Genomic DNA, 144,179 nt, shown 5'->3' on the forward strand with positions numbered 1-144,179 from the left:
TTTTTAAATTTTTATATGCTTTAAATTCAATTTTTCACATACAGTATATGTACTTGTAACTTAGAGGTTTGCCATGCATTTTGGCAAACTGTCACTGAATACATAAAATGTTTTGTATGTCTTCCATGTTTTAAAATTGGAACTGCAGTTTAATATATAATGCAATTTGATACACAGTGTGGCCTGAAGTGAAACACATAGTGTAAAAATTCATAGTAAAATGCAGAAAAGCCTGCAGTGTGGTCAAACCACAGTTTATTACTAGAGATGAGCGGTTTGGATTTGCTGAAAACCAAACACATCCAAGAATTTCGGGGTCAAAATTACCTGATTTTATGTGTTTTTATCAATTTTAAAGAAATCCAGACCCAAAACAGCTGAAGGTGGTTTTCCCAAAACCAAAAGCAATTATAATTTAGAGCCAAAACCAAAGCTTGGGGGTCTGCAGGCAGCTCTAGTTATTACATCTCCGAAATTAATTTTTTATATTTTGGTATTTTTATGTTTATTACATCCAATTTTTCAAACAGAATGTTTCTATTCAATGGATATTTATAAGTTTTCAAACTGCTAATTTTGTAATTAAATCTCTTAATTTCTTTATTTTTTTACAAGTAATTGTATTTCCAGGGCTGGTTCTAGATCTTGTGGCGCCCAGGGTGAAAGTTTCCTTCCTCCACCCCCCCCTCCGGACAGGCAAAATAGGGTTAGTTCACACCCATGGTGCACATCAAAATACAGGGGCATGGCTTCATGGGGAGGGGGCATGGCCACAGAATTGTAGTGAAAGTCAGTCACAGTACACCACACAGTAGTGTCCGTCAGTCACATTACACCACACAGTAGTACCCCTTATACTATGTTAGAGCCCCTTACACACATTACACCACAGTAGAGCAGAGCTCCTTATATATGTTACACCAGGTAGCCCCTTGAAACACATTGCACCAGATAGAAACTTATACACGTTATGCTAGGTAGCCACTTACACATATTACACCAGGTAGACCCTTATACACATTGCACCAGGTAGCCCCTTATGCACACTGTGACAGGTAGCCCCTTATACACATTGCACCAGGTAGACCCTTATACATATTGCACTTATTAAGTGCCCCCTATGCAATGCCCCAGTAGTAATGCCCCAGGGGCAATGCCCCAATTTAGTATTGTCTCCTTAGTTATGCCCCCTGTAGTAATGCCCCCTGTTGCTATTCACCCTGTTGCTATGCCCCCTGTAGTTATGCCCCCGTGGTTATGCCCTCTTGTAGTTATGCCCCTGTAGATATGTACCTTGTAGTTATACCCCAAGTAGTTATGCCCCTGTAGATTTGCCCTCTGTAGATGTGTGTCTGTGGGGTGACTGCGGCTATGCCCACATGCAGCACAACCCGGGCACCTCCCCGGCTTGCCTGTGCCTAGATCCGCTCCTGTGTATTTTATGTCTATATTTTCTGAGATTATTTAATTACTCACTTCCGGGTAAATGTAATAGGGTCTGAGTTCTCAGTGGTCTGGGATTTTGTCCGAGAGTGGCCGTATTTAAAGCACCACTTCTTTACAAAGGAAAACCAAGCTGATTTTGCTTTGTAAATGATTGCAGCTTTAAAAACACTCCCAGTCTCGACAAAATCCTGGATCCTCCTTCTACTCGGACCCTATTACCAGGACCGGATCCAGGCACGTTCGACTGGAGCGGCCGCGCAGGGCACTAGCTATTTAAGGGCAGCTGGCCATTTTAAATATGGTCTCGGCCGTCAGCCAATCAGAGCTTGCGGACCAGCAGTGGCGGCTCCTGATTGGCTGCCAGGCCGCAAGCTCTGATTGGCTCAAGGACCAGCACCATATTTGAGATGACCAGCATCAGAGAGAGCGGTGGGTGAGTCCGGTCCGGGGTTGAGGGCGGGACAGGTGTAATGCTGCAGCTCAGGATGCTTGTCCCCACCGCCATAGCTCTTGTCCCTGCTGCCTGGATGTAGCTGAGGTGCTGGTAGCAAAGCTCCCAGAACTCAGCATTCAGCACTCTGCGCTCCGCCCATCTCCGCCGCACTTGGATCCAGTTATCTGGCACTGGAGGCATTTGTGTATCTGGCAGCACTGTGGGGGCATTTTGTATCTGGCAGCACTGTGGTGGTATTTATGAATTTGGCAGCTCTGTGGTGGTATTTATGTATCTGACAGCACTGTGGGGGCATTTGTGTATCTGGCAGCACTGGGGGAGCATTTATGTATCTGGTAGAGATGAGCGCCTGAAATTTTTCGGGTTTTGGTTTTGGGTTCGGTTCCGCGGCCGTGTTTTGGGTTCGAACGCGTTTTGGCAAAACCTCACCGAATTATTTTTGTCGGATTCGGGTGTGTTTTGGATTCGGGTGTTTTTTTCAAAAAACCCTAAAAAACAGCTTAAATCATAGAATTTGGGGGTAATTTTGATCCCAAAGTATTATTAACCTCAAAAAACATAATTTACACTCATTTTCAGCCTATTCTGAACACATCACACCTCACAATATTATTTTTAGTCCTAAAATTTGCACCGAGGTCGCTGTGTGAGTAAGATAAGCGACCCTAGTGGCCGACACAAACACCGGGCCCATCTAGGAGTGGCACTGCAGTGTCACGCAGGATGTCCCTTCCAAAAAACCCTCCCCAAACAGCACATGACGCAAAGAAAAAAAGAGGCGCAATGAGGTAGCTGTGTGAGTAAGATTAGCGACCCTAGTGGCCGACACAAACACCGGGCCCATCTAGGAGTGGCACTGCAGTGTCACGCAGGATGGCCCTTCCAAAAAACCCTCCCCAAACAGCACATGACGCAAAGAAAAAAAGAGGCGCAATGAGGTAGCTGTGTGAGTAAGATTAGCGACCCTAGTGGCCGACACAAACACCGGGCCCATCTAGGAGTGGCACTGCAGTGTCACGCAGGATGGCCCTTCCAAAAAACCCTCCCCAAACAGCACATGACGCAAAGAAAAAAAGAGGCGCAATGAGGTAGCTGACTGTGTGAGTAAGATTAGCGACCCTAGTGGCCGACACAAACACCGGGCACATCTAGGAGTGGCACTGCAGTGTCACGCAGGATGTCCCTTCCAAAAAACCCTCCCCAAACAGCACATGACGCAAAGAAAAAAAGAGGCGCAATGAGGTAGCTGACTGTGTGAGTAAGATTAGCGACCCTAGTGGCCGACACAAACACCGGGCCCATCTAGGAGTGGCACTGCAGTGTCACGCAGGATGGCCCTTCCAAAAAACCCTCCCCAATCAGCACATGATGCAAAGAAAAAGAAAAGAAAAAAGAGGTGCAAGATGGAATTATCCTTGGGCCCTCCCACCCACCCTTATGTTGTATAAACAAAACAGGACATGCACACTTTAACCAACCCATCATTTCAGTGACAGGGTCTGCCACACGACTGTGACTGATATGACGGGTTGGTTTGGACCCCCCCCAAAAAAGAAGCAATTAATCTCTCCTTGCACAAACTGGCTCTACAGAGGCAAGATGTCCACCTCATCTTCACCCTCCGATATATCACCGTGTACATCCCCCTCCTCACAGATTATCAATTCGTCCCCACTGGAATCCACCATCTCAGCTCCCTGTGTACTTTGTGGAGGCAATTGCTGCTGGTCAATGTCTCCGCGGAGGAATTGATTATAATTCATTTTAATGAACATCATCTTCTCCACATTTTCTGGATGTAACCTCGTACGCCGATTGCTGACAAGGTGAGCGGCGGCACTAAACACTCTTTCGGAGTACACACTTGTGGGAGGGCAACTTAGGTAGAATAAAGCCAGTTTGTGCAAGGGCCTCCAAATTGCCTCTTTTTCCTGCCAGTATAAGTACGGACTGTGTGACGTGCCTACTTGGATGCGGTCACTCATATAATCCTCCACCATTCTATCAATGTTGAGAGAATCATATGCAGTGACAGTAGACGACATGTCCGTAATCGTTGTCAGGTCCTTCAGTCCGGACCAGATGTCAGCATCAGCAGTCGCTCCAGACTGCCCTGCATCACCGCCAGCGGGTGGGCTCGGAATTCTGAGCCTTTTCCTCGCACCCCCAGTTGCGGGAGAATGTGAAGGAGGAGATGTTGACAGGTCGCGTTCCGCTTGACTTGACAATTTTGTCACCAGCAGGTCTTTCAACCCCAGCAGACCTGTGTCTGCCGGAAAGAGAGATCCAAGGTAGGCTTTAAATCTAGGATCGAGCACGGTGGCCAAAATGTAGTGCTCTGATTTCAACAGATTGACCACCCGTGAATCCTTGTTAAGCGAATTAAGGGCTGCATCCACAAGTCCCACATGCCTAGCGGAATCGCTCCGTGTTAGCTCCTTCTTCAATGCCTCCAGCTTCTTCTGCAAAAGCCTGATGAGGGGAATGACCTGACTCAGGCTGGCAGTGTCTGAACTGACTTCACGTGTGGCAAGTTCAAAGGGCATCAGAACCTTGCACAACGTTGAAATCATTCTCCACTGCACTTGAGACAGGTGCATTCCATCTCCTATATCGTGCTCAATTGTATAGGCTTGAATGGCCTTTTGCTGCTCCTCCAACCTCTGAAGCATATAGAGGGTTGAATTCCACCTCGTTACCACTTCTTGCTTCAGATGATGGCAGGGCAGGTTCAGTAGTTTTTGGTGGTGCTCCAGTCTTCTGTACGTGGTGCCTGTACGCCGAAAGTGTCCCGCAATTTTTCTGGCCACCGACAGCATCTCTTGCACGCCCCTGTCGTTTTTTAAAAAATTCTGCACCACCAAATTCAAGGTATGTGCAAAACATGGGACGTGCTGGAATTTGCCCATATTTAATGCACACACAATATTGCTGGCGTTGTCCGATGCCACAAATCCACAGGAGAGTCCAATTGGGGTAAGCCATTCCGCGATGATCTTCCTCAGTTGCCGTAAGAGGTTTTCAGCTGTGTGCGTATTCTGGAAAGCGGTGATACAAAGCGTAGCCTGCCTAGGAAAGAGTTGGCGTTTGCGAGATGCTGCTACTGGTGCCGCCGCTGCTGTTCTTGCGGCGGGAGTCCATACATCTACCCAGTGGGCTGTCACAGTCATATAGTCCTGACCCTGCCCTGCTCCACTTGTCCACATGTCCGTGGTTAAGTGGACATTGGGTACAACTGCATTTTTTAGGACACTGGTGAGTCTTTTTCTGACGTCCGTGTACATTCTCGGTATCGCCTGCCTAGAGAAGTGGAACCTAGATGGTATTTGGTAACGGGGGCACACTGCCTCAAGAAATTGTCTAGTTCCCTGTGAACTAACGGCGGATACCGGACGCACGTCTAACACCAACATAGTTGTCAAGGACTCAGTTATCCGCTTTGCAGTAGGATGACTGCTGTGATATTTCATCTTCCTCGCAAAGGACTGTTGAACAGTCAATTGCTTACTGGAAGTAGTACAAGTGGGCTTACGACTTCCCCTCTGGGATGACCATCGACTCCCAGCGGCAACAACAGCAGCGCCAGCAGCAGTAGGCGTTACACGCAAGGATGCATCGGAGGAATCCCAGGCAGGAAAGGACTCGTCAGACTTGCCAGTGACATGGCCTGCAGGACTATTGGCATTCCTGGGGAAGGAGGAAATTGACACTGAGGGAGTTGGTGGGGTGGTTTGCGTGAGCTTGGTTACAAGAGGAAGGGATTTACTGGTCAGTGGACTGCTTCCGCTGTCACCCAAAGTTTTTGAACTTGTCCCTGACTTATTATGAATGCGCTGCAGGTGACGTATAAGGGAGGATGTTCCGAGGTGGTTAACGTCCTTACCCCTACTTATTACAGCTTGACAAAGGGAACACACGGCTTGACACCTGTTGTCCGCATTTCTGGTGAAATACCTCCACACCGAAGAGCTGATTTTTTTGGTATTTTCACCTGGCATGTCAACGGCCATATTCCTCCCACGGACAACAGGTGTCTCCCCGGGTGCCTGACTTAAACAAACCACCTCACCATCAGAATCCTCCTGGTCAATTTCCTCCCCAGCGCCAGCAACACCCATATCCTCCTCATCCTGGTGTACTTCAACACTGACATCTTCAATCTGACTATCAGGAACTGGACTGCGGGTGCTCCTTCCAGCACTTGCAGGGGGCATGCAAATAGTGGAAGGCGCATGCTCTTCACGTCCAGTGTTGGGAAGGTCAGGCATCGCAAACGACACAATTGGACTCTCCTTGTGGATTTGGGATTTCAAAGAACGCACAGTTCTTTGCGGTGCTTTTGCCAGCTTGAGTCTTTTCAGTTTTCTAGCGAGAGGCTGAGTGCTTCCATCCTCATGTGAAGCTGAACCACTAGCCATGAACATAGGCCAGGGCCTCAGCCGTTCCTTGCCACTCCGTGTGGTAAATGGCATATTGGCAAGTTTACGCTTCTCCTCCGACAATTTTATTTTAGGTTTTGGAGTCCTTTTTTTTCTGATATTTGGTGTTTTGGATTTGACATGCTCTGTACTATGACATTGGGCATCGGCCTTGGCAGACGACGTTGCTGGCATTTCATCGTCTCGGCCATGACTAGTGGCAGCAGCTTCAGCACGAGGTGGAAGTGGATCTTGATCTTTCCCTAATTTTGGAACCTCAACTTTTTTGTTCTCCATATTTTTTAGGCAGAACTAAAAGGCACCTCAGGTAAACAATGGAGATGGATGGATTGGATAGTTTACTAGTATACAATTATGGACGGACTGCCACGGTTAGGTGGTATAAAAAAACCACGGTTAGGTGGTATATATTATAATAATAATACAATTATGGATGGACGGACTGCCTGCCGACTGCCGACACAGAGGTAGCCACAGCCGTGAACTACCGCACTGTACACTGGTTGATAAAGAGATAGTAGTATACTCGTAACAACTAGTATGACACTATGACGACGGTATAAAGAATGGAAAAAAAACCACGGTTAGGTGGTATATATTATAATAATAATACAATTATGGATGGACGGACTGCCTGCCGACTGCCGACACAGAGGTAGCCACAGCCGTGAACTACCGCACTGTACACTGGTTGATAAAGAGATAGTAGTATACTCGTAACAACTAGTATGACACTATGACGACGGTATAAAGAATGGAAAAAAAAACACGGTTAGGTGGTATATATTATAATAATAATACAATTATGGATGGACGGACTGCCTGCCGACTGCCGACACAGAGGTAGCCACAGCCGTGAACTACCGCACTGTACACTGGTTGATAAAGAGATAGTAGTATACTCGTAACAACTAGTATGACACTATGACGACGGTATAAAGAATGGAAAAAAAACCACGGTTAGGTGGTATATATTATAATAATAATACAATTATGGATGGACGGACTGCCTGCCGACTGCCGACACAGAGGTAGCCACAGCCGTGAACTACCGCACTGTACACTTGTTGATAAAGAGATAGTAGTATACTCGTAACAACTAGTATGACACTATGACGACGGTATAAAGAATGGAAAAAAAACCACGGTTAGGTGGTATATATTATAATAATAATACAATTATGGATGGACGGACTGCCTGCCGACTGCCGACACAGAGGTAGCCACAGCCGTGAACTACCGCACTGTACACTGGTTGATAAAGAGATAGTAGTATACTCGTAACAACTAGTATGACACTATGACGACGGTATAAAGAATGGAAAAAAAACCACGGTTAGGTGGTATATATTATAATAATAATACAATTATGGATGGACGGACTGCCTGCCGACTGCCGACACAGAGGTAGCCACAGCCGTGAACTACCGCACTGTACACTGGTTGATAAAGAGATAGTAGTATACTCGTAACAACTAGTATGACACTATGACGACGGTATAAAGAATGGAAAAAAAACCACGGTTAGGTGGTATATATTATAATAATAATACAATTATGGATGGACGGACTGCCTGCCGACTGCCGACACAGAGGTAGCCACAGCCGTGAACTACCGCACTGTACACTGGTTGATAAAGAGATAGTAGTATACTCGTAACAACTAGTATGACACTATGACGACGGTATAAAGAATGGAAAAAAAACCACGGTTAGGTGGTATATATTATAATAATAATACAATTATGGATGGACGGACTGCCTGCCGACTGCCGACACAGAGGTAGCCACAGCCGTGAACTACCGCACTGTACACTGGTTGATAAAGAGATAGTAGTATACTCGTAACAACTAGTATGACACTATGACGACGGTATAAAGAATGGAAAAAAAACCACGGTTAGGTGGTATATATTATAATAATAATACAATTATGGATGGACGGACTGCCTGCCGACTGCCGACACAGAGGTAGCCACAGCCGTGAACTACCGCACTGTACACTGGTTGATAAAGAGATAGTAGTATACTCGTAACAACTAGTATGACACTATGACGACGGTATAAAGAATGGAAAAAAAACCACGGTTAGGTGGTATATATTATAATAATAATACAATTATGGATGGACGGACTGCCTGCCGACTGCCGACACAGAGGTAGCCACAGCCGTGAACTACCGCACTGTACACTGGTTGATAAAGAGATAGTAGTATACTCGTAACAACTAGTATGACACTATGACGACGGTATAAAGAATGGAAAAAAAACCACGGTTAGGTGGTATATATTATAATAATAATACAATTATGGATGGACGGACTGCCTGCCGACTGCCGACACAGAGGTAGCCACAGCCGTGAACTACCGCACTGTACACTGGTTGATAAAGAGATAGTAGTATACTCGTAACAACTAGTATGACACTATGACGACGGTATAAATAATGGAAAAAAAACCACGGTTAGGTGGTATATATTATAATAATAATACAATTATGGATGGACGGACTGCCTGCCGACTGCCGACACAGAGGTAGCCACAGCCGTGAACTACCGCACTGTACACTGGTTGATAAAGAGATAGTAGTATACTCGTAACAACTAGTATGACACTATGACGGTATAAAGAAAGAAAAAAAAATACCACGGTTAGGTGGTATATATTGTAATACAATTATGGATGGACGGACTGCCTGCCGAGTTCCGACTGCCGACACAGAGGTAGCCACAGCCGTGAACTACCGCACTGTACTGTGTCTGCTGCTAATATAGACTGGTTGATAAAGAGATAGTATACAATACATACAACAATGAATATACTACTATACTGGTGGTCAGGCACTGGTCACCACTAGTCACACTGGCAGTGGCACTCCTGCAGCAAAAGTGTGCACTGTTTAATTTTAAATTAATATAATATTATGTACTCCTGGGGGCTCCTGCTATAACAACCTGCAGTGCTCCCCAGTCTCCCCCACAATTATTATAAGCTTTGCCTTTTATACATTGATGTGCAGCACACTGGGCTGAGCTGAGTGCACACAGACTGAGTCACACTGTGTGACTGGCTGCTGCTGTGTATCGTTTTTTTTCAGGCAGAGAACGGATATAGCAGAGAACGGATATATATTAAAATAAATAAAAGTTAACTAACAACAACTGCACTGGTCACTGTGGTAAACTCTGTCTGACTCTGCACAATCTCTCTCTCTCTCTTCTAATCTAATTTCTAATGGAGAGGACGCCAGCCACGTCCTCTCCCTATCAATCTCAATGCACGTGTGAAAATGGCGGCGACGCGCGGCTCCTTATATAGAATCCGAGTCTCGCGAGAATCCGACAGCGTCATGATGACGTTCGGGCGCGCTCGGGTTAACCGAGCAAGGCGGGAGGATCCGAGTCTGCTCGGACCCGTGAAAAAAACATGAAGTTCGTGCGGGTTCGGTTTCAGAGAAACCGAACCCGCTCATCTCTAGTATCTGGCAGCACTGTGGGGGCATTTATTTATCTGACAGCACTGTGGGGGCATTTATGTATCTGGCAGCACTGGGGGCATTTATGTATCTGGCAGAACTGTGGGGGCATCTGTGTATCTGGAAGAACTGTGGGGTCATTTGTGTATCTGGCCGCACTGCTGGGGGCAATTATATATCTGGCAGCACTGTGGGGGCATCAATGTATCTGGCAGTACTGTGGGGGCATTTATGTATCTGGCAGCACTGTGGGGGCATTTATGTATCTGGCAGCACTGTGGGGGCATTTATGTATCTGGCAGCACTGTGGGGGCATTTATGTATCTGGCAGAACTGTGGGGGCATCTGTGTATCTGGCAGAACTGTGGGGTCATTTGTGTATCTGGCCGCACTGCTGGGGGCAATTATATATCTGGCAGCACTGTGGGGGCATTTATGTATCTGGCAGTACTGCTGGGGGCATATGGTGTGTATCTGGCAGCACTGCTGGGGGCATATAATGTGTATCTGACAGCACTGATGGAGGCATATAATGTGTACTTGGCAGCCCTGCTGGGGGAATATAATGTGTATCTGGCAGCACTGATGGGGGCATATGTGTATCTGGCAGCACTGATGGGGGCATATGTGTATCTGGCAGCACTGATGGGGGCATATGTGTATCTGGCAGCACTGCTGGAGGCATATAATGTGTATCTGGCAGCACTGCTGGGGGCAAATAATGTGTACCTGGCAGCACTGATGGGGGCATATGTGTATCTGGCAGCACTGATGGGGGTATATGTGTATCTGGCAGCACTGCTGAGGGCATATCATTTGTATCTGGTAGCACTGCTGGGGGGCATATAATTTGTATCTGGCAACACTGCTGGGGGCATATGTGTATATGGCATGGCACTGCTGGGGGCATATAATGTGCATCTGGCACTGCACTATTGGGGGGGGTGTATATATGTGTGTGTGTGTGTGTGTGTGTGTGTGTGTGTGTATGTATATATATATATATATATATTTATAATCACTCTACTGGAACATTTTGGGTGTCTGACACTGTACTGGGGACATTATATGTAAGGAACACTGCTGTGGGCATTATATGTAAGGCTGCTAATTGTGTGTGTAGAGGGGGTGTAAAAATAAATATATATTTAGAGTTTAACATACATTAGACGGGTAGGGGTTGCTTTCAAATTTCTTGCTCAGGGTGCTAGTAGATCTGGAGCTGGCCCTGCCTATTACATATACCAGCAAGTGTGTAATTTAATAATCTCAGAAAATATTGACATGTCCCTGTTTTTGTTTTTATTTCAGATGGTGGTCACAGATGGTCTAAAATGTATTTCTACTTTACATGGGGAAAAATTGGTTGTATTGGGGTAATTAAAGAAATGCTATTACTTGCGATGCAACAGTAAATGCAGTGGTTAAAGGCAAAATCTACCTTTATCATGCCTCTTTACATGTTAGAAGGGTCCTTAAAGACAGTTTTTAATAGATTTCTGTTTGCATTGTGATAAGATCATATTTTATTACAATTTATTTATAAGGAGCCACAAGTGTTTTGCAGCGCCGTGCACACATTAGAACAACACAGGGTAAACAGAATGTAACAATTAGCACCACAGTTCTCAGTACACAATATAGCTGAGATGTCAGGAAGCAAAGAAGTAACCGGCCTAGTACTGCGGGCGGGCAGCCATTGGAAGAGATGAACAGTCATGAGCAGGAGGATATGCAGGCATAGACAGTCACTGAGTAGGAAAGAGCTGTAATTGAAGTGCAGGAGGCAAGATGGCCATGTTCCAAAGAGCTTACAATCTAGGGGAAGAGGGAGACCGACAGGTGACATGATGTACAAGCAAGCGGAAGGTGGCCTGGTGTCTGGAAGTAAGCAAAGCAGAGATGTCAAGGCCTGAGGATGGGAGAGTGGCCTCAAGACTGGGTTATGCGGAAGGGTGGGCTTTGATGAACAGGTGAGTTTTCAGTGCCTGTTCGAAGCTTTGCAAGGTCGGGGAGAGTCTAATAGAGCAAGGGAGCTTATTCTAGTGATGAGGGGCAGTGTGGGCAAAATCTTGGATTCACTCATGGGATGTAGTGACTGTCAGGTCCGGGTGTTTTTGTGAATCCGTTAACCCGGGACCAACCACAGGTGTAGGTGCTGGGCTATGAAGAAAGCAGGGAGGACGAAGAAAGTTCCGATTCATATATTTATTCAAAATAACAATTCAGTAAAGAGTTAACTGACAAGTTGTTAATCATCATATTATACTGAAGTATTGCAGGAATAATATGCAAGAGAAAACTCAAAAATACATAAAAGAAATGTTCATGGAAACATATGCAAAACAAGCTGATGAATAAATGTTGGATTGTCCAAATATAAACGAACTTTGATGCTGAACTGCAGAATATGATTAACTGGATAATGCAGACATGAAGAGATAACTGTAAGGATTTGCAATGGAGTTTTGAGAGTTAACTGAGAGACTGTGAAGAATTATCCTTGTTATGACAACATAGCAAATATAAACAAGCTTTGATGCTGAACTGCAGAATGTTATTAACTGGATAATGCAGACATGAAGAGATAACTGTAAGGATTTGCAATGGAGTTTTGAGCGTTAACTGAGAGACTGTGAAGAATTATCCTTGTTATGACAACATAGCAAATATAAACAAGCTTTGATGCTGAACTGCAGATTGTGTTTAACTGGTTAATGCAGACATGGAGAATTAACTGTAAGAATTGGCAATGGAGCTTTGAGAGTTAACTGAGAGACTGTGATGAATTATCCTTGTAATGACAACATAGCAAATAAAAGTACTGAATTGGGTTACTTGCGGGTTCCGGAGATCACTGTGAAACTGTAGTAGAAGACAAGGTGATGAATGGGTTAAATGCAGAGTTGAACAAACGAACAGCTGAGAGAAACAGAATCCTCCAGACTTTGAATGATAGGCAGACTGACAAGGTAACCTCATGCAGGACACTGGGAATCCAACTATTTCCAATAGGAGTGCAATTAACTGACAGCACAGCAGAGAGCCGGTGGATCTTTCAGCAGTGAAGGCTGCAGACGGACCTCTGGGAACGGAGGCGATATCTGGACCACGGGAATCACACAGGAATGCATGGAGAGAGCTCAGAGCTAGAGCACAGCTTTGATACAACAAAGCACTGGCCCAGAGTAACATAATCCCAGCCTACTTAAAGGCAGCACAAGCACGGGATTGGCTTACACCTGCCCACAGGTGTTTTCACAAGTGCTCTGTATTAGCTATTTGGTCTCCAACATGGCAACCTCCTATACAGCAGACACACCGCAGTGCCTTAGGCCATTTGGTCCCCGCACTCACAGTTCCCAGACTCTGCATTACCTGTGCCATTGATCACGCCGTGTCCCCACACGGGCGCACAGCACCGCGAGCAACCGCACTGGCAACGGATGAACCCCAGAACCCGCAGAGGTAAGAGACCGGTTCGTGACAGTACCCCCTCCTCTAAGGGTGGTCTCCGAACACCTTTGAACCTTATCAGGATTTTTGGAGAAGTATTTCTGTACCAGTCTTGGAGCATGAACATCTTCAGAGAAAACCCAGGATCTTTCCTCTGGACCGTAACCCTTCCAGTCGACCAGAAACTGTTAACGTCCATATCGGGAACGTGAGTCCACAATCTCTTTAACTTCAAATTACTCATTCTGCAAAGAGTGAACTTTAGGAGATTTGGACTGGGTAGTACGGAACTTATTGAGAATCAAAGGCTTCAGTAAAGATGTATGAAAGGCGCTAGGAATTCTCAAAGACGGTGGCAACTTGACTTTGTATGACACAGGGTTGAGTACCTTAACAATGGGAAATGGACCAATAAACTTGGGAGCAAATTTCTTCGAAGGAACTTTGAACTTGAGATTGCGCGTAGAAATCCAAACTTGGTCTCCCACTTTGTAACTCGGTACAGCTTTACGTTTTCTATCTGCAAAAGATTTATAACGAGCGGAAGTTTTGACCAAGGACTTACGTACACAACTCCAGATGCTAGATAGACGTTGAAGCTCTTGATCTGCTGCTGGAACCTCTAGGGCTGGCAATGGATGAAACTCTGGTGGAGAACTTCTTGGACTCTTATGTTGGGCACATTTAGGACATGCTGCTATAAACTCTTGGACATCGGCTTTGAGACGTGGCCACCAATAAGACTGTTGAATAAATTTGAGAGTCTTTAGAACCCCAGGATGACCCATGAAGGAAGAGGAGTGAGCCCAGGTAAGCAGCAGTTTTCGAAGACTTGTGGCGACAAAGGTCTTGCCAGGCGGAGGAACTGGAGAGGTTCGAGTCATTAAGAAGGACGTAGGATTCACAATGGCTTGATTCGTGGTAGCATCATTTAATTCAGAAGAAGCAAAGGACCGGGAAAGGGCATCTGCCTTTTTGTTCTGAGACCCTGGACGATAGGTGAGTTTGAAATCAAATCGTGAGAAGAAAAGCGCCCATCGAGCTTGTCGTGGATTCAAACACTGAGCTGACTGCAGATACAGAAGATTCTTATGATCAGTATAAACTGTAATGCGATGTTGAGCTCCTTCTAGAAGGTATCTCCACTCCTCAAATGCCAACTTGATGGCAAGTAACTCTTGCTCACCGATTGCATAATTACGTTCTGCCGGGAGGAACTTACGGGAGAAATATCCGCAGGGATGGACCTTTTTATCTTCAAAGACTTGTGACAACACAGCTCCTACTGCTTCTGTAGATGCATGCACCTCTAGTAGAAAGGGATGATTCAAATCAGGCTGTCGAAGAATGGGGGCTGACACAAAGGCTTGCTTTAAATCAGAGAAGGCTTTGATTGCTTCAGAAGACCAGTTCGTAGGATTTGCTCCCTTGCGAGTTAGGGCTGTGATAGGAGCAGCTAACGTAGAATAATTCTTAATGAATCTCCTATAGAAATTAGCAAAGCCAAGAAATCGCTGAATCCCCTTGAGAGTTGTAGGAGTGGACCAATCCCGGATAGCTCGCGTCTCTGGGATGGATAGCGGATGAATTTGTCCCCTAGGAGGGGTCTTGCCCGGAACCAGGACGACTGGGCAGTCCCATTCACGATGAGGAGGTAGAGAGTCTGCTGCTTGCTTACTGGAAACATCCGCAAGGGATTGATACACCGGAGGTAGATTGGAAAGGCTAATTGACCGAAGAGGTACAATTGTAGCTACACAGTCCTTGGTACAAGATTTACCCCATGAAAGGACTTCCATGGTTTTCCAATTAAGTTGAGGATTATGTTTCTGCAGCCAAGGTAAACCAAGTATCACATCTTGAGAGGCTTTGGGAATCACGTAGAAGGAGAGGTATTCGGAATGGAGCTCACCAACTTTCATCTTGAGACATACGGTTCGATGAGTAATTATACCATCTGGAATTCGACTTCCATCCACTGCTGTAACAGCAACTGCTGCTTCCAGGGGCATGGTTTGAACTTTAGACCGTATGACAAAGGCTGAGGAGATGAAGTTCTTGGCTGCCCCGGAATCTAGGAGGGCTGAAACTTTCACTGTAGAACTTGGAACTTCTAATTGAATAGACAAGGTTGGCTCTTTCCCAGAACGTGATTCTAAAGTAACTCCTAGCTTAACCTCTCTTGAATAAGCTAGGAGGCGAGAGTTTCCCGGTCGGAGTTTGCAGAATTTAACTAAATGTTCGGAGGACCCACAGTACATGCAGAGGTTACCCTGTCGACGACGAAGTCGTTCCTCCTCTGTGAGGCGAGAGTGCCCAATCTGCATAGGTTCTTCAGTCATTACTGGAGACTGTGATGAAGAATCTTGTCGAGGTCTAGGATGATCACGTGGACTGGATCGCTCTGCCCTGGATTTCTCTAAACATCGCTCCCTGTAACGTAGATCAAGTTTGTTACAGAGAGAAATCAATTCATCCAGTTTAATTGGCACATCCCGGATAGTTAAATCATCCTTGATTCTTTCTGAAAGTCCATTCCAAAACGCGGCGATCAGGGCCTCCTCATTCCAGTTTAACTCTGAAGACAACGTGCGAAACTGAATAATATATTGACTGACAGGACGTAAACCTTGACGTAGACGGAGAATCTCCAAGGATGCTGAGGTGGTCCTGCCTGGTTCGTCAAAGATTCTCCGGAAGGAAGATACGAAGTCTTTGTAATTAGAGAGGATAGGATCACCTCTCTCCCATAATGGTGATGCCCACTCCAGAGCCTGACCGGAGAGGAGGGCAATAATATATGCAACCTTAGAACGAGCTGATGGGAAACTGGCAGACATCAGTTCAAACTGGATCTCGCATTGATTCAGGAATCCTCTGCAAAGTTTTAGAGTTCCGTCAAACTTACTCGGAGAGGGTAACTGCAAGCGGGACGTAGGCAGCGTCACAGGAGAAACTGTAGTGGTAACTGGGACATCTGGGGTTGGAATCTGGACTTGGAACGTTTTAATAGCCGTATGAAGAGTCTCTAAACGGTCTGCCATAGTTTGCATAAACTGCACTATTTGTGTCTGTATAGACTCCTGGTTTTCCAGACGGGAAAGGATATCTGACGTAGCACCGCCTCCTGCGAATTGGTCACTTGACGGATCCATGTGGCCAGTGCTTACTGTCAGGTCCGGGTGTTTTTGTGAATCCGTTAACCCGGGACCAACCACAGGTGTAGGTGCTGGGCTATGAAGAAAGCAGGGAGGACGAAGAAAGTTCCGATTCATATATTTATTCAAAATAACAATTCAGTAAAGAGTTAACTGACAAGTTGTTAATCATCATATTATACTGAAGTATTGCAGGAATAATATGCAAGAGAAAACTCAAAAATACATAAAAGAAATGTTCATGGAAACATATGCAAAACAAGCTGATGAATAAATGTTGGATTGTCCAAATATAAACGAGCTTTGATGCTGAACTGCAGAATATGATTAACTGGATAATGCAGACATGAAGAGATAACTGTAAGGATTTGCAATGGAGTTTTGAGAGTTAACTGAGAGACTGTGAAGAATTATCCTTGTTATGACAACATAGCAAATATAAACAAGCTTTGATGCTGAACTGCAGAATGTTATTAACTGGATAATGCAGACATGAAGAGATAACTGTAAGGATTTGCAATGGAGTTTTGAGAGTTAACTGAGAGACTGAAGAATTATCCTTGTTATGACAACATAGCAAATATAAACAAGCTTTGATGCTGAACTGCAGATTGTGTTTAACTGGTTAATGCAGACATGGAGAATTAACTGTAAGAATTGGCAATGGAGCTTTGAGAGTTAACTGAGAGACTGTGATGAATTATCCTTGTAATGACAACATAGCAAATAAAAGTACTGAATTGGGTTACTTGCGGGTTCCGGAGATCACTGTGAAACTGTAGTAGAAGACAAGGTGATGAATGGGTTAAATGCAGAGTTGAACAAACGAACAGCTGAGAGAAACAGAATCCTCCAGACTTTGAATGATAGGCAGACTGACAAGGTAACCTCATGCAGGACACTGGGAATCCAACTATTTCCAATAGGAGTGCAATTAACTGACAGCACAGCAGAGAGCCGGTGGATCTTTCAGCAGTGAAGGCTGCAGACGGACCTCTGGGAACGGAGGCAATATCTGGACCACGGGAATCACACAGGAATGCACGGAGAGAGCTCAGAGCTAGAGCACAGCTTTGATACAACAAAGCACTGGCCCAGAGTAACATAATCCCAGCCTACTTAAAGGCAGCACAAGCACGGGATTGGCTTACACCTGCCCACAGGTGTTTTCACAAGTGCTCTGTATTAGCTATTTGGTCTCCAACATGGCCACCTCCTATACAGCAGACACACCGCAGTGCCTTAGGCCATTTGGTCCCCGCACTCACAGTTCCCAGACTCTGCATTACCTGTGCCATTGATCACGCTGTGTCCCCACACGGGCGCACAGCACCGCGAGCAACCGCACTGGCAACGGATGAACCCCAGAACCCGCAGAGGTAAGAGACCGGTTCGTGACAGTGACCAAGGTAGACGAGAGGCGATTGTCATTGGCCGACCAGAGTGGGCGGGCGGAAGTATGTAGGGAGATGAAGTTGGAGATATATGGTGCAGTGGAATTAGAGAGGGCCTTGTATGAGAGGGTGAGGAGTTTAAAGAGGATTCTGTGGGGGACTGGGAGCCAGTTCTAAGTCTTCTACTTCAATATTACCTTATTCTTAAAACTAAAATACATTTTAGTAATTTTGTGCAACAATAAGATCAACTTGTATTAGAAAGATTATTATAAAATAGGTATAGCTATACATGATCTACATGTGGTAATGACTAAGGGATTTTCAACTTTAACCCTTTATAATGAATCTATAACGTTTATATAAAGCTACAGTATTGAACAAGTCATGTAATGCTTGATTTTAGTACAGAAGCAAAAGATGAATAAGGGATGATAAAACAAACATTTTGTGTAACATGCATTTTTGTGTATTTTTTCTTGTCTGTTTTCTTTTCAGCTCGTCATCATCTTGTACTTTATTTGTTAATGGCAGAATCTAATGGTCTAAAAGTATACCATTCTAAGATAAATTAGCATTTCACTGATCTACTTCACCAAGTACAAATTCCCTGTGCTCCTATTAAAAGCCTTAGAGCAGTAGAAAAGTGCTAGTTAACTAAAATTGTGTTTCTTTTCTTAGCCCATAAATTTTTCATTTATTCTGTCTGGAATACCCCAGTGTAAATATAGTAATTTTGAAGCCTTTCAGCACAATGTGATACATACTCTGGCATTGTTGCATATCTGGATTTCTTCCATGTTACTTTAATTTTGTGGTTCAGTGAGCAAAACTAAGAATTTTCCATTGGGAGATGTACTTAAAACAGCCCACAATTCACTGTACTGTTAAACATTAAGATTTTCCCTCAGTGTGATTGTAAAGATAAATTCATGTCACATGAATGTCTATGTATTTTTTATTTTATTTAACTCTATTTACATTTTTTACCCTCAGATTCAGATAGTAAAGCTAATCAAACTACATTATATTTATTTAACTTTAAAATACACATGCATTTTTTTATTGCACTGAAAAAACTGTACTTATGAAAATAGAGTCTAATGCAGTCTCAGGGCCTGATTCTGATTTGGTAGTAAAGAAAAGCACAAAGTAATTTTGTATTTGGAACAAACCATGTTGCAATGGAAGGGGATCAAACCATACTTAACTACATTCTGGCTGCTCTCTGCGGGAGAGAGCAGCCAGGTCGTCTCAGAGGGCGGGCAGGGGAGGCTGTGACGTGGATGAAGGGGTGGGCCGGAGGTGGGACGGGGGGCGGAGTCATGATGACACTGCCTTTAAGCCACGCCCCCACTCTGTGATGCCGCGATCACCGGCATTACACTGCAGGGGGCGTGGCTATGATGACGCGATTCAGCAAGAATCGCGTCATCAACTGCCCGGACCGCCCACTTTACACACTAAGTGGGCGGACGGGCAGGGGGACCCCGCGAATCGGGAGACTTGCCTGCTCTTCCGGGGGGCCAGGAGGGTCACCCGATTTTCGGGAGCCTCCCGGCCATTCCGGGAGAGTAGGCAAGTGTGGATCAAACACATTTACATTCCCTCTGTGCAGAATAAATAATGGCTGCTTTTGCATTTAGCCCACAAATGCTGGACATTTTTATTCTTGCACTGCAATGAAGATTTCAGTTTGGACACAACCCCACCTGAATGTAAATTTCTCTGCACATTTTGGCCGGGATGTAATGAAGGTTGTGTTCCGCGGCAGTGTGGGATGCTGGCCACACTCTGACATTTTTTTAAAGGGGCAACCATGTACAAGGCATGGGTTAGCATCATTGTAAAAGATTGCCTCTTTAAAAAAAATAAATCAGACTTTGGCCAGCATTCCGCATGGCCGCTAAACTCAGACTTCATTACATCCCAGCCCTTACTGTGTTTTACCCAGGTGCAGAGTTACTGTACTTGCTTTTCTTTGCTTTACTTCCAAATCATAATAAGGCCCTCAAGTGGGAGAAGAGAAACAAATACTACTTCAAGGCTACTCTGTGTTCAATCCTGAAGCAGAGAGAGTATACTGTAGGGTTTTTGATCAGAATGTCAACAGTAGCCATATCAAAATCCTCAGAATGATGACATGTTTACAGTGTTGACCACTGAAATGTAAATATCTGAAAGTTGATGTTCTCAGAATGCTGACACTTAGGCACTGCCAGAAGGGTTAGGGTAATGTACTAGGGGGAGATCAGGGTTAGGCTTTAGGAGAAGGGTTAAGTGTAGGAATTAAAGTTATGGAAAGAAGGAGAATACTCACCAGAACATCGCTCCTCAGATATCGCTGTAGTAACTGCTCTTCATTTTACTTCCAGGTTCCAGCTGGCATTACTGGAGACACCACTGCCACTGGGACCAGGCAAATGACTGCTTGGCCACCATGGACAGTATGTCGACATTCTTTTGAGTTAACGTGACATCCATGTCAACACAATGAATGTCATTGTGCTGCATGTTGACATATCACATTCTCATATCAACTGTATGACTGTTGACATAACATACCACACCCTAATATAGGTCATATGCAAATAATTAGGGTGCTAGCTTTAATGGAGAGTTGAATTAATGTATGTACAATAGTACAATCTTTTATTTACATTTGTATTTAAATATTTTGCAAAGTTTTTGATGAAAAGATATTTGCAAGCAAACAAGACAGAAGCCACTTATTTAAGAAATAGCACATCCAGCGACTCATATAAACCTAATTTTATTAGTGAACCTTCTATGTAGGAAAAGCATACCTTTTAACAACAGTCAATAAAGCTGTCACACTTAAGGTGTGTACACACGGTGAGATAAATCTGTAAGATTTTGACTATATAGTCAAAATCTTATGAAAAGTTAGTACATATCTCAAGGTGTTAGGCAGCTTGCGATACAGATTCGATCCCGATGCACGCTCCCGTGGGGTCTATATTGTAAGGCTAGAAAGACTGCAGGCAAGTCAATCTTTGACTATCTAGTACAAAGTATAGTTAAAAAATTGCCACATAGTCAAAATCTCAAGCACAGATAGTCAAAATATGTACTATCTGGGCTCTAGGGGAGTTCAAGGGAACTTGGATAGTCAAAATCAGGCTAAAGGCCCATACACAGGGTGAGTTTCGGGCTATGCCCAATTCTCACTATGCAACAGGGCCTAGGTCGGCATCGCAAGCACATAGTGCGTGTGCTTGCAATACTATGTGCGATTTTGGCTAAGTGTCAATTTTAACTATCTCTTCTATAGCTGCTGCAGGGCAGACACGGGTGCAGCCACAGGCTCTGCGTGAAAGGGGTATATCCAGGAGTAATCTGTGACCCGGGTCTAACCAATGTTCAAAAAGCTGGGAAAAAACAGTGTCCAAACCCTGGCTTCTGTGTAAAAGTGGTATTACTAACTCCTTTCTGCATTGCCACTAACATTCGGCCACCATATCAATGCTTCCCTGTGCTTTAATCAATTATATAGCTTAAAGTTTTATACAAGGAACATATATTTGCAGCTGAATATGCACTTTATTAACAACCAGACTTTATAATATACAAACAAACAAAACAAAATATCACCAAGACTTCCATGCATGGCTAGTCCTAGCACAAGAGCATCTCTGGGATACTCTGCCATCCAAAGGGTCAGAGTAGTACGATATATACAGCATACAGGGATAGGGTCATATATGATATCATTACAAACAACACGTTTCAAGTTCACATGTCAGTCTCCTATAGGTCAGGACCCTCAAAAAACATGGTTAATTGGTAGTGTCTTTCTTTGTTGGAATCAGGACCCTCCTGCACAAAGTTAAGATTTTGCAACATAAGGTGGAAGTCTTGTTTGTCATTCTAATACATTCAGGTACATACAAAGACAATGGTCATTGTTACAATGGGATGCAGTTAAGTTGCCGGCAGTTGTGATCCCACAGGTCAGGATACTGACACGGAATCCCAACTGCTGACAATACTGGCAGCCAGAATCCCGGCTCACAGGGGCTACTCCTACTCATTGGTGTCCACGACATCCATAGAGTGGGAAAAGAACCCGTGGCAAGCACAGCGAGCGAGCCTGCAAGGGGACCGTTGTGTTAGCCTTGCAGCCGGCATACTGATGGTTGGGATGCTGTTGTAGGTATACTGACGGCCGGTATCCCGACCATCTGTAAACCATACAGATCCCATTACAATGTTGAAATTGGGATAAAAACAAGTGAATTTAGCCCAGACATGGACAATGAGAGCTGCTCACTAACCAATGCAATGTTACATTTAGAATAGTGAGAGGCAATAAACAATGTATGACATCCCAAGATTATGCTGAATCTGAACAAAGACTCTGTAAATGAATATTGGTACAGTGTAAGTATAACTAATGTCAAAAGTTAGTATTGCATTGGTACTGAGAAACTAATTGACCTCAGACTTTTTTAGCGAATGGAAACCCTTTCATTAGCAATGTCCATGCATATCCTATTGTACATTATTCTCTATTGGTATACATTGATATTAATGCAACAAGTAATGTCGTTACCCTTCACCGTTAAGAAGCAAGTACAAGTGACTGTATTTGTGGTAACATGTAATCGCTAGTCTTGGCGAATTGCGATCACATCACACACAAGGAAAATAATTTCTAAGCAATTTAGATTGATTTATTTGACTAATATTTTAATTAATCTTTAACTTCACTCATGTAGCATGAACACAAGAGTATGTTACAGCACAGTTCTCAACAATGATTTCACCTATACTGTACATAGGCAACAGGAGCGGCTCTAGGTGCGGGCAAGCCGTGCCTGTGCCCGGGGCGCTATGGCCTGTGGGCGCGGCCGCAGTCACCTCGCAGGCGCCCACCGCCTAGCCGCACCCCGGCTAAGGGACAGGCGACGAGCCAGTGGGAGGACCCAGAGAGGACCCGGCTACAGAGCCCTCTGCAGTTTGCTGACCCAGCTGTAGAGATGGGAGGAGCCGACACTGAGAAGAGCCCCTCCTCGAGCACCTGGTCTTCATTATCCTTGCTACAGGCAGGACCCGGGTGTGGAGGGGCTGTCTCTGTGGCTGCCGGAACGCTGGAGGATCTGGAGGGCGGGAAAGTGGAGCACCGATGGGCCCTGGAGAGACCCGCCATCAGAAAGCAAGGATCCGCACCTGCTGTGAAGGCTGGAGATCAGAGGACGCTAAGAGCGGCAGGACCAGAGAAGACCCCAGCTGGTGATGGGGACCCCGACTGTATAGTCGCGGTGCAGGCAGTGAGAGAGGACAGAGCTGCCCCGTGGAAGAACCTCCGCACTGAGGACCGGGCAGAGCCAGAGAGTGGGATCTAGTTGCCACCCATCTGGGATCCTGTCACCACTGCGGCTCCCTGGCTCAGTGACACAGACGCTGGCCTCCAGACCTCTCCCACTGACCTGTGGCTACATTGCACCATCAGTGCCCCACAGGTGTGTTCTCGGCGGTGTGTATCTCCACTTTCCCCTCCGCTTTTCCCTCTGGGTGCCCCCGCTGCTCAGGACACTGGTGTATGTATCACTGGTCCCGGTCCCCAGGTAGCAGCCAGCCCCTGGGCTTCGCTGCTCCACAGACAGAGCCACCAATCTGCCGGGGAGGAGGGTCTGTAGCCGGACAGCCAGGGGGCACATCTACAGGGGGCAAATCTACAGTGGGCACAACTGCTGGGAGCACATCTGCAGGGTGCATATCTACTGGTGGCATAACTACTGGGGGCACACTTGGTGGTGTAATGTGACTAACGGACACTGCTGTGCTGTGCAATGTGAATCAGTACTATTCTGTGGCCACGTCCTTCCCTATGAAGCCATGCCCCTATTTTTGCGCACAACTTCAGCGCGCACTACTCCTATTTTACCTGACAATGGGGGGCGCCTAAGAAAAACTTTCGCCCTGGGCGCCACAAGGTCTAGAGCCGGCCCTGATAGGCAATCAATTAAAAATCTGTTCACAGCCACGATGCAACCATTGTCAATCACACATGCAGGCATTACAATTCGGTTAAATGCTGGTCGGTTCATTATGTGGTCAGTTCATTAGGACCACAGTAACATTACAGAAACAGCTGCTTAGCCAGTAGACAACGCTTCTTCCCGTCTCCAAAGTCTCATTGCTAAACACGTGCAGCCATCACAGCTGCTTATACAACACACCCCTGCATTATTGGGGTAATTAAAAATGATCTGCAATTTGATGACTGATTCTTATGGTTTTTAGCATGCTGATTTCAAATATGACCACCAGATTTCTCTATTACACTCTATTTTTCTTTGCAAAGTGAATGCGAATATATGGGGAAATAACATAAAAATACGTATTTTGAAACATATTTATTTGTAAAAAAAAAACAATGGAAATAGTTTTGTGCACAAAATGATTGCTAGAAATCTATTCTGAAATTGCAAAAAAAAACATTCTAAATAGTTTTATGTATGTACACAAGTCTTTGCAGTATACAGCCTTTTCATTTCCCCCTCAAAACTCCTTTAGGTTATTTTTCCCTTGTACTCAGCTTGCAGCTCTTCTCTGTGTCCCTATAACCCCTCTTTGTTCCTAGAAGGCTCCTTCTTCACAACATGATCTAATGATCGCATTAAATATGTTCTCAAAGTGCTATAACAAAATATTGTTTTAAAGATTAATACAGTTATTCTCGAAATACTGAAAACTGAAATTTGAGTTTGCTGAAAAATGGTATGTGATGGGATGTTTTTTTTCAATACATTTTCTTAAAATAGCACCTAAAAACCTATAAAATTCAGCTATTTGTTTTCAGTTTTTTAATTGCATGCCACATATGCCCCTTTAGTGCCAGATATGCCCCTTTAGTGCCAGATATGCCCTTTCAGTGCCAAATATGCCCCTTCAGTGCCAGATACACATGCCCTCACAGTACCAGATATGCCCCCACAGTGTCAGATACACATATGCCCCCACAGTGCCATATATGCCCCCACAGTGCCAGATATGCCCCAGCAGTGCAATTCACCGTTGTTGCTGCTGCCTGGGGCTGGCACTATATTCTGCTGCTGGCCTTCTGCTGGGGAGAGGACGCGCTCCTCCTGTCCCTCTCCTGCCCTCAGTATGGTCTCATGAACTGGTGTCGGTCTACAAGCCAATCAGGGCTCGCGGTCCGGCAGCAGTTGCTCCTGATTGCCTGCCGGTCCGTGAGCTCTGATTGGATCACTAACTGGCTCAGTGCACGCCGCTGCCAGACTTAGGGGACTTGCAGGCAGGAGAGGAGAGGCGCATGCTGTGTTCTCCTCTCTCCAACACCCGGTGTCTGCAAGGTGGCGGCCCCCTACGGTATGGCGTACCTGCTGGGAATTTCTTACAGGTACGCCGTACCGCGCCGTACCGTCCTGTACCGCCATACATGCAGCACTGAGGCCTGTGTAATTAGACAGTCAGCTCATTAAGACTGTAATTTTTTCAGGAGACACTTACCTGAGAGACTATGCTGCTTGTTTCAGGGGTTTTGAGTCCACAACCTGCAATGGTAGAGTGAGTACACTCGCAAATCAGGTACGGTTGATGTGAAATTTAAAGGAACCCAAATGTGCTGTTTTGGTGCCATCTATGGCATTGCTTAGAGAAGCCTAAGAGCTTATTTTTGCAAAATAAAATACTGGAGATGCTTCCTAAGCATCTTTCTTCATGTCCCGTTACTTGGGCATGCGCAGGCCAATGGCTCTGCATGCAAATTTGCACCAGGTCATAAACCTGGAAGTGTCTGCATCACCTGGAGAGCTCTACATCAGAAGAGATATCCCGGTGAGCAAGCCATTCTGTAAATAAGCAATAAAAAATGGCAATATGCAGGCACTTGTGGACATGATATACCTCAATCTATAATTAATACATTTTTTCCTGTAATCTTGAGAAACTATATGCAGCGTATATACCAGATTTCTAACCATTTTTATCAAGTGTCCCTAGGAGCTTTGAAAATTAGCCCCCTTTTTTGTGGTAACAACGTCAATCCTATAACATTGTAACTTTGCGTCACCACACATATCGATAGGAGGTTAATGTAGGTAGCCATAATATCCCTTTAATCTGGGACTGCGTCAGCCTTAATTTCACCTGGTTTTAGCCAGCCACAGAACCTGTGTAAATCATATGTGTCCCAGATTAAAGGGATATTATGGTCACCCTAATTGTAGGCCAAGTATAATAAAGGTGTTTTTACGTAAAATTCAGCACCATGGGGGTCATTCCGAGTTGTTCGTTCGTTATTTTTTTCTCGCAACGGAGCGATTAGTCGCTAATGCGCATGCGCAATGTCCGCAGTGCGACTGCGCCAAGTAAATTTGCTATGCAGTTAGGAATTTTACTCACGGCATTACGAGGTTTTTTCTTCGTTCTGGTGATCGTAATGTGATTGACAGGAAGTGGGTGTTTCTGGGCGGAAACTGGCCATTTTATGGGAGTGTGTGAAAAAACGCTACCATTTCTGGGAAAAACGCGGGAGTGGCTGGAGAAACGGAGGAGTGTCTGGGCGAACGCTGGGTGTGTTTGTGACGTCAAACCAGGAACGACAAGCACTGAACTGATCGCACTGGCAGAGTAAGTCTCGAGCTACTCAGAAACTGCACAGAGAAGTCTTTTCGCAATATTGTGAATCTTTCGTTCGCAATTTTACTATGCTAAGATTCACTCCCAGTAGGCGGCGGCTTAGCGTGTGCAAAGCTGCTAAAAGCAGCTTGCGAGCGAACAACTCGGAATGAGGGCCCATGTACACATCTCAGGTACAGTGCAGTATGTGTTACTGATGCTTTACCTCAGGAGCAAAGATCTGCACTCCTGCTATTTAACATCAACATGGTCCATTGCAGTTTTGGACCTGTAACATGATTTATCACATGGGTGGCCTTTAGCTGTTACCATACAGTACCATGTGGCAGTAGATCCATACTTGCCTACCTGACCCTCCCCATGAGGGAGAAAATGCTCTGTTCCTGGACTTTCCTGGTAATGTTTGATTGCCATCATCTATGATGAGCTAGTTAATTGATAAGATAGGTGTTTCACCACAGGTGATGGCAATCATACATTACCAGGAAAGTCCAGGAACAGAGCATTTTCTCCCTCATAGAGAGGGTTAGGTAGGCAAGTATGAGTAGATCAGAACATGGGAAAGACATTCTGCATTATATAGTTATATAGCATTGCTTACACCCCACATGGGCATGACCTTGAAATGTTAAGATTTGATTAAAGTGTTACATTTTATCAATATATTATATTACATACCTCCCAACATGACCCTCTCCAGGAGGGACACAATGCTCTGCTTCTGGACTTTTTTCTTAATTTGTGATTGCCGGCACCTGTTTTGAACAGGTAAATGAATAAAGAAAGGTGTTTCAGAACAGGTGATGGCAATCATAAATTAAGAGGGAAGTCCAGGAGCAGAGCATTCTGTCCCTCCTGGAGAGGGTCATGTTGGGAGGTATGATATTATAGTAACATAATTAATTAAGATCAGCCCCATGTGGGGTGTAAGCACTATGGACCTGATACAGGTTTGTAAGCAAAGCAAACAAGCATACATCTCGGCAAAGCCATGTTGCACTGCACATGTTATAACTGTCCCTCCTGAAGTGCAACATGGTTTAGCCCAGGTGTGTGCTTTTTTTGCTTTGCTTACAAACTTGAATCAGGCCCTATAAGCCAATATTTTTAAACTGTGGTATTTTAGATCACAGTGGGTCCTGAAGGTCAGATCATGTTATCGCTTGCAGTTCTAAAAGCATCAGCATGCTCTAAAATCCATAGTTATACTGGCACTGCTTCCAGGGCATGCTGGGATCAGTAGTGCATCAGGAAACATTTTTTTTATTATTTATTACACAAACAAGCAATAAGAATGGGTCGAGGGAAGAGCTCTAGTGCTTCAGCATGGTACTTTATATACAGGGGTGAATTTAGGACAGTACATACCATGCAGAATAAGCTAGAGCTGATTGACATTATAGGGCTGATTCTGAGTCAGATGCTGCACTGAATATATGTATGCAATTTTATGCTAATACTGCTACAAGGCCTTCCCTGGTGTACAGTCATGAGCCCATGGGACTAATTCTGAATTTCTAACAAATAAAGAAGGGTAACAAACCTTTGAGCAAAATAACAGATAAAGGCAGCAACAGTGTCAGGGAAAATATTTCACCCAACTCACAAAATCTGAATAGAACAATGGTTTTGACAAAGATATGCACTAAGATTGATGTTCAATCATATGGTTAACATCCAAAAAAAACAACTTATCAGGATTGTTGCCATATGTTCATGCCTGGTGAACACATCTCCACTCACGTGAAAACATCTAAGAGCACAATAGTGTAATATAGGCTCCAAAAGTTTGCCACCAATTGTGGATAAATGATAGGAGAAACATGATCCTTCTTTAAGGTAAGGATCCAACTTCCATAGGAAAGGAGTGGTCCCCTCAAAGCTAAAGTTCAACACCACATGTCAGTAAAGATAATATTGATGCTTACACCATGCTTACATGTAAATATATACTGTATATACATATAAAGGTATCTTTTATAGCATCCCTTTATAGCTTGTTACTGGACCATATATGGAATGAATACTAATGGTGGAGTTTATTAAAAGCACACATATTTATTGCAGATAACAGAATAAAAAGGACATCAAAGCATTTTGATGCAAAGGCATCTTTGTCAAATCTTAGTTGCACATAAAAACAAATGGAGCATCATCGAATGGTGGACTCCCATCTGCAACTTTATGCAAATGACCACCTGCCCTTGTTTACATTCATGTGGGTGAATGTGCAAGAACGGAGATGCCCATCTATAGCTTCTATTCACACTGTAATACTGATTGGGGTGTCCTTCTATACCACCATCAGTCGCACCATTGGAAATTGTAGCAGGCAGCCTTAAGGCAGGTGCAGTTTTCCCATAGAACTACAGCCTCCTATGCTTGTGGATGTGCATCTGATATGGCCGTGATATTCCCATAATATGAGGGTCGTTTGATATGTGTGGTAAATTTCTATGAGATGGCACCACAATCCTTTGGTGACATGATGCCTGGATAGTTCCACTCTTCTAAACCTCTCCCCGTCCCAGGCCAAATTGCATCCAGAAGTGTAGTGTTGTTCACTTGCGGTAGTCGTTTTAAGTGTTTTAGCAATTGCCACAAAAATTATCAAATTCCATGCAGTGATAAAACACATTTATTTAAAGAAGTGAACAATAGCGCATTTCAAAACAGAGTAAGACGAAGTTCATGGGGACTTTGCTCCTGTGTTTAAAATTAAACATGCCGAACCATTTACTGAAAAAGAAGCGCACTCCGGACGCCCAGTTGAGGTCATCATATCAGATATGGGGGCAAAACGGTGGGGGCTAATGTAAAGGGGTGGAGGCTTGGACTGCACACTCTACCATGCTGAGACTTCTTCACACTGTAGACTGATTATAGTCAAAGCAATCACAAAAAAACTTTACAATTAACATGGAGTATCCATGAGGTTCTTATTACGTTTATACAAAAATGTATTTATGTGATTTTAAGCAACACAGGTTCCTGCCTAGTGGTTTACATATGATAAGCAATGGGGTTATTCCATGACATACTGTATAGGATACAATACATATAAATTAAATTTCACATATGAATAACATTTTTGTATATTTTTGCTCCTAAAAGATCATAGTATATTGTGTGATTATCGAAGATCTATATATTTATCACTTATTGATTTCCCGTGAGTGTAAACATTAAACATATATGGCTAATTTCCACATACTGTATCTTATAAACATATTTTATATGGCCATCCTCACCAAATAAAATATTTTATACAGCTTTACAGTTAATCAGGAAAATAAACAGGCCTACATTGATTGATTCACGTGGATTCTACAGGTTTGAGTAATTTGTTTCTGTGCCATTAGACTGAGGACAAAAGTGTTATGGGAGTCACATTTGTTTGTAACATTTTTGTTTGTGTGAAGAAAGGAAATGTATACTAGTGGTAGCGCTCTCCAGTAAACATGTTAAATATCACCCATGTGGAAATTATATAATGAGAGTTAATTCACCATATAAGGAAAAAAACCAGATGTCCTTTTAACTCCTTATCGCATCAAATCAGGTGGTCACACTAAAATCACTCCTTCTCAAGGAAACTCAGAATCTACGGAAATAAATATAAGCACCTCCTAATCCTTTTGCAAGGATAATGATTGGAGGCACTTATAAAGAAACACAAATATAGTGTAGCAAGCCTTTAAAAGGGGTCACATTTAATATGTACACAATGCACGTACAAGAGAACAATCTAAAAACAGCATGTCATAATCTCCATATATCACATCACCATCATTACAATCTTTCACAGGGAATCAAATGGCACCAGATGTCAGGTAGGAAGGTGAATGAGCTCCGGATGCCCACCACCACACCATGAAAAGTTTACCCTGGTAGCTGATCGATGAGTGCAGGAGTCCAAATAAAACACAACCACGCTTAACGCATTTCGGACGGGATCCGTCCTTCGTCAGAAGCATGGCTGTGATGTTAGAAACTTGAATATTTAAACCCTCTTAACGAGGAATAACAGCTGGAAACAATTACGGCACAGAACACCTCCCGCGCCGGGAACATTCTCGCCGGACGCGGAAGTTCGTCATGCGGGTCACCGGTTTCCGGAACTTCCGGTCTTTGCGTTCCAAATGCGATTCGCGATTGGCCGGAAGTTGCTGTATTTGCATTCCATGACGGCGGACTTCATAACAAGCAGCTGATTTGGGATTATTGTCATCAGAGATGCAGCTGGACACCTTCATAGCTCCAATAATGGCATTGTCCCAGAATTTATTGTCCACATAATATTCCTCCGAGTATCCATAAAAATAAAACACATAAAAACAAAACATTACCATGTAAATTAGTAGTACACCCTAAACATTTACCAAGTGAATGCAAGAGATAATAAAAATGGGGAAGAAAATAAAAGGAAATTAGGTAAGAAAACATTTTAATTCGAATTCACCGTTTAAGCCCCTTGGTGTAAGGGTATTCAAACGGTGAATCCATCTGTTTTCTGCTTGTGCTAACCTTTTCTGCACATCTCTAGTTCGCCATTTTGGGAGGATCATCTGAATCCAACAAAATTATTTAAAACAACACTCTCTTGACTCATGTGCTTTTTTGAAGTGAGATGAGACTGTATGGGTATATTGACCCTTGCGAATGTTATAGATGTGCTCGGCCCATCTAACCCTAACACACCTCCCCATTTTTCCAACATAAAAGAGTCCACATGTACACTCCATAATGTAGATCACATTCTTGGAGTGGCATGTTATGAACTCTCGTATTGGATGTGTTTGACCATTCACTGTGAACTCTATGGCTTTTCGCAAAGGCGTTTTCACAGTCCTACACATTAAACACTCACCACAACGATGGAAACCCTTAGTTCTAATGCTTTGTCTGGGATTATTTTCCATGCTGCTTTTTACTAACTGATTTTTAAGTGTCGGGGCTCTCCTATAAATGAAGAGCGGTATCTCAGGTAGCATCGGACCTAGAACAGAATCCTGTTTAAGTATGTTCCAATTGCCCCTGAAACACTTGTTCTATACTTTTAAAGGATTTATTATACTGACTAATAAATGCCCACTTAAAGCGCTCATCCTTAGGTTTAGGACTGCTGTTAACTTCTAATAGCTTCCCCCTTTCTATTGTAGCCACTTTTGATCTTGCCTTATCCAAAAGATTATCAGAATACCCTTTCTTTAAAAAGAGTGCAGACATTTCATTCAATTGTTGATCACATATACGTTTATCTGTACAGTTTCTTTAAATGCGTGCAAACTGGCTAAACGGAATCCCATCCAGCCAGTTTGCATGATGCTGGCTCGTTCTCTCAATGAAGCTGTTAGAGTCTGTGGCCTTTCTATAAGTTTTGGTATTGACCTGGCCCTCAGAGATGTATAGATTCAAATCCAAGAAGGAAACTTCCTTCTGACTCTTGTTGAATACTAGTTGAATTGACATATCATTATGATTCAAACTTTCACAGAAGATGTTGAGTGACTCTTCATCACCCCGCCATAAGAACAAAATGTCATCGATATAGCGCTGCCAGGACACCAGGCCTGCCACCAGCCCGCCGTCATGCCATACCTGATGTTCTTCCCAGTAGGCCATGAACAGATTTGCGTAGCTGGGGGCTAACCTGGTGCCCATGGCAGTGCCCACCCTCTGTAAGTAGAAGGTACCATCAAAGACAAAATTATTGTTCAACAAAATGACTTTTATACTATCTAAGATGAAGGACTTTACCGGGGTACTAACGGTGCTGGTGTTAAGAAAATAAGAAACTGCCGTCAGTCCCTTCTCAAGATCGATTATTGTATACAATGTACACACATCTGCTGTGCACAAAAAATCTCCTTCCTCCCACTTACAGTGATTAATCCTTCTCAATATATCTCCAGTATCCTTCAAAAAGGCCCTTGTTTATTGTACCATAGGTTGTAAATGGTGATCAACCATGGCGGATAAATTGCTAGTCAGGCTGTTACAGCCCGAAACAATTGGTCTGCCTGGAGGGGAGGGGGTCCTTATGGATCTTTGGGAGAACGTACATGGTCGGAATGGATGGCTCAGATATATTTAAATAGTCAAACTCCTTCTTAGTTATGACTTTACTTTCCAAAGCTTTCATGCTCATATCCTGTAGCGCCTTGGCAATTCTATTAGTGGGATCGGACTTTAATTTTAAATACGTTTTCCCATCGTTGAGCTGCCTATGTATTTCCTGCATGTACATTTCCCTACTCATAAGGACCACCCCTCCACCCTTATCCGCAGATTTAATGACCAATTCCGTATCATTCTTTAAGGTTTGAACGGCTGCATACTCTTTTTGGGTTAGATTTAATTTTACGTTCTTATTTTTAGTGTCCTTCACCACAATCCTCTCTATTTCATCGCACACCACTTTGTTGAAAACATCCAAACAGTTTCCCCTGGCCTGTGTGGGATAGAAAGTGGAGGGAGGTTTGAAATGTGAAGTTTCAATTTCACCTTCACCAATTTCTTGATAACATTCATTACCTTTTTCCTCTTTAATCTGAAAAAAAAAACGTTTGACCGTTAATTTGCGTACAAATTTTTGGACATCTAGAAAAATGTCAAAAGAGTTGGCCCTGCTTGAAGGAGAAAATTTCAAACCCTTACGTAAAACACTTACTTCGTGAGCATTCAGGGTTCTATCTGAAAGGTTAAAGATTCTTCCTTCAGTGGAATCACTATCATCTACAGGGATTACTTCCGTAATCTCTGTATTTTGATGTGGAAGGGGATTTTTCTTAAATTTCCTATTTTTCCCTGCCCTTTTCCCTCTTCTGGTAATTTTGTTCCTTCTTTGACCAGTGGGCGACACTAACGGAAGTTTCCCGGTGTCCTGGGGCCCCACTCTAAAAATGAATTATCCTTATCTTTATCCGATAATGGTTGAAACCTATTAGAGAAGTTAGTAAAAGAGGGTCTGTTGTCAGGAACAGGCTGTTTGAAATGGTACCTATTTCTTACCCACCCCTCACGATTCCCATTCCTAAAGGGAGAGTCTTTTTGCTCCCACGATCTGTTTCGGGAAATGTCCTATTTTCTATGATCATGTAGTACATGATTACTTTGGAAGGGCTGCTGGCTACCATTTTTCCTCCATAGAGGTGGTTCCCCATTGGATGGAAATCTCCCATAGTGAGTTTTGGAAGAAAACGTGGCATTTGGAGTCCTATCATGGCCCTTTCTAAAGTTATCAGATACAGCATAAGTCCTTGTTTTCTTACTAGAGAAAGGTCTTTCTGTCATAGTATTAACCTCAAGTGGTTCCGAACCTCCACCTGACCCTATTGTCTCAGAATTGCTCGAATCCCTTTTGAATTTTTAAAGTTTCCTCTCCCTTAAAACTCCTTTGTGCTTTTATTCATTTTTAGCAAAAGGGATTTCTCTAGGGTCTTAAATTCTTCTGATTCTTTATAGGGATGTACCAAGGTTTGAAAAGTATTTATCTCGTCGTTCAATTTTATGAGATTCTTTTTCCTCTCCTTAATAATAAGTTCCATCAATGCAGAGGAACAAGAGTTAAGAATGGTATCCCATTCATTTCTGAAATCTGAATCCAAAGAACTGAACAACAGGGTTTTAACCATTTTTAGACCTTTAGGTATGAGATGGGCTGATTGATAGTGCTCAAGAGTCACAACTTCCCACCACATCCTATTTTCTTTCTGCATCACTGCTTCCAATTTCTTGAAAACTGATGCTAGGTCATCATCCATTAATTCAACATTTTTATTGGCATCCTTGAAAGTATTCTGAATTAATTCATTCCTACTTTCTCTAAATTTAAACATGTTTGCAGCACTAACAATGAAATAAGGATGAAACAATACAAATCTAGGAAAAAACTTCAAAGTACAGTGCGCAATAGAACAGAAGTGCAGCTACACAATATACACAAGTGTGCATCCAAAAACACACTGATGGACAGACGTGAAGAAAGGAAAAGTATACTAGTGGTAGCGCTCTCCAGTAAACATGTTAAATATCACCCATGTGGAAATGATATAATGAGAGTTGATTCACCATATAAGGAAAAAAAACAGATGTCCTTTTAACTCCTTATCGCATCAAATCAGGTGGTCACACTAAAATCACTCCTTCTCAAGGAAACTCAGTAGCATTTGTTTGTAGTGGACCCAGCTCAGAATCTACGGAAATAAATATAAGCGCCTCCTAATCCTTTTGCAAGGATAATGATTGGAGGTACTTGTTTGTGTGTCAATAATAAGTTTAGAGTCTTATTAGTGTATAGTATAACAATCATATTGAAAATATAATAATGAGAGCATGTTTAAAAAATATATAAGTCCTCTAAGTTTCTGTGTCCATTCTGTTATAATATGAGTCACACATTTAAACAATAAAATGAAACTACTAAGGGGTGAAGTCAATTAAACCCCAATGCTAATTGCTGTGGTGGATCTATTCAATTAGTGGTGTTTACTCTGTGTGTGAGTCCCACTAGTCCTGCGCACGAGTCCCCAGAGTCAGACTGAACCTCACAGCTCATGGTGCTTTGAGGAATAGACTGTGCAAAAAAAACACAAAATCAGGTCATGGGTGGGGAAAAAAAACATTGATTCTTCAGTTTACCCTGACAGGGGTGTATCTACCTATTGGCCAGGATGGCACTCGCCAGGGGCGCCAGGCAAGGAGGGGGCGCCGCCTGGCTGTGCCACCCGCGGCCAAAGGATAGAAAAGCAGTACTGTCAGACTGTACCTGGTGAGAGTCTGTTACTGCTGGAGCGGCACCGGTGTCCGGCAGCACCACACTTGTAATCAGAAAATAAACTACAGCTCCCAGCAGCCCTTGTTTCTGGGAGCTCCCAACAGCAAGGGCTGCTGGTAACTGTAGTTTATTGTGAGTCTGATTACAAGTACGGTGCTGCCGGACTCTAGTCTTATCACTAGTGCAGTGCGGTATGCGGTGCTGACGGACACCGGCGCTGCGCCGGCAGTAACAGACTGTCACCAGGGACACAGCAATTGTTATATAGTACAGTGCTATAGATCTATTTGGTGTTGAAGATAATAAAAAAGTGGCAATATTTAGGAAAAGTCACTGTATTACCTGGAAAACTACACGATTTTCATGCATGTTATATGTAAGTAAGTAGTAAGTAAGGGAAAACTTTAACTTGTTTAGTGTAATAAAGAAAATACAAATCTTACCTATTTCAAGGCCAGGTTCAAGGAAATGTATATCAGTTAATTGTATAATTGTATTGGAAGTGATAGCACCCTGATGTTTCTTCTAACAGAAAGCACTTCTACCGTCCAACTAATGGTGTTTGGTTAATGGCTGGGTCCATTTGAGGCTCATCTCACAGCATCTCATTAGCATTTCATTCAGGATGCAGTCAAGATGCCGGCGTTTGGCATCCCGACGGTCGGAAAGCTGACGCCAGCATCCCGAAACTGCTCGGAATGCTAATGCTGGCATCTCAACATACTGTAGATATCGATGCAGAATGCCAAAATCCGGATCGAGTTGGTGCCAAAGTCTCCACTGGCAAGCCACATGGCAGAGTTAGGGTTAGGCTGCGAGGGTGGGAGGTTTAGGGTTAGGCTGCAGGGAGGGAGATTAGGAAGGGTGGGTTAGGGTTAGGCACCACAGAAGAGGCTTTTTTTTTGGGGGGGGAGGGGTTAAGGTCAGGCTGTGGGAAAGGTGGGTTAGGGGGGAGGAATGGTGTAACGTGAATACGAGACACTACTGTGCTGTGTAATGTGAATAAGGGACACTACTGTGTGGCATAATTTGAATTGGAAGTACTATTGTGTCCACGCCCTTCCCTCACAAAACCATGCCCCATTTCCAATACTCACACCTTATTCCAAATGTGTGTAGGGTGGGGCACCAGCCCCTTACTTTGCCAGGGGCACTCGGACCCCTAGATACACCCCTGTACCCTGAATCAGTGAATTTCTGCGTATGAATTCAGTAAAAAGGCTAGTGGCTAATTGAATAAGAGTGTACATTTTTTACATTTATTCTAAGCATTAATTATGACTACCTACCCATATATTACTGTCCTATTTTTAAATTGTTGAATTACAGCTTTATTTGTGTGTGGTGCATTTATACTTATAATTGTTAACATGAAATGTAACATGAGTCACATTTAATAACCCAATAAATATGATTTTTTTTTAAATGTGTCAGAACCAATAAACAATGGAAATAAGGTACACTACAGTAGTATGGAGTGAACATACTGTATATGAGGGTGGTTCAATAAATAAGGTAACAATACAGCTAATTTATTCAACTCGTACATATAATCAATAGTCTAGCCTTGGTACAGATTACTTTTACACATAGTCCCCAAGCCAATGGTACACCAAGACTTCTATTCCGGCATAGAAGAAATCAGTGTAAAGCATCTGAATCCATGTCATAACGGTGTTCTGAACTTCACCAACGCCTTCCACCCAGCTTCTTCTTCAGTGTACTAAAGTGATGGAAATCACTAGGTCCCAGTTCAGGGATGTAGGATGGATCGTCCAGTAGCTCCCAATGGTAGCACTGTAACAACTCAAATGTGCTGTTGGCTTAACATTATTGTACAGCAATACCACACCTGTTCACAGTAACCAATGTAAATTTTGATGAATTGCCCTCTGCAACCGGTATGTCACAATAGCGGTAAGCATTCACAGTATCTCCTTTGGTGAGGAAATCAACAACAAGCACAACCATGACCTTCTTTGCGGATAATGGAATTGCTTTTAATGTCTTTGAAGGTGGGGACGATGCTTGTCTCCATGTCATGGAGTTTTGCTGCATCTTCGGTGTCATGTGATGAACCCATGCTTCATCACCTGTAACAATACGATATAAAAACTGCTCTCCTCCTCATTGTACCGCATCAAGTGTAAGAGAGACAATTTTATCCTAATGATTTTGTGAACTTCTGTGAGTTGCTTTGGTACCAAGCAAGAACACTTTTTCCTGTACCCCAGTTGCTCATGAATGATGTTGTGCACAGTGCCCACTGAGGTGTTCCGTTCATCAGCAATATCACTAACTCATATGTGTCTGTCCTGAATCACATCTTCAATGCAGCGCAAACTGTTATCTGTGGTGGACATGCCCGGTCGGCCGGATTGCTGTTCATCTTAAATGTCTGTCCATGTTTTTTGACTGTCATTTGTCATCTGCCATCCTTACCCGGCAGTTACCATGCTCTATTACTGAACGAGAGTTGTTGGTGAGTGTTTATATGTAATAAAATATTTCCACAATCAGTGTGTGTGTACTATGTTTTGTTTAATATTTTTATACAGGTGGAGTAAAGGTGCCAGTGGGCCCTTGCTTTTTGTGGCCTTGCATAAATGCTGTTTTTGTGGACTACTTTGGAGATTGTTGACACATGCACTATCTTCAGTCACACCTACTGACTTCTAAAGCTTGTTTAGTGTGACAGTTGGTTTCTCAGTAGCTTATTTGAAGCACTATTCTTGCCAGATAAGTACATTTAGTGCTCAATGTAGATTACTGTACTAAGCAGTGATAAAAGTGGAGAAGTGAGCCAGTGGAGAAGTTGCTCGTGGCAACCAATCAGTACTGACATAACATTTATAATTTGCATATTATAAAACTATACAGAGCAGCTGATTGGTTGTCATGGGCAACTTCTCCACTGGCTCACTTCTCCACTTTTATCACTGCTTAGAACATTTTCCCCTTAGAGTCATATTTGTATACTGTATAGCGTATTCTACTGAGCTCTTGAGTGCTGCTCCATATCTGCAATATTCCTTCCCAGGTTTGTGTCACTCAATTATTATATTCTGAGTTGTTATTGAATGTGTATTCATCTCCAACATAGAAAAATAACAAGATATTTTTCAGAAATTATATTCCATTGGAAACAGTTAATCAATTTTTGGATTCACAACAAATGTTGCATAGTCAATATCAGTACAGATTGTCTTGGTTTAAAGCGTGATATCCTTGTAGTAACTTGCTGTCATTTTTGAATGTTCAACTTGTTAATAGCATAATATTTGCAATATATCTAGCTTTTATTTTTTATTTAACTGCAAGATTAGAGTAACATTGAGTTAGCTAAAATCTCTAAAACGCTTCAGGAAAAAAACAAATCAGAGACCAAAGCATTTTCTTCCATTGTCAAGGTAATATCTTTTGCAATTAATTATTATCATGCTGGGAAAGGTGAAGAATGTTCAAGCAATTAGTGTACATTTTCTGACAAAATGTCCATGGAATCTTATAGAATAATAATAATTGGTGTATTAAGATAACATTACCTACATACAGTAGATATACAGTACTAACTAAAATGTTTTGGGAGCAACATAACATAACATAAAAAAAACGAAAAGTAAATAATTTATTATTGCTCTTTTACATTGTTTTCATCAAAACCACAATGATGGCCTTCCCAGGTCTACTACTGTAGCACCCTCTGTGTTAATTTTTAGAGAACACCCTTCCAATCCAACTACACTCTAGAGATGTGCACTTAAAATTTTTCGGGTTTTGTGTTTTGGTTTTGGGTTCGGTTCCGCGGCCGTGTTTTGGGTTCGACCGCGTTTTGGCAAAACCTCACCGAATTTTTTTTGTCGGATTCGGGTGTGTTTTGGATTCGGGTGTTTTTTTTTAAAAACACTAAAAAACAGCTTAAATCATAGAATTTGGGGGTCATTTTGATCCCAAAGTATTATTAACCTCAAAAACCATAATTTCCACTCATTTTCAGTCTATTCTGAATACCTCACACCTCACAATATTATTTTTAGCCCTAAAATTTGCACCTAGGTCGCTGGATGACTAAGCTAAGCGACCCTAGTGGCCGACACAAACACCGTGACCATCTAGGAGTGGCACTGCAGTGTCACGCAGGATGGCCCTTCCAAAAAACACTCCCCAAACAGCACATGACGCAAAGAAAAAAAGAGGCGCAATGAGGTAGCTGTGTGAGTAAGATAAGCGACCCTAGTGGCCGACACAAACACCGGGCCCATCTAGGAGTGGCACTGCAGTGTCACGCAGGATGGCCCTTCCAAAAAACCCTCCCCAAACAGCACATGACGCAAAGAAAAAAAGAGGCGCAATGAGGTAGCTGTGTGAGTAAGATAAGCGACCCTAGTGGCCGACACAAACACCGGGCCCATCTAGGAGTGTCACTGCAGTGTCACGCAGGATGGCCCTTCCAAAAAACACTCCCCAAACAGCACATGACGCAAAGAAAAAAAGAGGCACAATGAGGTAGCTGTGTGAGTAAGATAAGCGACCCTAGTGGCCGACACAAACACCGTGCCCATCTAGGAGTGGCACTGCAGTGTCACGCAGGATGGCCCTTCCAAAAAACCCTCCCCAAACAGCACATGACGCAAAGAAAAAAAGAGACGCAATGAGGTAGCTGTGTGAGTAAGATAAGCGACCCTAGTGGCCGACACAAACACCGTGCCCATCTAGGAGTGGCACTGCAGTGTCACGCAGGATGGCCCTTCCAAAAAACCCTCCCCAAACAGCACATGACGCAAAGAAAAAAAAGAGGCGCAATGAGGTAGCTGTGTGAGTAAGATAAGCGACCCTAGTGGCCGACACAAACACCGTGCCCATCTAGGAGTGGCACTGCAGTGTCACGCAGGATGGCCCTTCCAAAAAACCCTCCCCAAACAGCACATGACGCAAAGAAAAAAAAGAGGCGCAATGAGGTAGCTGTGTGAGTAAGATAAGCGACCCTAGTGGCCGACACAAACACCGTGCCCATCTAGGAGTGGCACTACAGTGTCACGCAGGATGGCCCTTCCAAAAAACCCTCCCCAAACATCACATGACGCAAAGAAAAAAAGAGGCGCAATGAGGTAGCTGTGTGAGTAAGATAAGCGACCCTAGTGGCCGACACAAACACCGTGCCAATCTAGGAGTGGCACTGCAGTGTCACGCAGGATGGCCCTTCCAAAAAACCCTCCCCAAACAGCACATGACGCAAAGAAAAAAAGAGGCGCAATGAGGTAGCTGTGTGAGTAAGATAAGCCACCCTAGTGGCCGACACAAACACCGGGCCCATCTAGGAGTGGCACTGCAGTGTCACGCAGGATGGCCCTTCCAAAAAACATTCCACAAACAGCACATGACGCAAACAAAAATTAAAGAAAAAAAAGAGGTGCAAGATGGAATTGTCCTTGGGCCCTCCCACCCACCCTTATGTTGTATAAACAGGACATGCACACTTTAACCAACCCATCATTTCAGTGACAGGGTCAGCCACACGACTGTGACTGAAATGACGGGTTGGTTTGGACCCCCACCAAAAAAGAAGCAATTAATCTCTCCTTGCACAAACTGGCTCTACAGAGGCAAGATGTCCACCTCATCATCATCCTCCGATATATCACCGTGTACATCCCCCTCCTCACAGATTATCAATTCGTCCCCACTGGAATCCACCATCTCAGCTCCCTGTGTACTTTGTGGAGGCAATTGCTGCTGGTCAATGTCTCCACGGAGGAATTGATTATAATTCATTTTAATGAACATCATCTTCTCCACATTTTCTGGATGTAACCTCGTACGCCGATTGCTGACAAGGTGAGCGGCGGCACTAAACACTCTTTCGGAGTACACACTTGTGGGAGGGCAACTTAGGTAGAATAAAGCCAGTTTGTGCAAGGGCCTCCAAATTGCCTCTTTTTCCTGCCAGTATAAGTACGGACTGTGTGACGTGCCTACTTGGATGCGGTCACTCATATAATCCTCCACCATTCTTTCAATGTTGAGAGAATCATATGCAGTGACAGTAGACGACATGTCCGTAATCGTTGTCAGGTCCTTCAGTCCGGGCCAGATGTCAGCATCAGCAGTCGCTCCAGACTGCCCTGCATCACCGCCAGCGGGTGGGCTCGGAATTCTGAGCCTTTTCCTCGCACCCCCAGTTGCGGGAGAATGTGAAGGAGGAGATGTTGACAGGTCGCGTTCCGCTTGACTTGACAATTTTCTCACCAGCAGGTCTTTCAACCCCAGCAGACTTGTGTCTGCCGGAAAGAGAGATCCAAGGTAGGCTTTAAATCTAGGATCGAGCACGGTGGCCAAAATGTAGTGCTCTGATTTCAACAGATTGACCACCCGTGAATCCTTGTTAAGCGAATTAAGGGCTCCATCCACAAGTCCCACATGCCTAGCGGAATCGCTCCGTGTTAGCTCCTCCTTCAATGTCTCCAGCTTCTTCTGCAAAAGCCTGATGAGGGGAATGACCTGACTCAGGCTGGCAGTGTCTGAACTGACTTCACGTGTGGCAAGTTCAAAGGGCATCAGAACCTTGCACAACGTTGAAATCATTCTCCACTGCGCTTGAGACAGGTGCATTCCACCTCCTATATCGTGCTCAATTGTATAGGCTTGAATGGCCTTTTGCTGCTCCTCCAACCTCTGAAGCATATAGAGGGTTGAATTCCACCTCGTTACCACTTCTTGCTTCAGATGATGGCAGGGCAGGTTCAGTAGTTTTTGGTGGTGCTCCAGTCTTCTGTACGTGGTGCCTGTACGCCGAAAGTGTCCCGCAATTCTTCTGGCCACCGACAGCATCTCTTGCACGCCCCTGTCGTTTTTTTAAAAATTCTGCGCCACCAAATTCAAGGTATGTGCAAAACATGGGACGTGCTGGAATTTGCCCATATTTAATGCACACACAATATTGCTGGCGTTGTCCGATGCCACAAATCCACAGGAGAGTCCAATTGGGGTAAGCCATTCCGCGATAATCTTCCTCAGTTGCCGTAAGAGGTTTTCAGCTGTGTGCGTATTCTGGAAACCGGTGATACAAAGCGTAGCCTGCCTAGGAAAGAGTTGGCGTTTGCGAGATGCTGCTACTGGTGCCGCCGCTGCTGTTCTTGCGGCGGGAGTCCATACATCTACTGAGTGGGCTGTCACAGTCATATAGTCCTGACCCTGCCCTGCTCCACTTGTCCACATGTCCGTGGTTAAGTGGACATTGGGTACAACTGCATTTTTTAGGACACTGGTGAGTCTTTTTCTGACGTCCGTGTACATTCTCGGTATCGCCTGCCTAGAGAAGTGGAACCTAGATGGTATTTGGTAACGGGGGCACACTGCCTCAATAAATTGTCTAGTTCCCTGTGAACTAACGGCGGATACCGGACGCACGTCTAACACCAACATAGTTGTCAAGGCCTCAGTTATCCGCTTTGCAGCAGGATGACTGCTGTGATATTTCATCTTCCTCGCAAAGGACTGTTGGACAGTCAATTGCTTACTGGAAGTAGTACAAGTGGGCTTACGACTTCCCCTCTGGGATGACCATCGACTCCCAGCAGCAACAACAGCAGTGCCAGCAGCAGTAGGCGTTACACGCAAGGATGCATCGGAGGAATCCCAGGCAGGAGAGGACTCGTCAGAATTGCCAGTGACATGGCCTGCAGTACTATTGGCATTCCTGGGGAAGGAGGAAATTGACACTGAGGGAGTTGGTGGGGTGGTTTGCGTGAGCTTGGTTACAAGAGGAAGGGATTTACTGGTCAGTGGACTGCTTCCGCTGTCGCCCAAAGTTTTTGAACTTGTCACTGACTTATTATGAATGCGCTGCAGGTGACGTATAAGGGAGGATGTTCCGAGGTGGTTAACGTCCTTACCCCTACTTATTACAGCTTGACAAAGGCAACACATGGCTTGACACCTGTTGTCCGCTTTTCTGTTGAAATACCTCCACACTGAAGAGCTGATTTTTTTGGTATTTTCACCAGGCATGTCAACGGCCATATTCCTCCCACGGACAACAGGTGTCTCCCCGGGTGCCTGACTTAAACAAACCACCTCACCATCAGAATCCTCCTGGTCAATTTCCTCCCCAGCGCCAGCAACACCCATATCCTCCTCATCCTGGTGTACTTCAACAATGACATCTTCAATCTGACTATCAGGAACTGGACTGCGGGTGCTCCTTCCAGCACTTGCAGGGGGCGTGCAAATGGTGGAAGGCGCATGCTCTTCACGTCCAGTGTTGGGAAGGTCAGGCATCGCAACCGACACAATTGGACTCTCCTTGTGGATTTGGGATTTCGAAGAACGCACAGTTCTTTGCGGTGCTTTTGCCAGCTTGAGTCTTTTCAGTTTTCTAGCGAGAGGCTGAGTGCTTCCATCCTCATGTGAAGCTGAACCACTAGCCATGAACATAGGCCAGGGCCTCAGCCGTTCCTTGCCACTCCGTGTGGTAAATGGCATATTGGCAAGTTTACGCTTCTCCTCCGACAATTTTATTTTAGGTTTTGGAGTCCTTTTTTTACTGATATTTGGTGTTTTGGATTTGACATGCTCTGTACTATGACATTGGGCATCGGCCTTGGCAGACGACGTTGCTGGCATTTCATCGTCTCGGCCATGACTAGTGGCAGCAGCTTCAGCACGAGGTGGAAGTGGATCTTGATCTTTCCCTAATTTTGGAACCTCAACATTTTTGTTCTCCATATTTTAATAGGCACAACTAAAAGGCACCTCAGGTAAACAATGGAGATGGATGGATACTAGTATACTTATGGATGGACTGCCGAGTGCCGACACAGAGGTAGCTACAGCCGTGGACTACCGTACTGTGTCTGCTGCTAATATAGACTGGATGATTGATAATGAGATGAAATCAATATATATATATGTATGTATATATAATATCACTAGTACTGCAGCCGGACAGGTAGATAATATATTTATTAGGTAATGATGACTGATGACGGACCTGCTGGACACTGTCAGCTCAGCAGCACCGCAGACTGCTACAGTAAGCTACTATACTATACTAGTAGTATGTACAAAGAAGAAAGAAAAAAAAAAAACACGGGTAGGTGGTATACAATTATGGATGGACTGCCGAGTGCCGACACAGAGGTAGCTACAGCCGTGGACTAACGTACTGTGTCTGCTGCTAATATAGACTGGATGATTGATAATGAGATGAAATCAATATATATATATATGTATGTATATATAATATCACTAGTACTGCAGCCGGACAGGTAGATAATATATTTATTAGGTAATGATGACTGATGATGGACCTGCTGGACACTGTCAGCTCAGCAGCACCGCAGACTGCTACAGTAAGCTACTATACTATAGTAGTATGTACAAAGAAGAAAGAGAAAAAAAAACCACGGGTAGGTGGTATACAATTATGGATGGACTGCCGAGTGCCGACACAGAGGTAGCTATAGCCGTGGACTAACGTACTGTGTCTGCTGCTAATATAGAGTCTAGACTGGATGATAAATTATTGATAATGAGATGAAATCAATATAATATCACTAGTACTGCAGCCGGACAGGTACTATATATATTTACTATGTAATGACTGATGACGGACCTGCTGGACACTGTCAGGTCAGCACAGCACCGCAGACTGCTACAGTAAGCTACTATAGTAGTATGTATAAAGAAGAATAAAAAAAAAAAAACACGGGTAGGTGGTATACAATATTATATATATACAGGTTGAGTATCCCATATCCATATATTCCGAAATACGGAATATTCCGAAATACGGACTTTTTTGAGTGAGAGTGAGATAGTGAAACCTTTGTTTTTTGATGGCTCAATGTACACAAACATTGTTTAATACACACAGTTATTAAAAATACTGTATTAAATGACCTTCAGGCTGTGTATATAAGGTGTATATGAAACATAAATGAATTGTGTGAATGTAGACACACTTTGTTTAATGCACAAAGTTATAAAAAATATTGGCTAAAATTACCTTCAGGCTGTGTGTATAAGGTGTATATGTAACATAAATGCATTCTGTGCTTAGATTTAGGTCCCATCACCATGATATCTCATTATGGTATGCAATTATTCCAAAATACGGAAAAATCCGATATCCAAAATACCTCTGGTCCCAAGCATTTTGGATAAGGGATACTCAACCTGTATATATATATATATATATATATATATTATATATACAATTTTATATATATATATATATATATATATATATATATATTATATACAATTATATATATATATATATATATATATATATATTAAACTGGTGGTGATTGATTATTAAACTGGTGGTCACTTCAGGTCACGTTGCAACTTGCAACTAGTACTCCGAGGCCTAAGCAGACAATCACAAAATATATTATTATACTGGTGGTCAGTGTGGTCACAACAATGGCAGTGTGGCACTGACTCTGGCAGCAAAAGTGTGCACTGTACGTTATATGTACTCCTGAGTCCTGCTCTCAGACTCTAACTGCTCCCCACTGTCAGTGTCTCCCCCACAAGTCAGATAATACACTTACAGTCACACTATCTATTATCTAATCTAGTATAAAATATCACTTCAGCAGCAAGTAGTATAGTAGTATACAGTATAGTAGTACTCCTCCTAATAATGCTCCCCAAAATACTGTGTCTCTCTCTTCTCTAAACGGAGAGGACGCCAGCCACGTCCTCTCCCTATGACTCTCAATGCACGTGTGAAAATGGCGGCGACGCGCGGCTCCTTATATAGAATCCGAGTCTCGCGATAGAATCCGAGCCTCGCGATAGAATCCGACAGCGTGATGATGACGTTCGGGCGCGCTCGGGTTAGCCGAGCAAGGCGGGAAGATCTTGCTCGGCTAACCGTGTAAAAAACCTGAAGTTCGGGCGGGTTCGGATTCAGAGGAACCGAACCCGCTCATCTCTACTACACTCCACCCAACCCACCACCCTCCCATGACAACAACAAGTGCATTTTGGCTCCCACAGGAAACAAAACACACATAACCCCCCGCAGTAACAAAAAGACACATTGTTCAATCTGCTATTGTCTATAAGCTATGGTGCAAGAGCTGTCCAGTGAAGAGGATTGTTAATGCACATGTCTACACACTTGTCTACAATAGCACAACTGTAACCTAGGACTGTGCAGGAGTCAAGAGATGTAAAGCAACTTAAGTTATTGTACAGGAGTAGACTACTTAAGAAATGAAATAAAAGGGCAAATCTGGGTGCAAGCAAGTGCACACACGCTACATCTGTAGAGAATGGTGACTCTTGAGCGTAGTGTACTGCTCTCCTTCACCTAGGAATTTGGTGTTCCTGCGGGGGGTAAGTTTACTGCAGTCACAGATACTCATTGTCCTTTCCTGGCTACTACATGTGATCTAAGTAGACATCTGTATAGGTACACAAATATAACCATACTCTACTGTATGTAGTGTATGGATTATACAGACCTGTTAATTGGTTGTGAATTTATTTACGAATAAAAACAGTGCAGGAATGTGAATAAAACCAATAATAATAACAACATATACAGATTAACTATAGCAAGGGTATGACTGTGTACAGAAACACATTAAAAAAAACAACAATACAGTTAATCTATGTTCACTTGGGAACAAACTAAATGACTTTTCATATAGAAATAAGCAAAATAGGTAGGTTAATTGGCTCCCAACAAAATTAGTGTGTGTGTGTGTGTGTGTGTGTGTGTGTGTGTGTGTGTGTGTGTGTGTACCTGTGGTAGGAAATATAGATTGTAAGCTCCACTGGGGCAGGGGCTGATGTCAATGAGCAAATATTCTCTGTAAAGCACTGAGGAATATGTGTGCGCTATATAAGTAACTGGTAATAAATAATAATAAATCTAACTTTTGAAAACAAGGATGTTCAATTCATGTGTTAATATTGTGTGATGGGTACTTCCAGGTTCCTATAAAGGCTGCTAGCAGGTGATACAGTCTATAGGCGGTCACATCTTGATAAAAATACTATAGGCAAGAGAAGTGTAGGTGTTGGTGCGCACACCACCTATTTGGTGTTGTTTATGGTGTTCCAGATGGGTCTCCAGTTCAGTACAGTATGGGACGGAGGAAGGTGCACTGCGGATTCTTTGAAATGCTCCCTATTAGCTTCACTGATTGTTGGTGTGTCAGGTGCCTCTGGTGAATTCCATGTGGGGAGGTTGGAGTGTCCTGAGTCTCTGCAGGTGCTCCCCAACGGTCCCTATTAGTGAGCCCTAGAAGCGGAGGCATTGATGGGATTTTGCAGTGCTTACTTTTTTCCTGTTGACAATGATGTGTATGAAGGTGTTGTTATTTGCAGACTTATATACATCAGCGGATTACTCAAACTATGAACATCCCAGTTACTTTACCAGTTTTATTGGTTTATTGAAGGTATAACAGGTATAGCCATCTCACTTGATACACTGGTTATGGAACAAAACGTCAGCATAGTGTGGTTCTGTACAGCTCCCCAGTGATGTAAGGATGCTGGAATAGCTTCATATGAAGGTCTATCAGGAACTAAGTATGGAGACTTGTGTCTTCACCATTATCACCTTAGAGTTTCACACACAGACTATGATCACAAGATGGCCCCAGCACATGTTTAGTAGTGATCAGTTTATAGATCAGACCTCCTTTGCTACAAGCTCCTCCATCACTGGCAAACACGATTTCTGGAGGGGGGTTTCCAAATGCTTTTATAGCGATTGTCGCCAACACATGAAGGGTGCATAATTAACACATAACAAGCTACAGTCTGCCCCAAACAAAGTGCAGGTTATGTAAAACAGTATGTCAGACATATGGAGGCTCAATGATCATGGTAAGCACTCAGATCCACAGACACATAAACACAGCAGACTAGGTAGGAAAATCTGCAGCCCCTAGGCATGTGCAGCAGCTTCATTATGCCCTTTAGATTGCATGTAGTGGCTTCAGGCCAGATTGCGGTGAAGGGGGGGTTCTGGGCAACTAGGACCCCCCACCCTGCATTTGCCTATGTACATGGTACACAAACATTTAATTTCTGCTTTCTCATAGCAACCTGCAGTATCATAACTAGACATTTGGTGCCCTGTGCCAGAAAAATAATTAGTGACCCCTCTCCCACCAAATTTAAAATAGAGAATAGTGCACAAATATAGGGGAGTGACTTTATGAGGAAGGGGCATGGCCACATAATAGTACCAATTCAAATTACACGGCACAGTAGTGTCTGTTATTCACATTACACCACACAGTAGTGTCCTTTATTAACATTACACCACACAGTAGTGTCTGTTATTCACATTAAACCACACAGTAGTGTCCTTTATTAACATTACACCACACAGTAGTGTCTGTTATTCACAATAAACCACACAGTAGTTGCCCTTACACATATTACAAGACAGTAGAGGTCCTTATACATATTACACCAAAAAAGTTAGCAATTGGGCTAAACCATGTTGCATTGCAGGTAGGGCAGATGTAACATGTGCAGAGAGATTTAGATTTGGGTGGGCTATATTTCTGTGCATGGTAAATACTGGCTGCTTTTTTTTTACATTGCAATTTAGATTTCAGTTTGAGCACACTCCACCCAAATCTAAATTTAATTGCACATGTTACATCTGCCCCACCTGCAGTGCATCATGATTTTACCCATTAGTTTGCTTTTTTTGTTTGCTAACAACTCTGAATAACTCCCATAGGGGGTAATTCCAAGTTGATCACAGCAGGAATTTTGTTAGCAGTTGGGCAAAACCATGTGCACTGCAGGGGAGGCAGATATAACATGTGCAGAAAGAGTTAGATTTGGGTGGGTTATTTTATTTCTGTGCAGGGTAAATACTGGCTGCTTTATTTTTACACTGCAAATTAGATTGCAGATTGAACACATCACACCCAAATCTAACTCTCTCTGCACATGTTAAATCTGCCTCCCCTGCAGTGCACATGGTTTTGCCCAACTGCTAACAAAATTCCTGCTGCGATCAACTTGGAATTACCCCCATAGTGCGGAAATAATTTCTAGACACTAAAATATTGCGCATTTGATGTTTCTATGAAGATGAAGACTCAAAAAATCACATCAATTTGACTATAATTTTGCGGAGTTCTGGTAATATTGGCCTGCATGAAAAGATATGTTCAAAGTATCACAGGTGACTTAATGTAGAGGAACATGTTTCATTGGTTCAGGAACCTGGAGGAAAATACTTTGGGCAAATTACTCGAGTCAGGCAAGGCAAACCGTATAGCTACAGGATTCCTCAATAACCTTAAAGGGTTGCACATATAACCCAGATGTGACCCAGATCATAAGACATGCAAAAAAACTCTTAGAAAACCTTGACTGATCTCAAGCGCCACATCATCTGCTACATATTCACCAAGTACTGCTATCAATTGTAGTAATACTAATGCCAGGTGAAAGAGAATTTTGGAGTAGCTTGTACACACTATCTGCCCACCATCCAATCTGCACTTTGAAAGCATGTTTAGCACAGCAGGGAACATTGTGAGTGGCTGTTGTGAAACTCCTGATCAATTACATAAGACCCCTAGAGCCACTAGGTTGGGTCTTCTGCCTATAACAACCCTTCTTAGTGTTTTATAAACAAATCAGTACTTAGGATGCTGTCAGGTGTTAAAACTCCAGGCAGTAGTGGCTTATATAATCGATAGGAGATCGCAGGATATAGCTGGAGATGTAGGGGGTCATTCCGAGTTGTTCGCTCACTAGCAGATTTTAGCAAGCATTGCACACGCTAGGCCGCCGCCCTCTGGGAGTGTATCTTAGCTTAGCAGAATAGCGAACGAAAGACTAGCAGAATTGCGAATAGAAATTTCTTTGCAGTTTCTGAGTAGTTCCAGACCTACTCACAGATTGCGATCAGCTCAGGCCGTTTCGTTCCTGGTTTGACGTCACACACATGCCCAGCGTTCGGCCAGCCACTCCCCCGTTTCTCCAGACACTCCCGCGTTTTTCCCTGACACGCCTGCGTTTTTTCGCACACTCCCAGAAAACGGCCAGTTTCCGCCCAGAAACACCCACTTCCTGTCAATCACAATCCGATCACATCAACGATTAAAAATCTTCGTTCGAAAGTGAGTAAATCTACTAAGTTTTGTGCTAAAATACTAACCGCATGCGCATGGTACGCGTTTTTGCCTTAATCGCTCCGTTGTGAAAATCGGCAACGAGCGAACAACTCGGTATGACCCCCGTAATGCAGGATAATTCCAATATGGCATAGAGATAAAACACTTCAAGTAATAACAGGATTCTCCAAATTATAATAAGAATACTTCCAAGGAGTAATATGCAGGTAGTATATACTGATAACATAAGTGATAGAATACACTAAAAAGGTATGCCCAGCAAGAGAGGTATGTTTGGAGAGCACATCAACTACTAATGAAGTTTCAATGGTTGTATACAATAGTTTATGCAAGCCAAAGGAGCAAGGGAAATTTAACATAATTCCAAGCAGCAACTATAGTAATAATGGACAATTATACAGGCACTTAGCTTAAAGGAATAGGGTTGTTGTTAGGTTCCTGGTGCTCAGAACAAGGGAGATGTTATGAAGCGAGTCCAGAGCACCAGGACGTAATGCTGGGAAAGGGGAATGGAAAGGGAATAGCCCCTGGCGCCCTATCTCCGTTGTCTCACCCGTGCTGTCAGTACACTCTTGCGAGACTATGGTTGCTTGAGCCCATGGCAGCCGCGTTTGAAGGGCGGATTACGTCTGCCCAACTTCGATGCCGCCTCAGGTCTTAATGAGAGACAAAGAGTGAACCGAGACAGGGTGATAACAAGGGGCCCTCTGACTAAACAACAAGGCCAGGGGCTACTAACAAACCTAAAACCAAAGTATGTGCAGCTTGCCGCCAAAGGAAAAGAACAACAAAGGAAATGCTGACCACACGCCGACACAATACTTTTGTTTACCGGCGGTGACAGCATAAGCAGAACCCTCTGCAAAACACCAGTGACAGAAATAATAAGGGAATACAGCGGCCTAAGCCAACGGACGCGGCCGTGCCGCTACTCACGGAACCGGTACGAATACTGGCAAACGGACAGGAACTCCCAATGCTGCTGACACAGACTCTCAGAACTGGAGGACAGGCAGAATCCCAAATGACAGACCGGTGGACACCAAGAAGCCAGAAACTTGCACAGGCAAAGGTACTGGACCTCAGGACAGGAACGCCTCACGGCAGGACACAGGATCAGACATAGGAATCGACACAGGGACTGACACAGGAATCGACACAGGAAGCTCAAGAACTAGCAGGAACCAAGCTCAGAACTCAAGCAGACTGAAAACCCAGGAATATCACCAGCATCTGTGAATTGCAAACAGCCAGCATATAACAGAGAGGCCTAATTAATAATCCCATGCAGCTGCCTTGTTGCATGATTCCAAACTGACCAGATGCAATTAGCAGCCAGGTGAGGCTGAACACAAGGGAACAAGCTGCAATTACACAGACTCACCAGCGGCAGCAGACAAGAGTATTCTAAAACAGAGCAACAGGAAATCCTGGCATGCAAGACAACTTTATAACATAAAATAGGAATGAACCACTACCTGTGGTTCATAACAGTATCCCCTCCTTAAGGGTGAGCTCCGAGCACCCCATGACACCCACGGGGAACATAAACAGAAGTATAACATGAAATACAGAACAAAACTGCAAAACAGGAATGAGCCACAGCCGTGGCTCATAACATTACCCCTCCCTTGAGGAGGGGTCAAAAGACCCCAAAATTCAGACTATCCAGAACAAGGGATACAAAAAAAAAAACCTGACACACTGGTCTAACAGACAAGAAAACAAAAAAAAACAAGTTGTAGCAACAACTTGTAACAGTGCCCTCCCCTTGATGGTGGCCACTGGACACAAGACAAGGAAAAAAAAATCTTTTTTTTTTTTTTTTTATCAAGGCAAGAGTCAAAAATTATTTCTTTTTCTTCTTCTTCTTTTTACAAAGCTCTTTAGGTCTGACCAAGGTAATTCCCCAAACATTGTCTGAACTGATGGTACCACCCAGCAAGGCTGCGTTCAAATCAGAGACAGGTCTCTTACCCTTGGGAGCTGAACTTTCTGGTAAAGTACTATTATTAGAAGAAGAAGTCAAAAAAGCACATCCTGCAGTCAAAACAACGGGCTGGGACTCTTGTGCAGAGTTTACAGTATTTGGTGGACTCTCAGCAGACAAGACGGGTGACTTAGAGGAACCTGAACCAATTTCTTTGGAACCATATCTTTTAACAATTGCATCACAGAATGCTAGGGGATCCGGAAGAATGGGATCTTCAGCTTTCATTAGACTGGTCGCCCACTCAGAAGGCTCTCCTCTAAAAGAATAAATCAGATAGAGCCCAAGGTTTTCTGAAGTGATGCCCAGAAATGGTCTAGACAACATAATAGTGTAATAGTGTTTGAAAAGCGCCAGAAATTGGGAGAAGTCCCCATCAAAGGTTATGGATGTTGAGATATCAGAGTCAGGATCTGTTTCCTTCTCATCTGACTGACTGGAGTGCTTTGCTAGGACCTGGTCACTATTGACCTTACTCGAGGCTGAGACTCTCTGAACCCCACCCGGGGCAGTGACTTTCTGAACCCCACCCTGGGCAGTGACTTTCTGAACCCCACCCGGGGCAGTGACTTTCTGAACCCCACCCGCGGCAGTGACTTTCTGAACCCCACCCGGGGCAGTGACTTTCTGAACCCCACCCGGGGCAGTGACTTTCTGAACCCCACCCGGGGCAGTGACTTCCTGAACCCCACCCGGGGCAGTGACTTCCGGGAACCCCGCCGGGGCAGTGGCCTCCGGGAACCCCGCCGGGGCAGTGGCCTCCGGGAACCCCGCCGGGGCAGTGGCCTCCGGGAACCCCGCCGGGGCAGTGGCCTCCGAGAACCCCGCTGGGGCAGTGGCCTCCAGGAACCCCGCTGGGGCCAGCACCTCGGATTCTTTTACTGGGACCGGGCCGTTGGCCTCCCTGACTGGGATCGGGCCATCGGCCTCCCTCTCTGAGTCGATAATTATCGAAAGTTCTCCCGGGACTATGACTTCCGGGACTTTTGCTGAAGCAATAACGTTCAGATCCTCCACTAATGCTATGCTTCTTAAGTTCTTTCCTGGGGAAGCGACTTCTAGACCCTTCTTTGGGGCTGCGTCTCTCGAGACCCCACCTGGGGATATTACTTCAAAGATCCCTTCTGGGGTTTTGCTTCTCGAGTTCCCTTCAAGAACTATGGTTTTAGAGACCCTTTCTTGGGTTGCGCTTTTCAAGTCCCTACCTGGGGTGACAGCTTCTGAGACCCCTTCCGGTATGGACACCTGAACTATAATATTTGATGTCCCTCTATAAGCTAGGGCATCGGGTACCGCTCCAGCACTCTGGGCATCGGGTACCGCTCCAGCACTCTGGGCATCGGGTACCGCTCCAGCACTCTGGGCATCGGGTACCGCTCCAGCACTCTGGGCATCGGGTACCGCTCCAGCACTCTGGGCATCGGGTACCGCTCCAGCACTCTGGGCATCGGGTACCGCACCAAGAACCTGAGCATCGGGCACCACTCCAGGACCCTGGGCTACGGGCACCACTCCAGGACCCTGGGCTACGGGCACCACTCCAGGACCCTGGGCTACGGGCACCACTCCAGGACCCTGGGCTACGGGCACCACTCCAGGACCCTGGGCTACGGGCACCACTCCAGGGGCTTGCAACTCCGCTTCCACAGGAACCTCAAGAGAGGAGAAAAACATTCTTTTTTGATTCCTGAATCTATAATGGGGCTCCCTTGCCCAAGGACCCCAATTATAGGACAGAGAGCTTTTTAGTGTGGGTTGTGTGACAAGTACCTCTGCCACAGTAGAGACAGGAGTAGGTCTTGTATCCTGATTCAACTTGGCCAGAGGGCAAGACTCGTCACCACACTTTGGCTTGCGCAACTCACAGGTCTGCAGATAGTGGCCTAAACCCCCACAATATAGGCACAAGTTTAAGTTTCTGCGACGCAGACGCTCCTCTTCTGAGAGCCTGGGCCGCAGAAAACTTTTAAATCTTTTCTCTTCAATTAAACCAGAGGATTCTCTTGTCACCATACTGTGAACAAGAGTCTCTTTAGAGATAGATGTACTCTCAACGACTTCTGGCAAGATGAGCAAGATTTTAGTCAGTAGGTTTTGCAGTTGCTTTAGGGATTGCTGCAAAACTTCTAGTCGCTCTGGTCTCAAAGCACTGAATACAGAGTTTAGGGCTGCGAGAGATGCCTGCAGGGCTTGCATAGTAGACATAGGAGGATTTAAAACTAGACAAGACAAGACAAGACAAGACAAGACTAAATTTTACTAAACAAAACTAGTTTTTTTTTTTTGTTTTTTTTTTATAAAACCGGACTGGATTCTAAACACCGGACTGGATTCTAAACACCGGACTGGATTCTAAACACCGAATTATAGACAGGACTGGATTCTAAACACCGGTTTGGATTCTGCATACTGAATTCTAGACAGGACTGGATTCTAGACTAGACACTGGACTGGGCCAAAAAAGAAAAAAGTTTTATTTCTTTTTTGTGGTATGGCTGGTGATAATGTTAGGTTCCTGGTGCTCAGAACAAGGGAGATGTTATGAAGCGAGTCCAGAGCACCAGGACGTAATGCTGGGAAAGGGAATAGCCCCTGGCGCCCTATCTCCGTTGTCTCACCCGTGCTGTCAGTACACTCTTGCGAGACTATGGTTGCTTGAGCCCATGGCAGCCGCGTTTGAAGGGCGGATTACGTCTGCCCAACTTCGATGCCCCCTCAGGTCTTAATGAGAGACAAAGAGTGAACCGAGACAGGGTGATAACAAGGGGCCCTCTGACTAAACAACAAGGCCAGGGGCTACTAACAAACTTAAAACCAAAGTATGTGCGGCTTGCCGCCAAAGGAAAAGAACAACAAAGGAAATGCTGACCACACGCCGACACAATACTTTTGTGTACCGGCGGTGACAGCATAAGCAGAACCCTCTGCAAAACACCAGTGACAGAAATAATAAGGGAATACAGCGGCCTAAGCCAACGGACGCGGCCGTGCCGCTACTCACGGAACCGGTACGAATACTGGCAAACGGACAGGAACTCCCAATGCTGCTGACACAGACTCTCAGAACTGGAGGACAGGCAGAATCCCAAACGACAGACCGGTGGACACCAAGAAGCCAGAAACTTGCACAGGCAAAGGTACTGGACCTCAGGACAGGAACACCTCACGGCAGGACACAGGATCAGACATAGGAATCGACACAGGGACTGACACAGGAATCGACACAGGAAGCTCAGGAACTAGCAGGAACCAAGCTCAGAACTCAAGCAGACTGAAAACCCAGGAATATCACCAGCATCTGTGAATTGCAAACAGCCAGCATATAACAGAGAGGCCTAATTAATAATCCCATGCAGCTGCCTTGTTGCATGATTCCAAACTGACCAGATGCAATTAGCAGCCAGGTGAGGCTGAACACAAGGGAACAAGCTGCAATTACACAGACTCACCAGCGGCAGCAGACAAGAGTATTCTAAAACAGAGCAACAGGAAATCCTGGCATGCAAGACAACTTTATAACATAAAATAGGAATGAACCACTACCTGTGGTTCATAACAGTATCCCCTCCTTAAGGGTGAGCTCCGAGCACCCCATGACACCCACGGGGAACATAAACAGAAGTATAACATGAAATACAGAACAAAACTGCAAAACAGGAATGAGCCACAGCCGTGGCTCATAACAGTTGTACGCAAGGCTAGGGCATTAACAACAAGACTCCATAAAATCAGCAGCAAGGAACAGGGGCCAAATGACAAGCGTCCAAACAGAAACTATCACTGGCAATAAAGCACAGAAGCATGGTTCAGTCACACCGCTGCAGAGAGAACAGCCCATGCAAGCAGGCCTGCAGTCAGGACTTGGCCTGCTTGCAATTGTGAAGAATGCAATTGTTAAGAATATGATTTAAGAATGGAGTTAGAACCGGAACTGAAAACCATTTCTCCTCTCTTCACAGGTAAAAACACCATCTTCATGCTTGTATATCTGAGTCTCTCATCTCTCTCTGGCTACACTTTTCACACCCCAAGGAAGTTTGTCTGCAAATGTCTGTGATCCTTCTTCAATGCAAAATAACCTCTGTTAATTAGCTGAACTTCTGATTGCATACCTCCCCCTTTGCCAGTAGAGATGTGCACTTGAAATTTTTCGGGTTTTGTGTTTTGGTTTTGGGTTCGGTTCCGCGGCCGTGTTTTGGGTTCGACCGCGTTTTGGCAAAACCTCACCGAATTTTTTTTGTCGGATTCGGGTGTGTTTTGGATTCGGGTGTTTTTTTCAAAAAACACTAAAAAACAGCTTAAATCATAGAATTTGGGGGTCATTTTGATCCCAAAGTATTATTAACCTCAAAAACCATAATTTCCACTCATTTTCAGTCTATTCTGAATACCTCACACCTCACAATATTATTTTTAGTCCTAAAATTTGCACCGAGGTCGCTGGATGACTAAGCTAAGCGACCCTAGTGGCCGACACAAACACCTGGCCCATCTAGGAGTGGCACTGCAGTGTCACGCAGGATGGCCCTTCCAAAAAAACACTCCCCAAACAGCACATGACGCAAAGAAGAAAAAAAGAGGCGCAATGAGGTAGCTGTGTGAGTAAGATAAGCGACCCTAGTGGCCGACACAAACACCTGGCCCATCTAGGAGTGGCACTGCAGTGTCACGCAGGATGGCCCTTCCAAAAAACACTCCCCAAACAGCACATGACGCAAAGAAGAAAAAAAGAGGCGCAATGAGGTAGCTGTGTGAGTAAGCTAAGCGACCCTAGTGGCCGACACAAACACCTGGCCCATCTAGGAGTGGCACTGCAGTGTCACGCAGGATGGCCCTTCCAAAAAACACTCCCCAAACAGCACATGACGCAAAGAAGAAAAAAAGAGGCGCAATGAGGTAGCTGTGTGAGTAAGCTAAGCGACCCTAGTGGCCGACACAAACACCTGGCCCATCTAGGAGTGGCACTGCAGTGTCACGCAGGATGGCCCTTCCAAAAAACACTCCCCAAACAGCACATGACGCAAAGAAGAAAAAAAGAGGCGCAATGAGGTAGCTGTGTGAGTAAGATAAGCGATCCTAGTGGCCGACACAAACACCTGGCCCATCTAGGAGTGGCACTGCAGTGTCACGCAGGATGGCCCTTCCAAAAAACACTCCCCAAACAGCACATGACGCAAAGAAGAAAAAAAGAGGCGCAATGAGGTAGCTGTGTGAGTAAGATAAGCGATCCTAGTGGCCGACACAAACACCTGGCCCATCTAGGAGTGGCACTGCAGTGTCACGCAGGATGGCCCTTCCAAAAAACACTCCCCAAACAGCACATGACGCAAATAAAAATGAAAGAAAAAAGAGGTGCAAGATGGAATTGTCCTTGGGCCCTCCCACCCACCCTTATGTTGTATAAACAGGACATGCACACTTTAACCAACCCATCATTTCAGTGACAGGGTCTGCCACACGACTGTGACTGAAATGACGGGTTGGTTTGGACCCCCACCGAAAAAGAAGCAATTAATCTCTCCTTGCACAAACTGGCTCTACAGAGGCAAGATGTCCACCTCATCATCATCCTCCGATATATCACCGTGTACATCCCGCTCCTCACAGATTATCAATTCGTCCCCACTGGAATCCACCATCTCAGCTCTCTGTGTACTTTGTGGAGGCAATTGCTGCTGGTCAATGTCTCCACGGAGGAATTGATTATAATTCATTTTAATGAACATCATCTTCTCCACATTTTCTGGAAGTAACATCGTACGCCGATTGCTGACAAGGTGAGCGGCGGCACTAAACACTCTTTCGGAGTACACACTTGTGGGAGGGCAACTTAGGTAGAATAAAGCCAGTTTGTGCAAGGGCCTCCAAATTGCCTCTTTTTCCTGCCAGTATAAGTACGGACTGTCTGACGTGCCTACTTGGATGCGGTCACTCATATAATCCTCCACCATTCTTTCAATGGTGACAGAATCATATGCAGTGACAGTAGACGACATGTCCGTAATCGTTGTCAGGTCCTTCAGTCCGGACCAGATGTCAGCATCAGCAGTCGCCCCAGACTGCCCTGCATCACCGCCAGCGGGTGGGCTCAGAATTCTGAGCCTTTTCCTCGCACCCCCAGTTGCGGGAGAATGTGAAGGAGGAGATGTTGACAGGTCGCGTTCCGCTTGACTTGACAATTTTGTCACCAGCAGGTCTTTGAACCCCAGCAGACTTGTGTCTGCCGGAAAGAGAGATACAAGGTAGGTTTTAAATCTAGGATCGAGCACGGTGGCCAAAATGTAGTGCTCCGATTTCAACAGATTGACCACCCGTGAATCCTTGTTAAGCGAATTAAGGGCTCCATCCACAAGTCCCACATGCCTAGCGGAATCGCTCCCTTTTAGCTCCTCCTTCAATGCCTCCAGCTTCTTCTGCAAAAGCCTGATGAGGGGAATGACCTGACTCAGGCTGGCAGTGTCTGAACTGACTTCACGTGTGGCAAGTTCAAAAGGTTGCAGAACCTTGCACAACGTTGAAATCATTCTCCACTGCGCTTGAGACAGGTACATTCCACCTCCTGTATCGTGCTCAATTGTATAGGCTTGAATGGCCTTTTGCTGCTCCTCCAACCTCTGAAGCATATAGAGGGTTGAATTCCACCTCGTTACCACTGCTTGCTTCAGATGATGGCAGGGCAGGTTCAGGCGTTTTTGGTGGTGCTCCAGTCTTCTGTACGTGGTGCCTGTACGCCGAAAGTGTCCCGCAATTCTTCTGCCCACCGACAGCATCTCTTGCACGCCCCTGTCGTTTTTTTTTTTAATTCTGCACCACCAAATTCAAGGTATGTGCAAAACATGGGACGTGCTGGAATTTGCCCATATTTAATGCACACACAATATTGCTGGCGTTGTCCGATGCCACAAATCCACAGGAGAGTCCAATTGGGGTAAGCCATTCCGCGATGATCTTCCTCAGTTGCCGTAAGAGGTTTTCAGCTGTGTGCGTATTCTGGAAACCGGTGATACAAAGCGTAGCCTGCCTAGGAAAGAGTTGGCGTTTGCGAGATGCTGCTACTGGTGCCGCCGCTGCTGTTCTTGCGGCGGGAGTCCATACATCTACCCAGTGGGCTGTCACAGTCATATAGTCCTGACCCTGCCCTGCTCCACTTGTCCACATGTCCGTGGTTAAGTGGACATTGGGTACAACTGCATTTTTTAGGACACTGGTGAGTCTTTTTCTGACGTCCGTGTACATTCTCGGTATCGCCTGCCTAGAGAAGTGGAACCTAGATGGTATTTGGTAACGGGGGCACACTACCTCAAGAAATTGTCTAGTTCCCTGTGAACTAACGGCGGATACCGGACGCACGTCTAACACCAACATAGTTGTCAAGGCCTCAGTTATCCGCTTTGCAACAGGATGACTGCTGTGATATTTCATCTTCCTCGCAAAGGACTGTTGGACAGTCAATTGCTTGGTGGAAGTAGTACAAGTGGGCTTACGACTTCCCCTCTGGGATGACCATCGACTCCCAGCAGCAACAACAGCAGCGCCAGCATCAGTAGGCGTTACACGCAAGGATGCATCGGAGGAATCCCAGGCAGGAGAGGACTCGTCAGAATTGCCAGTGACATGGCCTGCAGGACTATTGGCATTCCTGGGGAAGGAGGAAATTGACACTGAGGGAGTTGGTGGGGTGGTTTGCGTGAGCTTGGTTACAAGAGGAAGGGATTTACTGGTCAGTGGACTGCTTCCGCTGTCGCCCAAAGTTTTTGAACTTGTCACTGACTTATTATGAATGCGCTGCAGGTGACGTATAATGGAGGATGTTCCGAGGTGGTTAACGTCCTTACCCCTACTTATTACAGCTTGACAAAGGCAACACACGGCTTGACAAATGTTGTCCGCATTTCTGTTGAAATACTTCCACACCGAAGAGCTGATTTTTTTGGTATTTTCACCAGGCATGTCAACGGCCCTATTTCTCCCACGGACAACAGGTGTCTCCCCGGGTGCCTGACTTAAACAAACCACCTCACCATCAGAATCCTCCTTGTCAATTTCCTCCCAAGCGCCAGCAACACCCATATCCTCCTCATCCTGGTGTACTTCAACACTGACATCTTCAATCTGACTATCAGGAACTGGACTGCGGGTGCTCCTTCCAGCACTAGCAGGGGGCGTGCAAATGGTGGAAGGCGCATGCTCTTCACGTCCAGTGTTGGGAAGGTCAGGCATCGCAACCGACACAATTGGACTCTCCTTGTGGATTTGGGATTTGGAAGAACGCACAGTTCTTTGCGGTGCCTTTGCCAGCTTGAGTCTTTTCATTTTTCTAGTGAGAGGCTGAGTGCTTCCATCTTCATGTGAAGCTGAACCACTAGCCATGAACATAGGCCAGGGCCTCAGCCGTTCCTTGCCACTCCGTGTGGTAAATGGCATATTGGCAAGTTTACGCTTCTCCTCCAAAAATTTTATTTTAGATTTTGGAGTCCTTTTTTTACTGATATTTGGTGTTTTGGATTTTACATGCTCTGTACTATGACATTGGGCATCGGCCTTGGCAGACGACGTTGCTGGCATTTCATCGTCTCGGCCATGACTAGTGGCAGCAGCTTCAGCACGAGGTGGAAGTGGATCTTGATCTTTCCCTAATTTTGGAACCTCAACATTTTTGTTCTCCATATTTTAATAGGCACAACTAAAAGGCACCTCAGGTAAACAATGGAGATGGATGGATACTAGTATACTTATGGATGGACCAGCGACTGCCGACACAGAGGTAGCTACAGCCGTGGACTACCGTACTGTGTCTGCTGCTAATATAGACTGGATGATAATGAGATGAAATTAATATATATATATATATATATATATATATATATAATATCACTAGTACTGCAGCCGGACAGGTATATATATTTATTATGTAATGACTGATGACGGACCTGCTGGACACTGTCAGCTCAGCAGCACCGCAGACTGCTACAGTAAGCTACTATAGTAGTATGTATCAAGAAGAAAGAGAAAAAAAAAAAACACGGGTAGGTGGTATACAATTATGGATGGACCAGCGACTGCCGACACAGAGGTAGCTACAGCCGTGGACTACCGTACTGTGTCTGCTGCTAATATAGACTGGATGATAATGAGATGAAATTAATATATATATATATATATATAATATCACTAGTACTGCAGCCGGACAGGTATATATATTTATTATGTAATGACTGATGACGGACCTGCTGGACACTGTCAGCTCAGCAGCACCGCAGACTGCTACAGTAAGCTACTATAGTAGTATGTATCAAGAAGAAAGAGAAAAAAAAACCACGGGTAGGTGGTATACAATTATGGATGGACCAGCGACTGCCGACACAGAGGTAGCTACAGCCGTGGACTACCGTACTGTTTCTGCTGCTAATATAGACTGGATGATAATGAGATGAAATTAATATATATATATATATATATATATATATATATATATAATATCACTAGTACTGCAGCCGGACAGGTATATATATTTATTATGTAATGACTGATGACGGACCTGCTGGACACTGTCAGCTCAGCAGCACCGCAGACTGCTACAGTTAGCTACTATAGTAGTATGTATCAAGAAGAAAGAGAAAAAAAAAAACCACGGGTAGGTGGTATACAATTATGGATGGACCAGCGACTGCCGACACAGAGGTAGCTACAGCCGTGGACTACCGTACTGTGTCTGCTGCTAATATAGACTGGATGATAATGAGATGAAATTAATATATATATATATATATAATATCACTAGTACTGCAGCCGGACAGGTATATATGTTTATTATGTAATGACTGATGACGGACCTGCTGGACACTGTCAGCTCAGCAGCACCGCAGACTGCTACAGTAAGCTACTATAGTAGTATGTATCAAGAAGAAAGAGAAAAAAAAAACCACGGGTAGGTGGTATACAATTATGGATGGACCAGCGACTGCCGACACAGAGGTAGCTACAGCCGTGGACTACCGTACTGTGTCTGCTGCTAATATAGACTGGATGATAATGAGATGAAATTAATATATATATATATATGTGTGCAAAAAGGTGCAAACAGCGCTACAACCTGAATACAATATAACCAGATATCCCTAAATTGGGAGATCATATATTACACAGGTAACAGTGCACAACCGTATTATTAGTAACACTCCCAAATGAATGGTGTCGCAACCAGATTTCAAAATGTCCAATTCCCAAGGGAACTTAGTATTCAAATTTGTTCTAGTGATAAATCAGTTGCGCCTTCAGTGTTTGTGAATAAAACTTTGTGAATCCTTTAGTGGTAGTAAAAGTATGCGTACCAGACATATGTAGAAAATTCGCTTTGTTTAAAAAGTCTTTGCATCTGGATGTTCTTTATTCGCACTGTCTCTCCATTCCCATCCGTCCGGTCATTGGTGTGGAGTTTGTACGTATATGCAAAAAGACAGTGTGTCAATGTGCTGCTCTTTATAAGAGTGACTAAGTGCTGTTTTTGTGCAAAATTAGCAATAAAGTGAATATGTGCAAAGAGAGGTGCTGTGAGTGCTTTGTAAAAAGCATATAAGCAATTAAAGATGAGTTTTGAAACTTGCAGTGTGCTGATTCCCTTTTTCCTTAGGTAATGTGCTTATATACCATTTTTTAAAAGGTGCAGCACCAAGTATCTCAGTGTTTCAATGAGAGATATGTAAATATGAGGCACTTACATCTATAATTGCAATGGATTAACAAGATGCTGCCATCATTCCGTCATCAGGTCTATAAACCTTTAAAAAAGTCCCATGTGGGAAGGAAAAGCCTCTGATAGTGCAGTATTATTTAAAAAAACATTTAATAATACATAAAACGACAGAAACACATAGATGGACTCGTACAATTTAAAAGTTCATATAAGCTTATCTGTATATTTCCTCAGATAGGAGCGGAGTGCCGGTGTATGCCCAACGCGTTTCGTCCCTTTAAATCATCTCTGGGACTTCCTCAGGGGTCAATGGTGGTCTGCTATGCATCCCCACGTCTTATATTTACCATTAATTAGGTCTAAATGACCGAAATGGATCGCGCTCGTGATTTGCGCGTGCAGCGCTACTGCGCATGCGCGAGATTTCAGGTCTCGCGTGATTGAGTTGCAGAACTACAGCTGGAAACTACAAATTACCCGTGCGCATGCGCGGCCATTTCTATTGCGCATGCGCACCCGGGACGTTTCCATGGTATTCCGATATTGCGTCTCTGGGTTCTGGGGGATGAGAAGCAGTTTTGTCAGTGTGCAACTGCGCACATCTGCTTGCTGTTATATCGTGGCTCTAGTTAGGATAGTGAGCGAAGGAATGAGTATAATGATAAATATAAATGTTGGATGCCAAGTCACATCACCATACATTATACTTGTGAGGGAGATGACATATTTCAATTGTTCAAATATATTCACAGGAGTAGTATGTATAACAGAACATATTGATTGTTTTTGCTTAATCACGGATCGCGTGATTACTATTGTCATATGGTTTCTATGTTGTTAACACAATGCTGCACTAGGACTCCAGCTCTTGATCCATACATGACGGCTACATATAATGGGAGTTGGAGCACCCCGTGCACCAGTCATGCACAACTCGAATTCTTACAGTATAAATGATAATTACCAACGTAGGCATATGTTGCATACATTAATAAAATATAAAAATGTAAATATATAAATATATAGGTACATTAAAACACATAAAAGGAACATGTGAGTGCAAATATCACGAATAAGCACGTTGGCATAAAATATAGACACGTTAGCATAAAATGTATATAGTAGGTATGTTTAAAAATATATAAATAGAAAAATATGTAAAAATATATAAAAATAAATACATAAAAAATGCATAAAAAATACTGGAGAAGGGGGAGGAGATTCTGAAATAAAATTTCCAAGTGGAAGAATAATTTAAAGGAAAGGGGTGAGTTCATAGTGTTCATTGAGACCCTCTGGCAACATTGTTCCAAGTGTTTGGATCCAGAACATTTCCCTCTGTGCCAGTCTTTTGTCTCTATCTCCACCTCTCTGTCCTACTTTAATGTGTTCAATGGCTTTGAAAGTAATTTGGTCCGGATTAGAGTTGTGAGTTTTATTAAAATGTTTTGGAACTGAATGATTGTCCATTTTATTCTTAATTGCTCTGATGTGCTCCTGAATTCTCAGGCGAAGTGTTCTCTTAGTTTTGCCTATGTATTTTAGGCCGCAGGTGCACTCCAGGCAGTACACTACATAGTTCGTGGAGCAATTTATCAGATCCTTGATATTGTATATTTTGGATGAATCAGAGGTGCAGAATTTCTTTCCATCCTTATGAGCATACTTGCAGATGCAACAATGATTGCATCTAAAAAATCCGGTCGATTTAAGCCATGGACCCGTATGTATCAAGAAGAAAGAGAAAAAAAAAACCCACGGGTAGGTGGTATACAATTATGGATGGACCAGCGACTGCCGACACAGAGGTAGCTACAGCCGTGGACTACCGTACTGTGTCTGCTGCTAATATAGACTGGATGATAATGAGATGAAATTAATATATATATATATATATATATAATATCACTAGTACTGCAGCCGGACAGGTATATATGTTTATTATGTAATGACTGATGACGGACCTGCTGGACACTGTCAGCTCAGCAGCACCGCAGACTGCTACAGTAAGCTACTATAGTAGTATGTATCAAGAAGAAAGAGAAAAAAAAAACCACGGGTAGGTGGTATACAATTATGGATGGACCAGCGACTGCCGACACAGAGGTAGCTACAGCCGTGGACTACCGTACTGTGTCTGCTGCTAATATAGACTGGATGATAATGAGATGAAATTAATATATATATATATATATAATATCACTAGTACTGCAGCCGGACAGGTATATATATTTATTATGTAATGACTGATGACGGACCTGCTGGACACTGTCAGCTCAGCAGCACCGCAGACTGCTACAGTAAGCTACTATAGTAGTATGTATCAAGAAGAAAGAAAAAAAAAAACACGGGTAGGTGGTATACATATACAATTATATATATATTATATACAATTATATATATATATATATATATATATATATATTAAACTGGTGGTGATTAATTAAACTGGTGGTCAGGTCACTGGTCACACTATCAGCAACTTGCAAGTAGTACTCCTAAGCAGACAATCACAATATATACTGGTGGTCAGTGTGGTCACAATGGCAGTGTGGCACTCTGGCAGCAGAGTGCCAGCAAAAGTGTGCACTGTACGTTAAAATATGTACTCCTGCTCTCAGACTCTAACTGCTCGTCTGCTCCCCACTGTCTCCCCCACAAGTCAGATATACAGTCACACTATCACTTCAGCAAGTAGTAGTACTCCTCCTAATGCTCCCCAAAATTACTAAAGTAAATAATACTGTGTCTCTCTCTACTCTAGTAGTCTCTCTCTCTATAAACGGAGAGGACGCCAGCCACGTCCTCTCCCTATCAATCTCAATGCACGTGTGAAAATGGCGGCGACGCGCGGCTCCTTATATAGAATCCGAGTCTCGCGATAGAATCCGAGCCTCGCGAGAATCCGACAGCGGGATGATGACGTTCGGGCGCGCTCGGGTTAACCGAGCAAGGCGGGAAGATCCGAGTCGCTCGGACCCTTGTAAAAAAACCTGAAGTTCGGGCGGGTTCGGATTCCGAGGAACCGAACCCGCTCATCTCTATTTGCCAGCTGATATAGTTGGAGCATTTAAGAGCAATATTATCAAGGCCTGCAGTCAGGACTTGGCCTGCTTGCAATTGTGAAGAATGCAATTGTTAAGAATATGATTTAAGAATGGAGTTAGAACCGGAACTGAAAACCATTTCTCCTCTCTTCACAAGTAAAAACACCATCTTCATGCTTGTATATCTGAGTCTCTCATCTCTCTCTGGCTACACTTTTCACACCCCAAGGAAGTTTGTCTGCAAATGTCTGTGATCCTTCTTCAATGCAAAATAACCTCTGTTAATTAGCTGAACTTCTGATTGCATACCTCCCCCTTTGCCAGCTGATATAGTTGGAGCATTTAAGAGCAATATTATCAAGGCCTGCAGTCAGGACTTGGCCTGCTTGCAATTGTGAAGAATGCAATTGTTAAGAATATGATTTAAGAATGGAGTTAGAACCGGAACTGAAAACTAGAGATGAGCGGGTTCGGTTTCTCTGAAACCGAACCCGCACGAACTTCATGTTTTTTTCACGGGTCCGAGCAGACTCGGATCCTCCCGCCTTGCTCGGTTAACCCGAGCGCGCCCCGAACGTCATCATGACGCTGTCGGATTCTCGCGAGACTCGGATTCTATATAAGGAGCCGCGCGTCGCCGCCATTTTCACACGTGCATTGAGATTGATAGGGAGAGGACGTGGCTGGCGTCCTCTCCATTAGAAATTAGATTAGAAGAGAGAGAGAGATTGTGCAGAGTCAGACAGAGTTTACCACAGTGACCAGTGCAGTTGTTGTTAGTTAACTTTTATTTATTTTAATATATCCGTTCTCTGCTATATCCGTTCTCTGCCTGAAAAAAAACGATACACAGCAGCAGCCAGTCACACAGTGTGACTCAGTCTGTGTGCACTCAGCTCAGCCCAGTGTGCTGCACATCAATGTATAAAAGGCAAAGCTTATAATAATTGTGGGGGAGACTGGGGAGCACTGCAGGTTGTTATAGCAGGAGCCCCCAGGAGTACATAATATTATATTAATTTAAAATTAAACAGTGCACACTTTTGCTGCAGGAGTGCCACTGCCAGTGTGACTAGTGGTGACCAGTGCCTGACCACCAGTATAGTAGTATATTGTTGTATGTATTGTATACTATCTCTTTATCAACCAGTCTATATTAGCAGCAGACACAGTACAGTGCGGTAGTTCACGGCTGTGGCTACCTCTGTGTCGGCAGTCGGAACTCGGCAGGCAGTCCGTCCATCCATAATTGTATATTAATATATATATCACCTAACCGTGGTATTTTTTTTTCTTTCTTTATACCGTCGTCATAGTGTCATACTAGTTGTTACGAGTATACTACTATCTCTTTATCAACCAGTGTACAGTGCGGTAGTTCACGGCTGTGGCTACCTCTGTGTCGGCAGTCGGCAGGCAGTCCGTCCATCCATAATTGTATTATTATTATAATATATACCACCTAACCGTGTTTTTTTTTTCATTCTTTATACCGTCATAGTGTCATACTAGTTGTTACGAGTATACTACTATCTCTTTATCAACCAGTGTACAGTGCGGTAGTTCACGGCTGTGGCTACCTCTGTGTCGGCAGTCGGCAGGCAGTCCGTCCATCCATAATTGTATTATTATTATAATATATACCACCTAACCGTGGTTTTTTTTTCATTCTTTATACCGTCGTCATAGTGTCATACTAGTTGTTACGAGTATACTACTATCTCTTTATCAACCAGTGTACAGTGCGGTAGTTCACGGCTGTGGCTACCTCTGTGTCGGCAGTCGGCAGGCAGTCCGTCCATCCATAATTGTATTATTATTATAATATATACCACCTAACCGTGGTTTTTTTTTCATTCTTTATACCGTCGTCATAGTGTCATACTAGTTGTTACGAGTATACTACTATCTCTTTATCAACCAGTGTACAGTGCGGTAGTTCACGGCTGTGGCTACCTCTGTGTCGGCAGTCGGCAGGCAGTCCGTCCATCCATAATTGTATTATTATTATAATATATACCACCTAACCGTGGTTTTTTTTTTCATTCTTTATACCGTCGTCATAGTGTCATACTAGTTGTTACGAGTATACTACTATCTCTTTATCAACCAGTGTACAGTGCGGTAGTTCACGGCTGTGGCTACCTCTGTGTCGGCAGTCGGCAGGCAGTCCGTCCATCCATAATTGTATTATTATTATAATATATACCACCTAACCGTGGTTTTTTTTTCATTCTTTATACCGTCGTCATAGTGTCATACTAGTTGTTACGAGTATACTACTATCTCTTTATCAACCAGTGTACAGTGCGGTAGTTCACGGCTGTGGCTACCTCTGTGTCGGCAGTCGGCAGGCAGTCCGTCCATCCATAATTGTATTATTATTATAATATATACCACCTAACCGTGGTTTTTTTTTCATTCTTTATACCGTCGTCATAGTGTCATACTAGTTGTTACGAGTATACTACTATCTCTTTATCAACCAGTGTACAGTGCGGTAGTTCACGGCTGTGGCTACCTCTGTGTCGGCAGTCGGCAGGCAGTCCGTCCATCCATAATTGTATTATTATTATAATATATACCACCTAACCGTGGGTTTTTTTTCATTCTTTATACCGTCGTCATAGTGTCATACTAGTTGTTACGAGTATACTACTATCTCTTTATCAACCAGTGTACAGTGCGGTAGTTCACGGCTGTGGCTACCTCTGTGTCGGCAGTCGGCAGGCAGTCCGTCCATCCATAATTGTATTATTATTATTATAATATATACCACCTAACCGTGGTTTTTTTTTCATTCTTTATACCGTCGTCATAGTGTCATACTAGTTGTTACGAGTATACTACTATCTCTTTATCAACCAGTGTACAGTGCGGTAGTTCACGGCTGTGGCTACCTCTGTGTCGGCAGTCGGCAGGCAGTCCGTCCATCCATAATTGTATTATTATTATAATATATACCACCTAACCGTGGTTTTTTTTTCATTCTTTATACCGTCGTCATAGTGTCATACTAGTTGTTACGAGTATACTACTATCTCTTTATCAACCAGTGTACAGTGCGGTAGTTCACGGCTGTGGCTACCTCTGTGTCGGCAGTCGGCAGGTATCCAATACTAGTATCCAATCCATCCATCTCCATTGTTTACCTGAGGTGCCTTTTAGTTCTGCCTATAAAATATGGAGAACAAAAAAGTTGAGGTTCCAAAATTAGGGAAAGATCAAGATCCACTTCCACCTCGTGCTGAAGCTGCTGCCACTAGTCATGGCCGAGACGATGAAATGCCAGCAACGTCGTCTGCCAAGGCCGATGCCCAATGTCATAGTACAGAGCATGTCAAATCCAAAACACCAAATATCAGAAAAAAAAGGACTCCAAAACCTAAAATAAAATTGTCGGAGGAGAAGCGTAAACTTGCCAATATGCCATTTACCACACGGAGTGGCAAGGAACGGCTGAGGCCCTGGCCTATGTTCATGGCTAGTGGTTCAGCTTCACATGAGGATGGAAGCACTCAGCCTCTCGCTAGAAAACTGAAAAGACTCAAGCTGGCAAAAGCACCGCAAAGAACTGTGCGTTCTTCGAAATCCCAAATCCACAAGGAGAGTCCAATTGTGTCGGTTGCGATGCCTGACCTTCCCAACACTGGAGGTGAAGAGCATGCGCCTTCCACCATTTGCACGCCCCCTGCAAGTGCTGGAAGGAGCACCCGCAGTCCAGTTCCTGATAGTCAGATTGAAGATGTCAGTGTTGAAGTACACCAGGATGAGGAGGATATGGGTGTTGCTGGCGCTGGGGAGGAAATTGACCAGGAGGATTCTGATGGTGAGGTGGTTTGTTTAAGTCAGGCACCCGGGGAGACACCTGTTGTCCGTGGGAGGAATATGGCCGTTGACATGCCAGGTGAAAATACCAAAAAAATCAGCTCTTCGGTGTGGAGGTATTTCACCAGAAATGCGGACAACAGGTGTCAAGCCGTGTGTTCCCTTTGTCAAGCTGTAATAAGTAGGGGTAAGGACGTTAACCACCTCGGAACATCCTCCCTTATACGTCACCTGCAGCGCATTCATAATAAGTCAGTGACAAGTTCAAAAACTTTGGGTGACAGCGGAAGCAGTCCACTGACCAGTAAATCCCTTCCTCTTGTAACCAAGCTCACGCAAACCACCCCACCAACTCCCTCAGTGTCAATTTCCTCCTTCCCCAGGAATGCCAATAGTCCTGCAGGCCATGTCACTGGCAAGTCTGACGAGTCCTCTCCTGCCTGGGATTCCTCCGATGCATCCTTGCGTGTAACGCCTACTGCTGCTGGCGCTGCTGTTGTTGCCGCTGGGAGTCGATGGTCATCCCAGAGGGGAAGTCGTAAGCCCACTTGTACTACTTCCAGTAAGCAATTGACTGTTCAACAGTCCTTTGCGAGGAAGATGAAATATCACAGCAGTCATCCTACTGCAAAGCGGATAACTGAGGCCTTGGCATCCTGGGTGGTGAGAAACGTGGTTCCGGTATCCATCATTACTGCAGAGCCAACTAGAGACTTGTTGGAGGTACTGTGTCCCCGGTACCAAATACCATCTAGGTTCCATTTCTCTAGGCAGGCGATACCGAAAATGTACACAGACCTCAGAAAAAGAGTCACCAGTGTCCTAAAAAATGCAGCTGTACCCAATGTCCACTTAACCACGGACATGTGGACAAGTGGAGCAGGGCAGGGTCAGGACTATATGACTGTGACAGCCCACTGGGTAGATGTATGGACTCCCGCCGCAAGAACAGCAGCGGCGGCACCAGTAGCAGCATCTCGCAAACGCCAACTCTTTCCTAGGCAGGCTACGCTTTGTATCACCGCTTTCCAGAATACGCACACAGCTGAAAACCTCTTACGGCAACTGAGGAAGATCATCGCGGAATGGCTTACCCCAATTGGACTCTCCTGTGGATTTGTGGCATCGGACAACGCCAGCAATATTGTGTGTGCATTAAATCTGGGCCAATTCCAGCACGTCCCATGTTTTGCACATACCTTGAATTTGGTGGTGCAGAATTTTTTAAAAAACGACAGGGGCGTGCAAGAGATGCTGTCGGTGGCCAGAAGAATTGCGGGACACTTTCGGCGTACAGGCACCACGTACAGAAAACTGGAGCACCACCAAAAACTACTGAACCTGCCCTCCCATCATCTGAAGCAAGAAGTGGTAACGAGGTGGAATTCAACCCTCTATATGCTTCAGAGGTTGGAGGAGCAGCAAAAGGCCATTCAAGCCTATACAATTGAGCACGATATAGTAGGTGGAATGCACCTGTCTCAAGTGCAGTGGAGAATGATTTCAACGTTGTGCAAGGTTCTGATGCCCTTTGAACTTGCCACACGTGAAGTCAGTTCAGACACTGCCAGCCTGAGTCAGGTCATTCCCCTCATCAGGCTTTTGCAGAAGAAGCTGGAGGCATTGAAGAAGGAGCTAACACGGAGCGATTCCGCTAGGCATGTGGGACTTGTGGATGCAGCCCTTAATTCGCTTAACAAGGATTCACGGGTGGTCAATCTGTTGAAATCAGAGCACTACATTTTGGCCACCGTGCTCGATCCTAGATTTAAAGCCTACCTTGGATCTCTCTTTCCGGCAGACACAGGTCTGCTGGGGTTGAAAGACCTGCTGGTGACAAAATTGTCAAGTCAAGCGGAACGCGACCTGTCAACATCTCCTCCTTCACATTCTCCCGCAACTGGGGGTGCGAGGAAAAGGCTCAGAATTCCGAGCCCACCCGCTGGCGGTGATGCAGGGCAGTCTGGAGCGACTGCTGATGCTGACATCTGGTCCGGACTGAAGGACCTGACAACGATTACGGACATGTCGTCTACTGTCACTGCATATGATTCTCTCAACATTGATAGAATGGTGGAGGATTATATGAGTGACCGCATCCAAGTAGGCACGTCACACAGTCCGTACTTATACTGGCAGGAAAAAGAGGCAATTTGGAGGCCCTTGCACAAACTGGCTTTATTCTACCTAAGTTGCCCTCCCACAAGTGTGTACTCCGAAAGAGTGTTTAGTGCCGCCGCTCACCTTGTCAGCAATCGGCGTACGAGGTTACATCCAGAAAATGTGGAGAAGATGATGTTCATTAAAATGAATTATAATCAATTCCTCCGCGGAGACATTGACCAGCAGCAATTGCCTCCACAAAGTACACAGGGAGCTGAGATGGTGGATTCCAGTGGGGACGAATTGATAATCTGTGAGGAGGGGGATGTACACGGTGATATATCGGAGGGTGAAGATGAGGTGGACATCTTGCCTCTGTAGAGCCAGTTTGTGCAAGGAGAGATTAATTGCTTCTTTTTTGGGGGGGGTCCAAACCAACCCGTCATATCAGTCACAGTCGTGTGGCAGACCCTGTCACTGAAATGATGGGTTGGTTAAAGTGTGCATGTCCTGTTTTGTTTATACAACATAAGGGTGGGTGGGAGGGCCCAAGGATAATTCCATCTTGCACCTCTTTTTTCTTTTCTTTTTCTTTGCATCATGTGCTGATTGGGGAGGGTTTTTTGGAAGGGACATCCTGCGTGACACTGCAGTGCCACTCCTAGATGGGCCCGGTGTTTGTGTCGGCCACTAGGGTCGCTAATCTTACTCACACAGCTACCTCATTGCGCCTCTTTTTTTCTTTGCGTCATGTGCTGTTTGGGGAGGGTTTTTTGGAAGGGACATCCTGCGTGACACTGCAGTGCCACTCCTAGATGTGCCCGGTGTTTGTGTCGGCCACTAGGGTCGCTAATCTTACTCACACAGTCAGCTACCTCATTGCGCCTCTTTTTTTCTTTGCGTCATGTGCTGTTTGGGGAGGGTTTTTTGGAAGGGCCATCCTGCGTGACACTGCAGTGCCACTCCTAGATGGGCCCGGTGTTTGTGTCGGCCACTAGGGTCGCTTATCTTTCTCACACAGTCAGCTACCTCATTGCGCCTCTTTTTTTCTTTGCGTCATGTGCTGTTTGGGGAGGGTTTTTTGGAAGGGACATCCTGCGTGACACTGCAGTGCCACTCCTAGATGGGCCCGGTGTTTGTGTCGGCCACTAGGGTCGCTAATCTTACTCACACAGCTACCTCATTGCGCCTCTTTTTTTCTTTGCGTCATGTGCTGTTTGGGGAGGGTTTTTTGGAAGGGACATCCTGCGTGACACTGCAGTGCCACTCCTAGATGGGCCCGGTGTTTGTGTCGGCCACTAGGGTCGCTTATCTTACTCACACAGCGACCTCGGTGCAAATTTTAGGACTAAAAATAATATTGTGAGGTGTGATGTGTTCAGAATAGGCTGAAAATGAGTGTAAATTATGTTTTTTGAGGTTAATAATACTTTGGGATCAAAATTACCCCCAAATTCTATGATTTAAGCTGTTTTTTAGGGTTTTTTGAAAAAAACACCCGAATCCAAAACACACCCGAATCCGACAAAAATAATTCGGTGAGGTTTTGCCAAAACGCGTTCGAACCCAAAACACGGCCGCGGAACCGAACCCAAAACCAAAACACAAAACCCGAAAAATTTCAGGCGCTCATCTCTACTGAAAACCATTTCTCCTCTCTTCACAGGTAAAAACACCATCTTCATGCTTGTATATCTGAGTCTCTCATCTCTCTCTGGCTACACTTTTCACACCCCATGGAAGTTTGTCTGCAAATGTCTGTGATCCTTCTTCAAAGCAAAATAACCTCTGTTAATTAGCTGAACTTCTGATTGCATACCTCCCCCTTTGCCAGCTGATATAGTTGGAGCATTTAAGAGCAATATTATCAAGGCCTGCAGTCAGGACTTGGCCTGCTTGCAATTGTGAAGAATGCAATTGTTAAGAATATGATTTAAGAATGGAGTCAGAACCGGAACTGAAAACCATTTCTCCTCTCTTCACAGGTAAAAACACCATCTTCATGCTTGTATATCTGAGTCTCTCATCTCTCTCTGGCTACACTTTTCACACCCCAAGGAAGTTTGTCTGCAAATGTCTGTGATCCTTCTTCAATGCAAAATAACCTCTGTTAATTAGCTGAACTTCTGATTGCATACCTCCCCCTTTGCCAGCTGATATAGTTGGAGCATTTAAGAGCAATATTATCAAGGCCAGCAGTCAGGACTTGGCCTGCTTGCAATTGTGAAGAATGCAATTGTTAAGAATATGATTTAAGAATGGAGTTAGAACCGGAACTGAAAACCATTTCTCCTCTCTTCACAGGTAAAAACACCATCTTCATGCTTGTATATCTGAGTCTCTCATCTCTCTCTGGCTACACTTTTCACACCCCATGGAAGTTTGTCTGCAAATGTCTGTGATCCTTCTTCAATGCAAAATAACCTCTGTTAATTAGCTGAACTTCTGATTGCATACCTCCCCCTTTGCCAGCTGATATAGTTGGAGCATTTAAGAGCAATATTATCAAGGCCTGCAGTCAGGACTTGGCCTGCTTGCAATTGTGAAGAATGCAATTGTTAAGAATATGATTTAAGAATGGAGGTAGAACCGGAGTTTGAACTGGATTTGGACTACGCTAAAATCTCGAATAATACAATTTCCCCAAACACTGCAACTCGGGACCATCATGTGGCCTCTCCTCACCTTTGCCTTGAGAACACCAGGACCAATGCCTGCTACTTCTCTGTCAAAGAACATCATGACTGCCCCCAAGACTACCCCTCAAGCTGAGCAGGGAACTGAGGGGCGTGCGCATCAGGACCAGATTTTGCTGGGTCAGTTCCATTGGACATTAGTGTGCACTCCACATTCTTACACCCACCCGCACTGCTCCCCACACTCTCACACACACCCGCACTGCTCTCATGAGACCAGGACATTTATCATTTTCACAAATTAATGTTTTCCTGCAAATGTGTCTTTCTCTTTTTTCTTCTTACAGGGTACTTTCCCCCCACTGTGCGCTATTCCTGTAATGTGTACCTCCATTGGTTGCACACCCTGCCAGCAGTAACCTACACAGTGCGCCTCACATGGCTGCCTCGGATGGTTCCTCCATGGGCAGGGTGTGCTTCATTTGGATCTTTCCATGCAGGGTATAGCATACTCCTACACTCGTGTCAGCTTTCCCGTGAATGCATTTGGCCCTTGTATGGCTCATCTCCCACTGTGTAACCTTCGTAGTGCGCCCAACATGGCTGCCTTATCTGGTAAACTTGTGGATGGGACGAAAAATACATGGACCTGATGGTTTTACTGGAACCCTACTCTGAACCTAAGGACTCTGCAATCTCCCCGTTTTGTGTTCTCTTCTAGGGGTGGACTATTCCACCCTGGGTAATCCTACGCAGAGCGCCTAAGATGGCTGCCGCACCTGGTACCTTGTGAGGGTGGAATACACAACCCCTGGAGGTTATTACCCAAAATGCTTACACCAACCCTGCATTATGCTTTCTGTCTTTATTGTCTGTGTGGTTTATCTTTTGATGTAATACTTAAATCTTCTGTATTATGTGCATTGTTTGAGTTCTAGTTGGCGCCGCGGATGGCTGCCTCGGTGCTGCTCTGCCAAGCAGCCTTTGTGTTTAGTCCTACATGTATGATATGTCTAATATGTTGAGTCTATTGTACAGTTGCAATGTGCAGTATCAACTCATACGTGTAATGTGTGTAATGTATGCTATGTTCTTCCCCCTTCGTATGCTATGTATTCCCCCTTCATGTTGCTGCTTGGCGATGCATTGTACCACAAAGAATTCCTAGTGTACGTGAGTACACCTGGCCAATAAAGCTGATTCTGATTCTGATTACTTAAAGCAGCCCCAGCTGAGCGGCTGACCGTACGAGCACAGTGTTTCGGCTGCTTAGTAACAGCTGGGAACAGAAGACACTGCTGCTGGAAATGGCAGCGTATCATCTCAGCATTGTCTTAGCATTGCGGAGTAAGTACAGTATGTGGCACGTCATCACATATGGCAGCACGGCTTAAGTATTCAGCTCCTTGCTTATCAACCGATTCATTTAACAACCTAGGAGGTGATTCAGACCTGATCGTAGATGTGCTAAATTTAGCACATCTACGATCAGCTTCCCTGACATGCCGGGGGATGCCCAGCACAGAGCTAGTTCGCCCCGCATATCAGGCCCGACCTCCCCGCACAAGTACAAAAGCATCACACAGAGGCTATCTTTTTGTACTTAATGAGTAGCTCCCTACCAGCGCAGCTCCTGCACGCTGGCAGGGAGCTATTCGTCGCTGTGAGGGTCACAGTGGCTGCGTGTGACATCACGCAGCCGCCACGGTCCGCCCCCAAATGGTCCAGGCACGCCTGCATTGCTTGGACTGCGCCCCCTAAATGGCACTCAAACGCCGCCGGCCTGCCCCCTCCCGCCCAGCGGCCACCTCTGCCTGTCAATCAGGCAGAGGCGATCGCAGGGCTAAGACAGCCGTCAGCTGTCTGGCATGCACCGGCGCACTGTGGCGCCGGCGCATGTGCAATTCAGACCTGATCGCTGCTGTGTGAAAACACACAGCAGTGATCAGGTCTGAATTAGGCCCACAGCTGTAGGAATGGAACTCAGTTGATAAGTGAGGAACATCTCTATACAGTTTTCAAAATGATCATTGTCTGCACAGTTATTAAATATTTTCATGAAAGTGTTACATTTTAAAATAAATAATAAATATAAATAATGAAAACTAATTCTGCATAATTCTCATGTTATGCTCTAGGAGCCCAGCTGTCAGTATCCTTACACCCCCACCTTCCTCAAGGGGCCTAATTCAGACCTGATTGCTGCTGTGCGTTTTTGCACAGCAGCCGATCATGTCTGAACTGTGCATGCGCCGGCACCGCAGTGTGCCGGCGCATGCCAGACAGCTGATGGCCATCTCAGCCCAGCTATCACCCCAGCCTGATTGACAGGCAGAGGCATTTGATGGGCGGGAGGGGTGGGCCGACGGCGTTGGGCCGCTGTTTTAGGGGCACGGCCCGGGCAACGCAGGCGGGCCAAGACTATGCGGGGGTGGGCCACGGTGGCTGCGTGTTTTCACACCCGGCCGCTGCGACCCGGACAGCGATGGGTAGCTGCCTGCCAGCACGCAGGAGCTCTGCTGGTAGGGAGCTACTCTGCAGGTACAAAAGCATAGCCGCCGTACAATGCTTTCGTACCTGTGCAGGGATGGGGGGTAGGGCCTGACATGCGGGGCGGACTAGCCCTGTGCTGGGCGTTCCCCCCGCATGTCTGTGAAACTGATAGCAGATGTGCTAAATTTAGCACATCTATGATCATGTCTGAATTAGGCCCAGTGTGTTCCAAGTGCTGACAGCTGAGGCTCTGTAGAGTATTGCACAAGTGGCATGCAGCCCTCATTTTTAAGAAAAGGGGTGAGGGTGGTACATCAGTGTGAGGGGTTCTTCCCAGAAGGCTGCTGCATAGCTCTTTCCATTCAGTAGCAAAGCCAAACATTTAATACTTGCCAGTGACGAAGACATACCGAGTGGGGAAGGGAATGGAATACAACCAAAAAATAGAAAGTCTGTTGCTGACGCCACTTACCCTGGAAACTGAATTACCATTTAAAACATTTTTTTTCATGATCTAATGTTTGGACTTTCATTTTAAATCATCCTTTGTGTTGTCAATGATTAATTGTTATGTTACTTAATTAATTAATGTTATGCAGGCGTTTTTTGGTTATTCACATCAATCCCAACCTTAGAAAAAAAATCATACTTTACATATGTACAGCTAAAAAATACTGTAGGAAGGCTTCTTCTGGTACCAGCCTTAACCACAATGGGTGCTCTCTTAAGGATTTGACGTGTCCTATTTCTGATTACTGTCCATTGGCCCTCATTCCGAGTTGTTCGCTCATTGCCAAATTTCGCTATATTGCGATTAGTCGCTTACTGCGCATGCGCAATGTTCGCAGAGCGCATGCGCTTAGTTATTTTACTCAAAAGTTAGGTATTTTACTCACGGCATTACGAGGATTTTTCTTTGTTCTGGTGATCGGAGTGTGATTGACAGGAAGTGGGTGTTTCTGGGCGGAAACTGGCCGTTTTATGGGTGTGTGTGAAAAAACGCTGCCGTTTCTGGGAAAAACGCGGGAGTGGCTGGAGAAACAGGGGAGTGCCTGGGCGAACGCTGGGAGTGTTTGTGACGTCAAACCAGGAACGAAACTGACTGAACTGATCGCAGTGGCAGAGTAAGTGTTGAGCTACTCAGAAACTGCTAAGAAATTTCTATTCGCAATTTTGCAAATCTTTCGTTCGCAATTCTGCTAAGCTAAGATACACTCCCAGAGGGCGGCTGCTTAGCGTGTGCAATGCTGCTAAAAGCAGCTAGAGAGCGAACAACTCGGAATGAGGGCCATTGTGCCTGGGAAGTGCTAACATGCCGGGAATAGGACAGGTGTTTCCTCAGCTTGCTGAAGACTCAAAGCCAAAACTGACAGGTGTCATGGTTTAATATATTCATTAATCACTCACTTGCTGCTGCCTTAATTACAATAAATTATTATTATTATAATCTTTGTAATCAAATCTAATTTTTAGTTGTTCATCACATTTGATAATTATTTTTTTATTAAATTTTGTAAATAAAACAAATTACAACGAACTTTTAAAAAACAAACATGAATATTAGAATGAAAATTTCTTAACAAATTTTGTGGTTGCGGAGTGGTTTTTGTTATTTTAAACATTGCAGAAATGTAATAACAAAACTGACGCCAAAATTTACAAACATCCTAAATGACTTTTTATTCAATATGCACGTTACCTATATGGTGGTTTCTCACAATGGTTAACCTCTGAAGAAATGTATCCTCCCTGGGCAGATGGTGTCTTCAGGCCATATTCACTATTCGTGTAGGCTATCACATGGTCCAGAAGATGTCTGTTTGTATAGGAATATACCCAATGTAATCATCATACAATAGAGGTTCAACCAGACTTGTGTCACCTTCTGCCCTCTGCGTCTCTCAGTCATATCATCTCCTCTCTGCATCTCTTAGCTACTCCATCATCCCATCCCTGTGTCTCTCAGCCATACCATCTTCTCCCATCTGCATCGCTAAGCCACATCATCATCTCCTCCCTATGTCTCTCAGCCACACCATCAACTTCTCCTCCTGCATCTCTCAGCCAAACCATCATATCCCACTTGCATCTCTCAGCCATGCTATCATCTATCACCTGTGTCCTCTCTGTGTCCCATCTCCTCTCGACATTTCTCAGTCACACATCATCTCTCATCTGTGTCTCTCAGCCACACCATCATCTCCACCCTGCATCTCTCAGCCACACCATCATCTCCCACCTGCGTCTCTCAGCTATACCATCAACTCCCACATGCCTCATCTCTCAGTACACCATCTTCACACTGAGTACCTCAGCCACACCATCATCTCCTGCCTGCGTCATCTCTCAGCACACCATCTACTCCCTGCTTCTCTCAGTCACATCATCATCTTCTGCCTGCATCTCTCACCCACACCATCATCTCCTCAATGCATCTCTCAGCCACACCATATTCTCCCACCTGTGTGTCTCTCAGCCACATCATCATCTCCCCTCTGTGTCATCTCTCAGCACACCATCATCTCCTCCCCGTGGCTCTGAATCATGCCATCATCTCCCACCTGTACCTCTCAGCTACACCATCACCTCCTTGCGTCTCTCAGCCATGACATCATCTCCTCCAGAATTTTTTAACCACACCATCACCACCTCTAGGCCACACTGTTATCTCCTGTGTGCATCTCTCACCATACCTCTCACTTTGTGTCTCTCAGCTTCCCCTTGCATTCTGTACCTCTCAGCCTCCCACCGTTTACTCTGTGTATCTTTGCCTGCCCCCTCTTCACTTTATGCCTCTCAGCATGCCCCCCTTTACTATGTGCCTATCAGCCTCACCACTTCACTCTGTGCCCCTCAGCATTCACTCTGTGTCTCTCAGCTTGCTCCTTCTTTCTTTGCCTCTCATCCACAACCCTCACTCTGTGTCTCAGCCTGCTCCCCTTCACTCTCTGCCTCTCAGCCAACCCCTCACTTTGTGTATCTCAACCTTCCCATCTTCATCTCAGCCACCCACCATTCACTCTCTGCCTCTAAGTCTGTCCTCCTCTTCACTATGTGCCACTCAGCTCCCTATCCTCCATTCTGTGTCTCTCAGCTTGCCCCTTTTAATCTGTGCCTCTCAGCCTACCATCCTTCACTCTGTGTCTCTCAGCCTGCTCCCCCGTAACTCTATTCCTCTCAGCCACCCCCCTCACTCTGAACCTCTTAGCCTCCTCCTTCACTCTGTGCATCTTAGCCACCCACCCTTCACTCTGTGCCTCTCAGCCTGCCCCCTGTTCACTCTGTGCCTCTCAGCCTCCTATCCTTCATTCTGTGTCTCTAAGCCTGCCCCCTTCACTTTGTGTCTTTCAGTCTACCACCCTTCACTCTGTGCCTCTCAGCCTGCTCCCCTTCACTCTGTGCCTCTCAGCCTCACTCCATCACTCTGTGCCTCTCAGAGTGTCCCCCTTCACTCTGTACCTCTCTGCCTACCACCCTTCACTCTGTCTTTCAGCCTCCCCTTCAGTCTGTGTCTTTCATACTCACCATATCACCCTGTGCCTCTCAGCCAGTGCCTCCATCAGTCTGTGCTTCTCAGCCTACAACCTTTCACTCTGTTTCTCTGCCTACCCCCCTTACTCTCTTTCCCTTGCACTCTGAGTCTTTCAACCTGCATATCCCAGGTCCCTTTACATCTTCCCCCACTTCTTTCCCTTCCCTTCTGACACCCTCACATTAACTGGCAGCCACCCTCACCTGTATGACAGTGAGCTGTGGACAGACAATAAGGGCAGGTGCCGCTTCTTTGCCGCATGATCAGACAGGGCAGGGATCGTGCATGGCCATGATTTAATGCCAGCACTGCGCTCTAGCCTCCCGGCAGCCCTCACAAGGTGTAAGGTGGATCACAGGGTGCAGCATATGGTACCTACATACAGGGCTGCCAAGAGAAATCCCGTGCCCCGGTACAACAACTATCTGGCCCCCCCACCTCCCCTAAAGGGGATGTGACCACAGCATGCTGGGAGCATGGCCACACCTTTTTGTGGGTGTGTCTAGCACATGAGAAGCACCCAATTCACAGGAGCATGGCATCCCTCCCCCAGCCAGGGCAGTAGAGATTTAGATGAAAATTTGTGGGACTCAAAATAGCAGGCGCTTAATCAAACAAAATATATATACTCAACAACACATCCCTGAGGTATGTAGATGGACTAGATATCCACACTGCAACGTGAGCAACCTTATTTCTTTTTCTTCAAAATGCTCTCCTCTCAGGCAGATGTTAGCATAAAAAGAAAATAATATACATATGTGTAATAAAGTTTTGATTATGGACAAGTCTCTCTTATTGCCGCACACATTCACATGGAGAAGACGAGATTCGTCCACCGAAGAGACCTACCCCAACTCACTTTCCAAGCGGTAGGTTTAAACCTGTAAAGGTATCTTTTATCCACCACTGTGTCAGGAAACATCAATTTGGTGATAAACCCTCTTTATCAGAAGAATAAGCGTACCTCACTCACACAAAAGAGGTCTGATAGAAGCACATAAAGGTTTCTTTTAGTGGATGATTATAAGGCGTATCCTACTCACGGGAAGAAAGGTTATATTCAAACGCATCTAGGTTTCTTTGGAGGACTGAAATGTGTAGGTTGTTATCATCAGTAAAGAGCCTTGCTGAGCGCAGGTACTATCTAGGGGGCATGGCCTAATCACAGGAGGCATGCACCCTGCAGCACTGCACACAGCAGTGTGTGCTGGGCGGAGAAGAAAATCTGTAGCTGCTGCTTCCAGGTAAGGAGGGGAGGGACCTGGGCCCCCACTGGGCCCCTCCATCAGACCTGGGCCCAGGTAATTTGTACCCTCTCCCCCCTCTCTCGGCGCTACTGCCTGCATAGTTGCATCACTGGCCTTTGCAGCTCTCTACATTAGGGTGTGCCTGTGCACTCCAGGCACTCCTATGAGTCAGGGTACAATGGAGAAGCCAGGTGTCCCCTTCAGGACTGGAGCGGCAACTGACTCTGTTGCTTCCAGGAGTTCCGACCCTGCAGCAGGACACTTTGAAGTCTGCAACTTTGAACTGCCTTAGCATATACAGTAGTTTAGATAATTAATCCTTCCCACACTGCACAACATGATGGATTTTGGTACCTAGAACATCTTTTTTCATATTCTCTTTATTCTTAGTCTGGACCACCATTTTTTTTTCTCATCTCATGTAACAACATTTTTCTCTTTATTGTTGTGTCCAGGAGTCTGGGCCATAATTTTATTATTTTATCTTGTCATATCTTGGAGTCTGGGCCAACATTTTTCTTTTTTTTTTTTCTTGTTATGCCCTGGAGTATGGAACACCATTTTAAATGTCTTTCTTATGCTAAAATTGAATGTAAAGGTCTATAAATGAACACTAATGATATTAATAGTAAGTAGGAACTAAGAAAAAAAAAATTTTTTTCTATTTTGATGATTGTTTTTGAAAACCAAAACCAATACCAAAACAAAACACACAAGGAATTTTGGGCAAAGCCAAAACAAGAAAATTACATGAAAGATGACATTTTGGTGAGAAAAAGTCATCTTCCATGGACAAATATGATGTATTGCCTCACTTTGAGATTCAACTTTTGCGGGAAAATCTGAGTCAAACCCAAGCCACACCTCTCTAATATATATATCCTTTCCAAAAAATAGAAATATTGCAAAATTGCACTTACATGGCAAGGAGCTATGGAAGTCATTCTGACCAGTTCGCACACAGCGGTTCTTCACTGCGGTGTGAATGGGTCGGAACTATGGCTGCCTGGCGCCCGCATTGCGCACTTGCGCTGTCACCGGGCAACGATGCCAGGTCCGATGAAAGCGATCACTGGCGTGATCGCAATGAGATTGACAGCGGGAAGGAGGATCGGGGCGTCTACTCACTGTTTCCCGGGCGTGGTAAGGCGAACGCAGACGTGTCCAGGCATTTAGAGGGCGGATGTCTGACGTCACAGCCGGGACCTTTATCGCTGGATCCGTCGCACTGGGTAAGTAGCTGCAGGGCTGGTCTTGTTTTGCTTGAAACTTTTTTAGCATAGCAGGGTTGCACAAGCGAGCTCAGCCCTGCTGTGCTAAAATACATTCCCCCATAGGCGGCATCTAGTTGATTGCACGAGCAGCAAAGAGTTGCTACGTGCGATCAACTCAGAATGACCACCAATATTTGCTCTGAGATTTTTGCCACTTTTTTCACATCATTTCACATTCACAGCATATCTCAATAGTCTCAAAAACCATATACAATATATATGTACTAAATAAAATAAATGATCATTTTATTTAATGTTATTTCCATAACAAATGAATGTAACAATAATTTAGTAATTACAGTATTTATTGAAAACATGGTGATGTAATGTATACACAGTACTGTGAAACATTTTTTATTATTTTAGAATGGCTTGCTTGTCAAATTGAAATTGGTTAAGAATTTAATAAAATGAGTTTTCATGCATGCTGTGACTTTCACACAATTGACCAGGCACTAAAATACCTTAAAGAAAATAATTTGCAGAAGTGCTTCAGATTTATTGTTTTTTTCTCTTATTTGTCTAAAAAATAGCATTATGAATCTGACACCATCTGTCTTTGTTTCAAATAAATATGAGCCATTTAATCATTTAGCTAAAGACAGATATGACTCCGTTGAAATGAAGATATGATTTAAGAAATTAGATATTCAAAATAACAAAAACATACAATTCTGATTTTTATACAGTTCCTTTTTCAGAGTTGGCAAAAATAATAAATCTTTATGTCAGCAAGAATAAAGCTAGATTCTTCTTTTCTCAGTATCTCCATCTTCAGTTAGATTGCTTGCAGATCTGCTGAAATTAGATGTCAGTGTAAATTATGGTTTAGGCAGCCCCACTAGCCACCGCTATGAAGGGTAGACACATAAAAACAAGATGCCATTGAAGGTAATTGCTTTTGATCTTAAAGTTCTTCAGTGATAAAATTGGTGCTGATATGCTATTTGCATCCAGACTCAATTTTAATTGACAGAGAGTAGATTTGCCCCTCCTTCTGTTTGAAACCTTGCTCACTGCACATATAAACACTTGTTTTATTTTCTTCTCTGTGATTTATGTGAAATCTTACAAAAATAAAAAAAAATGGGCAAGTTCTGTAAATGTAAGCCAATTCTGATAATTAATATATTAATATTAATTTTAATAAAATGTCAAATCACGCATCTCCCATGAATTTCTCTCCAGCGTTCCAATATTTAATACAATATAATACAATATGAGAATCATTAATTATTGGTGTGTGCATGGTAGTTTGTGTTGGCTTTGCTTAGGAACAGCTCTGTGCTCTACATTCAACATAACCAACTCCTCACAAGTATAATACAGTTAAACATTTGTGAAGGCATCGATACATGACATGGTCGTGCCAAGAACGTTCATCACAGGGATGTTTAGCTGACCTAATGATCAGCTAACCAGTGAGTTCGACTTTACCAGCTCTGGCCCTGATTCAAAGATTTATGGTAATGGGACAGCTGCTGCATCTTTTTACCCAACGGCTGTGCTAAAATATGCAGAAGTTGCAGGAAACATCTTGTGCTAAAAGATGTCCACTGCCAGGTTATTTGATCTGCTAGCTGCATCTTTGGATTCTCAGCATGAATATCAGGCAGCCATGAGTTACTCAGGATGTCCAGCCAAACCATGCAGCTGGGGCCAGAGAATCTACATCCAAGAATGCAGCCACTGGATTCTGTACACGCAGAAAGTAGGTCTGGCATGCCCCCGTTTTCTGGAAAACTTCCAGTCACCGCCCCCAAATGCCATCATGCATCAGCAGAGCCGACCCTAGGCATAGTCAAACTAGGCAAATGCCTAGGGCATTTGGAATACTTAGGGGCACAAGCAGTTTCTGCTGATTAAAATTATATGCAGCATGCCTATATTCTGTTTGTGTGGCTGCGGCTGTATCTGCATATGAAATGTTATGTTAAAGTGTATTTAGATACAGCCACAGTCGAACACAGAATATATGCATGCCACATATCATTTTAATCAGAAGAAGCTGCTTGTGCATCCTAGTCACATAGCAATGCAAATAAGACACATTTTCGGTAAAAAAAAGGTGCCTAACATTAGCAGAGCTGCCAGCTGACTCATTATGCGTATAAGGGCATTAACAATGTGCGGCATGTGTGTGAGGGGCATTATGTGTCTCATTGTGTGTAAGGGCATTAATATTGTGCGGCATATGTGTAAGGGACATTATGTGTATAAGGGCATTAATAAAGGTTGGCATAATGTGTAAGTCGCATTATGTTTATAAGGACATTAATAATGTGTATCATATGTGTGATATTATGTGTATAAGGTGCTCTACTGTGTGGTGTACCATATAGAAAGGACACTACTGTGTGGTCTAATGTGAAAAAGGAGCAATTCAGTGTGATGTAATGTGAATAAGGGGCACTACTGTGAGGCGTAACGTATATAAGGTAAAGTGGTACTACAGTGTGATGTAATGTGAATAAGGGGCATTATTGCATGATAACATGTGAATAACGTTGCACTACTGTGTGGCACAATTCGAATTGGGGTACTATTGCCCCTTCCCAGCAAGAACACGCCCCTTTTTGGGCTGTGCGCCGAAGGTGCGCACTGTTCCTATTTAAAATATAGGGGGAAGGAGCACCAAAATGAGGACTGCTATGGGTGAGGGGTGATGGTGCCGGGAAAGGGGTGCAGGGTCAGAGGTGGAACTATCGGCAGTGATAGAGGGCATCAGCCAAAATCTTGCCTAGGGCATCATATTGGTTAGGGCTAGCTCTGGGCATCAGCATGTTGATCATGCTGTGATTTGGAGGGCACTGTGACCAACGTTGGAGTATCACATGTGCAAAATATTAGACATTTGTGAGAACATCAAAGTTCCATAAATCTCTGTATCAGCCACTCCATCACTTTTTTGATACTCTGCTTGGTGTTAGCAGCTGCTACTGAGCATGGGGAATAGCTCTCCTTATTCTATTTCCAGTAATGGTGCAAAAGAAAATCCAGTGCTTCAGACAGCTACTGTACTCTGAGCTAATTCAGGAGGGCAGAAAGCCATGGGAGTAGCCCACTTAAGCAACATGAAACAGACAGTTTTCTCTAGAACCAGAACTGAAGGCGGCTCAGCTAAGATAAATAGGGAATTACAGTTATTGCAGCTATTTTTTTATATTTATATAATACCTCTTTCATGAAGACAAATGAAGAAATACACAAATCTAGCGTAGCTAGGAGTAAATAATAGTCCAAAATGAAATCATTTAGCAGTAAAAGGTAAGCAGTCAATGGCAAGAAAGCCTCCATACCAGAGGTAGGTAATTAGGGGAATCTGGATAATCAGGAGGAAGAGATGAATGCTTGAAACACACCAAGGCTACTGAAGCAAGTGTAACAGCAGTGGAACAGTACTTATTGGACCCTAAGAGTGTTTGTTAGACACTGTGGGGATTATCTGGATTACCCTCATTGCAAACCAATGCATTGATGATTGTATAAATGCATCTTTCATCTAAAATCCATGACTGCATCTTAATACATTCATCACCTGCTTTTGTGTAAATTTCACAATCATTCTCCCACCATCAACATTACCAGATGTTTGGATATGGCAGTAATATTAAATGTCCCATTAAGGATTAGTACTCTATATTCATGTTACATACTTCTGATTTCTTTAATGCCATAATCTCAGTTAAATTCAAAGGCTTCCCAACCAGTTCATCGATCTTACAGATAATGAAGAAGGAGTACAGATCTAACAACTTTTTGTTTGCAACTGCTGTGTCACTTGAGAATGAATTTGTAACAGAGTATTGTCCTATGGATCATCATGTTGGTGTGGTGTTAATCTTTTTGACTGTTTAATGTCATAAAGAACATCATCCATATGAGGCTATACACTCCTATCCTTTTCTGGGATGAAACCTTGCAAAAAGGTAAGTTTTAATACTGTACATAGCATAATTTTCCTGGCCCTACTGCTACAACTTCTCACAATTTTCAGATTTATTACCAGCAAGTGATGTTGATACCAGGAGAATATTTAGAAAGGAGGGAGCATGGGTGCAGTCTCCATCTGGTCCTCCTCCTCTCTAGCCTGCAGCACAAGCGAGCAGACTCTAGCACTGTACAAGAGCCTACTGCGCATGTGCAGGCATTCAGGAAAAAAGTGCACTGGACATTTCCCTGGTGATATTTCTACTATGCATGAGAAGAAAACTGGAAACTGGTACCATGCCATTTTCCTGGAGATTATTGCAGTGCTGCCTGAACTCTGGAGAGGTATGTCTTTAAGAAAATGGGCACAGTGTGGGCTTCCCTAGACCCAGGGCCCATGTTCACTAAACACCGCACATCCATAGAGATGAGCGGGTTCGGTTTCTCTGAAACCGAACCCGCACGAACTTCATGTTTTTTTTACGGGTCCGAGCAGACTCGGATCCTCCCGCCTTGCTCGGTTAACCCGAGCGCGCCCGAACGTCATCATGACGCTGTCGGATTCTCGCGAGACTCGGATTCTATATAAGGAGCCGCGCGTCGCCGCCATTTTCACACGTGCATTGAGATTGATAGGGAGAGGACGTGGCTGGCGTCCTCTCCATTAGAAATTAGATTAGAAGAGAGAGAGAGATTGTGCAGAGTCAGACAGAGTTTACCACAGTGACCAGTGCAGTTGTTGTTAGTTAACTTTTATTTATTTTAATATAATATATCCGTTCTCTGCTATATCCGTTCTCTGCCTGAAAAAAAACGATACACAGCAGCAGCCAGTCACACAGTGTGACTCAGTCTGTGTGCACTCAGCTCAGCCCAGTGTGCTGCACATCAATGTATAAAAGGCAAAGCTTATAATAATTGTGGGGGAGACTGGGGAGCACTGCAGGTTGTTATAGCAGGAGCCCCCAGGAGTACATAATATTATATTAATTTAAAATTAAACAGTGCACACTTTTGCTGCAGGAGTGCCACTGCCAGTGTGACTAGTGGTGACCAGTGCCTGACCACCAGTATAGTAGTATATTGTTGTATGTATTGTATACTATCTCTTTATCAACCAGTCTATATTAGCAGCAGACACAGTACAGTGCGGTAGTTCACGGCTGTGGCTACCTCTGTGTCGGCAGTCGGAACTCGGCAGGCAGTCCGTCCATCCATAATTGTATTACAATATATACCACCTAACCGTGGTATTTTTTTTTCTTTCTTTATACCGTCGTCATAGTGTCATACTAGTTGTTACGAGTATACTACTATCTCTTTATCAACCAGTGTACAGTGCGGTAGTTCACGGCTGTGGCTACCTCTGTGTCGGCAGTCGGCAGGCAGTCCGTCCATCCATAATTGTATTATTATTATAATATATACCACCTAACCGTGGTTTTTTTTTCATTCTTTATACCGTCATAGTGTCATACTAGTTGTTACGAGTATACTACTATCTCTTTATCAACCAGTGTACAGTGCGGTAGTTCACGGCTGTGGCTACCTCTGTGTCGGCAGTCGGCAGGCAGTCCGTCCATCCATAATTGTATTATTATTATTATAATATATACCACCTAACCGTGGTTTTTTTTTCATTCTCTATACCGTCATAGTGTCATACTAGTTGTTACGAGTATACTACTATCTCTTTATCAACCAGTGTACAGTGCGGTAGTTCACGGCTGTGGCTACCTCTGTGTCGGCAGTCGGCAGGCAGTCCGTCCATCCATAATTGTATTATTATTATAATATATACCACCTAACCGTGGTTTTTTTTTCATTCTTTATACCGTCGTCATAGTGTCATACTAGTTGTTACGAGTATACTACTATCTCTTTATCAACCAGTGTACAGTGCGGTAGTTCACGGCTGTGGCTACCTCTGTGTCGGCAGTCGGCAGGCAGTCCGTCCATCCATAATTGTATTATTATTATAATATATACCACCTAACCGTGGTTTTTTTTTCATTCTTTATACCGTCGTCATAGTGTCATACTAGTTGTTACGAGTATACTACTATCTCTTTATCAACCAGTGTACAGTGCGGTAGTTCACGGCTGTGGCTACCTCTGTGTCGGCAGTCGGCAGGCAGTCCGTCCATCCATAATTGTATTATTATTATAATATATACCACCTAACTGTGGTATTTTTTTTTCTTTCTTTATACCGTCGTCATAGTGTCATACTAGTTGTTACGAGTATACTACTATCTCTTTATCAACCAGTGTACAGTGCGGTAGTTCACGGCTGTGGCTACCTCTGTGTCGGCAGTCGGCAGGCAGTCCGTCCATCCATAATTGTATTATTATTATAATATATACCACCTAACTGTGGTATTTTTTTTTCTTTCTTTATACCGTCGTCATAGTGTCATACTAGTTGTTACGAGTATACTACTATCTCTTTATCAACCAGTGTACAGTGCGGTAGTTCACGGCTGTGGCTACCTCTGTGTCGGCAGTCGGCAGGCAGTCCGTCCATCCATAATTGTATTATTATTATAATATATACCACCTAACCGTGGTTTTTTTTTCATTCTTTATACCGTCGTCATAGTGTCATACTAGTTGTTACGAGTATACTACTATCTCTTTATCAACCAGTGTACAGTGCGGTAGTTCACGGCTGTGGCTACCTCTGTGTCGGCAGTCGGCAGGCAGTCCGTCCATCCATAATTGTATTATTATTATAATATATACCACCTAACCGTGGTTTTTTTTTCATTCTTTATACCGTCATAGTGTCATACTAGTTGTTACGAGTATACTACTATCTCTTTATCAACCAGTGTACAGTGCGGTAGTTCACGGCTGTGGCTACCTCTGTGTCGGCACTCGGCAGGCAGTCCGTCCATCCATAATTGTATTATTATTATAATATATACCACCTAACCGTGGTATTTTTTTTTCTTTCTTTATACCGTCGTCATAGTGTCATACTAGTTGTTACGAGTATACTACTATCTCTTTATCAACCAGTGTACAGTGCGGTAGTTCACGGCTGTGGCTACCTCTGTGTCGGCACTCGGCAGGCAGTCCGTCCATCCATAATTGTATTATTATTATAATATATACCACCTAACTGTGGTATTTTTTTTTCTTTCTTTATACCGTCGTCATAGTGTCATACTAGTTGTTACGAGTATACTACTATCTCTTTATCAACCAGTGTACAGTGCGGTAGTTCACGGCTGTGGCTACCTCTGTGTCGGCAGTCGGCAGGCAGTCCGTCCATCCATAATTGTATTATTATTATAATATATACCACCTAACCGTGGTTTTTTTTTCATTCTTTATACCGTCATAGTGTCATACTAGTTGTTACGAGTATACTACTATCTCTTTATCAACCAGTGTACAGTGCGGTAGTTCACGGCTGTGGCTACCTCTGTGGGTCGGCACTCGGCAGGCAGTCCGTCCATCCATAATTGTATTATTATTATAATATATACCACCTAACCGTGGTTTTTTTTTCATTCTTTATACCGTCGTCATAGTGTCATACTAGTTGTTACGAGTATACTACTATCTCTTTATCAACCAGTGTACAGTGCGGTAGTTCACGGCTGTGGCTACCTCTGTGTCAGCAGTCGGCAGGCAGTCCGTCCATCCATAATTGTAATATTATTATAATATATACCACCTAACCGTGGTTTTTTTATACCACCTAACCGTGGCAGTCCGTCCATAATTGTATACTAGTATCCAATCCATCCATCTCCATTGTTTACCTGAGGTGCCTTTTAGTTCTGCCTATAAAATATGGAGAACAAAAAAGTTGAGGTTCCAAAATTAGGGAAAGATCAAGATCCACTTCCACCTCGTGCTGAAGCTGCTGCCACTAGTCATGGCCGAGACGATGAAATGCCAGCAACGTCGTCTGCCAAGGCCGATGCCCAATGTCATAGTACAGAGCATGTCAAATCCAAAACACCAAATATCAGAAAAAAAAGGACTCCAAAACCTAAAATAAAATTGTCGGAGGAGAAGCGTAAACTTGCCAATATGCCATTTACCACACGGAGTGGCAAGGAACGGCTGAGGCCCTGGCCTATGTTCATGGCTAGTGGTTCAGCTTCACATGAGGATGGAAGCACTCAGCCTCTCGCTAGAAAACTGAAAAGACTCAAGCTGGCAAAAGCACCGCAAAGAACTGTGCGTTCTTTGAAATCCCAAATCCACAAGGAGAGTCCAATTGTGTCGTTTGCGATGCCTGACCTTCCCAACACTGGACGTGAAGAGCATGCGCCTTCCACTATTTGCATGCCCCCTGCAAGTGCTGGAAGGAGCACCCGCAGTCCAGTTCCTGATAGTCAGATTGAAGATGTCAGTGTTGAAGTACACCAGGATGAGGAGGATATGGGTGTTGCTGGCGCTGGGGAGGAAATTGACCAGGAGGATTCTGATGGTGAGGTGGTTTGTTTAAGTCAGGCACCCGGGGAGACACCTGTTGTCCGTGGGAGGAATATGGCCGTTGACATGCCAGGTGAAAATACCAAAAAAATCAGCTCTTCGGTGTGGAGGTATTTCACCAGAAATGCGGACAACAGGTGTCAAGCCGTGTGTTCCCTTTGTCAAGCTGTAATAAGTAGGGGTAAGGACGTTAACCACCTCGGAACATCCTCCCTTATACGTCACCTGCAGCGCATTCATAATAAGTCAGTGACAAGTTCAAAAACTTTGGGTGACAGCGGAAGCAGTCCACTGACCAGTAAATCCCTTCCTCTTGTAACCAAGCTCACGCAAACCACCCCACCAACTCCCTCAGTGTCAATTTCCTCCTTCCCCAGGAATGCCAATAGTCCTGCAGGCCATGTCACTGGCAAGTCTGACGAGTCCTCTCCTGCCTGTGATTCCTCCGATGCATCCTTGCGTGTAACGCCTACTGCTGCTGGCGCTGCTGTTGTTGCCGCTGGGAGTCGATGGTCATCCCAGAGGGGAAGTCGTAAGCCCACTTGTACTACTTCCAGTAAGCAATTGACTGTTCAACAGTCCTTTGCGAGGAAGATGAAATATCACAGCAGTCATCCTACTGCAAAGCGGATAACTGAGTCCTTGACAACTATGTTGGTGTTAGACGTGCGTCCGGTATCCGCCGTTAGTTCACAGGGAACTAGACAATTTATTGAGGCAGTGTGCCCCCGTTACCAAATACCATCTAGGTTCCACTTCTCTAGGCAGGCGATACCGAGAATGTACACGGACGTCAGAAAAAGACTCACCAGTGTCCTAAAAAATGCAGTTGTACCCAATGTCCACTTAACCACGGACATGTGGACAAGTGGAGCAGGGCAGGGTCAGGACTATATGACTGTGACAGCCCACTGGGTAGATGTATGGACTCCCGCCGCAAGAACAGCAGCGGCGGCACCAGTAGCAGCATCTCGCAAACGCCAACTCTTTCCTAGGCAGGCTACGCTTTGTATCACCGCTTTCCAGAATACGCACACAGCTGAAAACCTCTTACGGCAACTGAGGAAGATCATCGCGGAATGGCTTACCCCAATTGGACTCTCCTGTGGATTTGTGGCATCGGACAACGCCAGCAATATTGTGTGTGCATTAAATATGGGCAAATTCCAGCACGTCCCATGTTTTGCACATACCTTGAATTTGGTGGTGCAGAATTTTTTAAAAAACGACAGGGGCGTGCAAGAGATGCTGTCGGTGGCCAGAAAAATTGCGGGACACTTTCGGCGTACAGGCACCACGTACAGAAGACTGGAGCACCACCAAAAACTACTGAACCTGCCCTGCCATCATCTGAAGCAAGAAGTGGTAACGAGGTGGAATTCAACCCTCTATATGCTTCAGAGGTTGGAGGAGCAGCAAAAGGCCATTCAAGCCTATACAATTGAGCACGATATAGGAGATGGAATGCACCTGTCTCAAGTGCAGTGGAGAATGATTTCAACGTTGTGCAAGGTTCTGATGCCCTTTGAACTTGCCACACGTGAAGTCAGTTCAGACACTGCCAGCCTGAGTCAGGTCATTCCCCTCATCAGGCTTTTGCAGAAGAAGCTGGAGGCATTGAAGAAGGAGCTAACACGGAGCGATTCCGCTAGGCATGTGGGACTTGTGGATGCAGCCCTTAATTCGCTTAACAAGGATTCACGGGTGGTCAATCTGTTGAAATCAGAGCACTACATTTTGGCCACCGTGCTCGATCCTAGATTTAAAGCCTACCTTGGATCTCTCTTTCCGGCAGACACAGGTCTGCTGGGGTTGAAAGACCTGCTGGTGACAAAATTGTCAAGTCAAGCGGAACGCGACCTGTCAACATCTCCTCCTTCACATTCTCCCGCAACTGGGGGTGCGAGGAAAAGGCTCAGAATTCCGAGCCCACCCGCTGGCGGTGATGCAGGGCAGTCTGGAGCGACTGCTGATGCTGACATCTGGTCCGGACTGAAGGACCTGACAACGATTACGGACATGTCGTCTACTGTCACTGCATATGATTCTCTCAACATTGATAGAATGGTGGAGGATTATATGAGTGACCGCATCCAAGTAGGCACGTCACACAGTCCGTACTTATACTGGCAGGAAAAAGAGGCAATTTGGAGGCCCTTGCACAAACTGGCTTTATTCTACCTAAGTTGCCCTCCCACAAGTGTGTACTCCGAAAGAGTGTTTAGTGCCGCCGCTCACCTTGTCAGCAATCGGCGTACGAGGTTACATCCAGAAAATGTGGAGAAGATGATGTTCATTAAAATGAATTATAATCAATTCCTCCGCGGAGACATTGACCAGCAGCAATTGCCTCCACAAAGTACACAGGGAGCTGAGATGGTGGATTCCAGTGGGGACGAATTGATAATCTGTGAGGAGGGGGATGTACACGGTGATATATCGGAGGGTGAAGATGAGGTGGACATCTTGCCTCTGTAGAGCAAGTTTGTGCAAGGAGAGATTAATTGCTTCTTTTTTGGGGGGGGTCCAAACCAACCCGTCATATCAGTCACAGTCGTGTGGCAGACCCTGTCACTGAAATGATGGGTTGGTTAAAGTGTGCATGTCCTGTTTTGTTTATACAACATAAGGGTGGGTGGGAGGGCCCAAGGATAATTCCATCTTGCACCTCTTTTTTCTTTTCTTTTTCTTTGCATCATGTGCTGATTGGGGAGGGTTTTTTGGAAGGGACATCCTGCGTGACACTGCAGTGCCACTCCTAGATGGGCCCGGTGTTTGTGTCGGCCACTAGGGTCGCTTATCTTTCTCACACAGTCAGCTACCTCATTGCGCCTCTTTTTTTCTTTGCGTCATGTGCTGTTTGGGGAGGGTTTTTTGGAAGGGACATCCTGCGTGACACTGCAGTGCCACTCCTAGATGGGCCCGGTGTTTGTGTCGGCCACTAGGGTCGCTTATCTTACTCACACAGCGACCTCGGTGCAAATTTTAGGACTAAAAATAATATTGTGAGGTGTGATGTGTTCAGAATAGGCTGAAAATGAGTGTAAATTATGTTTTTTGAGGTTAATAATACTTTGGGATCAAAATTACCCCCAAATTCTATGATTTAAGCTGTTTTTTAGGGTTTTTTGAAAAAAACACCCGAATCCAAAACACACCCGAATCCGACAAAAAAAATTCGGTGAGGTTTTGCCAAAACGCGGTCGAACCCAAAACACGGCCGCGGAACCGAACCCAAAACCAAAACACAAAACCCGAAAAATTTCAGGCGCTCATCTCTAATAGATATGCCACTGCTGGTACATCATAATCAAATGCTGTCAAAACATACAATTTCTCAGCTACAGTATAACCAACAATTTCTATTCTTCATTTATAACATAGTGGGTCTGGTTCTTATTAGAGATGTGCTTCGGACACTTTTTGGGTTTTGTGTTTTGCTTTTGGATCTGGATCTGGATCTCCGTTTGTGTTTTGGATCTGTTTTGGGTTTGGTTCTGGATTTTTTTGAGAGAAAAAAAACATAAAAACATAAAATCACAGAATTTGGGTATTTTTTTTGTTCCTACAGTATTATTAACCTCAATAACATTAATTTCCACTCATTTCCAGTCTATTCTGAACACCTCACACCTGACAATATTGTTTTTAGGCCAAAAGGTTGCACCGAGGTAGCTGAATGACACAAGTGGACGGCACAAACACCTGACCCATCTAGGAGTGGGACTGCAGTGGCAGACAGGATGGCAGGTTTATAAAATAGGCCCCAAAGAGCACCTAATGCAAAGAAAAAAAGAGGCGCAAAATGGAATTGTTCTCTGGCCCTTCCACCCACCCTTATGTTGTTTAAACGGGACATGAACAGTTTAATTGATCCATCATTTCAGCGACAGGTGGTCCCCCCTGGAAAAAGCTTGCCAACTTCTCTGAATCATGGCTAGCTACAAACATACCCCCTCCATATTTGATGACTTTTCATATTATGAGAAGAGGCAAGAGGACAGTGTCAAGAAGGTGATTAAAAATTAGAGGGGCACACGCAATCAGGAACAACACACAAGCTTTCACCTTCACATGTTTATTAATTACCACATTACTGGACAAACTGAAAAACTCGGAGCCAAAATCTTCAAATTTGTACCCCCTTCTCCATTTTCAGGGACTACGATAATCTCGTGTTTAATGCTGGAATGCAAATAAACTGGTTTATACCACATGATCAAGATTGGATATTTTCCCCTCCACGGAGTCTTGAGACTTATTTTGTGAAAATCTCGTGGTTTTTCCCCCCCATTTTTTTATTGCATTTTTATTTACATATTTTGCGGCAGATGCCTTATTTTCATTTTTCATTTTTCACAGCTCCCAGTTACATGCATGTGAGCATACCTGTGTGCCTTGTTTATTTTATTCATATTTTATTTTTAAATAAAGCAGCCCCTTAGATGTTTTAGCAGCCCCTCATCAGCCCCCACAGCAGCCCCGGATTGGACAAGTTGAGTTCGGGTGGGTTCGGTACAGTGCTAAGCCAGGGTTGGCTCCAGGCATGTTCCAATAGAGTGGCTGCACAGGGAGCCACCCTTAAAGGGCACCGCACGCTGGCACAGCCACATTCGAGCCGGCCTGGAGCCAGGTCCTGCAGCAGTGGGGAGTCCTGTGGGCAGGACAAAGCTAACCTACTCTGTGTGTACTCTGTGTGCACTGTGCAGCGCCAGCATCTGATGTCAGACACCGGCACCGCACAGCACACACAGAGTAGCTTTGGCTTAGTCCACCCACAGCACTCCCCCTTGTCGGCATACACAGCCACTGATAGGACTCAGCCAGGAGGTGGGCGGGGGCATTTGAATCTGGCACTCTGGGAGCAAGTGTATCTGGCACTCTGGGGGCAAGTGTGTCTGGCACTCTGGGGGCAAGTGTGTCTGGCACTGTGGGGGGCATACACTGTGTATCTGGCACTGCTGGGGGCATACACTGTGTATCTGGCACTGTAGGGACATATTCTGTGTATCTGGCACTGTGGGGGCATAGACCATTTATCTGGTACTGTGGGGGCATATAATGTGTATCTGGCACTGTGGGGGCATATAATGTGTATCTGGCACTGCACTACTGGGGCATATGTGTATCTGGCACTGCTGGGATATATACTGTGTATCTGGCACTGCTGGGGGCATATACTGTGTATCTGGCACTGCTGGGGGCATATACTGTGTATTTGGCACTGTGGGGGCATATAATGTATATCTGGCACTGTGAGGGCATAGAATGTGTATCTGGCACTGCACTACTGGGGGCATATAATGTTTATATGGCACTGTGGGGGCATATAATGTGTATCTAGCACTGCTGGGGCAAATAATGTATATCTGGTACTGCTGGGGGCATGTAATGTGTATCTGGCACTGCACTGCTGGGGGCATTTAATGTGTGTCTGGCACTGCACTACTGTGGGCATATAATGTGTATATGGCAGTGCACTACCGTGGGGATATTATGTGTGGCATATAATGTGTATCGGGCACAGTGGGGGCATATAAGGTGTATCTAGCACTGTGGGGGCATATAATGTGTATCTGGCACTGTACTGCTGGGGACATATGTGTATCTGCCACTGGTGGGAGCATATAATGTGTATCTGCCACTGGTGGGAGTATATAATGTGTATCTGGCAGTACTGGGGGTGTATATGTAATTGGCACTACTGGGGGTGTATGTGTATCTGGCACTGCACACCATGGGGGTCATTATGAGTTGATCGCTAGCTGCCGTTGGTCGCTGTGTAGCGATCAGTGAAAAAAACGGCTAATCTGCGCATGCCTATGCACCGCAATGCACATGCGCGACGAATGGGTACAAAGAGCAGCGTAGTTTTGCACAGGTTCTAGTGATGCTTTCAGTCACACAGCCGATCTCAAGGAGATTGACAGGAAGAGGGAGTTTCTGGGTGTCAACTGACCGTTTTCTGGGAGTGTTTGGAAAAATGCAGGCGCGGCCGGGCATTTCCTGGGTGGGTATCTGACGTCATTACCATGTCACAGGATAAGTAACTACAGGGCTGGTCTTGTTTTGCACAAAATGTTCGCACTCCTGCAAAGCAAAAATACACTCCCCCGTGGGTGGCGACTATGCGTTTGTACGGCTGCTAAAAACTGCTAGCGAGCAATCAACTCAGAATGACCCCCTATACTGGAGACATTATGTGTAAAGTACACTACTGTGGACTTTATGTGAAAGGCTGCTAATTGTGTGTGTAGAGAGGTGTGAAAATATATCTATAGACTGATAATATAAAGTTGTGAGGCCATGCCCACTTTTCCACGAGCGCGCGCGCCGTTGGCACGCTCATGGGGGGGGGCATTCAAATTTTCTTGCTCAGGGTGCTATTAGTCTTGGAGCTGACCCTGGCTAAGCAGTACTGTGCAATGAATTTTTGTTATTGAGCCACTTCCCTAATGGAGCTTGCCACTCTAGTCGAAAATCCTTTCATATTACAAGTAGGACTGTGGGAGGAAGCAGTACTAACCTTTGTGCCACCAGCATGTCTCAGCCTGGCAAGCCAGACAGTTTCCTAGCTGTAAGCCACCATGAGACTCCATACTGGGCCCCTTATTTAGTAACTGTTTGTGGAGCATCTTGGCCCATCTATTGCTGCTGTGCAATAGAAAGCTGATGCAATGCAAGTTCACTGAAACTCTTTTCTTCTAACACCACAAGGTCTTGCGATAACCCTACGCAGCCCTTACATTGTACAATTATTAAGAAAACATTTACAAAATAAAGGAAAAGAACCCTGTACAACAAATGCGCATCTTGTAAATAATCTCAAAATGTGGAACATTAATAAATCAAAATTAAGGTTGACTAATGGTAGTTCAGACAGGCCACCCCTGGAATTATATGGCAGACATATTGGGGATCATTCCGACCTAGTCGCACAAAGGCTATTTTTTGAACTGCTGTGACCAGATAATCGCCACCTACAGGGGAGGGGTTTAGGGCTGTGCAGTGCTGCAATCGTTTGTGCAGTCTCTGCACAACTCAGGACTTACTCACCAGCTGTGATGATCCGGCTTGGAGCTGACGTCAGGAACCCTCCTCTTCAACGGCTGGGCATGCCCTAATTTTTCCGGACACTTCTTGAAAACGGTGAGTTGCCACCCAGGTCTGCCTTCTGCCTGTCAATTTTCTTGCATCTGCTGCTGCAAATGGCTTCTTCTTAAGGTCCGTTGTTCCACAGTGACGGCCATCACCGGCAACCGATGCACCTGCGCATTGCCACCCATGCACATATGCAGTTCAGACCCGTTCGCAAGGCTGCGAAAAATTCCAGTGTGCGAATGGGTCAGAATGACCCCCATAGACATAGGTGTGTTTGGAAAATATAGTTTTCTCCAGCACTTGCCAGAGAAAATGAAGTATGAGATGTTGCCATGTCATGTTCCACTGGATTATGATTCTGTCTCTTCTGAGTCTGACTAACTTGGCCACAAATGTGGTCTCTCCCCACTTTATTGGAAAACACTTTGTCAAACTTGGAATTCCCATTTCCACCTTTGCGGCTATATGTTTTCACAAATCTGGTTGTGGTGTTGAAGCTTGTTTCATATTACACAGCACAGCAGACAGGCAACAGCACTCCTGGGGGTAAATTTACTAAGATGGGAGTTCTATTTAAGATGGGATGTTGCCCATAGCAACCAATCAGATTCTACTTCTCATTTATCTAGCACCTTCTAGAAGATAATACCTCGAATCTGATTGGTTGCTATGGGCAACATCCCATATTAAATAGAACTCCCATCTTAGTAAATTTACCCCTTGGACTTAAACGGTAGTGGGGCAGCACCCCTGGACTGATAGGGTAGAGGGGCAGCACCCCATATAGGGCAGCAGCCATGGAATGACATGCAGACAAAGAAAAGGCATGCAAGATGGTATTGTCCTTGGCAGACAGGATAGCAGTTTTAAAAACTAGGCCCCAAAGAGCACATAATGCAAAGAAAAAAAAAGAATTGCAATATGGAATTGTCCTAGGGCCCTCCCACTTACCCTTATGTTGTATAAACAAGACATGAACACTTTAACAAACCAATAATTTCAGCGACAGGGTCTGCCGCAACGACTGTGGCTGAAATGATTGGTTTGTTTGGGCCCCCACAAAAAAAGAAGCAATTAATCTATCCTTGCACAAACTGGCTCTACAGAGGCAAGATGTCATACTCATCCTCTGATTCCTCACCCCCTTCAGTGTTTACATCCTCATCCTCATCCTCATCCTCATCGAGAAATAACTTCACACCAAAGAGGTGAATTTTTTTGTATTTTGCCTAGGCATGACAATGGGCTTTTTCATCCCATTGCCAACAACTTTCTCCACTGGTGCTTCATTCAAACAAACCACATCACCATCAGAATCCTCATTGTCAACTTCTTCATCAGCGCCAGCTTCACCAATATCCTCCTCATCCTGGTGTACTTCTACAGTGACATCCTCAATCTCAATATCAGCAACTGGACTGGTGTAGCTCCTCCCAGCACTTGCAAAGGGCATGCAAATGATGGTAGGAGCCTCCTCTTTCCATACAGTGTTGTGAAGGTCAGGCCTAGACATCACAACCCCGGACATACTTGGACTCTCCTTGGGGATTTGTGATATCTCTAAACGCACTGTTGTTTTGTCCTGTGCTTTAACAAGCTTTATTTTTTCATTTTTTGAGAGGCAGGAGGGCTTCTATTTTCATGAGAAGTTGAACCACCAGTCATAACCATAGGCCAAGGACTTAGCCTTTCCTTGCCACTTTGTGTCGTGAATGGCATATTGCCAATTTTATGTTTCTCATCAGATAATTTCTTGTTTTTTGGTTATTGATGTTTGCTTCTTGGATTTTACATGCCCTCTATGATATTGGGCATTGGCCTTAGCAGACGACGTTGATGGAATTGCATAGTCAATGTCATGACTGGAGGCAGCAGGTTAAGCACTAGTACTAGGAAATGGTTCCTGATCTTTGACTACTTTTTCCTCCAAATTTTTGTTCTCCATTTCACAAGACAGTGACCCTTTATTTTTACAGCAAACAGAACAGTGCCCCTTCATTTTTACAGCACCCCTGTATTTTTACAGCATACAGGACAGGGCCACAGCGTTCCTTTATTTTTACAGCACCCCTGTATATTTATAGCATACAGGACAGGGCCACACTGTTCCTTTATTTTTACAGCATCACTGTATTTTTACAGCATACATGACAGGGCCACACTGTTCCTTTATTTTTACAGCACCCCTGTATTTTTACAGCACACAGAACAGTGCCCCTGTATAGCACAGGACTTCAGCACTCCTGTACAGCTCCCCAAACACCACAGGACACCCCAGAACAGCACCTCTGTACAGCACATGACAGCAGCAACCCAAACAGCACAGGACAGCACCCATGTACAGCACAAGTCAGCAGCACCCCTAACAGCACAGGACATCACCACAGAGCAGCACTCCCCCTGTAAAGCACAGGATATCAGCACCCCTAACAGCACAGTACACCAGCAAAGGATACCACCCCAGAACCGCACAGGACAGCAGCACCCCAAACAGCAAAGGACACCACCCCAGAATAGCACAGGACATCAGCCTCCCTGTACGCTACCACCCACAGACAGACAGAGGTCTGTCTCCCTCAATCTCCAAGTATATTAATACTTATATAGAATCCCAAACCCGCAAGATCTGACAGCGGGATGATGACATTTTGCCTCGATCTGGGATCTGAGTCTGTCGGGAAGTCCCGAGCCAGACTCAGATCCGGACTTGAATCCTGATGTGTGGGGGGGTTTCGGATCTCAGAGATCCGAACCCACTCATCTCTAGTTCTTATGCGGCCGCTATGCCGATATTCACACAAATGATTGAGGCCTTTCATCTGCACTTCCATCGAAGTTGCTAACAGTTGCACAGCACTGGTTCCCACTGTGTTAGTGTACATAGGGCCTGATTCAGCATGGATCGCAAAAGCAAAATCTTTCTCTAATGGGCTAAACCATGTGCAGGTGTGGCAGATATAACATGTGCAGAGATAGTTAAATTTGGGTGGGTTATATATATTGTTTCTGTGCAGGGTAAATACTGGCTGCTTTATTTTTATACTACAATTTAGATTTCAGTTTTAATACACCCCACCCAAATCTAACTCTCTCCCTGCACATGTTAAAGCTGCCCCACCTGCAGTGCACATGGGGGTAATTCCAAGTTGATCGCAGCAGGAAATTTTTTAGCAGTTGGGCAAAACCATGTGCACTGCAGGGGAGGCAGATATAACATGTGCAGAGAGAGTTAGATTTGGGTGGGTTATTTTGTTTCTGTGCAGGGTAAATACTGGCTGCTTTATTTGTACACTGCAATTTAGATTGCAGATTGAACTCACCACACCCAAATCTAACTCTCTCTGCAAATGTTATATCTGCCTCTCCTGCAGTGCACATGGTTTTGCCCAACTGCTAAAAAATTTCCTGCTGCGATCAACTCAGAATTACCCCCATGGTTTTGCCCATTAGAGAAATATTTTGCTTTTGTGATCCATGTTGAATCATGGCTCACATGATCGATTGAAATGCATGTTCCCAGTAATGTATTTGGAAGTGACTGGGAGGTGGCTATTTACATGCACTGAAATGTACCATCTTAAGGGTGTGTTATGGGAGTGTTGTGTCTGTCAGTGAAGTGGTTCTTAAGTCATACACTCAGTTTTCATTAAGGATGTGGTGGAGGATCCCACAGGATACCATTGCACATCACCTTGGATATTGACTTTATTATATCACTGGGGAAATCATATTTTTCATGTTCTCATCTCTCTAAAACAATACTACTCAATGTACCTATTTTTCTATTTGAGGTGGACAGCCTGTTTGATGATAAAAAAAGACATTGAATTACCCATGCAGTGGCTATCTTGTCTCACTGTTTCAGTTCATTATCTTCCATGTATTGCTTCTTCGCACATTGCAACCAATATAGTGTGCCCAACAAAACTGCTTCGGCTGGTGCTGAGTTTAAAATTAACAGTGCATGGATCGGATTAACTTGCAAGGATCATCCCACCATAGTATTTTTTATCTCGCCCATTGTGGTCATTGATTCCAGGCATTTCCTTTTCTGCCCAGTTTAAACCTATGTAGTGCTCCTAAAATGGATACTTCACATGGATCCCTATTGGGCAGGAGGACTTAGTGCTGCAACTGATGACTCAAAATGGCAGTGACACCCTTTGTATTATCTTCATGGCCTCTATATTTCATGCAAAGCTATACCCAGTACTGTGTTTCTGGAAAAATAGGTTTAGGAACTACAGGTCTGCGGGTGGAGCTATTAAAACAGTTATAGATAAATAGAGATGAAAGATGAATAGATACAATAGATAGATAATAATGGACTTTAAAATAAAACTTATCTTATATAAAATATATTTTGGCCCAGGATGGGTTCAGGAACCCAGCTCCTGATTATGTCATATTTAATGCGAGGTTCAGAAACTGAGTTCCTGCTGGTTCCTGCAGAAAAATAGCACTGGCTATACTTCTTTATAATGTTCATAGTTTCTGTACTGCATTGTGGTGGTAATTCAGACTGCATCTAAGCAGCAACAGCGATCGCAGTCTGAATTATTTTGTGGAGTGTGCAAGTGCAGTGGCCTCACTGCGTGTATGCACCCGGGAGCCCAGTGAGATGCTATCAGTATTCAGGGAGCCACGGGAACCCAGTGAGATGGTATCAGTATCTCAGGTCTGCGATCGCCTCTACCTGATTGACAGGCAGAGGCGGTCGCGGTGTGGGAGGGGGAGTGCCAATGGCATTAGAATGCTGTTGGTTGGGTGCAGTCTAGACAATGCAAGCATGTCCGGAATGTTAGAGGGGCGGCCACGGTGGCTGCATGACATCACATGCAGCCACTGTGACCCAGGACGTGGTGAGTAGCGGCCTGCCAGCACGCAGGAGCTGCGCTGGCAGAGAGCTATTCATCAGGTACAAAAACATTGCCACCCTGTGATGCTTTTGTACCTGTGTGGGGAGGGGGGGGGGCTGACATGCGGGGCAGACTAGCCCTGTGCTGGGATTCCCTCTGCATGTCAGTGTGACTGATTGTAGATGTGCTTAATTTAGCACATCTATGATCAGATCTGAATTAGGCCTTACTGTATGTTTACACTTTCTGTTAAGCGCATTGAGTCCCATTTATTACTATTATTATTATTATTATTATTTATCATGCTATATCAAGACAGTGATCATACTCCATACAAGGAAAGTGGTATAGTATAAGAAATTGTATGTATATAAGCATCGGCCTGCATTGGTGATGCACTATGGGGTATGCTATAGGCAGCTTTATTGTTCACTGATGTTTCTTTTTATCTTAATATAAGATGTTTGCTTTCTATACAGCAATCTAACACATATACAGTATACTGTATATACTCGAGTATAAGTCGACCCGAATATAAGCTGAGGCACCTAATTTTACCACAAAAACCTGAGAAAACTTATTGACTCGAGGGAAATGCAGCTCTAGCTGTACACAGCCCTCATACTGCCAGATATGCCCCCACAGTGCCAGATATGCCCTCATAGTGTCATATATGCCCCCACAGTGCCAGATATGCCCTCATACTGCCAGATATGCCCCCACAGTGACAGATATGCCCTCACACTGCCAGATATGCCCCCACAGTGCCAGATATGCCCCCACAGTGCCAGATATGCCCTCATACTGCCAGATATTCCCCCACAGTGCCAGATATGCCCTCATACTGCCAGATATTCCCCCACAGTGCCAGATATGCCATTACAGTGCCAGATATTCCCCCACAGTGCCATATATTCCCCCACAGTGCCAGATATGCCCTCATACTGCCAGATATGCCCCCTCAGTGCCACATATGCCCCCCAAGTGCCAAATATGCTGCCCCAGTGCCAGGTACAACTTACCCTCCCCACTCCCCCGCTGTTTTGTGAAAGAGGGATATGGAGGGCACAGCGCGCGCCTCTCCTGTGTCCCTCCTGCATCTCCGGCGGCGGCGGGTCTATTAAATGAAGTGCCGGTTCGTGAGCCAATCAGAGCTCACGAACGGGTACTTAATTTAATAGACCTGCCGCTGCCGCCAGAGATGCAGGAGGGACACAGGAGAGGCGCGCGCTGTGCCCTCCATGTCCCTCCTTCCCAGGCACTGACTTGAGTATAAGCCGAGGGGGCTTTTTCAACATAAAAAAAGTGCTGAAAAAGTTGGCTTGTACTCGAGTATATACGGTAGTTGATAGTTGATAGAGTCAGGGGCTGAATTATTGTTGATTTTAATTTTCATTAGCAAAATGTCATGATGACACACCTTAGCAGTATTTACACAGATACTCGGAATCCCTGTTGTGTATTTTAGAGGTTAGCTGAGAAAAGTAGTGGGAAGCCAGCCAGGGTAGACATATGGCAGGAATACAGTGCATAACATTGAATATTGCTTGTTCCTTGTAGTTCCTGATATCAACTGAGTGGAAAACTGTCCCATGTACTAGAAGGGCACTAGAGTCAACTATCACCTACACGTTAGAAAAAGGGTGTCTGAGGCATTTGAACCAGTGTCATACCTCCCAACTGTCCCGATTTTGGCGTATTTCATGGTCTGTCCCGCTATGTCACCCACTGGTTGCAGTGTCCCACAGTGGGGGGCAGTTAGGAGATCCCCCCTGTCACTCGCTGCTCTAAGCAGAGCAGCAGTGAATAGACGCGCATAGCATCTATTTCCCGATAGAGAGGGACAGAGTGCATGGCCAGCAGCTCACTGAGCGCTGTCCATGCCCCCATAGAGGCAAAAATGGGGGCATGACTTGTGACCACGGCGCTTGCAGTGAAGCCATGCCACTTACCACGAAGTTTAGTGACCCCAATTTTGGTTGGTGTCCATCCTCCACTTTTAACAGAAGTTGGGAGGTATGCAGTGATGATGATATACAGTACCCATCCCATTAGAGGGCACAAGGGCCCCCAGTTTAGTGCGGAAAGGTGATATGTTTACAGAGGTGACATGTCTTCCCAATCTTTGAGAACTTGCCATGACCCTTGACAGATAATAATTATATGAACAGTGTTTGCCTCTTTCCAGCCCTTTCACATTTCCATCTCCTCGTCTGACTATTGCTCACTTTTTGAGATGTCTGGTGCAGCAGAACATAATGTACTCTATGCTGCTGTTATGGTACAGTATATAGATTTCAAACACTAGGAGAGTTGTATAACTTATTTATATGCCTTATACATAAGTCAGCTTGGCTTAAGTTAAACAAACACACATAGCCAGAACTTTGTGGGCAGCACAGAAACATTTTAAAGGGGCCTTGTCTCATGGCTTCATAGGGGTGATTCAAATGTTTTTTGGGCACCCAAAGTAATGTATGTCCATCAGAGCAATGCAATTGTTGCTATGATTTGGCGCCCATTACTTTTAAAGCAACCAAACAAACGGAGTTTAGCCACAAATAGCTGCTAATCCCATCTAAAGTCCTGGTTAGTGTGCCCAAACTCCCATTTGGGTGCTTAAATCACAGACTTCTCGCTTATTTCTTCTCACTGCATTGAGAAGCAATTGAATCACTTTCTAGAAAGACACTTCTCTGCAGCAGTTTTTAATTGTATGCCCAATAGTAATGCCCTACTTCATTTTCTGAACCATTGTAATGCCTTACTTAATGTTATGCCCCATAGTAGTGACATTTTATAAACTATAGCAGTACCCTAGTTCATGTTATGTCACATTGTATTATGCATCACAGTACCCTCAATTCACATCATGACATACAGTGGCCTCAGTTAATACTTTGTCATATTACAGTGCTTCCAGTTCATATTATGCCACACTATATTACTGCCTCCACTTCATATTGCGCAGAATTACAGTGCCCCATTTCTTATTATGTAATATCATATGTAATATTACAATGCCCTCCAGTTAATTTTATATCACATTACAGTGATTAGGTTCAGGGGTATAACCAGATACATTGCAGGAAAAGGGAAAAGTTTGTTAAGGCCCCTATGTACAACCCAGTACATACCTCCCAACTTGACCCTCTCCAGGAGGGACAGAGTGCTCTGCTTCTGGACTTTTCCCTTAATGTGTGATTGCCATCACCTGTTTTAAAAGGTGTTTCAGAACAGGTTATGCCACTCGTAAGTTAAGAGGGAATTCCAGGAGCAGAGTATTCTGTCCCTCCTGGAGAGGGTCATGTTGGGAGGTATGCAGTGGTGAAAAAATGTATCTAACACATGTAACCTTGGGACTAATTCAGATCTGATCGCAGCATCAAATTCATTAGCTAATGCGTACAACCATGTGCACTGCAGGGGGGTGGGTGTTCAAACTGAAATCTAAATTGCAGTGTAAAAATTAAACAGCTAGTATTTATGCTGCACAGAAACAAAATAACACACCCAAATCTAACTCTCTCTGCGCATGTTATATCTGCCTCCCCTGCAGTGCACATGGTTTTGCCCATTAGCTAACAAATTAGCTGCTGCGATCAGATCTGAATTAGGCCCTATGACAGGGAAGGTAGGTCCCTCTCAGTATTGGGCCTCATAGCAGCTGCACTCTCCGCACCTGTGGTAGCTATGCCCTTGCTAATACATTTTAAGTCCTGATAAATGGAGCAAAATGATTTCTGAAATAATGTAAGTTCTGATTCGGAGTAACTGCACATAGTCAAATCATGTTGGAAGAGGGGCAAATATATATATATATATATATATATATATATTTATTTATTTATTTATTTTTTGCATGCAGGGTAAATTCTAGCTGCTTTTGCATGTAACCAAAAATGCTTTATTTTTAAACTTCAATTTAGATTTGAGCTAGAACACCCTACATCCAATTATGCCTCACCTTCTACATTTTTTGTTAACGTGTAAAGTTACTGCTCTTTTTGCTTTGCACTCAGAAATGAATCACCCTCATAGTGTGTAACCCAACAAAGTATAAAAAAAAGTGTTTAATCCAGATGAGATCATAAAGAAATTGGACTTCGGGGGTCATTCCGAGTTGATCGCTCGCTAGCTGTTTTTAGCAGCTGTGCGCATGCATAGTCGCCGCCCACAGGGGAGTGTATTTTAGCTTTGCAAGTGTGCGAACACCTGTGCAACCGAGCAGAACAAAAACAGTTTATGCAATTTCTGAGTAGGTCTGAACTTACTCAGCAGCTGCGATCACTTCAGCCTGTCTGGTCCCGGAATTGACGTCAGACACACGCCTTGCAAACTCTTGGACACGCCTGCGTTTTTCCAACCACTCCCTGAAAATGGTCAGTTGACACCCATAAATGCCTTCTTCCTGTCAATCTTCTTGCGATCGGCTGTGCGAACGGATTGTTCGTTAAATCCATCGCCCAGCAATGATCCGCTTTGTACCCCTACGATGCACCTGCAAATTGCGGCTCATATGCATGCGCAGTAGTGACCTGATCGCTGCGCCCTGCGAAAAACGGCAGCGTGCTATCAGGTCGGAATGACCCCCCTTAGTTTCTTACAAATATAACATATTTCAAATCCAGGTTTGTCCTCCAGACATGATTAAAGCATTTTTAAGTAACCAACTGTCACGGAACCTTGTTTGAAATATCTTCAGATATTTCAGTTAGTAAATCTTTTTATTCCTTTCCAGATTCCAAATCCCTAGGACAGAATAACCTTTAAGATATATATTTTAAAATTGTTAGATATATTTTATCTCCTCCTTTAGCAATTTTGTTTACTATTGCTGCTTTGAATCCCTTTTCCCCTGGGAGATGGTGAAAACATTAGTAATAACAATGAAGAAAATGACTGGGAAAGGACTCGGGATATTCGGTGGGCAAATATCGACATTAAAATATGTATTTAATTTTACTTTTATGCACTGTTGCTACAGTATCTCATGCAATGAGGTACAATAATTCTTTAGAAATAATACATAAACAAAACTGCTTAGACTCATTTCTCTGGGCAGGGAAGAAAACCCAAAATGAGATTTTTTTCCCATACATATTGACACAGACAGATACAAATAAAAATACTGAGAATAGAATAGCATCCAGCATGTAGGAATAGAGCTCCATTAGTAAAGTGTGTGCTTATGGCAAATAAATTGAACTCCAGGCTCCTTAATTCTCCTGTTGCTGAATAAAGTCTTGACACATCAGTGAAAGGTTAATTTACTAAGCTTGTTTATTCTCTCTACTTCTGATGGAGTCCAAGCAGCAGCAGCCATGTTTCTGCATAGCAAAAAAAATCACTGCGACCTATGTAAATGACTCAAACACTATTGCTTCTGTTTTGGATAGAAATTGATTGAAATTTTAATCACAAACAGGTGGATGAAGGAGAGAACTCTTAGTGAAGAGTCAGATTGGATCATCAGCTCCAGGTTCCCTTGACAGATCGGGGTCCTTATGTGGTATGTGTATACCACATAGCTGCCCGATGGCAGTCTGCAAATATGCAGGGATATTTTATTTTCCTTCAGTCAGTGTTATACATTATTAGCAAATACCTGCCGAAATGGTACATTGGATGTAATTACAGCCAAATTGTTGGATGGGAATTTAAATATATTATAAATAGATCATGATAATTTGTTGTTTATGCTAAGTTCCAATACCAATTTCAGTGTCAATTTAATGGACATTTTTGATTAAAGCACTAGTAGTATTGCCAAAAGTTCATTAGACATTTGATCCATGTGCCAGTCTTATAAAACTGTATTGCTCCGTTTGCTATCCTATTGGAAGTTCAAAGGCTTGGGTTACTATAGTGACAAGCTTTTTTTGTTTCAAGGGACACTTGAAGTCTCTTTACTACCTGCAATAAAAGTATGATGTCATTATTTTAAGCTACACAATATAAAATAATCTGTTCAATCTGGCTGGTTGGGACGAAAATCTGGTAATGTCTGGGAGTAAATGACAATCAACCATTTGCTACAAAAATCACCCAAAAAAAAAACAGTTGTTTCCGATAAATTGGTTAAATCAAATGGATTTAACTAATTTGTATAAAGGACAATTATTGTCTGTTTTTCAGTGTTTGGGAGCAAATGGTAAACAGTCATTTGCTCCTATATACTGTATACCAGATTTTCGTTCCAACCAGAAAGATTAGAGATAATCTTATGCTACAGTATAAATTTATCTCTCTAACCTTTCTAGTTGGAACAAAAATCTGGTATATATGGGAGCAAATGACTGTAGGAGCTATTTCCATAGCTCCTACTGTTACTGCCTACTAGTCTGCCTCAGCACTGTCATTCCAGCTCATGCAAAGGAAACTATCGAAGGCCACCCAGCTTCCTTCACCACTGGCCCAATAGAGTCACAGCCAGGAACACAATGAACTCTGGACCTGACCGCTGCTATCAGCGGATGAAAGTCATATGATCTGACCTTTTTCCTACTATCCCCTTTAAGGGGTATCACTCTCATCACATGTGGATTAAAAATGGAAGAGTGGAATAGTGTAATACCTATTTTTGTTGTTTTTCAGTTGAAGTTTCTTTATTGAAGGATGATAAATTCATACATAACATCAAATAAGTCCTTGCAATATGAATACACTATAACACCACCCAGAAGTAAGTATTATGTTCTATAATCAAGAAAGTAGACTAGTGTGAACCCAGAACCATGTTGTCCTCTATTTTCCCTACACATTTTGCAAAAACAAAATGTCACCAAAGACGTAGCTCAACCATGAGCTAATTATCGTTGAGGAAAATCAGGGGGTCTTTCTCATATACATGAGTCTCATACCATAGCGTATTCTATTCATACACTTTCAAATCTGCTCCTTAAGTGAGTGGAAGAGGGTACAGGTTCTATGCAACTTTCCCGTGTCTTGTTAAATCTTTCAGTAAACCTCTTCTTTTCCATTCTAAAAACCTGAAAAAGTTTTCCTAAAAAGAGAGAAAATTGAGGGGCTGTAGGCTGTATCCACATTTAAAGAATACATTTTTTCACTACAGCTCATATGCTTATCAAAACGTTTCTAAACGCCCGGGCTACACGAGTGCCTTCGGGTATGATATCAAATTTGCCCATCCAGAAGTTAAAGGTAAACAATTAACAAGATGACATAGAAACACAGAAACATAGAATTTGAAGGAGATAATAACCACTTGGCCCATCTAGTCTGCCCCTTTTTTTATCCTTTAGGTAATCTCAACCCTTTTTGATCCTTAGTTCTTTGTAAAGATATTAATATGCCTATCTCAAGCATGTTTAGATTGCTCTACTGTCTCAGTCTCTACCACCTCTATTGGGAGGCTATTCCACTAATCCAAGTAATTTTCAAAAAAAATTCTCCTGAACCTACCTCTTCCAGTTTCAGAGTATGTCCTTGAGTTGTAATACTTCACTTACTATGAAGAATGTTTCCTCCTGTACTTTGTGATTATCCTTAGTGCAGTATACAGATGTGTCCTCAAACATCTTGCCTCAATAAGCCATGTAGTGGGAGATGCCTGGCATGAGTGAGATGACTGGCCCCATGCAACTCCGTTAACATTGGGCATCTTTTTTTTTGGTGAAAATGCATCTTTGTGAATAGGACACACAAATGCTTTGTGAATAGGACACACAAGCAGACTCTGCTGATTAAAATGATATGCAGCATACCTATATTCTCTGTTTGTCTGTGGCTATAAATTCAGATTGTGACAACACAGCCGGTGCGTTGTGGTAAAAGACACACAGTTACTTTCCTAGCCCTGGTCCTACCCATGGACTACACTAATTGCTGATCTGTATTTGGCTGTATACTAGGCAATATTGTATTATATTGTATGATGTTATTGTTACAAGTGTGCAGTTATGTTTATCTGTTACAGTATATTAGGAATATGCAGTTTATTTGGTTATACTGTGTTCAATGTGTGTGATTGTATGCCAGAGTGTTAATAACATAGTTAAATCAGTTCATTGTAATGTAAGTCCCCTAGCTGTACAATCAGATGTGATTAGGATGAGTAGGTTATGTAGTAAACAGTTTCTGTATGGAGCTGCAGGTAATCTTATCCTATGCACCCCATTGTGTACAGGAGCCCAGACACCTCGTCTCCACTCCTGTGACCTCCTCAGTGACCAGCTTGTGTGATGAATAGACAGGGGAGGGTATAACAAGAGGAGTGAGCTCTACTGGTGAGGGAGAGATCTAGACAGAAGGTCAGAGAGTGGCAGGAGACTGGCTAAGAAGTAATGTTCTATCAGGAGTTCCAGGAGGGAATTGTCATGTAGAATTGGATTACAGAAGTGTGCTGAACTGTGTTATAACCTATTCTGTCAATAAACCACGTTGGTTTTTCATCTACTACCAAGCTTGAGTGATTTTGAACCCAGTATCCTCACATTTGGTGGCAGCAGTGGGATCACTCAAGACACCAGCAGAAAGGAATAAAACACAGCAGGTAATGGATTCCGCCCCACTATGCTACCAATACAGCAAGAAGGATCAACTACAGGACCTCTGTCAAACAAGACGGTTTGAGTTTAATGCATCGGACACCAGAGCAGTCTTAATGGCAAAGCTAGCTAAATGGGACCAAGAACACCCTGGGCAGGAGGATGATGAGGACTGCATCCCAGAGCAGGCCAAGGGTCAATGAACAACTGGAACTGCTACAACGGGCCCTGCACTGGCCGTTGGAAGTACTGATCAGTTGCGGGAGTTGCTGGCAGCACTAGGACAAGGAGCATCAGTACTGGGAGCCGCATTGGGGGCGCAGACTGGTATAACCGCCCTGGGAGTAGCGGTAAGGCAGACATCCCGGCTGAGGTATAATGAGGTCCCACCTTTTTATGAGGTCAGTTCGGATATTGATACTCATTTGCAGATGTTTAAATCTGTTATGACAATGCATGGAATTGAGGCAGCAGAGTGGCCTCGATAATTGGTACCCAGTCTGAGAGAACGGGCACTGGAGGCATGCCATGCCCTGAGCCCAGAGCAGATCCTGGTATATGAGGTGGTACGGAGTGTGCTGCTTGCCAGATATACGGTGACCGCTGAATCGTATTGCATAAAGTTCCGGTCTATAGCACGGAAAGGGGATGCCTCATTTATAGAGTTCAGTAACTTGCTGCGGAGGAACTGTGATAAGTGGCTGGCCGTGAAGAAGGCCCTTACTGTAGCAGACATTAAAAATGCTTTTATTTTGGAGCAGTTGCTAAAAAAGATGCTTCCAGAGATCAGGGAGTGGGTGGCAGACCGGAACCCTACCACTACAGAAATAGCAGCACACCTAGCAGATGAGTTCACAGCTAACAGACCAAGGTGGAGAGGTGCCAACACAGAGGAGAGGACAACCCTCTGATGGCCCCAGCAGGATCATGATCTACCATTGCTCCCTCACTGATCAGCCCAATACATACCCCAGCTTCCCTAACCAGAAATGCAAGGCCTTGGGGACCGGGTCACCTGGAAGCAGACGCTGCTACAACTGTGACCAGGTGGGGCATTTACACCAAGACTGTACACGGGTAAGACGGCCATTCCCAGGTGCCCAACCTGCCGTGTCGCGGGTGGCTGTGTGCCACGAATCATTTAGAGGAGGAGGGGGAAAACTTTTCTGATGTGCAAGAGGCGGAGGAAGTAGCATACTAAATAGAGGTGGTAGCAGCTATTGGTAAAGCCACCCGAATAATATGAAGACCCACCTACAACCTGTAAAAGTTAATGGGAAGGAGATGCAAGGGTTGAGAGACTCTGGAGCTTCTATCACCCTTATCTGGGCACTCAAGAAATTGCAGGCATATGTGTACGGGCGCGAGTTCTCAGTGGTAACAGACCACAGTCCCCTTAGTTGGTTACAGTATACTGCCGGAGACAATGGACGACTGCTGAGATGGAGCTTAGCACTACAACTATACAATTTCTCTATCTCTCACAAAAAGGGTAGAGATCATGGGAATGCAGATGGCCTGTCCCGTCAGCAGGAACCAGACCCAGCGCTGAGCAAGCCCAGGATATCCCTCACTACCATGACCCAGGGTACAGGAGAGTACCATTACTCTCAGCAAGCAGTAGAGGGAGGAATTGTGACAACACAGCCGGTGCATTGTGTTGCACAGTGGTAAAAGACACGCAGTTACTTTCCTAGCCCTGGTCCTACCCATGGACTACACTAATTGCTGATCTGTATTTGGCTATATACTAGGCAATATTGTATTATATTGTATGATGTTATTGTTACAAGTGTACAGCTATATTTATCTGTTACAGTATATTAAGAATATACAGTTTATTTGGTTATACTGTGTTCAATGTGTGTGATTGTATGCCAGAGTGTTAGTAACATAGTTAAATCAGTTCATTGTAATGTAAGACTCTGGAGCTTCTATCACCCTTATCTGGCCAGAATTAATTCCCCCCTACCAACTACTGAAGAAATGGGAAGTTTAAATTTTCATGGCAGGAGGGCAGATCACTGTAATACCTATGGCAAGGGTACACCTGGACTGGGGCCTGGACTATGGAGAGGTAAATGTGGGACTTTTGGATGGATTACCCACTCACGTCATTCTGGGCAACGATCTCGGTGCTGGATTGGCTAGTTACTTTGTGGGAGCTATCACCCGAAGCCAAGCACAGGCTTTGGAGACAGTGCATAAGGACCCTCTCATGCCAGCACCAGGAGTCTCGGTGGATGCGACAGCCACAAACCCTGAACCATCAGCAGTGAGTAATCCTTTACCAGACTTGCCTGACTGTGATGAGAATCTGGGGGAAGTAGATAGGGTAGCATTCAGGGAAGCCCAATGGACCGACCCCTCCCTAGCTAGCCTCTGCAGGGCAACGGGATGAACAGATTGGGGGCCTCAGGAGGATCGCATTATGTGGGAGGAGGGGGGGTATTGGCGGTAGAGAGTCCACAATTCATGAGCAGGCCAGGGCGCACTCATGTAGTGGCCCATCATGTCAACACTGGAGAGGCTTGGCCCACTATGCAACCCGCTTATTGGGTGAACTCTGGGGTGATTGATATGAGCAAAAGGAAGGTCGATGAAATGCTGGTGCTTGGTGTTATTGTACCGTCCCATAGTCCCTGGGCCACCAGCATAGTCCTAGTGCCCAAGAAGGATGGCAGTACATATTTCTGCATGGCCTATAGGAGGTTGAACGAGGTGACAGTGACAGACGCATACCCCATGCCCCGGGTAGATGAGCTGCTAGACAGGTTGGGGATGGCACGCTATATATCCACTCTGGATCTTAGCAAAGGATACTGGCAGATACCCCTTACCAGGGAGGCACAGGAGAGGTCTGCATTCAGCACCCCATTTGGGCTCTTTTAATTTACTGCCATGCCCTTTGGGATGAAGAATGCCCCAGCCACCTTTCAGTGTACCATAGTTCACCTACTGACAGGGTGTCAGGACTTTGCACAGGCATACCTTAACGACATAGCCAATTTTAGTCAGACATGGGAGGAGCATCTGCAGCATGTGGCACAGGTGTTAGCACGGATCAGCAAGGCAGGGTTAACAATCAGACATGACAAATTTCAGATGGGGATGGCAGAGGTATTGTACCTTGGGCAAAGGGTTGGTGGAGGCCATATTCATCCAGAGCCAGTGAAAATTGAGGCCATCGTGAAATGGCCTCGCCCCACTAACCAAAAACAGGTACGTGCCTTTCTTGGAACAGCCGGGTACTAACGTAAATTTGTGCCCCAGTACAGCACCATTGACAAACCCCTGACTGACCTAACGACAAAAAAGTACACCCAACAAATTGACTGGAGCCCGGAGTGTGAGCAGGCTTTTTCCCAGCTGAAGGACATTTTGTCCCGATCCCCAGTGTTAGCAGCCCCCGACTTCCGCCAGCTGTTAATTGTGAAAACAGATGCCTCGGGTTGTGGAATAGGAGCTGTGTTGAGCCAAGTAGGGGAGGATGGTTGTGAACACCCAGTTGCCTTTCTCTCCCTAAAACTTGTGGACCATGAGATAGGCTATGCCACTATTGAAAAGGAGTGCCTGGCCATAGTCTGGGCACTCAAGAAATTGCAGGCATATGTGTACGGGCGCGAGTTCTCAGTGGTAACAGACCACAGTCCCCTTAGTTGGTTACAGCAGACTGCCGGAGACAATGGACGACTGCTGAGATGGAGCTTAGCCCTACAACTATACAATTTCTCTATCTCTCACAAAAAGGGTAGAGATCATGGGAATGTAGATGGCCTGTCCCGTCAGCAGGAACCAGACCCAGCACTAAGCAAGCCCAGGAGATCCCTCGCTACCATGACCCAGGGTACAGGAGAGCACCATTACTCTCAGCAAGCAGTAGAGGGAGGAATTGTGACAACATAGCCGGTGCTTTGTGTCGCACAGTGGTAAAAGACACGCAGTTACTTTCCTAGCCCTGGTCCTACCCATGGACAACACTAATTGCTGATCTGTATTTGGCTATATACTAGGCAATATTGTATTATATTGTATGATGTTATTGTTACAAGTGTACAGTTATGTTTATCTGTTACAGTATATTACTAATATGCAGTTTATTTGGTTATACTGTGTTAAATGTGTGTGATTGTATGCCAGAGTGTTAGTAACATAGTTAAATCAGTTCATTGTAATGTAAGTCTCCTAGCTGTACAATCAGATATGATTAGGATGAGTAGGTTATGTAGTAAACAGTTTCTGTATGGAGCTGCAGGTAATCTGATCCTATGCACCCCATTGTGTACAGGAGCCCAGACACCTCGTCTCCACTCCTGTGACCTCCTCAGTGACCAGCTTGTGTGATGAATAGACAGGGGAGGGTATAACAAGAGGAGTGAGCTCTACTGGTGATGGAGAGATCTAGACAGTAGGTCAGAGAGTGGCAGGAGACTGGCTAAGAAGTAATGTTCTGTCAGGAGTTCCAGGAGGGAATTGTCATGTAGAATTGGATTATACAAGTGTGCTGAACTGTGTTATAACCTAGTCTGTCAATAAACCACATTGGTTTTTCATCTACTACCAAGCTTGAGTGAGTTTGAACCTGGTATCCTCACACAGATGAAATGGTACATTACAGTGTTCTCTTTTCTAGGAAAACACTGTAAAATACCATTTCATATGCAGATATACGGTCACACACAGAATATAGACATGCCGCAGTGGTGGAACTCCCGGAGGCAATGGAGACATTGGCCTCCAGGTGCCTGCTGTCAAAGGAGCACCTACTATAGGAGTGAGGCCGTTCGCTGCCAGGACCCTGCCCATTCAATCCTTGCAGAGCTGGCAGCAACTGCAACCCCAGCTACACCGCCAGTTCTATTTTCGGAGTACCAAAAGTTAGTGTACAGTTATACACTGGTGGTTTTAGGGAGCACAGCACCCACCTGCAGTTATTGCACTGTACAAGTCCATTGCCACAGGTGGAGAGATGTTGCAGCTGAGAGCAAGGGGGCGGGGAGTGGTTGGAGGATCAGGTGCAGCCAGAGATGCTAGGGAGAATCAGTAGTGCTACACCCTATCATGGCTGCAAGGGAAATCCTTGCAGCTCATAGCTGAAGCTGTGGGGCACCGGCCAATATATTGAGAAGCCTAGCAGATGAGTAAAGTACGGGGGGCCATGCAGCCTATTGGTACAATGCACAGCCCCTGCCTCCTCTTCATGGTGGTCAAAGCTCCTTCCTCCTACAAGCCACAGCTGGACCTGTTTCCCTGGACACCTGTGGAGTGAGCATGCAGTGGATCAGAGAAGCCATAAACAGACCAGCAATAGGTATTTATAGCTGGTGGGTGCTGGAATTGAAAGGGGGGAGTATGGTTGAGGAAAGTTATGACAGGGTTAATGCTTTTAATGTAGTTAATAAACATGTAGGGTTTGAGTGAAGGAGGTAATTAATGTGAATTGAATGAATTAATGATGGAGATAAGGGAGTTAGTGTATATACAGTATACAGTAAGAGTCAGTTATTTTGAATGGTGCTACCTTACTGAGCCCACAATAAATCAGTATACAAGCTAGAATTCAGAGAGGGTTGGGTATAATATGCCAGTGGTTAGAATACCGACCACGGCATCCCAAAGGTAAGAATTATGACAAGGGAAAGGTAAGTATACTTAGCTTTCCCCAATGCCCCTCCCTTACTGCAGCCTAAACCTAACCCTCCCTGATGGTGCAAAAGCTAACCCCACTTCTGGCAGCTTAAACCTAACCATGCCTCTCCACAGCCTAAACCTAAACCACCATCCCTCACACCCTAAACCTAACCCTCCCCCGCAGCCTAAACCTAACTGGGCTCAATAAGGTAGCACCAGGGTATTACACCACTTCTCTCCTTCTGTTCATTACTCTGGAAAACCTTGGTCTGCTCACACCTAGCTGAAGCGCTACTGTATATTCCCTAAAAATTATTCCAGTTATTTTGAATGGGGATATTTTGGTTGTACGAATGTAGTTTATGAATTTTGAGGATGTATTTTTAAGGCTCAGCGGAGGTAGTCTTAAAACTGTCTGTTTCGTATCGTGGTCATTAGCATGCTATCTTTATTACACGGTGGTCACAAAAAATGCTCTCTGTAATGCACCTAGATCACAAAAAATAACAGTCACAAAATTGCTCTGATTATTATATGACGTCACAAAAATGCTCTCAGAAGTGTATGGCGGTCACAAAAAAATGCTTCCATCATCCCCATAAGTTTTCTACAATGAGGTGACAAATATATGCTGTGAAATATATTTAGAGATAATTCTACATAGGATACCACAGGAACTTGCTTGATGGATGTCTCAAGTGTTCATAAAAGCTTTTTTTGTGGCTAGAAATGGGAAGTGGTCTCTCCATTGTGCCAACCCAGTTTTCTGTGTATCATATTGTAAAGGAGTATGAAGGAATGAATAAATAGGGATTCTTCCTCATCAACTAAAGATTTATTACAGTCATCCATAGAGAACACTCTGGAGAAGCCAATCACATAATTTTGGGCCTGTAAATAAGCTAAAGGAAAAGGTCTAAGTATTGGATATTTCTCCACTGCTTGTGTAAAAGACATTGGCATTTTTGTCACACAATTCAGAAGTTGTCTAACTCTAGTAATTCTCTGTCTGTCCCATGAACTAAAAGAATAACCTGCAGCCCTATTTTGAAAATCCAGATTGTGAAGCAATGGAAGAAATAGGGACACATATAGTTCAGGGAATTTTTGTGGCATAGAATATGCCATACTTTACGAGTAGACATTAATAATGGGTTAGTTTGAACTGATATTGGTACCTTGCCATCATGCAGATGTAGAAAGGAAGTTAGACTGGTGCCATTCAAGAAAGAAATCTCCAAGACAGAATTTGGATACATATTTTAATTGTGGAGCTAATCTCCCAAATAGCGGAGATGGGCAGCGTGACTTTAGGCACTAATATTAGGTAAATTCATAATCACCATTAGATCTGGTTTGCTGAAGCTTTACAAGGGCAACCCTAGCCCTCTTATCATTACAAACAAAAGTGCATATTATCCTCTCAATCTCCATAGTATCTCATCTAGACAATAAAATAGGAAAATACTGGTGAGGATAAAGAATTTTTGGGAATAAGATCATCCTCACCAAGTTTGCTCCACCCATGTACGAGAGGTTAAGATGCTACCACTTCTCTGGGTCCTCCCTTACACTGTATAAAATGCTGTTCAAGTTGAGGGCATATATATTATTTAGATTTTTGGTTAATTGCATCCTAGATATGTAATTAATTTAGTCGCTCATCCACTGGGAGATTCCAGAAACCATGTCATGCATTCATACTTATCAAAATTAACTTCAAAACCTGACACAGATCCAAATACTCTAAAATGTGCCATCAGCGGTCAACGGTCCCCATCGGGTTTGATTCAAATAAAAGAACATCATTCACAAAGGCCAATATCTATACTTCCTCCGTATCAACACTTATGCCCTTAAATGGTGACCAATTTTGTAAGGTTTAATCATAGGATCCAAAGCCAAATTGAAGAGCAAAGGTGAAAGGGGACAACCCTGTCTTGTTCCTCTGGATTTCACAAGGCCTTCTCCCACAGTCCAATTAACTAATAATGAAGTGTAAAATATTTGATTAAAGCTTGAAAACTAGGTCCAAATCCCTGTCTAATATTTCATAAAGGTAAGATACCATATCAAATGCCTTAAAAGCATCAGGACTCAAGAGCATTCTCAAAGAGTCAGGTTGAAGACTAGCTGCCAACACTGGAGCAATGGCCAAATGAATTCCTTTACAGAGTGCCTACAGTACGTCTAACAAAACCCATTGAGGGTCTGTGAGTATACAGTCTGCCAATATTTTGGTCAGTATTTTAAAGTCAATATTTAGTAGAGTAGCAGGACAGTATGAGTATGGGAAGGTCAGATCTTTATTTGGTTTTGTAAGAAGGAAGTTAAGGGCTTCTGCTGTAATACTATGAAAAAGAGCATGGAGTGCAGGCAACATATTATGCTTTAAAACGTTGTAATATTCTTATGAATATCCATCAGGCCATGGTGATTTATTTAGATGCATAGTCAGGGAACAGGGGAAACCCTCGGTGGGCCCCACTGCTTGTGGGCCCATCTCCTCTTCTAGGGATCAGGGTCCAGACTGTGCATTTGTACTATACATTATACATGTGTTACCTTATACTGCACAGGACTATGGTGTATTCTTTTCAGTGCATTGCTGTTATTAATCTGGTACATTTCCATGCACGCACTAGTAGTACTTACTATATATATTTATTGAGGGGCCCAGACCATGCACTCTGTAATGGTTTACCAAGCCTCTGTGGCAGTTGGCGCCACCCTCTCTGAAGAATAGCCATACCACTAAATATGGACTCCTACCACAACATTTCCCTGGTGGCACCTTCATGCCCTAGTCCGACACTGTGCATAGTTGATATAGCACCAGCAATCTTTTCCTCTGTTATTGCCTCCTCTAATGCCTCCTGCTCTAAAGAGGTAATACATGAGAGTGATGCCTCATCTAGCAATTTAGTCATTGGGACAGGATCATGTGGGGAAACTGTATACATATGACAGAAATATTCTTGAAATGTCCAAGAAGTTGATGTAATTCAGACCTGATCATAGCAGTAAATTAGTTCTCTACTGGGCAAAACCATGTGCACTGCAGGGAGGCAGATATAACATGTGCAGAGAGAGTAAGATTTGTGTGGGGTGTGTTCAAACTGAAATCTACATTGCAGTGTAAAAATAAAGCAGACAGTATTTACCCTGCACAGAAACAATATAACCCACCCAAATCTAACTCTCTCGGCACGTTATATCTTTCCCCCTGCAGTGCACATTGTTTTGCCCATTAGAGAACAAATTTGCTGCGGCAATCAGGTCTGAATTAGCCCCAATGTCTGAGGTTTTGGTAAGCAAAGCAGAGGTGTGACTATCCCAAAGTGGTGTCATATGATGCTGTCGTTTCAATCATTTAGTCATATTCGCTAGAAGTATAGCAGTTTTGTTACCACAGCAAAAAATTATTTTTTTGTGTAATCCAATTTGAGTTATGAGGAAGCTATCCAGTAGCTTATGAGATTCAAGATATTGAGTGTTGGTAGTTTCATTGAGGTTCAAAATGTAATTCACCAAGCCAGTCTGCATAGCTTGGTATAGTTCAGTATGTTGGGCTTTAATGTTCTAATATCTTTTTGCAACATGTCACATAATATGTCCCCTCATAACCCCTTTAGACATTAACCAAAACAAGACAGGGTTGTCCTAATGCTCTAGGTTATCATCTGAGAATTCTGCCCATTTTAATTTATGGAACTTTAGAAATTGCTCAGAATGAAATGGCAGTGCTTAAGCTTGCAATGTGGATACTGAGTGTCACTGATACTGGGGCATGGTCAGAAACAACTAATGTATGTCACCTAAGTAAGTAGATATAGTGTCTTAAAGGAGTGTCATGGAGAGCAGGCTGTAATCAATACAAGACAGGGACCCATGAACCCCTGAATGAAATGTGTAGGACCTATCAGTGAGAGTGAAGAGTCTCAAGGGATCCACCAAGGAGTGGTTTACCAATAATTGGGTGATATGGCTCCATTGAGGCTCTGTAGGACTCGGTGGTATTGGGAATTAATCCACAGAAGGGTCTGAAACTCTATTGAAATCCCCACCAAACAGTAATTAAAAATGTAATCTGCTATGTACTGTACTGTAGGAGTTGGGATATAGCCTGATAAAAAGCCTGCAACTCATTATTAAGTGCTAATAGTGTATATTATGCAAATAAAATTTGGCATCATAAATCTGGATATCCAATAAAACATATCAACCCTCTGGATCCAAAACAGCATCTAAAACAGTGTAAGGAAGGTACCTGGCGAAAACAATTGCTCTGCCGCGAGCCTTTGAATGGTAAGAGGCAGACAGGCACTCGCTGATCCAACCACCATGTAAGGCTGAGTCTTCTCCTGCCTCCAATGAGTCTCTTGTAAATAAACTATGTCTGGTTCACAATTTTTAAGGGATGAAAAAATCCATTTATGCTTGGTATGTTCAGACCTCCAACATTACAAAAAGTGGCTTTAATAGAATAGGGCATCTATGTGAGGGGTTGATGTGATTCCGATACGGGTGCTGTCATTCTATTCCAGTCATTGGAAGTGTAGCAATGGTATAATATAAATGAAAGTTAAGGTCCCCCCTGTCCCAGCATGCAGGGGAGCCCCACATACACCTAACAGACATGGATCAGGGTTAATCACACATACCAGTAATGTACAGGAACAGTATCATGACAAAAAATGGTTCAATAATTTTTTTTTATATTTTTCTATTCAAAAAACACCAGAACCAAGCCCTGGCAAATACCCCAGGGATTGGCAGATTTTGGATGTATTTTTGTATGGGCTTTTATCATGAGGCCTTACTATAGATAAATCACATGGTCCTATGTGGGTACTGCTATTATGTAGTGCAGGACTGCCTATATCAGGGAAGCCGTGTAGGGGCTCGACAGCTTATAATGTATTTGCAAATACATGTAACAAATATCACTGAAATTCTATTACCAGATAGTTTTCAGGTATTGTTACAGGTACAGTATCAGTCAGTGTGCTGAGCAGATACCAGGGGGCAAAAAGTGCCCCCCTTTCTATTTGTGGATTGGCAGATTCATCAGAAACCAAAACAGAAAAAAAACAAAAACATAATGGTACCCTGAATCCTTTGAAACCTTGCATACATATATCAATCAAATACAAATGTCAACCACGTACTGTATAACCAGTAGAGGAATAATTTTAGACTAGAAGAGCCATATTAGCTCATGATCCAGGAGAGGGGCTTGTATGTGATTGGGATGGAGTTTAAAAAAAAAAAAAATGAGTGCAAGCATCATCTGGGTTATCAAAACATTTAGTTTGCCTGTTGTCATTAATTTTCAATTACAAATCTTTTATTGCTGTTGTTCAAGAATTTACAGACAGGTTAAAACTCCTTGCAATTTTGGGCTACTGCTACACAGAAGTCCTGAAAAATGAGAATCCGATTGTCATTGACCATCAGCTTTCTGGCTTTTTAAGGTTGCCAAGAGTTTCTCTTTAGCACGATAGTCCAAAAACTTAGCTATCATGGGTTGGGGACTGCTATTAGAACCCTCCCTCTCTGCACCTAGTTGATGTGCTCTTTCAATTTACAGCATTCCCAATTCACTTTGGAGACTGAGTGCAGAGACTAGAGTTTTGTCTAAATAATCAAGCAAGGCCGACTTGCTCAGGAATGCAAACAAAATACTAATTATTAATCCTATGGTTATTTTCTATATCATCTACAGTACTTTGTCAACTAGCAACTTAAGAGAGACTGTATAAGGGGCATGTAATGATTATCCTCAATATCACTAACCTGTTGTTCCACCGTCTCTAATCTGTTGGTATAGTAAGATAGATGGGCCAGTGCAGATTTGATAGAGGATTTCAGCTTGTGTAACATCTTATCTATTTTGGGCAGGTGTCTTAGATATTGAAGCCCTTGGAGGTGAGGTATGTGATACAGTTTGAATAAAAATTTTCCAGATAAAAACATACAAATAGTGACATAAAAATATATATATACAGATTGGACTCCTACCAAATGGTTTTGAGACCAGGGTCTCAATATCAGCTATGTTTACAGAAATAACCAATTAAAACAGCAATCTTGAAATGTCAGCCCCTCTATTGCCCTTTTTTCCATTTTTAATTCCATGCATCCCTAAGGAGTAGAGTTGGAGGCCATAAGTGAGATTGTTATGAATTTCATCCACTAATAGGAGTGACATACAACACATGGAACATTGTTTCAGGAGTATGAAGGACTGAGCTTAGAGACTATTCTTATTACCCACATAAAAAGGGAAGTATGATTAATGTTCATATTTTATTACAACTGAGCACTTATATGAAATCTTTCTTATTTGACTTGTTGTAATATAGTTGATTTGATAGTGTAAGTTGATCATTCTAGAGACAGATTTTGTGCTGTTTGCTCTTATTTGTGGAATACTGGGACACTACATTTTTTAATGCATTCTGGTAAATAAATCATCCATTACCCAACACCTGAGTGCAAAACAGAGTCCAAAGAGCAGCACCTCTGGATAGAACTAGTACTGCAGCTCAAACAACAGGAGGCCAGGCCATCCCTGGTGGTGGGGAAACATACTGCTGGGAGAACATAACAAAACAAACAAAATTCTAACATTTCCTCTTTTTTTCTCTGTTAATACCCAGTCTTGTTTTAAATATGTTTTTGCACCCATTTGTAAATTGCTGTGTAATATCTAAACTAAACCTAAAATAAATGTTACTAAAAATAATAATAATTATAAAAACTATTGTTGATGTAATGACTACATACAAAGGAATTGTTTTCTCCGGCGTTGAACTAAAAATTATTAGAATGTGACACAATGGTCCTATATAAATTAAAGAATACAGTACTGTATGTCAGTATCATGTACTATTAGGGGTAGAATACCCAAAATAAATTATTTATCAGACAAACTTCTTTATGCTCACTCATGTACAGTAGGAGAGTGGGCTGTGCACAGAAATGGAAGTTATGATATACATTTTAGTTTTACAAGTAGTTTTTTATAAAATATTATAAATATTTTAGATATTTTTTTCTGTAGAGTAAAATAAAATTATAATTTTAGGTCAATCAGATAAGTACTAGCTTCACAGCAAAAAGTTGGTAGCTATAGCAAAAAAAAAAGATTTCAACAATTGCATCTGAAGGTACTGTATGCCTATAATTCACAGCCTTCATATGTCTGTGTGGAGTTTAAGGGGTTATGTGGTGTGGTATCATGTGCCAGGATACTGTTATGATTACTGTACTGTATGTCCTAGACCACATGGGGTTCACTTACCTGTCTATGGTTGTGTCACACTCTGGACTATTTGCCCCAGGTACCTGTACCCTTGCTGGCCCTCTCACCCATCCAGGATGGCTGCAGTCTGTAATAGAATCAGGCCTATGTGCCAGGCTGTCTCTGACCCATAGGCACGCCAAATGTCCTGCCAAAGCCGGGGAATGGGCACCGCCATGTTGGACTTGATTACCTGTTTAATTCCAGCCTATCAGGACACAGTCTCCACTCAGATGATCTCTGTGGTCAATCAGAGCACAGCCCGCCCTATAAAGGGACTCTCAGATGCACAGTCAAATCAGGAGTTAAACATTGGGTTGGATCTCCAAACACTATCCCGGTCTCCCACAGTAAACAGTCTATCCAGACCACTCAGTTTAGTATCTACAGCCCGGCTTCCAGCAAAATGCAAAATGATGCACTTGGGTCTCAAAAGTTCAAAGGCTAAACATTGTATTAATGCCAGTATATTAGAAACTACTGAGGAGGAAAGGGATCTAGGAGTTGCTATTTCAGTTTACTTAAAGTCAAGTAAGAAATGTAACAAAGCATTGAGGAAGGCAAGTCAGATGCTTGGCTGCATTGGGAGAGGAATCAGCAGCAGAAAGAAGTAATAATGCCACTGTATAAAACATTGGTACAGCCTCATCTGGAATACTGTGTTCAGTTCTGGAGACCTTATCTCCAGAAGGAAATTAACACATTAGAACTGGTACAAAGAAGGTAAAAAAAAATGGTGTATGGCCTACATCATAAAACTTACCAGGAAAGACTAAATGATCTTTATATGTATAGTTTGTAGCAGAAAAGGGAAAGAGGGGGAGGGGGGGCATGATAGAAACTTTCAAATATATCAAGGGTTTTAACAAGGTACAGGAGGGAGACATCCTTCAAATTAAGATAAGTATTAGAACACAAGGACATTCACTGAAGTGGAGAGATGTAGGTTCAGTAGAAATTTGAGGAAAAATGACTTCACAGAAAGGGTAGTGGACAAGTGGAATAGCCTCCCAGCAGAGGTGGTAGAGGCTAAGACAGTGTAGCAATTTAAACATGCATGGGATAGACATAAGGATATCCTTACAAAGAAGTAAGGATCAAATTGGGTTTGAGGTAACAATATGGTTAAAAAATGTGCCAAGTAGTTTGTTTCTGCCATAAAATTCTATGTCTTTATTTCTATGAGATATTTCATTTACCTGTTCCCACAAACCCTGCACATTATTCTTGTCACAAGTAGTGTCACTGGTGATGCCACTGCTTTACAATTGCTATTATGAAAATACAAGCAGCACACAGTTCCCAGTCTGCTTACTAGAGATGTGCAGGTTTGGATTTATTTGGTTTTTACTCGATTTTACTCAATTCTCAAAATGACATTTTATTGGCTCTTGCATGTTTTGGATAGCCAATAAGATAAATCAGGATAAATCCAAACTTACCAAGTTTGGCAAAAAGAACCGAATAAATCTGAACCCACACATCTCTAACTGCTTACTCATACATAGTTGTGTAGTAGAGAATATTACATAGGTATGTGCATAGGCAGATCCAGGGGGGGGGGGGGCACTTGGGCCCGTGCCTCCCCCCCCCCCTGTTGTTTCTGACTCCTTTTTTTTTACAAAAGGAGAACGGCAGCAGCACTACTTCCATTTCCGTCAGTCAGATTTGATAAAAGAGCCAGCAGGCACTAGGACCCGCTGCGGCTCTAACAGCAAGTTAGTGTGGTAACCAGTGGGGAAGCTGGAGCTCAACCTACCTCCCCCACTGCCAGCCGGTCTGAGTCCAGCCCAGGCATGGGTTCAAGTGCCAGCATCTTGTAAGACTGTTACTTATGATGGAGCAGAAGGCTTCATTAGCCCTCACTGCACCGCACAGTTTCCCAGCGCTTCCTCCTCCACTTCCTTTACCACCATGCTAGGTGCAGTCACACTCAGCCTCAGCTTTGAGAAGGTGACCCGTGTGATTGTGACAGGGTTGTCCTGCAGAAGTCTTATGCTGCTTGTTGGAGATCCAGCTGGCTGCTTCTGCTAATCAAAGATCGGCAGTTCGTGTCCTGCAGTCTGAGTCTCAGAGCAGTGCCCAAAACAAGGTATGCTGCACCTGCCACCACCAACTAAAAACTTTAATAATTATATTGTGCTGGGGTGCATTCCAGGCTCCCGTAACTAATGGAATAGGTGACCAAAATTTCAAGGCCCAATCATCCTTTTCATCGGGGTGTAACATTGGCAATAAACCAGGTTGCGCTCCTACAGCCAATCATTACCTGATGGTGTATTCTGTGAGGCCAAGCCTCCTGTGATACCACACCCCTTATCTAGGAGCACACATGCCTTTTGTGCATGTAAATATAACTATTACCTTTCCCCTATCATGGTGCCCCCCCTTTCATTTTCCTCTGGATCCGCCCCTGGGTATGTGGTAGAAAAGTTCAAATGGGACAGGAACGGAGATAAATGAAAATCTGTAAAATGCAGGGGCAAACACAGGATTTCTAGAGATGGGTTTCCAAATGCAGTCCACAATCTCCAACTTTGTGGAACATTAGAGCAAGTGTGGGAGCCTGGTGGAGCTGTAGGGGAACCTAATACAGACCGTGCACATTAATGTAACCATTGGTCTTTTTATACTGGATACTGTGTGGAATACAGTACTAATATTTAATACTACAGATGGTCTATAGTATAAGCTGTTGCAAACATTTAAATAATATAAGTGGTCAGAAAAAGGTTGAACATACCATAATAAATACATACTGTACACAAACATAATAGAACCAGTGCTGCACTTTCTAAGCATACATTTCCCCACCTCATGGTAAGGCTCCGGTCTGGTATCTACTCCTGATAGCTAAACTCTGATTCAGTGCATAGTCTGAGGGCTAAGATCCACACACACGAAAAAGTTGGTAGAAGAAGCTGCTTCCTCTGGGCATGTGCAGCAGCTCTACTCTGTCTCTTAAACTGCATGATGTGGCAGCAACTCTAGTAATTGTATAATACGCCATTGCTATTATTGTCATAATATGTGCCACTTTCTAAGAATAGGGGGGTTTCTGGGCAACCGGAAGTTGTCACCGTCCCCCCCCCCCCGACTTTGTATATGCAATGCTGCATAATATAGTATGTTTGATGTTGCAGAGATATACAATAAAAGTTACATAGAAACTGTTTTTTATGTTTAAACCATTAATAATGAGATAAGTGATTGCATTTGCTATACAGTTATCTAATTTTATGAAAATTTATAACAAAAAAACTTCATGCTGCAATCTAGGGTATACAGTACTGGACAACACAGTTTTTAATGAGCATTGTTACTATTTTACAGACTGTATTTAGAACTTGGTGAAAGCTAAGGACCAATTTGTAACCTTAGCATGCCCTGTAGTGCACCATCAGATCTAAGCTTTTTTATTTTAAAATAAAATCAGACATATGTCTTCTATTACATTGCATTTAATTGCAACACTTTGTCAATTCATAATCAGTCCTGCTTTTTAACATTATGCCACTGCATATTCCTCAAAGATGAAGTACGAAAAGCTTTAGAACAGGTGCATAAAGGGCTGATTACTATGGGCCTAATTCAGTAATGAGATCTATAAAAGTTGCAATTTGCATAAAGTATCCCATCTGACTGGCACTCAAGGATAAAATCTGTCTTAGAGGAGCCTTGAAGTATGTCATACAACCATACTATATGAAGAAAACTGTAAAATGTTTAAGACATATCATTATTTTCTCAGATACTTAGTGAAATCTAGTCATAGCTGATCATCAGAGTTCATTAGGAGTTACAGTAGAACTGAGAATTTTGGAAAATGATAGACAGACAACAAGAAGTTTAGTAATTTATAATTCTGAGAAGTGAAAATCAAAATACACAGTTAACAGAAAGAAATTGTTAAAAGTTGTGTTAAAAATGTGAAGAAAACCTGAAAATTAAAAAAAGTAAACCAACTTTAAAATATTCTACTTTTAAAAAAGATTAACAACATAATAAAGCTTATTTTTTTATAATGTAAAAAGAAGAAAAAGCACTTTAAGCCAAAAGAAAATTTGCATGATGAGAAAACTTGAATATTGAAAAAAAAAATACTTAAACCATCATTAAAATATTCTACTTTTGAAAAAATTAAAACATGATAAAGATCATTTTTATTACATAAAAAGAAGAATAAGAACTTTGAGACATCTAAATTTTTGTAACTTAGCTAATATATATATACTTACAGTATATACTGTATTTACAGTTTTCAAGGTTTGCATTAAAATGGTTATTGTTTCTGCATAATTTTTTTTTTTTTTTAACATTTATCACAAAACTATGGCATTCAATCAACAATAGATTTTATCTGTCCAGTGAGAAGATTTAAGCAAATATCTTACTGGTTGCTTTGAACAATAATAGTAAATAGAACTCAAAAAATACATTTGGCCTCCTCAAATGTACCTTAAAACACAGGCATAATTTGTGTTCAATAAAAAAGCAGCAATAATGTTTACATGTAAAGCTGCAACTACAGTATGTTTCTCTATGCAGGTTAGCACATGTAGAATAAGTGCCCAGTTTGCACTAAGCATATATTACATATACTTATGTCATGTTTATAATAGTATGTTTTGTTTTCAAAATATGCATTTACTAATAGGTATCACTTAAACTTTAAATACTTCACTAATGCATAATACTGGACATTTGAAACAAATGTTCACCCACTGCTATTGCATAATTCCTGCACAAAGGCGTATAATTGCTGATACCTCACAATCATAGTGACAAATCAGGTATTGTTTCAGAGTGTGAGTACCTCTGTAGACGCACAGGCTCAGCTGTCTCTAAGGATTCAGAGGGCTCTCCAGTAGCAAGTAAGATCACAATTGTCATCTGAACATGTCATGCCATCATTTACCCAACCACTCCCTATTACCACCCCCAAACATTGTCTTCCTGTAACTCACTTTGCAAATTATCCCTTCATGCAACCACAACTGCATTTCACCAAAAAATGGGGGGGGTTATTTGCATTGCCTGATAATGACCATTTGGCAAAAATTGATGAACCCTCAGCCCCATTTTTTGTGTGTGAAAAAATACTGCAATTGAATTCCCCTGTTAGTGATCTTGACATATGCTTCTTTTAATCTCCCTTTTATCTCTTCTTTTTCTCTTTTTTTCATCATCTCAGCCATCCAGGCTCAAACTGATGTAAAAGCAAAAATCCTGCAAATTTGTATTGCTAAATATGCATGCACCCAATTTCCAGGCCATGCACATAGATACTTTATTCAAAACTAGCTGAAGTACCCAGTGTTTCCTGGCTTTAAATCTTCAAATTATTAAGTTATCGATGAGTTGGTTGTAACTGTCAACATTTTAAAAATAATTAGCAGTTTAGCAGCTGTTCCAACAATCCCATGAGGTGGCTGCCCAGTGTCTTTTTTTTTTTTTTTTGGCGGGGGGGGGGGGGGGGAGGAAGTTGCAAGTAGCCATAGTCCCCAGCTTTCCTTTCTATTCAGTTTTACATTGTGTGATGGTTTTAAAGTGTTCCTTCTGTTATCAGTGTTGCAATTTCAAGGTTTATGGGTACACAAATGTTTTTGTCTTCCCACCTCCTTGCAAAGTCACTTTGCATCTCTATCATATAACTTCATGCTGGCTTTTTCAGGATCACAATGTAGTAACAGCTGCTTCAGGTTTTGTATGTCTGTCAGTGTTATGCAACTTCTTTCCCCATGTCTATGTGAGAAGAGTTGCAGAGAGTGGCTCTTCCAGTTGGGTAAGTATTTCCATTGTACTTTCTAACTTGTCCTCAGTCTGCAGAAGATTCCTCACCTATTCTACAAATTCAAAAAGTCCCAACTTTTGAACAGCTATTTCAGATACTGACACTTAATTTACACTGAAGATCCATTTCTCTGGCATTCATTTCCATTTGGAGATTTTACAACTGGTTCTGTGTACTTAGCAGACATTTTTCAAAGTTTTTATTATCTCACAATTTTTCAAAACATCATGCACATGGTTAAATTCTACCTCCAAAGCTTCACTTTCCATTACTGCTACATGCATAATTTCCTCCAGAAACACATTTCTTTTAGCCAAAAATTCAGTGTTTTCTCTGGCTGTAGCCAAGTTGGATTGAAGTGCCTGTATTTGTTCCTTAAAACTTACTTCAAGAGGACAACCTCCATGGCTTTTGCCTCACTGTTCTCTTCCATTGAGGGTGACTCTTTAGAATCTGGTGATAGTTCTCCCTTTCTCCATAAAACTTCTCAGCCAGATAATCTCTCTCTAATTCATACTCTTCAAGTTTTTCTGTGTAGACACAATTAAAGAGTCATATCCTTTTAACACCAGAACTAAATTGCCATTTATACTTGCATGCCCTCTGCATTACTCTGATGTCCCTTTACATATTCTTGTAACTTCCAGCTGAAGTTGCAAACAACTCTGGTGCAGTTCAACAATGTCTTGCTCTTACCTTTGCAAAAAGCACCTCATTATTATGCACTTGTTCTAATTACCTTTCTTTCTTTGCAAGAAACACAGTTTTCACACATTGTAATATATATTACAGGTTGAGTATCCCTTATCCAACATGCTTGGGACCAGAGGTATTTTGGATATGGGATTTTTCCGTATTTTGGAATAATTGCATACCATAATGGGATATCATGGTGATGGGACCTAAATCTAAGCACAGAATGCATTTATGTTTCATATACACCTTATACACACAGCCTGAAGGTAATTTTAGCCAATATTTTTTATAACTTTGTGCATTAAACAAAGTGTGTCTACATTCACACAATTCATTTATGTTTCATATACACCTTATACACACAGCCTGAAGGTCATTTAATACAATATTTTTAATAACTTTGTGTATTAAACAAAGTTTGTGTACATTGAGCCATTAAAAAACAAAGGTTTCACTATCTCACTCTCACTCAAAAAAGTCCGTATTTCGGAATATTCCGTATTTCGGAATATTTGGATATGGGATACTCAACCTGTAATGCATTAAAGCATCAGTTTCCTCAAAGCATTCAGACAAAACTGCCAAATCAAAGTCTGTCTCTTTAAGAGATCTTAACTCCAACTCTATTTCCCCTTCCTCTTGTTTAAAGGGCATTTTTAAAGAGGAAAACTCATTGTGCTAACTTTATCTTCAAGTCACTTATTTGCTCATAATAATATAACATGTTTCCATAAAAACCTGTATTCATATGATCAAATTCTTCAATGCTGACATCTTCATAAACTTCATCTGCCACTAGCCTTTGCACCGAAACACCGATACACAGATAAACACTGTAAGGCCAGGTATACACTACAGTGGTGGCCAATCGTTCCTATGGTCTGGCTTACGTCCCTTCAGCTGGACCAGTAGGGAATGGCCTTAAACATATGAAGCACGGAACAACATATCATTCCATCATTCATTTACACTGGACCGGGCTGCTAGCAGTATTTTCCATTGGCCCAGCAGCAGGACTGACAGGAAAACATTGCTAGTAACCACAGGACTGCATAAGCTGGGTGTACACACTAAACAATGTAGATAGTTTGTCAATATGAAATGGCAAATCATCCCAACATTGTGGTATTGTATAACTGGTATTAGATTTATTTTGCTTGGTCAAAATAAATTTCTCTTCAACATCTCTCTGTAAATAGTTATCCCATAAAAGTTTATACAACATTATAATCCTCTTTTGGTCACCAAATTTGCATTGCTTCCAAACTGTGACTCTCTAGCTTGAAAGTGTACACTTGCAACAGGCAATCTGCCAATTCCATTAGCATTTGTTTCCCATAAATATTTGGTCACAATACACACAAGAATGATATCTTTTGTTTAACTGTATCAAAATTAATTTTCAAACAAATTTTTAATACAGCAAAACATTTTTCTTCATGTGGTAGTACAATAACCAGCATTTATCGGGGCACTGGCTCCTTAAATGCCTTTTGCAAAAAGGAATCTACTAACAAAACTTGATAAATTATCTCTCTGGACCACACCCTGCAGTAATGAACAAGATAAATAGTCATGAGCTGCCAGACATATACACTTTTTCCATTAATCCTTTCTCTGCTGCAACAAATTCACAAACACTTTGCATTTGCTCATATACAATTTTACATTTAAACATTACAGACTGTCTTTTTGTTTTCACTAACCACCTTGATGAGTTCTTTATGCATCCAAATTTTCCTTTAAACTGCTGTGTGTCATATTTGGTGATCTGGGGAAATTAACTTGGTAGAGGGGTTAAGTATCTAGGTACTTAATCACACAGCTTTTCAGGTAAATAAATAAAATCGTGCATTATTGTCAGCATTACTTAAACAGAAAATAACAAACAGCCTAGCCCCTTGCAGGGCACTTTCTCACTTCTTCACCCCTCATTATACTGGGCAGCAAATCTGCACATAAAATCTCACAGTTTTGCCTGCTTCTTACAGGTATATTCCCAGGCTCAGCCTGTCTTGGCTCCCACAAATACTCACATACAGTCTCAGTCCTGTCTCTGCCAGGTAAGCACTTCCTGGCCTACTCACACTCAAGTCCAATGGCCTGGCTTCTTCTCAGTAACATAAGAGAACGGTCATAGAGATTGGTGGTCTTTCCTGCCTCCTGCAGGCTTATATACTGGCCTCCACTGGCTTTCTGGCACACTGGGCTCTTTGACTTCCACCACAGCCTAACTAGCTTTAAAAGCCCCACCTAGGCAGGACAGGCAGCAGTTTCACTTGGCTGGAACAGTCTCAACCAGACTGTTTGCAGTCTTTAGGTGCAGATGGATCCCTCCTGCCCCAAATAGAATCCATGGCTCACTAATGCCATTTAGCCCCATACTGCCACAGTACTGTATGCATTATTATTATTATGTTCCAAAACATAGAAAACTGACAAGCAACTACAGAACAGGAGCTTGCAGGCTGCCAAGCAGATTGTGAGGCTGCAGAATGCTGAACTAAACACCATACAGAATGTCAAGGTGAATGGGAGACTGCAGGCAAAGTAGGCTGAATTCATGAACCAGTTTGAGTTGGCTATAATCAAAAGCCAGTAGGCAGCCAGAAAAGCTAATATCAGTAGACTCTATCTAGACAAATTCTCTGTCGTGGAGTAAGGGTGTGGATCATAGGGTCGACAGTAACTAGGTCAACAATTATTAGGTCGACCACTATTGGTTGACAGTGACTAGGTTGACACATAAAATAGATCAACACAGTCATTAGGTCAACATGAACAAGGTCGACATAGAAAAAGGTCGACATGCGTGTTTTTTTTAATTGTGTCATTTTTTTTTAAAGTGACCAGGAACCCCAATTTCTGCAAGGTATGGGCAAGGTACCTCACTCCACTACCACTGCACTAAGCACAGGTTACTATTCCCAGTTGTAGTTCACGAGGATCGTAAAGTATGAAAAAGTAAAAAAATACAAAAATGTGCAAAACTCATGTTGACCGTGTCCATGTCGACCTAGTGAACATCTCGACCTAGTGCTCATGTCAACCTATAGACCATGTTGACCTAAGTACTGTCGACCTAAAGACCGGATCCCCTGGAGAAAGATGGGTATTTGGATTGTTTTCTTAGGGGATTTGAAAAACCTACAGTAATTCAGGACAGAAAAGAAGACTCTATTTGCTGACCACGCTATGTATTATAAAATATAGTTTATATTTTATTGGTAAACACTAAAATAACACAATGCCTTCACTTAGTTCACATAGCATAAGTTGATCATGACAATACAATGAGTGCACATAAAATTATAGTACCAGAAATAAAACTTGTAATTATCCAAACAGGGTAAATCAAAAATTACGTAAATAGATAAAAAAACAACTTTATATGCTATACTGTTTAGGATTTGATACAAACAGTATGCACTGTCCTCTGGAATCAGAGGTTGAGCACTGGAGACCTTTGCATGCCTTCCCCTAAAATGGATAGAGATTACGCAGCTATAGATAAGGCTTTGTTGCAGCAATGTAACACTACCACTGAGGCTCATAGGCAAAAAATCAGATCATAAAAACACAGTACCTCTGATATGTACTGTATTGTGAACTTGTGGCCAAATTGTACACTGTTTTCCATCAGATGATTAATTATTAAATTATTCAAAACCAGTTTCTCATGTGTGCCCAGTTGATGTGAAAGAGTGGATATTGTTTCATGACCCTAAATCATCCCAGTAGGCAATCAGCTTGGCTGAGAAGTGTTCTATCATCAAGCCTCCCAGAGCAAAAAAATTATGAGCCTAATGCAGACCTGATCACAGCTGCAAAATGTTTCTCAAATTGGCAAAACCATGTGCACTGCAGGAGAGGCAGAGAGAGTTAGATTAAAGTGAGGTGTGTTTAAACTGAAAACTATGCTGAATTAGGCCCAATGCGTGACACAGAGTAATCTGCTTGGAAAGAGACACAGCCTTGAACAACACCCCTATTTTTTTCCTGCAAATGCATCTGACCTGCTGCTTCATGCTACAATAGGGTGTGAGCAAAGCCAGTTTTGAAATATTGCAACAAAATTAGTGATGTGCACCGGACATTTTTCGGGTTTTGTGTTTTGGTTTTGGATTCGGTTCCGCTGCCGTGTTTTGGATTCGGACGCGTTTTGGCAAAACCTCACCGAAAATTTTTTGTCGGATTCGGGTGTGTTTTGGATTCGGGTGTTTTTTTCAAAAAACCCTAAAAAACAGCTTAAATCATAGAATTTGGGGGTCATTTTGATCCCATAGTATTATTAACCTCAATAACCATAATTTCCACTCATTTCCAGTCTATTCTGAACACCTCACACCTCACAATATTATTTTTAGTCCTAAAATTTGCACCAAGGTCGCTGGATGGCTAATCTAAGCGACACAAGGTGCCGACACAAACACCTGGCCCATCTAGGAGTGGCACTGCAGTGTCAGGCGGGATGGCACTTCAAAAACATAGTCCCCAAACAGCACATGATGCAAAGAAAAAAAGAGGCGCACCAAGGTCGCTGTGTGACTAAGATAAGCGACACAAGTGGCCAACACAAACACCTGGCCCATCTAGGAGTGGCACTGCAGTGTCAGACAGGATGGCACTTCAAAAAAATTGTCCCCAAACAGCACATGATGCAAAGAAAAAAAGAGGCGCACCAAGGTCACTGTGTGACTAAGATAAGCGACACAAGTGGCCGACACAAACACCTGGCCCATCTAGGAGTGGCACTGCAGTGTCAGACAGGATGGCACTTCAAAAAAATTGTCCCCAAACAGCACATGATGCAAAGAAAAAAAGAGGCGCACCAAGGTCGCTGTGTGACTAAGATAAGCGACACAAGTGGCCAACACAAACACCTGGCCCATCTAGGAGTGGCACTGCAGTGTCAGACAGGATGGCACTTCAAAAAAATTGTCCCCAAACAGCACATGATGCAAAGAAAAAAAGAGGTGCACCAAGGTCGCTGTGTGACTAAGCTAAGCGACAAAAGTGGCCAACACAAACACCTGGCCCATCAAGGAGTGGCACTGCAGTGTCAGACAGGATGGCACTTCAAAAAAATTGTCCCCAAACAGCACATGATGCAAAGAAAAAAAGAGGCGCACCAAGGTCGCTGTGTGACTAAGCTAAGCGACACAAGTGGCTGACACAAACACCTGGCCCTTCTAGGAGTGGCACTGCAGTGTCAGACAGGATGGCACTTAAAAAAATTTGTCCCCAAACAGCACATGATGCAAAGAAAAATGAAAGAAAAAAGAGGTGCAAGATGGAATTGTCCTTGGGCCCTCCCACCCACCCTTATGTTGTATAAACAGGACATGCACACTTTAACGAACCCATCATTTCAGCGACAGGGTCTGCCACATGACTGTGACTGAAATAACTGGTTGGTTTGGGCCCCCACCAAAAAAGAAGCAATCAATCTCTCCTTGCACAAATTGGCTCTACAGAGGCAAGATGTCCTCCTCATCATCATCCTCCGATTCCTAACCCCTTTCACTGTGTACATCCCCCTCCTCACAGATTATTAATTCGTCCTCACTGGAATCCACCATCTCAGATCCCTGTATACTTTCTGGAGGCAATTGCTGGTGAATGTCTCCACGGAGGAATTGATTATAATTCATTTTGATGAACATCATCTTCTCCACATTTTCTGGAAGTAACCTCGTACGCCGATTGCTGGCAAGGTGAGCGGCTGCACTAAACACTCTTTCGGAGTACACACTGGAGGGAGGGCAACTTAGGTAGAATAAAGCCAGTTTGTGCAAGGGCCTCCAAATCGCCTCTTTTTCCTGCCAGTATACGTACGGACTGTCTGACGTGCCTACTTGGATGCGGTCACTCATATAATCCTCCACCATTCTTTCAATGGTGAGAGAATCATATGCAGTGACAGTAGACGACATGTCAGTAATCATTGGCAGGTCCTTCAGTCCAGACCAGATGTCAGCACTCACTCCAGACTGCCCTGCATCACCGCCAGCGGGTGGGCTCGAAATTCTTAGCCTTTTCCTCGCACCCCCAGTTGCGGGAGAATGTGGAGGAGCTGTTGACGGGTCACGTTCCGCTTGACTTGACAATTTTCTCACCAGCAGGTCTTTGAACCTCTGCAGACTTGTGTCTGCCAGAAAGAGAGATCCAACGTAGGTTTTAAATCTAGGATCGAGCACGGTGGCCAAAATGTAGTGCTCTGATTTCAACAGATTGACCACCCGTGAATCCTGGTTAAGCGAATTAAGGGCTCCATCCACAAGTCCCACATGCCTAGCGGAATCGCTCTGTTTTAGCTCCTCCTTCAATCTCTCCAGCTTCTTCTGCAAAAGCCTGATGAGGGGAATGACCTGGCTCAGGCTGGCAGTGTCTGAACTGACTTCACGTGTGGCAAGTTCAAAGGGTTGCAGAACCTTGCACAACGTTGAAATCATTCTCCACTGCGCTTCAGTCAGGTGCATTCCCCCTCCTTTGCCTATATCGTGTGCAGATGTATAGGCTTGAATGGCCTTTTGCTGCTCCTCCATCCTCTGAAGCATATAGAGGGTTGAATTCCACCTCGTTACCACCTCTTGCTTCAGATGATGGCAGGGCAGATTCAGGACTGTTTGGTGGTGCTCAAGTCTTCTGTATGCGGTGGCTGAATGCCGAAAGTGGCCCGCAATTCTTCGGGCCACCGACAGCATCTCTTGCATGCCCCTGTCGTTTTTTAAATAATTCTGCACCACCAAATTCAATGTATGTGCAAAACATGGGACGTGCTGGAATTTGCCCAGATGTAATGCACGCACAATATTGCTGGTGTTGTCCGATGTCATAAATCCCCAGGAGAGTCCAATTGTGGTAAGCCATTCTGCGATGATCTTCCTCAGTTTCTGTAAGAGGTCGTCAGCTGTGTGCCTCTTCTGGAAAGCGGTGATACAAAGCGTAGCCTGCCTAGGAACGAGTTGGCATTTGCGAGATGCTGCTACTGGTGCCGCCGCTGCTGTTCTTGCTGCGGGAGGCAATACATCTACCCAGTGGGCTGTCACAGTCATATAGTCCTGAGTCTGCCCTGCTCCACTTGTCCACATGCCCGTGGTTAAGTGGACATTGGGTACAACTGCATTATTTAGGACACTGGTGACTCTTTTTCTGAGGTCTGTGTACATTTTCGGTATCGCCTGCCTAGAGAAATGGAACCTAGATGGTATTTGGTACCGGGGACACAGTACCTCAATCAAGTCTCTAGTTGCCTCTGAATTAATGGTGGATACCGGAACCACGTTTCTCACCGCCCAGGCTGCCAAGGCCTGAGTTATCTGCTTTGCAGCAGGATGACGGCTGTGATATTTCATCTTCCTCGCAAAGGACTGTTGGACAGTCAATTGCTTACTGGAAGTAGTACAAGTGGTCTTCCGACTTCCCCTCTGGGATGATGATCGACTCCCAGCAGCTACAAAAGCAGCGGCAGCAGCAGTAGGCGTTACACTCAAGGATGCATCGGAGGAATCCCAGGCAGGAGAGGACTCGTCAGACTTGCCAGTGACATGGCCTGCAGGACTATTGGCTTTCCTGGGTAAGGAGGAATTGACACTGAGGGAGTTGGTGGTGTGGTTTGCAGGAGCTTGGTTACAAGAGGAAGGGATTTAGTGGTCAGTAGACTGCTTCCGCTGTCACCCAAAGTTTTTGAACTTGTCACTGACTTATGATGAATGCGCTGCAGGTGACGTATAAGGGAGGATGTTCCGAGGTGGTTAACATCCTTACCTCTACTTATTACAGCTTGACAAAGGCAACACACGGCTTGACACCTGTTGTCCGCATTTGTGTTGAAATAATTCCACACCAAAGAGCTGATTTTTTTTGTATTTTGACCAGGCATGTCAATGGCCATATTCGTCCCACGGACAACAGGTGTCTCCCCGGGTGCCTGACTTAAACAAACCACCTCACCATCAGAATCCTCCTTGTCAATTTCCTCCCCAGCACCAGCAACACCCATATCCTTATCCTGGTGTTCTTCAACAGTGACATCTTCAATTTGACTATCAGGAACTGGACTGCGGGTGCTCCTTCCAGCACTTGCAGGGGGCGTACAAATGGTGGAAGGCGCAAGCTCTTCCCGTCCAGTGTTGGGAAGGTCAGGCATCGCAACCGACAGAATTGGACTCTCCTTGGGGATTTGTGATTTAGAAGAACGCGCAGTTCTTTGCTGTGCTTTTGCCAGCTTAAGTCTTTTCATTTTTCTAGCGAGAGGATGAGTGCTTCCATCCTCATGTGAAACTGAACCACTAGCCATGAACATAGGCCAGGGCCTCAGCCGTTTCTTGCCACTCCGTGTCGTAAATGGCATATTGGCAAGTTTACACTACTCATCAGATGCTTTCAATTTTGATTTTTGGGTAATTTTACTGAACTTTTGTTTTTGGGATTTTACATGCTCTCTACTATGACATTGGGCATTGGCCTTGGCAGACGACGTTGATGGCATTTCATCGTCTCGGCCATGACTAGTGGCAGCAGCTTCAGCACGAGGTGGAAGTGGATCTTGATCTTTCCCTATTTTAACCTCCACATTTTTGTACTCCATTTTTTAATGTTTGGAATTATATGCCAGTATCAATAGCAATGGCCTACTACTATATATATTGCGCACAACTGAAATGCACCACAGGTATGGATGGATAGTATACTTGACGACACAGAGGTAGGTAGAGCAGTGGCCTTCCGTACCATACTGCTATTTATAGTATACTGGTGGTCACTGTGTCAGCAAACTGCAAAACTAAAATGCACCACAGGTATAGAATGTAGATGGATAGTATACTTAATGACGACTCAGAGGTAGGTACAGCAGTGGCCTTCCGTACCGTACTGCTATATATACTGGTGGTCACTGTGTCAGCAAACTGCAAAACTAAAATGCACCACAGGTATAGAATGTAGATGGATAGTATACTTAATGACGACACAGAGGTAGGTACAGCAGTGGCCTTCCGTACCGTACTGCTATATATAGTATACTGGTGGTCACTGTGTCAGCAAACTGCAAAACTAAAATGCACCACAGGTATAGAATGTAGATGGATAGTATACTTAATGACGACACAGAGGTAGGTACAGCAGTGGCCTACTGTACCGTAATGCTATATATTATATACTGGTGGTCATTGGTCAGCAAAACTCTGCACTGTACTCCTCCTATATAATATTATACTGGTGGTCCCCAGTCCCCACAATAAAGCAGCACACTGAGCACAGATATGGAGTGTTTTTCAGGCACACAACGTATACTGGTGGTCACTGTCAGCAAAACTCTGTACTGTACTCCTGCTATATAATACAGCTGCTCCCCAGTCCCCACAATTAAGCAGTGTGAGTACAGATATATGCAGCACACTGAGCACAGATATGGAGTGTTTTTCAGGTAGACAACGTATTACTGGTGGTCACTGTCAGCAAAACTCTGCACTGTACTCCTCCTATATACAGCTGCTACCCAGTCCCCACAATTAAGTAATAAGCAAGCACAAAATATTTGCAATGCATCAACATAAACGGAGAGGACGCCAGCCACGTCCTCTCCCTAACATTTCCAATGCACGAGTGAAAATGGCAGCGACGCGCGGCTGCTTATATAGAATCCGAATCTCGCGAGAATCCGACAGCAGGATGATGACCTTCGGGCGCGCTCGGGTTAACCGAGCCATACGGGAGAATCCGAGTATGGCTCGGACCCGTGTAAAAAGGGTGAAGTTCAGTGGGGTTCCGTTTCCGAGAAACCGAACCCGCTCATCACTAAACAAAATGGAACACATCAGTTTCACCTGTCTAGAGGAAAAGAAACTTACACCATCTCCAGTGGGGGTTCCTGCCAACAGCCTTTCTTTCCATTTAAGGGACCCTAAAGTGTGCAAGGGACAATCTGCAATCATTCACTCTCAGTGACCAGGTAAATGTGGGTTTGAAAAACACAGGTACATTTGTTATTCTTTTGCATTCAGCACTAGTGTATCCTGTGCAGATTACACTGGTCAACACTATGCCTATAGTCAAGAATTTTTCAGTCTTCTTAGGGTAATTTTACGGTGCTGATTCTGAATATGACATTGATTTTCCCAGATTGGCTCTACTTCTTGAGATAATTGGGTACCCCATGAAAAACAGTAAAACACATATTAAGTTTTAAATATGCAGAACTGTGTAGCTTAGCATATAGAAATTACTACAAATCACTTCAAAAGAAACTCAAGACACTCAAAATGAATATTTATTGAATGAAACAACATATAAACATGGTAAACTTTTGACATTTATTGCTTTAAAAAACGCTGCTTCTAATTCAGGGTATTCCCATTTCTGTTTCTTGTGTTTATTGAAACCTTTAACATTGACAGCACAAAAATAGCAGTCATCAGAGTGGTGTCACGATCCGGGTATCTGGACGCCATTTCTTACCCATCAGATGCCTCCTAAGGCTGGCTCAGCGCTCCAGGACCGGATCCCATCTGTTATCCTGATGTGTACATTCCTGTATCCTCTCCTGTCACTCTGGGACGCTGTCACAGTAAACGCCATATTACACCTGGCATGGCGTCTCCCGCGGCCTCCGCCGCCGTCCCTGAACTTCTGCATGCAGAGTGTCTGAGTGGCGATTACGTCAGCCGCGGCCTCCGCTGTGTCCGCGTGGTTGGATGTGCATCTGTCAGCCTGGCGCCTCCTGTCTCCGGTGGCCGGCGCCGCCATTACTGTTTTCATTACCACATGGATTACAAACCAAACTTCCCTCCAAGTGTCTGCATGGGCGCAGCCATCTTGGATTCTGTCAGCTGATCATTTCCACCAATCTGTTCTCAGTATTGATAATCTGCATAATTGCCTAGCCAATCCCTTCCTTGCTGCAGGTATAAATACACTGTGCCTGAGCAAGGAAGGCGTCAGTGCTTCGGTTGTCAAACCTAGTTCCTGTTTGTCTCTCTCCTGTGATTGTCTTCCAGGTTCCAGCTCCTGTCTCAAGACTTCCACCATAGAGACCCGCACCAGCATTCCACCTGCGGTGTAGCCTGACTCTCCAATCCATTGTGGATTCATCTGTTTCCAGCTACAACATTACCTGCTTCCAGCTCAGCTTCCAGCAGAGTACAGCTTCCCTTAAAGGGCCGGTGTCCTTTCTACACTTTACCACTCTCCACCGGTATTATTATTTCTCCGCTCTCAAGTTCTACATTTCAGTTCATATTTCATCACTCCCAAGTTCATTTATTATTTAACTGGTTCCAGCCAGTATCCACTCCGTGCTAACAACAGTCTGGTTCCAGCCAGTATCCACAGCAGCTGTTTTATCTTCAGCAACCCAGCTTTTCCTGGAACACCAGCTGGCACAATCCTGGGTTATCTCCATTGCTACAGTCGGGCCTGGTAAGGACTTTCCATCTAGAAGATCATAAGAACTATCTCACACTACCAGTGCCCTGTGGCTCCTGCCATCCTGTAGTACCCAGGAACTGTATTTATTCTTTGCTGACTTTTTACGTTTTCTTTTACTGCTGCTGTGTTGCGGAGTTGTCATAATAAATATCATTGACTTTTATCCAAGTTGTCGTGGTCACGCCTTCGGGCAGTTATTATTCATGTTACTTACATGTCCAGGGGTCTGATACAACCTCCCAGGTTCCGGTACATCTCAGCCCCTACAACTGAGGCTGCCTCCCGTCAGCTCAGGCCCTCAGTTGTGACAGTAAGCACTGACCTAATGAATCCAGCCGGAGACCAGGATCAAGCGGCCAGGCCGATGCAAGAACTGGCAGCCCGACTAGAACATCAGGAGGCTGCACAGGGCCACATAATCCGCTGTCTCCAGGATCTCTCTACTCGGCTGGATGGGATTCAGACAACTCTCCGTGGATCAGGCGCGTCTGGTGCGTCAACCACAGTGACTCCAGCTATAACCCCACCCACCTTACCCATTTCTGCTCCACGTCTTCATCTTCCAACGCCAGCAAAATTTGACGGATCTCCAAGATTCTGCAGGGGATTTCTTAACCAGTGTGAGATTCAGTTTGAGCTACAACCTGGCAATTTTCCCAGTGACCGTACAAAAATTGCCTACATTATTTCTCTTCTCAGTGGCTCAGCCCTTGATTGGGCATCACCGTTATGGGAGAGGTCCGACACCCTGCTATATTCCTACACTGCCTTCGTGTCAACATTCAGGCGCATCTTCGACGAGCCAGGCCGGGTAACCTCAGCTTCATCCGAGATTCTCCGTTTACGCCAGGGGTCACGTACTGTAGGACAATATCTGATACAGTTCCAGATCCTGGCATCCGAACTGGCGTGGAACGACGAGGCCCTGTATGCTGCATTCTGGCATGGCTTATCTGAGCGTATTAAAGATGAGTTAGCTACCAGAGACTTACCTTCTAAGTTAGATGAGCTAATCTCACTCTGCACGAAAGTTGATTTACGTTTCAGAGAGAGAGCAACTGAGCGTGGAAGATCATCTGCTCCAAAATCTTCTGCTCCTCCTCCTCGTCAACTGTCACCATCTAAAGATGAGCCCATGCAACTTGGCCGTTCCCGTTTAACTCCTGCTGAGCGCCGAAGACGCCTCTCCGAGTTTCTCTGTCTCTATTGTGCAGCTCCGTCTCACACCATTAATGCCTGT

The sequence above is a fragment of the Pseudophryne corroboree genome, chromosome 4 (assembly GCF_028390025.1).
Source record: "Pseudophryne corroboree isolate aPseCor3 chromosome 4, aPseCor3.hap2, whole genome shotgun sequence".
NCBI classification, from domain to species: Eukaryota; Metazoa; Chordata; class Amphibia; order Anura; family Myobatrachidae; genus Pseudophryne; species Pseudophryne corroboree.